Source organism: Argentina anserina, chromosome 2, assembly GCF_933775445.1.
Source record: "Argentina anserina chromosome 2, drPotAnse1.1, whole genome shotgun sequence".
In the NCBI taxonomy this organism is placed as follows: Eukaryota; Viridiplantae; Streptophyta; class Magnoliopsida; order Rosales; family Rosaceae; genus Argentina; species Argentina anserina.
In genome coordinates, this window is record NC_065873.1 from 14,807,732 (window position 1) to 14,950,143 (window position 142,412).

General features: G+C 37.7%; 15 protein-coding genes across 19 annotated transcripts; 9 read left to right on the forward strand and 6 right to left on the reverse strand.

Moving 5' to 3' along the window:
* The first annotated feature begins 2,635 nt into the window (after positions 1-2,635).
* Positions 2,636-3,903, forward strand: LOC126783300 (uncharacterized protein At2g34460, chloroplastic-like). Its single transcript, XM_050508744.1, is given in 4 exon segments — positions 2,636-2,815; positions 3,203-3,428; positions 3,431-3,474; positions 3,578-3,903. Coding segments are annotated over 4 exon segments (498 nt in total). The 5' UTR covers positions 2,636-2,746; the 3' UTR covers positions 3,737-3,903.
* A 787-nt stretch (positions 3,904-4,690) lies between these two features.
* Positions 4,691-6,722, reverse strand: LOC126784009 (monooxygenase 3-like). Its single transcript, XM_050509523.1, has 3 exons — positions 6,552-6,722; positions 5,719-5,874; positions 4,691-4,837 (listed from the first exon to the last, which is right to left on the reverse strand). Exons 1-3 carry the CDS (start codon positions 6,720-6,722, stop codon positions 4,691-4,693), a joined length of 474 nt encoding a protein of 157 aa, XP_050365480.1.
* Positions 6,723-9,298: 2,576 nt separating this feature from the next.
* Positions 9,299-12,310, reverse strand: LOC126784010 (monooxygenase 2-like; the record flags this gene model as incomplete). Its single annotated transcript, XM_050509524.1, is given in 8 exon segments — positions 9,299-9,957; positions 10,229-10,363; positions 10,366-10,456; positions 10,946-11,111; positions 11,388-11,456; positions 11,919-12,043; positions 12,046-12,073; positions 12,234-12,310. Coding segments are annotated over 8 exon segments (1,245 nt in total), but the record flags the coding sequence as incomplete, so codon positions are not given.
* Positions 12,311-12,652: 342 nt separating this feature from the next.
* On the reverse strand, positions 12,653-21,862 carry LOC126782004 (uncharacterized). Its single transcript, XM_050507146.1, has 14 exons — positions 21,707-21,862; positions 20,647-21,309; positions 16,736-16,817; positions 16,585-16,641; positions 16,077-16,132; positions 15,351-15,582; positions 15,101-15,184; positions 14,737-14,811; positions 14,502-14,585; positions 13,810-13,874; positions 13,523-13,742; positions 13,343-13,431; positions 13,143-13,257; positions 12,653-13,061 (listed from the first exon to the last, which is right to left on the reverse strand). Exons 2-14 carry the CDS (start codon positions 21,252-21,254, stop codon positions 13,020-13,022), a joined length of 1,809 nt encoding a protein of 602 aa, XP_050363103.1. The 5' UTR covers positions 21,255-21,309; positions 21,707-21,862; the 3' UTR covers positions 12,653-13,019.
* Positions 21,863-23,073: 1,211 nt separating this feature from the next.
* On the reverse strand, positions 23,074-27,503 carry LOC126784011 (translation initiation factor IF3-1, mitochondrial-like). The gene is given in 9 exon segments (XM_050509525.1): positions 23,074-23,575; positions 23,577-23,794; positions 23,891-23,953; positions 24,964-25,032; positions 25,387-25,446; positions 25,922-26,022; positions 26,278-26,343; positions 26,854-26,950; positions 27,212-27,503. Coding segments are annotated over 9 exon segments (1,365 nt in total). The 5' UTR covers positions 27,401-27,503.
* A 16,034-nt stretch (positions 27,504-43,537) lies between these two features.
* On the forward strand, positions 43,538-47,961 carry LOC126782794 (probable protein phosphatase 2C 46). 2 transcript variants are annotated; one of them, XM_050508109.1, is made up of 5 exons: positions 43,538-43,866; positions 44,347-44,804; positions 45,257-45,624; positions 46,257-46,493; positions 47,352-47,961. In XM_050508109.1, the coding sequence occupies exons 2-5, from the start codon at positions 44,486-44,488 to the stop codon at positions 47,613-47,615; spliced, it is 1,188 nt and encodes a 395-aa protein (XP_050364066.1). In that variant the 5' UTR covers positions 43,538-43,866; positions 44,347-44,485; the 3' UTR covers positions 47,616-47,961. The 2 variants fall into 2 exon arrangements, with proteins under 2 accessions (XP_050364066.1, XP_050364067.1); XM_050508110.1 differs by lacking the exon at positions 43,538-43,866 and adding an exon at positions 44,093-44,246.
* A 12,415-nt stretch (positions 47,962-60,376) lies between these two features.
* LOC126784466 (protein ROLLING AND ERECT LEAF 2-like) lies at positions 60,377-63,790 on the forward strand. Its single transcript, XM_050509927.1, has 4 exons — positions 60,377-61,325; positions 62,060-62,283; positions 62,378-62,601; positions 62,694-63,790. The coding sequence occupies exons 1-4, from the start codon at positions 60,377-60,379 to the stop codon at positions 63,535-63,537; spliced, it is 2,241 nt and encodes a 746-aa protein (XP_050365884.1). The 3' UTR covers positions 63,538-63,790.
* Positions 63,791-64,709: 919 nt separating this feature from the next.
* LOC126783627 (uncharacterized) lies at positions 64,710-66,547 on the reverse strand. The gene is made up of 3 exons (XM_050509131.1): positions 66,202-66,547; positions 65,481-65,829; positions 64,710-65,067 (listed from the first exon to the last, which is right to left on the reverse strand). The coding sequence occupies exons 1-3, from the start codon at positions 66,529-66,531 to the stop codon at positions 64,892-64,894; spliced, it is 855 nt and encodes a 284-aa protein (XP_050365088.1). The 5' UTR covers positions 66,532-66,547; the 3' UTR covers positions 64,710-64,891.
* Positions 66,548-73,913: 7,366 nt separating this feature from the next.
* Positions 73,914-74,595, forward strand: LOC126784012 (uncharacterized). The gene is made up of 2 exons (XM_050509526.1): positions 73,914-74,003; positions 74,122-74,595. Exons 1-2 carry the CDS (start codon positions 73,914-73,916, stop codon positions 74,593-74,595), a joined length of 564 nt encoding a protein of 187 aa, XP_050365483.1.
* Positions 74,596-74,976: 381 nt separating this feature from the next.
* LOC126783112 (uncharacterized) lies at positions 74,977-79,084 on the forward strand. Its single transcript, XM_050508515.1, has 12 exons — positions 74,977-75,335; positions 75,481-75,587; positions 75,704-75,772; positions 75,881-75,935; positions 76,220-76,267; positions 76,374-76,528; positions 77,009-77,247; positions 77,537-77,627; positions 77,942-78,070; positions 78,169-78,322; positions 78,579-78,673; positions 78,763-79,084. Exons 1-12 carry the CDS (start codon positions 75,035-75,037, stop codon positions 78,946-78,948), a joined length of 1,629 nt encoding a protein of 542 aa, XP_050364472.1. The 5' UTR covers positions 74,977-75,034; the 3' UTR covers positions 78,949-79,084.
* A 1,954-nt stretch (positions 79,085-81,038) lies between these two features.
* Positions 81,039-86,079, forward strand: LOC126782447 (V-type proton ATPase subunit B2). The gene is made up of 15 exons (XM_050507697.1): positions 81,039-81,138; positions 81,660-81,726; positions 81,892-81,947; positions 82,052-82,150; positions 82,331-82,390; positions 82,525-82,636; positions 82,723-82,937; positions 83,581-83,709; positions 83,857-83,994; positions 84,249-84,399; positions 84,500-84,582; positions 85,017-85,064; positions 85,167-85,220; positions 85,317-85,400; positions 85,506-86,079. Exons 2-15 carry the CDS (start codon positions 81,669-81,671, stop codon positions 85,689-85,691), a joined length of 1,473 nt encoding a protein of 490 aa, XP_050363654.1. The 5' UTR covers positions 81,039-81,138; positions 81,660-81,668; the 3' UTR covers positions 85,692-86,079.
* A 416-nt stretch (positions 86,080-86,495) lies between these two features.
* LOC126783316 (probable hexosyltransferase MUCI70) lies at positions 86,496-90,068 on the reverse strand. Of its 2 annotated transcripts, none has more exons than XM_050508769.1 (8): positions 90,037-90,068; positions 89,620-89,728; positions 89,314-89,490; positions 88,748-88,825; positions 88,467-88,618; positions 87,802-88,217; positions 87,508-87,692; positions 86,496-87,388 (listed from the first exon to the last, which is right to left on the reverse strand). In XM_050508769.1, the coding sequence occupies exons 2-8, from the start codon at positions 89,699-89,701 to the stop codon at positions 86,970-86,972; spliced, it is 1,509 nt and encodes a 502-aa protein (XP_050364726.1). In that variant the 5' UTR covers positions 89,702-89,728; positions 90,037-90,068; the 3' UTR covers positions 86,496-86,969. The 2 variants fall into 2 exon arrangements, with proteins under 2 accessions (XP_050364726.1, XP_050364725.1); XM_050508768.1 differs by having other exon boundaries at positions 86,498-87,388; positions 88,467-88,666.
* A 284-nt stretch (positions 90,069-90,352) lies between these two features.
* Positions 90,353-93,195, forward strand: LOC126783356 (uncharacterized). Of its 3 annotated transcripts, none has more exons than XR_007670863.1 (5): positions 90,353-90,488; positions 91,080-91,771; positions 91,867-92,049; positions 92,450-92,550; positions 92,941-93,195. XR_007670863.1 is itself a non-coding variant. In XM_050508813.1 (4 exons), the coding sequence occupies exons 2-4, from the start codon at positions 91,106-91,108 to the stop codon at positions 92,468-92,470; spliced, it is 870 nt and encodes a 289-aa protein (XP_050364770.1). In that variant the 5' UTR covers positions 90,353-90,488; positions 91,080-91,105; the 3' UTR covers positions 92,471-92,744. The 3 variants fall into 3 exon arrangements, 1 of the variants encoding a protein (XP_050364770.1); XR_007670864.1 differs by lacking the exon at positions 92,941-93,195 and adding an exon at positions 92,894-92,915; XM_050508813.1 differs by lacking the exon at positions 92,941-93,195 and having other exon boundaries at positions 92,450-92,744.
* Positions 93,196-96,531: 3,336 nt separating this feature from the next.
* Positions 96,532-109,249, forward strand: LOC126782723 (transportin-1). Its single transcript, XM_050508026.1, has 29 exons — positions 96,532-96,821; positions 97,062-97,349; positions 98,270-98,359; positions 98,471-98,548; positions 98,646-98,726; positions 99,538-99,588; positions 99,806-99,891; positions 100,368-100,434; positions 100,535-100,591; positions 100,680-100,709; positions 100,816-100,875; positions 100,959-101,072; positions 101,505-101,618; positions 102,004-102,102; positions 102,872-102,997; positions 103,107-103,181; positions 103,282-103,353; positions 103,510-103,620; positions 104,064-104,147; positions 104,588-104,695; positions 105,339-105,440; positions 105,602-105,664; positions 105,738-105,812; positions 106,416-106,487; positions 106,569-106,693; positions 108,073-108,124; positions 108,206-108,274; positions 108,349-108,408; positions 108,617-109,249. The coding sequence occupies exons 1-29, from the start codon at positions 96,639-96,641 to the stop codon at positions 108,698-108,700; spliced, it is 2,676 nt and encodes an 891-aa protein (XP_050363983.1). The 5' UTR covers positions 96,532-96,638; the 3' UTR covers positions 108,701-109,249.
* A 24,645-nt stretch (positions 109,250-133,894) lies between these two features.
* LOC126784013 (uncharacterized) lies at positions 133,895-136,006 on the forward strand. The gene is made up of 6 exons (XM_050509527.1): positions 133,895-134,117; positions 134,585-134,666; positions 134,769-135,069; positions 135,247-135,345; positions 135,395-135,476; positions 135,555-136,006. The coding sequence occupies exons 1-6, from the start codon at positions 133,895-133,897 to the stop codon at positions 136,004-136,006; spliced, it is 1,239 nt and encodes a 412-aa protein (XP_050365484.1).
* Positions 136,007-142,412: the final 6,406 nt, after the last annotated feature.

The window sequence follows — 142,412 nt, forward strand, 5'->3', positions numbered from 1 at the left end:
TATTGATTTTCGTTAAATTTCGTGGATTTTTGTTTACAAGATAGTAAAAATGTCGTGTAACGTCACAACACTTTACATAATATTATGAAAAGTTATAAACTTATATTTAATTTGAAACATTTAGATATGAAGGGGGAATTATATAGCATTGTATGAGCCACAAGTAATAGATTAAAAGTTTAAGATGGTCATTTAGATAGCAGTATGAGACAAACTATCATATCTTATCTAGAAATACTCCTGAAAGAAAAGTTGGTCTTAATTTGCAAAATACCTCAATTTTTTAGTAATCTTACGAAACACTACATAATGTTATGAGATGTTACGAAACACTACAAATGTTTACGAAATATTACGAAACACTTAGAAATATTACGAATTTCTACAAAATAATATGATGATTCACATTTACAAACTTAATCAAAGTGAGAAAGTGTATAAGATTTATATCATGTTATATATCAATGTCTCACGTTATGAACCAGCTATATGAAGACAACTTCTGAACATCAATCAGACCGTACAATGTTTTGCGTACATATATTTAGACATCCTGTAAAAATTTCGTTCAGTTTGGACCTCGTTTGGCCATCCGATCATCATAAGAACTGAAAATGACCATTTATACGCCCTATGGATAGACCCATCTCTGGAATGCGAAGGCTGAACCTCGTTTACATCTATTAGACCACATAATTATGGAGAATCAATTTGTGTGGTCTAATGTCAGAGCCATATTTAGGACTGCACTGATCAATGCAGTTTTCTAATAGATAAACACATTTATTTAGGTTGATTAAAAGATTGGATGGTCAAAATTGGCCAAATTTGACCAAATTTTTACAGGGTGCCTTAATATATGTACTGATCACATCTAACAGTTTGATTGATAATACCATAAACTTAGGTTGTTCATCACCGAATTTTTCACTAATGTGTTTTAACATTTATATCATGCTATATATCAAGGTGTCACATTATGAGTTCGCTATATGAAGACAATTTCTAAACATCAATCGGACCGTAGGATATTTTGCTTACATATATTTAGACATCCCGTAAAAATTTAGTTCAATTTAGACCTCGTTTGGCCGTCTGATTATCGTAAGAACCAAAAATACCACTTATACGCCCCGTGGGTAGACCCATCTTCGGGACACGAAGAATGAACCTCATTTACGTCTCCCAGACCAAGTAATTATGGAGAATCACCTTGTGCGGTCTGATCTCGAAGCCCTATTTAAGATTGCACCGGTCAATGCAGTTTTCTAATATATAGACACATTTAACATTACGAAACACTACGAAATGTTACGAGAGACTACGAAGTATTATGAAATTCTACAATATAATATTATAGGACACATAAATAACCTTATCTAAGTGAGAATGTGTATAAAAGTCTAAATTTAATCTAACTTTACAAAATACCTCAATTTTTTAGTAATCTTACGAAAACACTATAATATGCTACGAAATATTACGAAACACTACAAAAATATTACGAAATTCTACAAAATGTTATGAAACAGTAAGAAATATTATGAATTTCTACAAAATAATATGATGATACCCATAAAGATTAGTATCTAAGTGAGAAACTGTATAACATTCCAAAATTAGTCTTAGTTTATAAAATGCAACAATTTTTGAATAATCTTATGAAACACTAAAATACTACGAAATGTTACAAAACAGTATGAAATGTTCCTAAATACTACGAAATGTTACGAAACACTGAAATATTACAAATTTCTACAAAATAATATGAAATATTACGAAATTATGCAAAATTACGGAATGTTACAAAACAATACGAAATATTACGAAATTGTACAAAATGCTACGAAATGTTACGAAACACTAAAAAATATTACGAATTTCTACAAAATAATATGATAGCACACATAAAGAACCTAATATAAGTGAGGGAGTGTATAAAATTTCAAAGTTAGTCTTGGTTTATAAAATACAACCATTTTTTTGTTACCCTATGAAACAATACAAAATGCTATGGAACGTTACAAAACACTACGAAAGCTCACGCAACGTTACAAAATGCTACGAAATGATACAAAACACTATGAAATATTACGAATTTCTACAAAATAATATAACAGTACCTATAAAGAACATAATCTAAGTGAGAAAGTGTATAAATTCAAAAGTTAGTCTTGGTTTATAAAATACAACAATTTTTTAATATAATCCTATGAAACACTACAAAATACTACGAAATGTTACAAAACACTACGAAAATATTACGAAATTCTACAAAATGCTACGAAACACTACGAAATATTACAAATTTCTACAAAATAATATGATAGTACCCATAAAGAACCTAATATAAGTGAGGAAGTGTATAAAATTCTAAAGTTAATCTTAGTTTATAAATTACAACAATTTTTGTATAATCTTATGAAACACTACAAAATATTACGAAATGTTACAAAACACTAAGAAATATTACGAAATTCAACAAAATGCTACGAAACACTATGAAATATTACAAATTTTACTAAATAAAATGATAGTACCCATAAAGAATATAACCTAAGTGATAAAGTGTAGAAATGTCTAAACTTAGTCTTAGTTTACAAGAAGTGTGTCACTAGGATAATCAAAACTTTGCCAGAAGAAGCTCCCATGGTATGTATCACTGTCATCTTTTACAAGATTTCCTGAATCCAATAGTTGGGCAACCGGACTCTGTGCAAATCTTGATGTGTTTGAGGACCAAAATATGCTCTTGTTATGGTTGAGGATGACAAGAATTCCAGAATCGGTGACCTGCAGAACACCTGATGAATCAGTAAGGGGTATTTCTTTGTTGACAACCCATACTACAGTGCTTGGTATCTTCTTGTAACATATCCCAACATATCCGCTATTAGAACCAGCAGAAGGACTAAAAATCCAAGCTCAAAGTGTTCATATTCTATTTAGAATGGACTGATGTTGAGAGTTTGTTTACAAGATATATGAAATTTCAGGGCCCTGCCTAGCAATGAAAAGAACCTTGTGGGAAATAAATTGTTACTTTGTCTCAGCTTCAATGCAATTTTAATTCCACAGAAATGTTCAATGATCCTAATCCTAAAATATATGATACTGCTATAACCACAAATCTGTTTTTTCTATGTTGTGCTATTGATAGTTAATGTTTTGCTGTCTAAAAAAATGGCCATCTTTGGTACAGGTTGATAACTTTGGGACAGTTAACCTCGTTGATGCATGCCGCAAAGTTGGTGTGAAGAGGTTTATTCTGGTCAGTTCCATTCTAGTCAATGGAGCATCAATGGGGCAGATTCTCAATCCAGCTTACATCTTTCTTAATATATTTGGTCTCACTTTAATTGCAAAGCTTCAGGCAGAGAATTATATCAGGAAGTCTGATATAAACTACACAATAATAAGGCCTGGTGGTTGAGAAATGAACCTCCAACAGGAAATCTTGTGATGGAGCCAGAGGTAACACTGAAAAATGTATCAGTTTTTCCGATTTTGCCTGGAGTCTTGCTACATAAACTAATCACTTCAATTGACTTTTTCTCTTGGCAGGACACACTATCAGGATTCAGGAGGTACCATCTCCAGAGATCTGGTTGCAGAAGTAGCTATTGAAGCATTAGTCACTCCTGAAGCATCTTACAAGGTAGTGGAGATAGTTTCCAAAGCTGATGGCCCCAAGCGTACATATGATGAACTATTTGGTTCAATTAAGCAACGGTGATCTCTAGTTTGATGACGGAGTATCTTGTTGGCAGATTAATACGTAACTACGTATACAGTGTACTCATTCGTAGTAGCTCTGATGGCATATCTATGTTTTCTAATGTTCCTTGTGCATCAATACTATACCTCTTTCATCACATTGATAATGATTGGTCTGATATCTCATTATCTGTGTCTTTAATTTCCTCTTTGTTATCTCATTTTGATACCTCACTAATGAAAGCATTAGCTTCAATTATGAAATACTAGGCAAAAAGAGGAGACGTGCATGATGCAAAACTGAAATCAAAGCATCTTATTAATCATCAGAACAAGTGAACAAGACTTCCGAATTAAAAGTACGAACATCAAATAAAATGCATTAAAGAGTTAAAAGAACCAAGACAACAAAGAAGCGATGGCCCCTAGAGCAGCTGGAACAGCCAGAGCTGCTGCTTTGCTTTCCATTGGAGCTGGTGCAGGTGCAAAATCTTCAACAGCAGCAGTGGCTTTGAAAGAAGCAAAGCTCACAAGGACAATGATGTAGATGGTGAAAAACATGGCCATTCTGCTACCCTCCATTTCTGCTCGTTAATTCTTGGATATGTGAGCAAAGAGTGGTAGTGAGAAACTGAGAATAAGAATAGTAGTGAGTTCTGGTTTTGGTTGGGGAAAATGAGAAGGTACAAAAGTGGGTTTTATAGGGAAGGTTTAAAGGAGTTGGCTAATCAGAATATGCCAGCTGCCAATTGTATACCTTTAACCACAATCAACTGCGGCCATTTACTAGAAACCCAGTTTCACGCGTAAGACCGGTTTCATTTTTTTTCTCTTCTCAAACGGTTGACTTAACAGATACATGACGTCATCTATACGGAAAATGACGTCATCTTTTTGAGAAAAAAACTGGTGCAGCCTTAAACCTGGTGTGCTGCAGACGTTCCCCACATACACTACCTTTACTAATATTTCCCTAAAGAATTTCCCAAGGGTGCCTATATCTCAATGGAGAGGATGTAAAAGCATCTAACACAGTGTTTTCCATAACAGCTCTTACTTCATCTGGTACCTTTCCGAGCATGGTTAACATATATTGCTTCAACTGAGCTGGGTTCTTTCTCTACAAAAATTGAATACACAACAAATGAGAACCTACACATACGTTAGGCTTTAGGTAATAAGTGCATAATATGGACGTACATACATTCATAAGCTTTATGGAGTTGTCATAGTAAAATACTATCAAACAATATATAATTGTTCATTGTTATATGTAGATAATTATGTACTGAGAGCTGAAAACCATATATTTAAAGCAATGAAGAAAAGGAATGTAAGGTTACTAGTACCGGAAGCTTGTGGAGCAGTGTGAAGGAAGCACATAATGAATCCACAAAACTTGTGTGAAAGGCTTACCTTGACCAGAGGGAGACCAAGTGAAGAACCAATAAACATTCTAATTATCAGAAAGAATGAAACCAGATCTAACTGTTAGACTAATACTGGACTTATCATCACTTGAGCTATAAGAATCAAACTAGGATTCATTAATAGGAGATATCTGTTTTGTACGAAACCATGTATCCAATTTGGTTAAGTATATCAGGCCATTAGTTAAGGAAATCATCAATACATTAATCCGTATTAGTATTGCATAAGGAAATCTAAACCTGAGAAGACTAAGAATACTAAGGAGATTCTTTATGGAAGATTTCTTGGTGTCTTGTGTTCTCTATAAATAAGGTGTGTTGGTCACTTCTTCTACTACGCAATATTCAGACATTCGGACATGCCCCATAGATGGTGTCAAGGCGTAGTAACAAGGAGAAGATCAACGCTACTTCTATCAACGATTTGGAACAACAACTCGAAGCCATGTCTCTCAACCACGACGAATGTATTGACACTAAACCATTAAGCTAGTTCATTAAGATGATTAACATGTAGTCGTGTTTATGTTGTGGATTATGATCTTGGAATTTCTTTTAGGACTACACTAACACCATTCCCAGTGAACTGCATCATTATGGGATCAAACTCATGGCTGCTCTTGAACTCTGCACTACCTCGAATGGCAGATCTTCTTGTAAACACCGGTGGCTTGAAGCCCAGCCATTTTGCTACCACTGAGTTTACTCCATCACATCCAACCAAAACCTATTCTGTCAGTGTTGAAACTATAAGACAATTACTCAAACCTTATTTGATTATTCCCGTCTAGATGGTGTTGTTTTACCCATCAAAAGATAGTCCAGTTAATATAGGTTGTGCCGAACAATGATGATCATCATTTCATCAATAGAAATCCTTATTGCATACTAAATATTATCAAACTATGGTTGGGAACCAAACTAGTTAAGGAAGAATGACCAAAACAGTGGTGCATGTGCTGAGAGTTGACACTCTAGGAAAACAGGTGTCTATGACTTTTTAGCAAAAAGCCAGGGATTCATATAACGATTATGTTTGGCTATGCAACGTTAAAGATTTGCAGGATCAAATGCTGTCAAAAAATCTCATAACTGGAAGTTTTTTTTTGGCATATATGATAAATAACATATATATATATATATCTTATATTATATTTGTTTTCGAAATATCTCATGAGTGGAAAATTTTCTTGCACATATGGTAAAAAAAACATAGATCATTTATGTTTATTTTTTGCTCTGGTACTATAGCAATGCAGAGGTCAATTGTGAGAACCAAAGCAGTTGCCAAATTTGGGAAGGACACAGGGGGGAAAGCTGGATTTTGAGGTCACTGCAATAGTAACACTGTAACACTAATCATGGTATTAAAAACACAAAACGCTAGAGCCTTTTATAATATACCTTGGCTTTAAGGATGGTTACATCAGCAAGATGCACCAGCTTAAAGTAGCCTGATTCCTCAATGGAAACAACTTTTGAGGAGAACCTAATGGTGCCACTAGGAAGTTCACTTGCAAGGGCTTCCAACAGAAACTTCCTTTTCACACGTCTCTCATGGTCTCCACTGCACATTATTTAGTTTATACTCTAAAATCTAAATGATCAGATGATGCTTAAACTGATATCATGCTATTCAGTGATGTTCCTAGGGTGTTACTAGTAGACTTACTGTTTTCCTTTCGCCTAAATGACATCTCAAACAACCGAAGCCCCCAAATTCTTGAGGAAACCACATTCCTGTATGAAACATTACGCAATCAGTTTCATCTGCATCACTGCATATGCTTGTAAAATTTAGTACAAGTAAATCTCACGAATTACCATTCAGTGTCTTGGTTGATTGCAATATAGTAAAAGGACTGTCTAGATTATCAGAACCAAATCGTCAAACTTAAGATGATCGAATACGCATTACTATTGGGTTGATAAAAAACTTTCTAGTTCCAAGATCCTATATGTAGGCCTATGAACCATTTACTTATTTAAACAACAGAACATCGTAGTAATCTTACTTTCTTACTTACATAGTTACATATCAACAATAGGCTATAAATTCTTGATTATCGTAACTTTTTCGTATGACGTTTGTTTCAAACATTCTATGTATCTACGAATTCGTATCATTGAGCTCTACAATTTCAAGGAAGAAAGTTTTAAGAGATGAGCGACGAGTCAAAAGTCAACTCTTGAGCCCTTAAGAACTTAATCGGTTTTCAAGCTTTTGGTTCTCAAATCGATCCAACTTCAAACGAGGACTAAGTTGAATGTGTATATTCAGAATTTTTACAAATCGCCATTCTATTAAGTTTTTGAGAAATTACAAGGAATGAAAATCGAAAATTCGAGTTATCAAATGCACAGTGTGAGCTTCACTATGTCTAGCTCTGAAACAAACAAAGAAAAAATACATGTGAAGTCCCAAGGAGGTTGTGAGGCCAGCAATTCCAGCTCCCACAATCACAACGTCTTCTATGACTTCCATGGTTTTGGGTTATTCTCTGAACAAAGCTTACAGAGTACAGTGGTGTTAAGTAGAAACAGAAGCAATACTAGAGTGAAGTGAAGCAGAATACAAAGATTCACATGACTATATATAATTTAGTAATCCATCGAACTGAACATGATTTAAGAATGACGATGCAATCAAGAAGACATGCACTCACAGGGTAGATCGTACTTAGCTGCATTGTCTTGTATATGTGTATGATTTTTCTGAAGTGTGGAGGTCCGCACCAATAGTTTTGGTGCAGATTTCTATCTTTGCACAACTTTTCGATCGCATTTCTGCATCTCCACCAACTAGTGTCTAGATAATATTGTGTAAATCATCTCTACAAAATTCCAGCCAATTTAGTGATTGTTATGGCCCTCAAAATCGAAAAACAAATGGACGGACTAAATTCTGTCCACACGAACCGTTCATGTTTTAAACAAAAAAACGCAATTTTGAGGGTCTTAACAATTACCAAGTTTGCTGAAATTTTGCAAAGATGATCTACACAATATTAATTAGATATTAGACGGTGGAGATGAGGAAATTCGATCGAAAAGTGGTGCAAAGATGAAAATCCGCATCAAAACCATTGGTGCGGACCTCCGTAGCCAAGAAGCCAAAGCTTCTCAGCTGCGAACGTCCGCACCGTGGGGATTCGGCGATTCTGGCGACCGGCGACACGCAACGACGGCACAGAAGGTGATGGCCGCACTCCTCCCCTCCCAGTGTTGCAGCTCTGACCGACACAGAGGGGGAGGAGCACAGCCAGCGCCGTTGTTGCGCGTCGCCGGTCACCGGAATCGCCAAATCCGCACGGTGCAGACGTCCGCATCTGAGAAAATCTCTATATATATATCCTCAAAATGATAAGTATGCCAGCTTTGGATTTGTATGCAGTAAAATTAAACTTGGATTCCAATCTTCCTATTTTCCATTAATGAAGATTTCACTCAGAACTCTTAAGAATTCATCAAAGGTAAGTTTACAATCCTATTATTCTGTTAATAGCTAGCAATCTCCCCCATTTTAAGAAGAAATAATAGGAGAGAATGACCAAATCAAATCAGTATTGTGATTTATTTGAACTGTCCTCCTGAACAACTTGGTTTAATACAAACTCAAAGAGTTGATGCGCACTGATAATGAGGTCGTCTACAATACCTTGAGGTATACCCTCAATTACAACTAGTTTTATTAGTTGTAATTACTCCACTTATAACATTTTACAAGATTATGAACAAATAGTTATTTGAAAATATAAAAAACACATGTTGTAACTTTGTTCTTAATGTAAATTTATTTCAATAAAATTATAATTTGAGTTCAAAAAGTTGTAATGGAGGGTATGATATACCTCAGGGTATTGTAGACGACCCATCATGGTTTACCTTTGACGAATATCTAATGGCACCACTTGGAAATTCACATGCGAGGGCTTCCAACAACTTCCTATTCACACAAGCAACTTTATGGTCTGGAGTCCCATCTACAAATTTTGTAGTAAAGTATAACTCATCTGAGCTGATATATTAGTTCAATATGCAGATATGTAAAACTCTATCAAAGAAAAACAGATCGACACAATCTGGGCAAACAGACTCCCAAAATACAAGCTTTGATTTTATACAGATGCCATTTTCCTAGTGCACTCCTGCAATTATCCTTCTTATTAAAACGATGATGGGAATTACAAAATCTTACTGATATATAAGAATACTTGACCATTATACGGACGATGTGTATCATTTTCTCATTGCAGTTAAGAGCTTCTCAGCTTACCACAATCAAAATCAGCCTTCTTCAACAGCAAGCCGGCCAGGATTGGAGAGAATAACTTGTCCCTCAAGAAAGCCATTATTTTACCATCAGCCTCCTGTATAGAACCAACCACATAAGCTGAACTAATAAGATCAAAACTTCTCCATTTCCTCTCACTAGCATACTTATTCAACCCTATCTCAATCCTTTTAAATTCCTATTTTTCTTCTTCACTTTTATCTCTAATATGTTGTCTCTGATTTTTCAATGCCTCACTGATACACCTTGCTAATACAACACCGTCTTCTAATGCAGCGCAGCCGCCTTGTCCAAGGTCTGGCGTCATGGGGTGGAGCGCAACTCCAGCTACACATACATTACCTTTGCTAATATTTCCCCAAAGAACTTCCCAAGGATGCCTATATCTTAGTGGAGAGGAAATAAAAGCATCCAATACAGTGTTTTCCATAACAGCTCCTACTTCATCTGGTACCTTTTCGAGCTTGGTTAACATATACTCCTTCAAGTGAGCTGGATTCTTCTCTAGCTCTTTCTCTACAAAACATATATAAACAACAAATTAGTCCTCAAAGGCTGCTTTAGATTGTGACATAATATGGATGGTTTTAATAAGGATTGTGAAGTTCTGATGGTACAATACTATGATACATTTTATCATTGTTGTTTGTTATCTGTTATGATATTGACCTGAACACCATATTAAGAGAAATTAAGAAAATGCGTGTAAGGTCACTATAATGAAACTTTGAGGAGCAGTGGGAATGAAGGCAAATAAGTATCCCCAAAACTTGTCTGACAAGATTACCTTGGCTGGAGGGAGACCATGTGAAATACCAATATACATTTTTATCCTCACAAGGAACTACACAAGATCTAACTCCATTTCCAAAGTATTGTATGAACATGGGATCAAACTATTGGCCGCTCTTGAATTCAGCACACCTCGAATGGCAGATCTTCCTGTAAAGAGCGGTGGCTTGAAGCCCAGCCATTTTGCTACCACTGCGTTTACTCCATCACACCCAACCAAAACCTTTTCAGTCATAGTGTAGACATTACAAGCAACGACTCAAAACCCATAAATAAAATTATGTTTATCTAAAAAGCAGATGATGTCGTTCAAACCCATTACAGGGTGATCCAGTTGAATATAGTGCCAAGTAATGTTGACAGTGTAGGACGAGAGGAGTTGGTGGCCCATGCTTTCTGGCCAATGAGCAAGGGAATCATTGAATGAATATGTTTAGCTCTCGTAGGATTCTTTAACTTCTGGGATATGCAGAACCAAATGCTGATGGTATTTTAGTCAAATGATGTCACAACTGGAAAGTTTTATTTTTTTGGGAAGAATGTTTATGATTGGTCTGGTAATATAGGAATGCTCAACTGTACTGGTTCATGTGACAACCCCAAAGCAATAGCCAAATTTGTTAAGGAAACATGGGAATAAAGTTGGGTTGAGCACATTACATTAACAGTAGATATAGAGATATACACAGGCAACATTAGAAATTTAGAATACCTTGGCTTTGAGGGTGGTTCCGTCGGCAAGATGCACCAGCTTAAAAGAGTCTGATTCCTCAATGGAAACAACCTTTGAAGAGAACCTTATGGTGCCACTAGGAAGTTCACTTGCAAGGGCTTCCAACAGCAACTTCCTTTTCACACAAAAAATTTCATGCTCTCCGCTGCACATTAATTTGGTTTACTTTAAATGATCAGAGGATGCTTACACTGAATGTTAAAATACGGATAGTGTATGAACAAAATCAATTAAACGGAAATAAATTAATACTATCTAGATAACAATTGGTTTAGGCATCAGCAAAGGTAGAAACAGTTACTTATTTTAGCATTTCCAATTTAAAGTGACTTATAATGAGTGATTTGAAGAGGTTGATTAAGAGCAATTCTGGGGTTGAAAAGTAAGCAACTGATATGCAAATAGAGGAATATCAGCTTACTGTTTTCCTTTCACCTTAAATGACATCTCAAATGCCTGAAGCCCCGAAATTCTTGAGGAAACCACATTCCTGTACTCAAATATAAATAAATTATAAATGAATGCAACAAGCCTCACGCGCTCTTTTAAGGGAAAAATCACATATTTTAGTCATTATCCACTCTTGAGTCTTGACTGCAGTTATGTTTAAAAGAACTGGTTTAGACAGACTATCAAAGTCATAGATGAATCCAGAAAAGAAACCTCAATTCTTGAAATTTGTAGGAACAATATATCGACAAGGGTTGAAAACCGACTTTCTAGTTTCTAAGATCCTATATCTAGACCTATGAATAATTTACATTCTCAAACGAAAGAACATCTCATCAATCTTACTTATCAAACAATAGTGTATCCCCATACCTCATTCCCAATGTAATGTTACTGAAAAGGATAGCATTTATGAAACAGACAATCATCCTGTAATCACTTTTGATCAGAATGAAAACTTGACTGAATGAACTTTAAAGTAAGCAACAAGGTCAAAAATTACCTAACAAGATTCTCATGTTGCTGCCAAAGATAATCACCAATATCAATGGCATCTAAAGCCCTCCATGCATTAGTCCAAGTAGTAAATGCAAACCCTGTTGTCCTTAAGCTATCAGACGATTCCAAGTATCCAACACTAAGCTCCTAATGCCCAGCCTGCACCAAAGTTTCAACTTCGCTTTACATGAGCTTGTATTACAGTTTCATATAATGAAACGCAGGCATGCAAAATGTCAGCATCACTCCTTAACTATATATAAAAGAAAGAAAGAAAGAAAGAAAGAAAGAAAGAAAGAAAGAAAGAAAGAAAGAGAACCCGTGAAGTCCCAAGGAGGTTGTGAGGCCAGAAATACCAGCTCCCACAATCACAACGTCCTCTGCTACTTCGATGGTTTTCAATATTCAGTTAAGTTTGAACAAAGCTTGCTAGTTGAGAAAGAAGCAGTGAAGTGAAGCAGAAGCAGAACCAAAGATACAAATATCCAACTACTTTGTATACATTGGGGTACTTATACCAAAGTGAATGACAATTAACATGGCTTAAAATGACAAAGGCAATGACGAGAACACTCTGAAAGGTTGCAGACACTAGTCGTGTTTGACTGCACCTTTTCTCTTATCACTCAAAACTGCAACCACGGCTGCTTTGGATATGTGGAGGCAATTGACTCGGATTTCTATCTCCCGGTTATATAAGCAGCCAACAGATACAGGAAGACAAATATCCAAACAGCATATGAGAATGATGATGCAAGATCAATCCCTCAAGACAATTTGTTCAACATTTGAAATGTAACTGGAGGATCAGAATGAGGTTGTAACATCATATCCAAACAGCTTGAGCAATTATAATCGAGCAACACCCATTCATAATTGAAAAACTCTGGGAAAATTTTACACAAATGGGAGCATAAATTAGTCTACAAACATTAATTGTAATTTCCAATTGCACTGGCCGAAAATTTTCAACTGTACACAGATCTCATCAATTAACTGACATCCTTAATGTTTCTTGTAATACAACCACGTGGACCTATGTTGGAAAAATGAACCTAGCAGGCATACCCGGTATGCCTTTTTCACATTCCCAATGTGCATAATCCTACCGGCTCTCGGGGAATTTATCCTCATAGTTCTGAGGCAACTGCATGAATGAAGCCGTTTTCATCAGAGAGAATACAGTGCAATATGCAATATATAAACAGCTGTGATAAAATGTAACTACCATGAAAGTTGCTGTGATCATCTTCCCAGCAAACCATCGTCCATGGAGAACTTGTCTAGCATTTATTGCAGCTTGTGAGTTCTCAAATCTCAAGTATACAAAACCAGCGGTATTCCTGCTCATGAAACATAAAATGAGGGTCGAGACATGAACTATAAAGGGGAAACAGGACACAGGCATTAATGCAAAACAAAACTTACTTGTCAACAAAAATATGTTTCAGATTCCCATATTTTGAACATTCCTCCTGAACATCTTCTTTGATGTCCATGTCAATATCTGGTTCGGCCTGCTCAAAACGGGAAACATCAATTATATATTAATACAATCACTAATGAAGTCAAAATGTTGAATTTATATTGAGAGCATTTGCGGCAAACCTCAATTTCTTTGGGATCAAACATATTTGTCAACAGTAAGCATTCACTCGGAACACCGATTGTATCTACAGAAAGAACAGTAGCTGTAGGAATTTGAAGACCTGGAACACCAGGTCCAGCAAGACCAGGAACAGAGGCCATGGGAGCAACAAGAGAAGACACTCCTGGTGCAGCTCCAAGGATTGGTGCACCCGGTAGACCAGAATTATTGACAGCAAGACTGTATAGATAGCCCATTGTAAGACCAACCAAAACAAGTGAATGTATAGCAATTAGAAAAGACATACCTTGATCCACTGCCACTACGATCCAGTTTATGCATAAGAATTGCTCGTGATCGGGCATTCAATGACTGCAAAATTATCAACAGATTAAGTCAGTTACATTGCAGTGCAAAAACTTTGATGTCTGCACTTCCTACAAATCAAATCTAAGGGGATCTAAGGGGTCAACCAAAAAAGTTATTCAGGAGGAGCTAATTGGTGGGATCACAGACAGAAAAGCGGTAAAGCCATCTCCATTCTATCCAATACTAGTTAAACCAAAGGGGGAGGTGATGAATAACAAGACTTATAATAATGCATGTCGAGCTGTACACTTTATCTCAACATTCATTACTTGCTTGAAAGCAATCTTTATATCAATGATTAACGAGACACGAATTCTTTTTCACCATTTATAGGATAACAAATTTTCATTTATATAACGGATTATAATATTTTCTTAAGAAATAAGAAGATGGCAAGCAGATAAGATAATTAAGCAGATTGAACCATTGAAATAACCATTGTTTTCTTTCCTTATCAGAAAAATGAAGCAGAGTACTATTGACATAATAAATAATGACATCCTCGAAGTAATTTAGAGAAGCCGTTACACATGCAATGATTACTCCCTAGACATTTATTGAGGAGAGCAGCCAGGTCTAATAAATCATCTCAGCTTGTGAATTAGAACCAAGGAGAAAAATAGGTCTTACCAGACCACCACCATCATCGTCATCAAAATCGGCAGCATTTGCTCCAACATCTTGCATTCCAACTTGGTCAGTCACAGCCGACACCTAAATGAAATTGCACAACTGGCATATATTAGACTTCAAAATATATGTACTAGGCAAACATAAGAAAAAAAAAAGATCCAGAAGTACATGAATAAGAATATACAGATTCAGCAAATTTGGGGGAAGAAAGTGCAACAATAATCGCAAATACCTTAATTACTCGACCCGCAATCTCTAGTTGGCCATTCAAACTTAGTGCATTTCTAGCATCTTCAAGCCGTTGAAACTGCAGGGGCATAATTACCTCAATCAGTTTGTTTGGACTTTACAATTACAAGGAATCTTACCAAGCATGAAAAAAGACAAATATTGAATGGAACTCATAAACACATACATAAATAGGAAAGACATCCTCGTCAAGATTATTAAACTGTTGCCCTCAACGTTTAAATGTTATAAATTTGGTAATCTCTAGTGGACTACTGAGTTCAGTAGGCACATTTCTTATTCGCTCAGGTTTTAGATGTGATATTATATATTATGTAAATGTAATCCGCTTAAGTTGGAGAGCACACCTGAACAAATCCAAAACCTTTGCAGTTGTTAGCTTCATCAAGAGGTAACTGAACCAGTTCTACAGCACCAAAAGCTCCAAAAACCTGCATACATAAATGTCACAGATTAAAGACCGACTAAGAAATTCAAAAGTAGTACATCAATATTCAGAGTCTATTTAAAAAAAATAAACGGAGTGCTTGAAACCGAATTATTTTTTCCCCTCATCTGAGTGTTGGGATGCCAATATCAGAAAACGAAAATTTTCACCTGGCGTAGATCATCTTCTTTTATGTTGGTGTGTAGATTACCAACATACAGCCTTCTAGCTCCACCAGAATATGGACCTATCATCCCACCAGCTCCACTAACCACAGAAGTTGACTGCACCAAATTCTTCTCAGCCTCTGATGGCTTCACCATCACTGGTTGGCCACGAAGAGGCTGACCAGAGAGTGCAATAGCCATGGGTACCGACATCGCATCATAGAACTCGATATACCTACAAACCAGACATCAAAACTGTTGAGTCAAAGAAAATAGTACCATATTAGTATTAATATGCAGTTTAGAATGTAGTTGGTCCAAAGGAACAAATTAAACTAATGAATAATGCGATGATTCTCTAATTTCTCTCATTGTAGCACAAATCTAAGAACAAGGGTGATATAGACCTCAAGATGGGATGAACTGGAAGGCATTTTGAAACCAATTTCCAAAATTAACCAATTGATAGAAAAAATAGCCTTACTTTCATCTAATAATAGATATAATAGATCTCATTGGTTTTTAGTCAATACGTGTAAATTCAAATTTCACAAATGTAAACAACTAATTCCATTTCCATTGAAAGACTAAATAACTTGACCGCTGTCAGACTGTCTTACATAGCCCTACCCATGTATGATTCTAGAAGTGAGAGTTCTAAACAAAGAAACTCGAAGCTATTGTCACCAAGAGTCGTAGACATATAAAAGATAACATAAAAAAAATTACCCAACACCCTTGGACCGTCTTGAGTTGCGATCCATAATGAGACGTACATCGCGGACCTGGAAAACATAAAAACATTGGAAAGGTTAACATCAATTCTGAGGGAAAGTAGAATGAGAGACACAACATAAAGAGAGAGACATATATCATATAACTCCTTTTACTTACTACATGATAATGTTGCATATATAAGTCTTGGTTTTCAGAAAACTTTCAAAGAAACATGAAGCATTTGGCCAATAAAAAGAAATAAATCAAAAGGTTTGAGCTTTCCAGCATTTGCTTTAGTTGAAGAAATAACTGGACCAATAGCCAATAAGACGCCCTTCAGAAGTTAACAGAAGATATAGATTCGGTCATAAAGAGCCACACTGATCCACTACACCATTTTAACTAACTAGAAAAAGGAAGGAACAGAATTTACTGCTATATAGTTCATATGTGCAAGTCATTAAATCAACTGTACATATTGTAACTTAAAATCATGAAAGTTAATGACCAATGTACCAACCTTGCCAGCTCTTGAGAAGAATTCATATACATCTCGTTCATCTGCCTTGAGACAAATCTGTGAAAGTTGTCACCAAAAATTCAGATAAAAAACCAAGAGATAGAGAAGTCAGGAAACAAAATAAAAATGAAACACAAGATACTTGTTTTACCTGATAAGCAAATACAGTCCTCTGATCTCTTTCAGGGTCAGCCTCTGGTTCGGTCGCTTCTTCTTTTTTTTCTTTATATCTTCTGCAACACAGATAAAAATTTGACAAAAAGTTGTATTATTGTGAAAATATGACTTTAACATTTAACAGAAAATGCAAGAATTAAAAGCAAGTATATCATTGGTTCCAAAACGAATAAAATAATATTTCCAAATTGGCAGATAATCTTTCAATAAACCCATGCACCTTAATTCTGCAGGGAACTACACATGGTTAGAGCAACTCCAACAACTTCCCCATAATTAATTCGTCTCTATTTTAGGGGAAAATAAGGCTATTTTGCAACAACAGTTTCCCTGCAACTCTCCCCAAAATAGGGAATGAGAGGAAAGAGAAAACAAACTTCCCTAAATTTACAGCAGTCACTATATTTTTAAAGAAAAAATCTAGAGATTTTGAAGATTAGTGAAGATGTTGGAGTTGAACCATGAGAAATATTGATTTATTGCTTCCCAATAATGCAGAATTATAGAGAAGCTGTTGAAGTTGCTCTTAGCATAATATTACCAAATTCTATAGATAAAGAATTCAAGAGCCCTTGCCATCTTATTAATTTGAAATAGAACGGAGAACGATATCGCATGAGTTCATAATACATTATCTGAACATGTTAGAGCTTTTACCTTCTATCAACAATATAATGTTAAATGAAACAGCACCATCAAGTTGTATGTATGGCAGTATCAAAGGACCTAGTAGCAATTATCTGGAACATGTTAGAGCTTTTATCCCAGTGCAAAAATCACAAAATCACAAAATCACAAACATATAGAACAACTTTATCCTTAAATACTGAAGCACAGCCTTGTTTCTGCTTGAAAATTCAATCAAACCAAGATGATAAAATGATGCAAGTGTTTTAAACTATAAGTCTGAATAGGAAAGCTTGTAAAATAAAACATAATTTATGGACCTAAAGCTTTTAAGACAAGCAATTTGCATAAGTTTCTTGATACAGGTTCACACACACACAGAAACCCACACATAAAAGGATCTAAGTAACTTAGGGTTAATGCCGGTTTGTATGTACACAGACAAAATGGCAGTACCTATGTTTACAAGGGAAAACCTTCTAAGTCCAGTAATCACTAAAAGCAACTTCCAAGTATTGCAGACATCATCTATAACCTAAATGCAAAAGCCAAGCAATCACATATACAAATATCATCTTATATATATATAGGAGAATTTTCAGGTGCGGACGTCCGTACCTTACGTAAGGTACGGATTCGCCGATTCCGGCCACGGAAGGCTGCAACGGCTGGGCGGACCACGACAGCCGCACTCCCCACCTCTTGACGGTCCCGTCTGTGCCAGTCAGAGCTCCATCGGCGACCCACGGCGGCCGGAATCGCGAAATCGCCAAAATCTGCTCAGAAACTTGATTTTTGCAGATTCCAGCCGTCGTGGGTCACTGATCGAGCTCCGGCCGGCACAAACGGGATTGCCGAGAGGTGGGTAGTGCGGCTGTGCTGGTCCGCCGCACCATTGCAGCATGCCGTTGCCAAAATCGGGACGTCCGCACCTGAAACGGCATGTATATATATATGTATATATATATATATATATCCTTTGAAAAAATAATGGCCAATCTTGTAACCCCTGAACATTGTTTTCCCACAAGCATCAGAAGATGAGCTGCTTCTCTAAGCAAAGCCCATCACTCCCTCACCAGCATTTCTGCAACAGATTAAATATAATTAAGCACTGACTTCAGAGGGGGAGTATAACGAAAAGCATAACATGACATAACCCCACGGTCTAAATCTCCAATATGATCCCTCAAACTTGCATTGCAAGCTTCTAAATAAAAGCCTGAAAGCTTAGAGGAAACACTTGAGACCGATGACCAAGCTGTACCTGGCCCAATTGCCAGAAAAACCATCTGAAGATGCTCTAGCATATCTGCGAGTTCGGAGAATCTAGGGTTTAATATTCATAATTTTTAAGGCTATTACATATCAGAAGTAACTTAAGCACGACTACTGATTGGCTAAGAAAAGTTGTACTTCGATGAAGAAATAGACACTAAATGATATAATCATGATAACGAATTTCAAAATATCTTTTAAAATGAATGAATTTCCACATCCAGTAAAAAAAGAAGTACAAAAATTGATCCCCGTCAAGTCAGTTTAGTGTTTAGAAGCGAGTGGCCAAAATACAATTGGTCAAAGATCTGACTATTAAAGTACAAAGTCTCCACCAATTCACACTGTTCCTATGATGTAAGGGATTTTATGTGTTTTCAATTTCAGATAATTTCTTCACAACCACCCTATTACTATCAAAGCTAAAAAATCGAAGTGGTTCACCAGCCTTACAATTCCAGAAATTGATGATGAAATTCAAGCTAGAAAACCCTACACCCTAGCTAGTGAATCTATCTCTAAAATTGTCATATTCAACTATTCAATATAACTGGAGGAGAAAGAAGTTAATAAATCTTTGTCAGCCAGATTCCAAATTTTACTCAACCCAGAATGTCGACTCATAGAAAGAGTTTAGAGTTTAGAGTTAAGAAAAAATATACTCTTATTTACAATAAAAACTTTATAAGTGCTTGGCTCCAAGCATGCAAGAAGCTATCCTTTCTTGCAGCAAATCAATATGATATTTGACCATTAACTTATCTGTCATCCTAATAACCAATCCATCCTAGAAAGTTAACATATGTCAGTGATTGGCTTCTAACGATGAATTTCTCGTGTATAAAACAGCCAATATGACATTTGACCATTAATATATATTTCATCCTAAAAACCAGTTCGTCCTAAAAAAGTTAACATCTGTGAAATAGTGATTGGCTTGTAAAGATGGATTGCTCATGTATAAAAGAGCCATTGTTCCAGTTTACAATACATATATACATGTACATGCACATATATCTCCTATTATAATTACTACGAACTACAATACATCAAAACTAGTGCCTCAAGGAATACATGACTATCGAAATAATAAACTGGAAAAAAAAAACAGAGAAAATGAAAGGCAGTGATGATGGCACAGAAGGATTTGAAGGACTACAAACAGAAACTGGAAGAAAAATCCTGAACAATGACTCTCCGTATAAGGCTCTTCAGGCCTGAGAAATGATTGGAAAGCACCTGCTGAAAGAAGAATAAATTGAACAAATCAAAGTTTATATTTTTCTCTCATTGGTTCAAAGACATTCCAGAAGCACGTGACTCAGGACCGATTATCCTAATGTATTAGCTACAACTCCAAAAGTATTTCTTTCCACAAATTCCACATCCTATCTAACTGCTAAAACTACATTATGCTACAGCTCCTTCGAATCCCTTTTTTGATATCCTCTTTGCAAAGTTAGTGCTAGCACTGAAAATTCCATTAAAAGTCACAAATCAAATGGCAATTAATGCAGTATCGCACCAATTGTATCTTTCAAAATGCAGAACTAAACATATGTCTCCTCCATACCCCTTACCAACATAAAGAGCCAAAATTTATCTCTCCTATCACTTCAACTGTTTAGATTTATAAGGAGGAAAGGAAAGTTTGCTCAATGATTAGCCTTTAAATATAATTATGTGTAGCATATGCTTCTTCCCCCCACATAAAGCATGGCACAATGAGTAAACAATCTCATTAATTCAGAAGTTCCCTAATCTAACCAGCCCATCTTAAGTATAAAAAATAACCAAATGAAACAAAAGCCAGACAACACGAACTATACTGATAAACCAAGTTTGCAGGATTGCATATATTATGAAGTTCATTTATCTACTCTTTTCCACTATTAAGCTCATGCAGACCATCAACAAAAGTAAAAATATAATTTAACAAAAACAAAAGTCAACAAAACAGCTATGACGAGTAAGGAATACCTGCTTTCTTTATCCCGCTCGCATAGATCTTTCTCCTTCTCCCTTTCTTTATGCTCTATGTCACGACTCTTCTCTCTTTCATCCCGCTCACTTATATGCCTTTCTAAATGACTCCTGCTTCGACGTGACATCTCCTTATCCTTATCCTTCACCCTGTCCTTGTCAGTATCGCGCTCACGCTCACTCCTATCCTTGTCTCGATTACGATCCTGTTCCCTGTCCCTGTCCCTGTCCCTGTCCCTGTCCCTGTCCCTGTTCCTGTCTCTCTCCTTGCCATTTCTGTCCTCCTTTTCCCTATCCTCCCTATCTCTATGTTCCCTACTACTCCTGTGACGGTCCCTTTCTCCATCTCTGGACTGTGAACGGTGACGAGAAGACCCCCTCTCCATTTCCTGATCACGGTCATGCGAATCTTCACCAGATTTTGAATGTTTTGAGCGACGCTCCCCATCGTGATACTTATCATCACTTCTATGCCTTGAGCTTCGGCTGCGACCTTTCTCTCCAGATTTCAAAGTCTCCTCGCCACCATTTGCATTTTCCTTCAAGGTCAGCGCTTCAGGATTCTCAACCGTCTTCTCCAAATAGTCATACTCATCGAAATCCATCGCACCTTTCTCTTTTAAAGACCGATATAAACTTCAATCCTGCCGATATCTTCAACTACAATAAAAGAAAATGCATACATTAATAAATAACCGAAACTACGATGTTGATAATAATGCAGCTCCATTTGACTGCTGAGAGTAACACAGATCCAATTCCACCGAAAAAAATTACGAAAGCGATACGAATTTTTAGTTCTTCAGTAGCATTTACTACTCTCGAACAATCACAATCGACAAAATCTTACTTCACCGGAGCTAAAATCCAATTTTAATCTCAAAACATAAACTAGTGAAGCAACTAAACCATTTCTAATCAGAAAATCACAGTCGAATTGATATTGAAAATGCAAGACCGAAGCAAAATCAGCATCAATAATCCATATCTTCGTTTCGTTGCCTCGAAAATTTTACTAAGAAAGTGCTAGGGTTTTACTGCGAGCTCGAATTTTTACCTCCGGCCTTCGAATAGTGAATTGGCGGAGGTAGACGAGAGCAGAGCTCAGTGAATTCGAAGCTGAAGCGGATTTGAATGACGGATTCAAAGAGCGTACTATTTCTTCTTCTTCTTCTCTCTTCCTTGGTCGCACTAGGGCAAAAAGTGCAGGCTATCAAATTGGGCGCCACGTACTATAGCCGAACCCGACCCGAATGGGTTCAGGTTGGTTATAATCGGGTATTATTTCCCCACACCTTTGTTTAGAAATTTTTTTTTCTTTGGTCAACTTTCTTTTCTCTTCTATATTTTTCTCAATATTTGAGAAAATAATATTCGGACCTCTCAAGAATAATACACTTAAAAGAGTCGACAATAAATGTTACTCCCTACGAACACTTAGCATGTAGCTGCACCTAGATGCCAAATAAAAAACTAAGAGACATAATATGTTTTTCGTGTGTGAACTAATAAGTAATTATATTCTGACTTATTATCACGTGCGATTCAATAAGTATTTTTTTTTATCGAGTGTTCTATGTACTGTTTTCAAAACTTTTTAAAAGTATTGCAAGGGATACATATCCCGACTTCAACTAGGAGTGCATGGCATATTTCACGCATAAAAGGATTTATTTTTTCATGATAAGCAAAAGGTGTGATTGTATATGCTTACCAAGCCCACCAGATTGGAGTCTTTCCATAGAAGTTGATGTGTGACGCATCAAACTACTTACGCCAATGCACAATTGAATTCTTGAACTAGAGAAATGAGCTTTAGTAGTGATTTTTAGCAGACTTGTGCGTAGCTCTAAGGCAGAGGAAGATCTTCTACCGGATTGAGCAAACTCTTTTCATCGCAGGTTTATATACTCCTTGGCTTGCGAACATCATCAACTACAATGTCATTCAGAAGGTTCTATAAAACTCTAAAGAATCGATTTATCAATATATGATCAAAAAGTTGATAAACCACATTACCATTGATTGGCAAATCCTCACGGAAGTTTCACTAGAGCCTCACTCTTATTATTCAAACCAGATATCACGACACTCCACGGGTGTTCTGAAGAGAAGTTTCAGTCCAGTACAGTGGTTCTTGATGTTTCCTAAATTGCAAACCAATATAATGCCCGAGTATTATTTCATCATGCAAAACTAGCTTACAAGCTTTATCGTTTACAAATGTGGTTGCAGTCAAAATCATTTTAAACTGCAGACTGAATGGAAGTCATTAATAGTTTAATACTATAATATACGGACAGATCAAAATCTCACCACACCCCCTTGTAACCCAAATGCATGCGATTATGAAAAGTTGCAAATAATTATTGACACATACAGCAAGATACTTTGTAAATAATCATCTAAACATGGTCTGCATCTTTAGTTTGGTGGGTTATCAGTGTCTGTTCCTGGTCTTTGGCTGCTATAAGGTCTTGAACTCGGTGAGTTTGGATTTTCCGGAAACCTATCCCGTACATCTTTCGCAGAACTATTGCCTGTTGAGTTGCTAAATATCCCATAACCAAGTCCAGGTCCTCCTGGAGAACGAGACCGAAGAGGAATACGACTACTTAATGATTCTTGCTTGGGCCCTGCAGGGCTGGGAGGATTAGAACTACGTGGTTCTTGCTTGGGAACACCTTTAGGAAGAGGAGCAGAGTTTCTAAATGCCGATGGAGTAGCTCTGTTGGTATCTCTCGCTGGCGATGAGGAAAGCACGTCTGTTGGTGCTTCTCTTCTTTGATAAGGAATCTGCTGCTCTCTCATTGATGGTGAGAAATGTGGAATTGGGATTTCCCTACTTTGATAGGGAAGTTGGGCCTCGCCCTTATGTGGAATTCCTTTCTTACTATCCATTTCTCTTGTTGGTGAAATCTCAGCTAGCCATACCAGAAGATTCATGCGGAGGGAGTCGAACTGTGTCTGCTGTTGTTGTAACCCCAACACCATCATCACTAGCATTCTCAGGTTTCTTTTTCTCTTCAGCCTTTTTCTTCACGCCAGCCTTTGGTGGACCGAACTTCACATGCCTGACCATTATATACGACTCTTTTCCTCTTCCTACAGTAGGATCACATTCAATACACGCTGTGTCTTCTATCTGCAAGCGGAACATACATCTTACTTGGAGAAAAGGAAGACTCATACTAATGACATTGACATTGAATACAGTGAACAAAAGAACATCTGGCCATACCAGCGCAATGAGACCAGAGAAAACTGCATCCAAGTTCCGACCTTCAGAATCCGAGGCAGTACACTGATTCATATTCATGGAACACAATTAGCCAAATGATAGTCCAATGAAAGCCTCTGTAGGATTCTGTGAATAGATTTAACTAACTGTAAGTGGAAAACAACTCAAATCTCCCATGAATATAAGAGGACGCATGCATATATAAAACAAAGCAGCTATATAGAATATTAAATAAATATGGGAATGCATCAGTATTTTTTTGGGGAAGAGGTACAAATCTATAAGTCACTCTTGTACATTAATGAACAAAATTCAGTACCACGTTCTCGGTTAGCTCATGATATAGTTTTTGCATTTCCACATTGGCAAGGGATCTTTCAAAATTTTAATGTCAACAGAATGAGGACTGGTTAAAATGTGAAACACCCAATGACAATAAGGCCACAAAAAAGGAAATTGCGAACTTGTCTAAATCACTATCAAATATATTCTTGCTTACTAATATTCAGCTACTTCAAAACCTCATATACTCTTGTAGCTCAATGATAGTTACAAGTATTTTGGTACCTGTCTAAAAGTCATCATGTTGTTAGAATTTGATGGAATACATTAAGCCATTAAGGCTTGAGGTTCAGCAACTTTTTTGACCCAACATGGCTATTCAAATACAAAAGTACTCAAAGACCTGAACCTGAACCTAAACTGACACTACTAGACTTCAACTGTCAGGATTCGGGAGTTATTAGGAGTAAACGGGATTAGGATACTGAGAATAACATAATAGGATTATTATTTGATCTTGATTATTTTGAGGCTGCTTGATGGACATAAGTGGTGGCTAGTTGTATAATTTTCAAGAGAAAACATGCATTAAAGTTTAGGAACAAGAAACAAAGGAACAAAAAGGAGCAGTGGTGCAGAGAGAGAGAGAGAGAGAGAGAGAAGAGTCAGCCACGTACTTATGTCTTTCCTGATGAAAACACTCATAGTTTCATAGCAACAAGAACTTATTAACTATATATGCTCATGCTTCCCTTGATTAATAGAACTCCATCACGAGATCCAAAATGTACCTTCACTCGGTAACCCTTGTCCATAAATTTTATCACCCTGTCTCCTTTCATCTTGAGATCCTTTGCCTCCTGAAATCAGTTGCAGCACATATGTTGTAACATCAGACTGCCCAATCTATCTCAACTAAGCCTTAACAAAACACAAGTCCAATTCACAAAATTTTCAAATAAATGATTAAATCAGTAAAAAGAAATTGACATGTGACAATGCTTTAGTTTAAAAATGAACAGGCTAATTACAAGTCAATCACATTTGACATGTGCAGGCTTATGAGGAGGATATCCAGATAAGGAAATATCTTCTGAAGAGAGTAACTCCTTACTTGATATAAGGACCAAGCACATTCCCTTTATTTTGAAATATAAGGCTGCGTATCAATCAATGGTGGCATGAAATCAAGAACAGATCATTGAAGAACTTACAGTCTTTGGTGAAAACTTGACTTCCTTAGTGTCTGAACGCAAAGTCTTAACTTCCTTAGACTGCATGTATTAGAAAATTGATTAGGACAGGGTTTAGCCATGTCAATATACATCTTTCAGGAACACGGGAGCTTAAGCTAAAAGCAAGAGGACTAAAATTAAGTATATATGGCCCTTCAAGCTGTAACCATTTCAAAATTATATGAATTAGTTCACAAACTTTGTTAGACTTCTAATTTAAACCTTATAACCTAAGCGATGCATCCATCTATTGGTCAAACTAGGCCATTTTACCAGTTGCATTATTATTGTGTCTTGGGTGTAGTGAACACGACAAATAGAAATTTACTGCAGTAATTTGGCGAACTCATAAACGAATTTATATCTCGAAAGGGAGGAAGGGAGGTGAATTATTATTGGGGGTCATGTGTTTATTGATCACGATGAATAGAAATTGAGGACGAGAGGGAGGGAGCCATAATGTGAAAATCTAACAGCACCAAACCTAAAGAGACAAAAACAGTATATAACCTACCTTAATTTTAATTCGCTCTTTCTCCCTTAGTACTTGTTTATACCTCTCTTTGTGGTAATCCATGATTTTACAAACAGGAGGATTACTTGAGTGTTGAACCTGTAAAATATACAATAAAATCGAATAAATTCTTCGATCGACAAAGTAATATCAATTTATGAAATTTAAGTAGTTACAATTCAAATATTCATCACAAGTAAAGAATAATGCTATATTTAAGAGTATCATAGTAGATATGAAGAAAATATTGGCTTGACATAAACTCTCACTCGGAGTTTGTATAAAGAATAGAGAAAAAATATCAATCATTGTTCTAAGGAAAAATTGAATGGTCATATGATTTTAAAAAATTATCTCAACTAAATCCATCTCAAGTTTCCTTGCACGTTGCACGGCTTCACTCTTTGACATGACAAAATGTTCTGCATATGTAATAAATTAGAATGACATCTAATAAAGGTTCACCACACTCCTAAAGTTTAACACCCTAAGCTCATCATTCTCTTATATCCACAGGTTCATAAAAACAACATGACGCATTCTGTTTATATTTTTTCTCTTTTCTGCTTTGATCCTACAGCTCCCAAATATTTGCCAACCAGAGCATATATCTGTTTCACAGTAACTTTCACCCTATGAGTACGCAGATTAAAACCACCAAGTCACATTGACTGGCTGTGATTAGTTGTATTGTAAAGTTTGTTATTAATTTTCTCTATCATTGATCAGGAATCCGGTTGACACTCATTTTCCTTCTTGTGCTTGATTATTTTTTTTAATTTGAAACATTATTCATGCACCCTAAACATAACCCTTAATAACATTAGGTCATTAGCATACAGCCTAAAACAATTCATCTTCACATAGAAATAAAGCTTCACAATCTTCCATCCGCATAGCAATACCAACTCTCACAAAGAACATAATAATACCTTCACCCACAACAAGCCTAATAACATCGGCTTCAATATGCTCACTCAGCCTCGGACCACCCAAGCCCTGCTCTGCCTTCTTTGCATTTCCATTTGCCTGAAATCCAAAAATAGACACACATTAAAAACGACACCAATCTGCATAACCAACACCACCACAGCCCAATCAAAACTAGCAAAAACCCAAAATGAAAGTTCACAAAATCTTCAAACTTTCTGCTTAGTAACTCAACTTTAAGTTTTCTGTCTTCCCAACATTCCAAACCAATCAACAAAATCATACAATAACAAAAACCCAACATCAAAATTGTACCCTTTACAGAATTACATAACTATATAATAGCCCAAGTGGGTTTACCTGAACAGGAGCAGCAAAAAACCTAACTTGACGACAACCAGGGAGATACATCAATGGGTTGTCTGAAACGCATGGTATGGAAACAGTTGGGTTCAGCAGAGAAGAAGAAGAAGCATAAGGAATGATCTTAATATGATGGGCTAATTGCCTGAGCTTAGATTGAGTGAGTCTGCCGCACCAAAAAGCCATCTTTGTCTCTGTTTTATTGGTTTCAGATATCAAATCTCAGCATTAAAGTTCCCCACAGAGAGTGTCAAAGGAAACCTCACAGGGAGGAAGTGAGGAGGTTTCAAGAAACCAGGAACAAACGAAATTAAACACGCCCGACTTATTCGGGTGTCGGACTGACTGGGTGTGCTAACGGTATCGATGGGTGCGAGTGTGCGATGCTGTTTTTGTGTTATGATGAGAAGAAGAAGAAGGCTCTTGTTGGTGTAGTGGATTTTGGGCCTGAATTTGGGTGTGGTGAGTACATATAGCAATATAGCATAACTGCACCAAGTAATGAAGTAATGATGTCTATGATATGATAAACAAGCTTTAAGATTGTCCAATAAGCTTGTGCTGGTGGGTTTGGTTAATCTTTCGGTGTCATCATGGTTAGTCTTCAGCCTGCATTGATATTGCATAGTTATTAATATATCAAGGTTGAAGGTGATCTTTTTTCACCCGTTTAGTGGTATTTTTTCACCCGTTTCGGGACGAAATCGGGATGGCACTTGCGTTTTTTTAATTTTAGTCTACCGAAATTAACCCCGGTCGGGATGAGATGGGCCAAATCTCACCGTTCTAAAGAAATTGAATAAAATCTTTATTTTTATTTTTTCATCAATAAATTTACATTCAACAATGAAATTTTAACAAAAAAATGCATATAATATTATAAAGTATTACCAAATACCATATTATGTAGATGGTTTAACTCCGAAAGTTATGAAGAACATGAATTGTTTTTATTTTGGCACAAAATAAAATAATTTTTAAATTTTAATTAAAAGTGAGACGGGATTGGATTAAATGGAACTTGAATTCTTCGTCTCACATCACATCCCACCACAATCAAACGGGGCGAAATTGACGTTCCTAAATTTCAATCTCGTCCTATCCCGGTAAATTTTGGGATGCAATCGGGACGGATTTAGAATCACGGAAATTTATGCCCACCCTTACTTTATCCCTTTGTGGATTCGACTCGCGTGTCCAGATATGGGAGGACTCGGTTTTTTATATCAGTGTCAATCTATTCCAATTGTTTCCCAATTAGTGGTTACTCTACACCAAAACAACTTAATCAACTACTAGTGTATACTTTCATGAGAGTTTGTGTGTTTGCACACTTAAAGTGTATTTGGGCACTTACCAATTAAATTATGGGTGTTCATGCGTGGGTTCATCACCCTTATTGCCACTATTAATGGTTCTTGGTTACGGTTGCGATTCTTGGTTCTTGGTTCTCTTTCATCAAACACATCTCCTTTATGTATTGAGTTTCAATGGTAGTTTGTATAATGTTGTTATGTTAATTTATGGATTTCCATATGAACTGTGCCTTGGGATTAGATTGGCATATGTTATTCGGGTTTTTAATAGTACACTCTGCTATACGGTGATTGTGACGTTAATGATGGTGAGCATTGGTGGTGGGTATGGTGGATTGTTTGTGTTTTATATTGTAGGTTCATTGACCCATAGATCAGTGAGTTGTCAGTTTCTTCTCACTTTTTTTACTTTGATCGAGTTAGTGAGGTTTAGCGTATGTGCCGGTCTTGTAATTTGGCTCATCTTTTAATTAACGAGTTTATTAATTTCCCTCCAAAGAAAAAGTTTAAGGTGATCCAAAGTAGGTGATCCCAACTTCGAGTAGTCATGCATGACACCAAACTTCTAATTGCACAATTTGATTCTATTGAGCTCCACGTACCATAATTGGCGTGAAGCTTTAGAGTTTAGAAAAATTGCATATGATCATAGAAAAATTGCAATGATAAGAGTATGTACTTAATGGACAACGAAATTCCCAAACCGCTCATAAGTAATAACAGATGAAAAAGAAGGGAAAGCACGTTCTATTTTTCAAGCAATATGATGTTAAGTTGTCATGGATGACATCTTAGGATTGGAGACATAATTAATTAGATTTTACCACGATTTCATTGTCAATTCGACACACTTTTTGAGTTTTAACTTGACTGTTTAGCTAAGCTAAGACCACTAACTATTTTACTTGACGTACCCTAGCTCTCACAGTCAGTTCTTACCCATACCTGCATAAACACATTTCAAATTGAGAAGAAAACGATACAAACATCCCTTCCTTTTTTTAATTAGGTAGATCATCTACCACTAACCAAATTCATTTATTCATAAAATGACAACTACGTTCAAGGCATGCCTCTATTAACTTTAATAACAATTACAAACTGATTCATATCTTGTTAGCTACGTGGAACCCTTTATTAATTCTGGCTAGCTCTTTCTCTGATTTGACAAGCTGATGAATCCCACATTACCCAATATAAGACATGCACACTGTTCTGCTTCTAGAATGGGCCTGTATAATATTCCAATGGATGGACCTAGAAAAATATAATTATCAAATAAAGATATAATCTTGTTTAGCCGGCTGATTAAGGAAGATCATGCATGCCAAGGTCTAAAGGTGCTTTTATGAATATGAATACCAAAGTCTAAAGTTCGGGCTGCTTTTCGATCTACTAGAAACTGATGATTATTGATCTGTTCTAGCTAACTCATTCTAATTCTTACATTCCATCTAGACACCAATAAGAGGGTTTTTTTTTTTGAATTAATGACATAAATATTAGAGACTTGCAGATCAAGAAAACAAAAAAAGACCGGTCGTCCAAACTTCCATAATTTTCATGCAATGGTTCTATTTGTATAACGCACGCACCTTGCTGGATAATAATATTTCTGATTGAATCTGCAAAGTAATCAAGAATAGTATGATTTTCATTACAGGATGAAACAATGGTCTTGCGAAAGCAGCTGCTGGCAGCAGTTAAATAGAGCTATGGCTAGGTACGATGCAAATACTCTCTGAAGGCAGCTACCTGTACATGATCAATCATCGATCTCATTTTCCAGATTTACAATGGGTGGCTGACCCAGTTTTATTTGCATTCCTACATAAAGAGTGCATGGCTGCATGCGAAATTGCGAATAGTGAGACTCCTTCAGAGCAAAACTTGGATACATCGATCGAAGTATCGATCAACTCTCGATCCCTCGGCATAAACATATATAGACAACTACCCTTTAAGTAAAAATTGAATTGCATGTAAAATTAGCTGATGAATGTAAACGAATGATATCTAGCTAGGAAGACAAATTAAGTTTAGGCATTTGCAAAATATGAGACACTTAAATCCTACTTCTAAGTAGCTAGGTTTCTCTTATTACTGATATATAGGATCAATTAATATCAGCACACCAACTTAATGGGGTTGATTATGATCAGGTTTTCTGTCCCTTTCGATCTAGTTTCTATATTTTCCCGTGATGTTGGGAGCAAAACTTACTAAACCTACATATCAAACGTTCAAGGCGACAATTTCCAACCAGGTATAAGCAAACTGTACGTCGACTCTAATCGGCCAGAGATATACAACACGATAATATTGCTTTCTGTATCCTTGGATACGAGCTCTCAATTACACTCTCATATTAGATAACATGTATTATTTGCAAAACATACGTTAATAAAATGTATCCCACATTGAAGATCAAACTAAATAAAACTAAAGAAAGTGAGGAAGCTAGTCATTGATCGATGTTGCCGGCCGACCGTCAAACTCTATATATGAATTACAAGGGAATCAGCCCTAATATTTCTCAATGGCATTTGCCTCAGATAATACCTATACGTGCTAGATTATAGTTGAATCCAAAATTGGAGCTTTTCTGTTAGTCTCAGGGGTCAATCTTATGTAATGTTAACCTAAAATTTATATCCAAAAACACAGTACGTCGCATACAACACATGACACATTTGACATTTCTTGAGGATTGATTCCACTACTACTCTCGAATGATATATCAAATCCATTATTCTAATTGCATCTAATTTATCTTTTGAAAATTGACCTTTCCTTCTACTTAGTTGATGATAGATGGAGAGGTCACCTGACTTTTATAGAGGTCAGTGGAATCCTGCGTTAGCAATTTGGTAGACAATAATATCTCTTTTTTAATTAGTAGGATGAATTTATATCATATATTATATTGATGATTGAGTTTTTAATTAATGTATCCAATCGATCTTTTAGTAGAATGAAAGACATTTTGAAGCATTGAACTTAATTATCAAACTTGCGCAAGATAGTACGTCAAGAAAAATATGCTATATATATTGTTCTTATTTGGGGAAAAAGAAAGATACTGTATATAAAGATTTTGAATTCTTAATTTTTCTCTGAATTGTTTTCGGATTGAGACTCTCCGATCCATCCTAGTTCGTGTATTGGTTTGAAGGTCAATTTTCTTGTCATGACCTTTTGAAAGCCAATAAACAACTTTATATGTATAACAAAATGATATAATTTTCCCATACTACCTTCCTTCCCAACAATATACATTACTATGTTATGATACCACGGGTTACAATATTATGTCTTAGTTTATGGTATGATTATAAGTGAATTAGAGTTTTATATAACCGGTTTAAGTGGCTAGAGATACAAAGAGAGAGAGAAAAAATAGAATGAGAAGAAGATGAGAGAATGAGAAAAAAAAAATTATACACAGTGGTAGTCGAGTAAATAAGCGAAAAAACAGGGTATAAACCGAGCTGAACCATTAGAACCGACACTGTTTATAACCGATGAACAGTGTATCACCAAATAATAAGTAGTAAATTATGTAATCATAATACAGATTCCTTGTTGACCTTAAACATCATATGTTTCAGCATGGAAACAAATTGATGAGTTTGATTAATTCAAATCAAAGCCCCACTACATTTGGATTCATGTATCTCTCGTCGGCCTGCATGCATGTCTTTCTCAAATCTCAGATTAAATCTTATGCTTATACTCAAGATCATATAGTAATTTGACCATTCTAAGCATCTTATATGAATATGGTATTCTTCTAATTAAGTAAACAATTCCTAAATTAACTCCAATATGCATCACAACATACATCATCCATATTTCACATGTTATAAGATCAGAACTTAGCTTTCACCGTTTCTAAGCAGTACGTGGGGGGAAGTTTGGGAAAAAGGAGTTCATACACATTCCAAGTCAGTAGTCGAGGTGATGTAGCACCAGGCGTATCACACCCCAATCAAACAGGTCCAAAAAATAAAGACGGGTAGGGTCTTTAGGTCAAAAAATAAAAAATAATGCAAAACTTGCTCATATTATTCATGTAATGTAGAAAAAAATTAAATAAAAGAAACATGTAGAAGCTATTCAGGGTTGGCTTTAACTAGCTAGCCCCCCGCTGCAATGGTCTAAATATCGTTTTCAGCATCGTATCGGTCGAGAGATAAAACGATATATCGGGGGATATATCGGTTTTATCGGATTTGCTTATTTTCAATAAAATTTATAAAATTATACTTAAATATGTATCAAATAAACTAAAAAAACGGTACTAAGTAAACTAAAGAAAATAAATACTTGATTTAATGACAACTAAAGTACACGAACGACATCTAATAATAAAAATAGGTATTTAAAAATAATTATTTAGACTTGAAATTCATCATATATATTTAAAATTTATATAAATTAAAAATATATATGAAACAATGAAGAAAAAAAATAAGTTTTTTTTAAAGAGGAAATAAATATTAAAAATTTAAAAAAATTTGAAAAAAAAAATTAAAGTTTGACCGATATTTGACCGTTGACCATCATTTTTGCGTTGACCGATAAATTTTGACTTATATGCTCTTATCGTATCGGATTCGAAATATCAGCGGGGATATATCGCCGATATATCGGCGATATCGCCGATATTTCGAACAGAAACTAGGACATGCTAGCTCTTTCTTATAAATTTCATAGCTGAAAATTATAATTCATCACTTAGTGTAACTCTTATTCAACGAAATAAGGTGCGGTCATACTACTAATACTGTACCGGATCCATCAAAATTCTCGAGTTAGAAATTATATGAAGTATATATGCACATGGTTATATTAGTATTAATGATGAAGTGATGATCATAATCTTAGTTAAATGCATAAGGAATAATTGGAATTTTCCACATTAACAGATTAATAATCCACAGTATATGGTGTAAAACAGTGTTTTTTCTTTTTTTCTGTATTGACTGAATAATACATAGTCAAGTTCATTAATAGTTGCTCAACCTAGGCTCTGAGGTTCATTGTTTCTATTTGGGACATGACATGCACTGATGACTGTCTACAGATTTGAGTTGAAAGACTTGAAGAACATTATCACTCTTCCTGATATCTGGTTGTTGGGATACTGGATAAGGAATAGTCGACTTCATAAGTGATAGCCTGGTCACTATATCCATGCTGTCAATGAATGTGTTTTTCTTAATTAGTTGATTGAGAAGCCCTATCAACAAATTTGTCTTATAAACTAGTTTTTCTATCGAGTGATCAAATCAAGGATTCATTTAGTAACGGTACATGTTGCTAAACCAGCAAGTAACTAGCTATTGATGTGATGTGGATAGGGATTGTAGACTGGTTCAATATAAATACTTACATGTATAGCTCATCCTTTGATTACCAAAGGACATTGACTCGATCTCCCCTCCTCATTTGCTCATCCATAATAGGATAGCCTCAATCATTTAGGTCTTTCATTGAGGTTCGATCTTATTATCCCACACGTACCGAAAAGAGATTAATTATGAATTGAAACTGAGTTGAGGAAGGCAACTTATTTGAGGTTTTGACCAAAAAAAAAAAACTTATTTGAGGTTAGCGGGTTGGCGAGTAGTTTTAATCCTATTAGCTATAAATTAAAATTGTTTTTCTTTTTACTGAGTTTTGAATATGTTTTTGGTAATACTAATTTTGTGGCAGATGCTATTGATTATATTTCTTGGTCGCTCTAGTGATTCCCTTTTGTATTGTATTAGAAAGATAGGGTTTCTTTTGAGACTTCTAAACAACTGCCTTTAATTTTGACATTGTGAACTTTGGTTGTCCTAGGCTTTAGTTCTAAAAGATTTTTCTTCTACAAAAAAAAAAAACTGTGTTTAGCAAGGGTGACTTCTATTGCTCCTAGTAGAAATATCTCCTAGAACTTGCGGATCCAAATACTTATAGTCACCCACAAATTATTATACATAGTTTCTTTGAAGCATTTCATCGAAGCTTAAGGTAGATCTGAAAGGATGTATAGATCTGTATTCTCTACTTGGGTAAATTTAGTGGTATCAAATGTTCTAGCTAGGGTTTACTCGTCATCAGCTACACTTGTACCTCATACATTCATGACAAAGATGGATGGGGTTTGCATAATTTGATTATTGTACTTTCTTTTTCATATGGGTATAGGCTATCTAAATTAAGTAGGACCATGTTGAAACTGAGTCCCAAATAATTTGGCTAACCAGTTGGTCTTATTGTCAAGTGTGAAGGGTTGCAATACAATTACAAAGAGATGAGCCTAGCCATAGGACAGAAGAGGAGGTTAAGATGTCTCATTCTATTCACATGGCAGTGGCACACACACACGATTTCTTCAAGCTTCCAGATATGTCAATTGTGTCTAAGGTTGTTGTACGGCCTACCTGTAGTACTACCCCATCCCTTCCCTCTATATGAATTTTTACAAGGCCCTGGATCTCTGGGATTCAACCAAACCAAATTCAATTCATTCATTCATGCATTCATTTATTCATTCTAATCATGGAGACTAGTCTTTCTCTTTCTCTGACACACTGAATTTATATGTTAGGTAAAGGGGCATATCTCTCCCTCTGCCTTTTATCTAACTTAATCTGTTGCTGTGCTCATGTGTTTCATGGCATGAGGCCTATCACAATTGTATAATATATGAAAGATTATCCTGACCTAGGTTGCATTTGATTATTTTGTGCAGAGAAGGGCAGGCATTTACTCAGGAGCGAGTATACAAAACATTGGTGTGCAGAGTAGAGATAAAGACCAAAAGACAAATCAGCATAATGCAGTAACTGTCCATTATGCAGGCTTAATTTACATATATTACTGGCTATATGAGAAGGAAATCTGCATCTGAAACCAAAGAAAGGAATATTTTGGATAATTTAATCTATGGTAGTAGTATAATTGCCCATTTTCATACGTTCACATAAGAGCGACGAATTCATAAATTTTTCTTGATAGGTTGAAAAATACACAAACTACTTGCATTAAGTTTTTCAAGCATTTCATCGAACAATTTAGGGATAGGCGACTGATGAGCTAGCAATGTTAGATATGAAAATGACATATCAGTGTATCACACAGTTCAATTCCTGTCTGCAGCAGCCAGAAGAGTCTATAATGAGAGAGGTGATCATCTCTGTGCCTTTACCTCTTGTATTGCCATTTTCTTTAAAAATAACTTGTCACTGACCAACCCATGACAGCAATGTAATGATGAAAGTTTTAAGAAGATGAACTTGGGCATGAGCAATTTGGGTTAAGTTAGCAAAGGGTATGTGTGTTAAGACAAACAAGAGGTGCCCTTAAAAGCCACATTGACAAGCAAGCAAGCTCATATAATAAAGTACATTATGAGATGTGCATGAATGTGGCGCATTTGTAGCATCTAGACATCAAGTGCACCATCTCCTGTAGATATACTTGTTTTTTTCTCCCAACTTCTTCGTATGCCAAACTTGTCAAACAGTTGTTTTGCTAGTTGCCACAATATTGCTGGAATGTTTAGTGTAGTCAATGTTAGATGACTTAGATCTGGTAGGTACAGTAGCATACATAATACATCAGTTAAAGTAACTGTCTAACGTACAAAACACCTAGTTTACTAATGTATCAAGCTGATTCACCTCTATGTTAAAATCTAGGTTATAGGACTCACAGTTCGTGTATCAGAAAACTATACACAGTCACTGAATTTATGAAATTAATTTTAATCATGAGTAATTACAATTTCCTATCACCTTAAGAAACTCGTTGAGGTATTCAATAAGTTTCATGAGCCTGTTAAAGTGCTCAGGTACTATGTTGCAGTACTTGGAGCATTTTATATACATTGAGGGACAAATTCTGGGCATAGGACGTCTTCGGATTACCCTAACTCACCTGAGAAAAAAAAATTGATCACCTGGTTGCGACTGAATATGTGTACACCAATTACTAGTGGCCAATGGTTTTAATCAACCTATATGAGAAAGGCCATTCTCTATGTGTATAAACTACCACTTGCCTAATGTATATCCTCATGCCAAATTAATGGTTGGTCCTCCTCCAAAGGATGTGAATTAAAATGAAAGCATGCATATGGAAAAGCAGGATCTTGTTAATTAATTAGCTCACCATTGATGGATATGATCTAAAATAGATAGCAGTTCGAAAGTGCATAATGTTTTGCCAATTTATTAGCTCATTATTGGTCAAGAAAGATTTTAATTCTGAGGAATTTGGCACACTTGCAGCTAATGATATCATATTTGCATAAAGATGTTCATGGTGTTTAAATGGGTGTCTCCATATGGTTGGTTTGATAGAAAGGAATGTTGTGAGCTTAATTAGTCAGCTAACTGAACTCAAACTGTTACACTTCTTGATCTAATAGTTTTCATTAAGAGATCTGAATATGTGAACTAAAAGGGGCTGAAACATGCATAGAGCAATTTTCAACTAGTTCTCAACTTAATAATCCTTATTAAAATGACTATGATTTCAACCAAATATATATGTTGAATTTAGACTTGTCTTCATGCGTCGCGTTGGGTTTTGACTTTTGAGAGGTTGAGAATCACAATAATAAACCTGAAAATTGTGCAAAATAATGGGGTGACTTTAGGATTCGGGTAATCTAAATCTAACACTCTAATTAGAGCTCAATGTCTACAGCTCATATTACTTGACTTCGATCTACTATTGATCTTACATCACGAAGGTAGTTATAGAACATTACAAGTTAAATACGAGTGCGTTGGCGCTCTTTCACAACAGATATAGCAACAATCAGAAAATTGAAACCAAATCTCGAAAGCTTTGAAATACCATTGGAGAAAGGCCTTCTGATAGGAGCACAAAGTGTGACGTTCCTAATGCGTTTATGCCATATTCTTACTTTTTGTTACCTCTTATTTAGTATGTTTTAGTTTCTTTTATATGAATAAGTGTCTATGTCGAGCTTATATCGATGATGAGTGAATTGCGGATGAAATCATGCTAAGTGTCAAGAATCCTTGTTGAGATATGATTTCTTGTTCGAGGAGGATTCATTTTCTATTTCTTTGTTTCTAACGTACTTATTATTATTAGGAAATACAAATATATGTTGGAGAATGAAAACAATCTTAGTTCCACAAGAAAAGAGAAGAAGATACACTTAAAAACCCAATCCATGCAAGAATCAAAATGCTGTCAAGATTCGTAGTCCAACTTCGACGGGCTCCCCTGAATAGCTCCAATCGAGTTAGAAGACGTACCTTATATGGATAGAAAGATGTGTGAGTCTAGTTTCTGTAGGATTTGGAATCAAATCAATATCTTATTCCTACATGGAGATATGACCGAATCATTACTTGGAGGTCCAGTGAGCTCGGCGGAATTATCTCAGCCATTGATTTGCTTTTGATCCAAGGGCTACGAGGGAAACTTGGGACCTTGTTTCTCTTACATATAGAGCACAATTCTGAATTCTATATCAGAATCACCATAAATTCCTGCACCAAAGAATGTCAAAGAAGGCATGCAGCAAATTAAATGAGAAGAGGTAAGAAAGTCAAAGAAGGCATGCAGCAAATTCATTAGAAGAGGTAAGAAAAATCAAACATGGCTGCAACAATTAAGACTCTTGCTGCCTCAATAATTCAAAAGAATAAATTTGTGCAAAAGAAATCAACATTAAAGGAGGAAGAAGATATGCAATTAATGGAAAAGATATGCAATCCTTATAGAAATCAGAATTCTGGCAGTGCATGTCATCTAACTTTGACGAGCTCTCCTGGACAACTCACAATGATTCCGAAAATCCATGATATATGGATGAAAAGCTATGGAAGTCTATTTTCAAATGCCGTTGGAATCAACTCAATAGAGCTGTCAATTTCAACACGACCCGATAACACAACTCGAAACCCGCACGAAATAAAGCGGGTTGAACCCGCACGATTAAAAAGCGGGTCAGTGGCGGGTCAACCCGCCATGACTCATTTAATAAACGGGTCAACGACGGGTTAACCCGCTAACACGAAATGAACCCGCATGACACGTTTAATAAAAGAGTCGAATTAAATTCTATATAAAATACGCGTATACAAGTTATTTAAAATTGTAATATTATATGTATATAAAGATTTAGTAAGTTTTTTCTCATTTTAAACTAGAATTTTGGGTAATACAATGAATTTTTTTATTTGATTATTGTTTTAGTCAGTTATCTTATCTAAAACGATAAATATATTTATTAAATTGGTTAAACGGGTTGGAAAACGGGTAACCCGTTTAATAAATAGGTTGGGTTTGAGTTTAAATTTTTGACACGATTATTAAATGGGTTGGGTTTGGGTTTACATTTTATAACACGCGAGACACCTTGACCCGACACGAACCCAACCCGACACGACCCATTGACAGCCCTACAACTCAATATCTATTTTCTAGAGAAAGTTATGGCCAGACCAAGGCACAAAGGTCAGATGCCGAATTGAGAAAATCTAGGAAACCTCAACCAATTTGGTTTCAACTTTGTGGACTTTGTGGCCAGCCTCCCTTAGGTTTCTTCCTCTATATATAGCACCTCATTTTCACAGAAAAACATCATCAACCTTGCTCACAAGACTAGCCAAAGGTCTGCCTTAAACACTACTCATCATCCTCAAAGCCATTCAAGCCGAAAACACCATCTTCCTTTCATTCCATTCGATCCAAAGCGCTACGTCTAGGATTGCCATTCAAGTTGAAGCCGTGCTGCCTTGTTTTGATACCGCTAAGGAGATTTGCAAAGTGTAACTCGTTACTTCTTCAATTATGTTTTCGGTTTGGATTCTTTGTGTGATGTTGTGTTTATGTTTTTGGCTAGTTCCGAATTTGCAGAATACTCTTATGTAGTTTACGATTTTGCAAGATGTTATAAAAAGTTCTGATTTTATTTTCTATGATTTCTATGTAGATGTCGTGAGTTTATAATTCAATGATTTAATGATTCTCTTTCTTGTGCGTTAACTATATGTAATTCAAGGCGCTAAGTTAGTTTTGCATATATGATTCTTAAGTGTTTTTATTAACTTGTTAAAGTAAGTGACATGTTTGACTTGTTAGTAATCACTAGGAATTAACCATGATCCGTTTATTATGTAAGATGCGCTAAGTAATTAGATAAGAGATGAATCAATGAAGTGGTAAGATTGAGAATGACATGTTACCTTGTAATTTCTACGCGCTAAGATAGGATTACTAGCCATGTTTCGAGTTAGAGATGCGCTAAGTAACCTAGTTCGGCATTAAGTTGTTGTTTGTTCACTCAATACTTGTCCGCTAAGGCTAGGTGTTTGCAGAGGATGAGATTATGATTTTGAAGCTACTTGTGACGTTTTGTTTGGTAATATTTATGTGTTGGTTGGTTGATCACATGTATATATATTAGTTTAGGATTTATTTTTATATTCTTGATCCGATCCTATATCAAATCTTTATATCTCTTATGAATTCGTTGTTAAATGTTTGTGATTATTTACCTTGGTTGGATCCCCAATTTGTGAATGACACCCTCTTATTTTATACTACTAACGATGCTTACAGAATTAATATTAATCTCGAGTAATCGAACCGATCACATTCTTAATTAGCTTAGATACGTACATCATCTAACCACATGAACAACAATGTTTCCTAACCTTCACTGTCCATCAGAACCAAACAGACAAAATAAGAGGTATATAAATGAGGTCATAGCAGAATGCGACAACTCATGTGGATGCATACAACACAAGCTCCAAAAAATAAAAATGCATATACATTTTCTGGATACTGTAACTTTCTTTAATCTCTTTCGTGCTTTATGCCTATGCGATGGGAGGAAGGAAGGAGGGAGGGTCAAGATGACCTCTTGATCAATCTGTAAAAAAATGGCCAATAATGGACCCGGCCAGTAGTTTTTGTAACCGAACATTATTTCAGTTGGTGCAGTGATCATCATGACATGATATCCAGATTAACTGAAAATGACAAATCTCTATTTTATCACATAGTGCTGTATCTATGCATAAGTGATCGATCAAGCACTAATTCTTTCCCTTTTTTTCTCAGGAAACTTTAGTTCATCGTAGTGACACCATACCCATGTTTCATAGTCAATACAAGTATACAACGCAAGATAATATATGTTGATCATGAGAATATTTATATATTTTACGTTGTATTGATGAAATTACTCATATTTCCCAGCTACCAAGTACTTTTAATGGAACTAGAAGTATGAATTCCTGGCTATTTATACTCTACATCTTTGAACAAAACCAGTCCTACATAGGAAGCAGGGAAGGATGAACTAGGCACACGTACGTGTGTGTGGAGGGGGATGGTGCTTAATGCTTATGCTGGAAATGAAGCCAATTTGCAGAAAGAAGGAGCGGGAAGATGGAAGAGGAATAGAGATGGGGCCTAAGAAAAGATGGGGAGCAGCAGAGAATCCATTGTGCGTAGGACAGTGTCCCAGTTCGTGTAGGACACTGACCCAAGAATTAAGCTTTGCAATAACTACAACCACCCAAATGTTGAATAAAGCCAACCTTGATTTTGTACGCAGGACACTGTGATACGTTGTTCTTTGCATAACTTACACATGCAGATGGGCTACTCGATTACCACTGGGGAATCCAATATGTGTAGGACACTTCCCCAATAACTGAGCCTCTTGCATCAAATGCCGTCCGCACAAATTTATCACATCGATTGGTTCTTTTTTTTAAAAAAAATTTCTTCTTTAAAGTCAAACTGATAACTTTTTATCTCACTTAAACATATGTCATAAGACCTTCAAATCTTATAAATTGAAAAAAGAAAAGCATATTGGAGTGCTCGGATCGATAAAAACTTACAATTGTTGAGTACAAAGCTACCACAATCAAAAGTTAAGCACCTGAAACTACCTCACGAGGTTTAGAACCCAGTCAAATGGGGAGGCTCAGTCCCATGTCTTGATTACACGTCAAAGGGGACATGATACCAAATGAGTTTTTCTAAGGATGGTCATTTTATTATTGAGAACCAAATATTTAATTATTAATTAAACATATTTTTTATTTATAATTTTTCATTTCAACCGGTTAGATTTTAAATTTATATAAATAGATTATTCGTACAAATTTTCAGCCAATTTAGTAATGGTTAAATTATCAAAATAGATCTAATTAGTGAACGGATCAAAATTATCAAACATGAACGTTCAAGTTCATAATTAGTAAATCACATTTATAAATGTCTTAACGATTTTCAATTTGAACAAAAATTTACAAGAATGATCTACTCATATATTTACAAACTAAACGGTCGAGATTTGAATATAAGACCGAAAAATATGTGAATATCTTTAGTCCTCAATTAGTCCCATAATACCAATACTCTACGTGCTGATAATATTACATAAATATATGTAGAGCACATATTGAAGTCATGAACAATCGTGGAATTAGTTTGCCAAGATTGAAGCCAATTAGGTGTCATTTCTCAACCAAACGACTGATGTAAAATCCGTATGGAATTGCAGTGCAAAACACCAATGATTTCTGTAAATCATTACAAAAATGATCATACAATGGCCGGACAGAAAAATGATGCAATTCTTCCTTTTCTTGCTCTATGCATTATTGCCTAACCAGTGAGAAACAGTTTGTCGAAGCTTCATGATCTATGGCGCAAAAATGAAAATCATAATTGACCTAAACAACACTTTCCAGAATATATGCATAGGGAGATACCTGACAATTTAGTCAAATTTTGGCACCTTATCGGTTTAATTTCCTCAACCCCTCAAGTCTGGGCCGTAGAGGATCAAACCTTCATATACCTTGGACTTCAAACTCTCCGGGCGTGAGAACCCAGAAATACCGGACTTTGTCACTCCTCCCCAATAGTGACCTTATGGCACACTCACCTGTTGTCGCACGGTTATTGCATGCTACAAGGTTAATATTAGTGAAGCCACTGAAGCTCTCGCACGCCACCTTGATTTGTTGCTTATTCGGCTACTTGTCCTTTTACCTTTTATAATAATTTCGTCGGACAATTCATTTACAGTTCACAACAACGCATATAATGAATTATGTGTCACATGTCAATAGATAATTACTCACTTTGACTCATTGTTTACTCGTTTCATATGAAGAGATTCATATTTCAGACCTGATCAAATTTTTACTCCGTCTTTTTCGACATTTGCTGCCGAATACGTTTCTAACTCGCATTTATAATGAGTCTGGCTTCCACGGTGAATAATTTTTACAGTTTTGGTAAAACGCGATTACGGTCGCAAACAAATCCACATGTTCCGCGTGTTGACACATGAGGTGCATTTCATAGAAAGTCCATAGTATTTGTTGAAAAAAAATCCAATCATCCCGGAGAACCATGTGGTAAAATCTAGTAATTCTTCTCACATGTTATATTTTGACACGTGCTTTTATTATATCAAAATATTAATTTTACATATTTTTATTATTTGTGAAATGACATTCCTGGATATTGATGATTTTGAACTATAATTTCGAGTTTAGGATTTAGGATTTTAGAGTGTATGGTTTATGATATATGGTTTTAGAGTTTATGATATTAAAATGTAGAGTGAGGATTTAAAAAAGAAACTCAAAATATTTTTTAATAAAATAACTTAAATATAAAATTTTAACTAAAATTTAAGTATTAAATAATGATTAAACTGAAACTCAAAATATTTTTTAATAAAATAACACCAGACATTTCCGCATTGTTCTGTGATAAAACTAAAAATTTCCTCCCCATTTGTCTATACACATTATCACTGTCCAAAAAATAAAGATTTAAACATTCATTGACTCCCTTCTTCCTCTCTCTTTCTCCTTCTCTCTCTCTATAGCAGCATATAGTGGTGTGGAGCCCATAGCTGGACCTCTGCTTTGCTGGCTTCAAGCTCTCCATTGTTGGTCTTTTATGGGGCTTGTCTGCTAAAGAGAGAAGAGAAGAAATAGAAGGAAGAAAAAATATATATAAGGAAAGAAAGAGAGAGGTTTTTTCTTTCAGTTGGCCCAATCTTCCTCTCAAAGACTATTTCTTTTTGAATACTCCCATTCACTTTGTGTGTTCTGTCTGCCTGTTCAACAATCTCATCATCTCTCTCTCTCACTAGCAAATAAAAAAACCAAAGCTCCCATCGTTGTTTCAGTTCATGGATCCCCAGATCTAATGCTCCAACACACACTTGAGCTTTTCCTCTGATTCCTTCAAGATCTTAATCTTTAACTGCAACCCTTTGTTAGTTTCAACTTGGAAGACTGTTGGGTAAGCTTCTTTTCCTTCCCTCTGGTTTGATGATGGAACAAAGATAAATGCTTTTTTTAGTTCTTCTGTAGTTTTTTTTATTGTTGATTTTTTGGAATTTGTTGTTACCCAAGTCAATCTTTGTACAATGCTAAAGAGGTAGACCTTCTGGATTTCTGAATGGCTGACCAAACTCTGAGGTGAACGTACAAAAAAAACAGTGACTTTGACCCCTCTTTTTTTCAAACCTCCCATTTAAGATTGCGTTGATTTTGTTTCCTCATTGTAAGCCATCGTGGGTATTATTCTGCTTTAGACGGTCTTATGATGAGTTTTGAGTTTTGGGACTTCTGGGGTTTCTGTCTTTTAATTCCTTATGTTTTGGTGTAATCAACTGTAAAGTAAGGGCTTGTTTATGGTGTTTTGTTTGATCTACTCGGATGAAAGTTAAGAGTATCAGTATATTAATCTCCTTATGTTTTGTGTTGATGTTTGTTGTAGTGTGTAGAAGTTGAGCTGAGAAGTAGAAGAGAGTTGTGTTTGTTTAGTATTTGCAATTGAGAATTGGGGGGAGACTGTTTTTTGTAAAGGTGGCTGTTACATGTGGAGATTTTGGAGGGTTGTGTGGATGAGATGAGGGATGTTATCAGAGTTGATGAACTTCTTGAGGTCCTGTTTTCGGCCGAGGTCGAATGGTTATGCTCACACCAGTTCAGATGCAGTGGGGAGACAAGATGGGCTCCTGTGGTACAAAGACACAGGCCAGCACATCAATGGTGATTTCTCAATGGCCGTAGTTCAGGCCAACAATTTGCTTGAGGATCAGAGTCAGGTCGAGTCCGGAAGTTTGAGCACGAGTGAGTCTGGGCCGTTTGGAACTTTTATTGGTGTTTATGATGGGCATGGTGGACCGGAGACATCACGCTTTATCAATGATCACCTCTTTCAGCATCTCAAGAGTAAGTGTCTTCAGACTTTTTCTTACGATTGTGAACATTTTAGATTCCATAATCAAAGATTTTGATGGCTTTGTGGCTTTTGATTTGAACTTCTGCTAGAATCAAGGGAAAGTATTTACAACAAAGGACATGATTTAGGTATTTGGTGCTTTAGTTTGGAGTTTGAAAGTTGCTGAGTGAAAAAGAAGAGAGCCTTGTGAATGCATGCTTGATTGTGTATTTTTTTTGGAAGACAAAATAGTTAAGCTGAGTACTTTTCCTTTAGGAAGGTTGAGTATTGATAATTGTATTAATAAGGAATTCAGTTTTTATCGTTGGTTCAGGTATCACCTTATATCAGCAGCTATTGATATATCATATGGAATGTGAACTCTACAATTCGTTAGTGATTTTAGACTTAAAACTTGTGACAAAATCCATGTTCTGATATCAATTATACTTGTAATATGCAGGATTTAGTTCGGAACAGCAGTCCATGTCTGTGGATGTAATACGTAAAGCCTTTCAAGCAACCGAAGAGGGTTTTCTTTCTGTTGTTACCAGGCAGTGGCCTCTTAAACCGCAGATTGCGGCAGTGGGATCCTGCTGCCTCGTTGGTGTTATTTGTAATGGAACTCTGTATATTGCAAACCTTGGTGATTCCCGTGCAGTTTTGGGGAGGGTTGTGAAGGCAACTGGGGAGGTACTCTCAATTCAGTTGTCACAAGAGCATAATGCATGTATAGAATCTGTGAGACAGGAGCTGCATTCTTTGCACCCCGACGATCCACAGATTGTACTTTTGAAGCATAATGTATGGCGTGTAAAGGGAGTAATACAGGTAACTTTTCAAATATGCTTTTAACTCATGTAAATTATTTGCACCTAGTTTCTCATACTAGTGCCTCAGTTACATAACTTACATTGGCTTCCCCTACCCCTATAAAAGGGTTTACTGGTCTCATTGGTCATATCAATTATTATCTTTGTTTTCAGGCAACACAGTTTTCCTTTACTTTTTTTTCCAATCAGTCTTAAATTAAAGTAAGCCAGTTAACAAAGTGGACTTTAATTTTGGCTAGATTTCTTTCCAAGCATTTTTTAAAAATTAATCTCCTTGGTTTCGTGTTTCTAAACGTTTGCTTTTGGTTTCTTCTTCCTTTTCTTTCTTTCTTTCACATAATGTAAGTTTTCAGCTTATTTGATCTTCCTCGCCATGTCTAGAGAAAAAAAAATTATATAATTTCAGAGTATGCATGAATAGGTGGAATGTTAACTTTTTTACTCTAATGATGCTAGCATACACTAAAGACAAAGCAATATGTGATATAAGATAGGAGTGTTGCATCCAGTGGTACAATTTAAAGATGTGTTGCTAAGCAATTTTCTATTTTATTTTTTATTACCAGTACCACAAAGTAAATGGTTTCATGATACATTGCAGACTGATATTTGAACACTTATCTCTTGCAGATTTCTAGATCTATCGGTGATTTCTATTTAAAGAAGGCTGAATTCAACAGGGAGCCTTTGTATGCTAAGTTTCGTCTTCGGGACCCTATCAAAAGACCAATATTGAGCTCTGACCCCGCAATTTCAGTGCTCCAATTGCAACCACACGATCAGTTTATTATATTTGCTTCTGATGGACTCTGGGAGCACCTCAGTAATCAGGAAGCAGTTGATATAGTTCAAAATCATCCACGAAATGTAAGATTCTTTAATTATTTTTATCAGCTATAATCACTGGTACATTAACTATAAAGCATTTATCTTTTAGATAAGAACAGTAAAGGAGATTTAGATTAACTATTGATATGTCAGAACTCGGAAGATGATAGTTTAACACTTACCGCTTATCTGACATTCCTATATCCTTATTTTTTTTTGGTAATTCCAATTGAAAGCGCAAAATTGGGTAGTGAACACATTGATCGTAGGAGCCCTACCTACTGGTACATCTCTCTAAGTTGGTATCCCATTCCAGATCTTAATTTTGCAGAAAGCATAGTTAGTTTACAGAGATTCCTAGTCACTGTAGTCAGCATGATTTCAGATTTCAGGAATACCTTCAGGAGTTCTTTTCTACATTAAAACTACAATCAGAATTGTTCTATGGTTGCTTAACCTTGGATATAATAGATATGGTTGTATATGAATGTAATAACTGTTTTGATATACTTAACCTTTGATAATAAATCCAAAGGTTAGTGATAACAAATCTGTTGGTCACCAGGTGACCTGAGAAAACTACTTATTATACAATTACAGGTATAATAAGTAGGCATTTTTATTACGTGCTTGTAGGCATTTTTCATCTAAAGCTGCCAAAAAAAGAGAGCCCTCCTGAACAGGTAAAACCATAAAATTTGGAATCAATGTATCAGAGTTGAGTCAACTCTGGAAATAAAAGCCACCAAAGCTAAGAACTGGAAGAAATGATGCCAAATTTTCGTGGTTTTGGATGATCTTACAGTGAAGTCATTGATTAGATGCCTTTGTTTTGTAGCCTGTCCCCCTCAGTTATGTGTAGTCCCATTAAACTGTTGTTTGCTAAACCTGATGCAGGGAAGTGCAAAGAGGTTAGTGAAAACTGCCCTGCAAGAAGCAGCAAAAAAGAGAGAAATGCGGTATTCTGACTTGAAAAAGATAGACCGTGGTGTTCGTCGCCATTTCCACGATGACATAACCGTGATTGTTGTGTTTCTTGACTCAAATCTTGTGAGCAAGGCTACTTCTGTCAAGTGCTCAGTGAGAGGGGGCGGTATCAGCATGCCTCCTAATACTCTGGCTCCTTACACGACTACACCAACGGAAGCTGTCACTACCTGATCATTAAACAGACTGTATCTCAATGTGTTTGTTCATACCATTCTCTTGTGTGAATACAACTAGGTAGAGCTTCCGAGCCAGACTGCAGGGAGTGGGCCGTCAATTCTTTAATGTACAACACTGTAACTTTTAACTGGAATCTAATACTTGCATTTAGCTTCTTTCTGTGCCCAGAAACAAAACAGAACTGGAGAAGACAACTTCAGGCGACTCCTCGGAAATCAGTCATATCATAGCTACATTTCCTTGACACTGTTCTTATCCTTTTCTCATTTAGCTTTTCATTTCTCTTGAAATTTCAGATCTGTAAATTGTATGACATGTCAAATTAAGCTTTTGCATCCTATTTCTTTCTTGCTTCTTTATATCTGTTTGGTCTATCATAAATGGAAAGGCAGCACATTTATGAGAAGCGTTCAAGAATAGAATGCTCGGGAAATATCTGTAGTAACCATGTACGATGCGCATTATCAACTTTTTTTTTTGGTATACTATACCATAGAGCAATCCAAGGACTAAAATATCGTGATTGTAAAAAAAAAAAGGACTTGTTTCAGGATGAAATAATTGTGTATTATTGAATGATATGGGGGCCTAATATATAGGCATTACAAAACCACAATCTCGTAGGATTCGGAGTTTTAATCTATTACGGAGATGCTAATCTATCTCCTAACAGGAAACTTATTAGGCTAAAACACACACAAGGGTAGAATAGTAATTCTCCTGGAACACTCCCCCTTGTGTCGCATGCCTAGGTTGCATGGTGCACACATCGTTGCCTCGGTAAAAACCTTGTCAAGCAAAATAAAAACCTCTTTGGTAAAAACAAAAGCTTGATCGAAGGGAAAAAGAGCACAACGCACCGTCTACATTTGATAGCATCATGTGAGCTAGACTCCCCCTGAAGTCTACGAAACAACTCCACCTGATTAGTGCCATAATCATGGAGTACAAAGAACAACGTACACAACGTTCATTACATGCTTCTCAAACGTAGTCTTGGGCTAATGATTAACCATTAATCTAGCCACACATCCTTAGATCATCCATACTATACTTAGCCAAACTTAGATCTTAGGAAACAAGATTGCATAACAACTCAAAACAAGAGTTTGCAATGAAAATCAGATTCTCGGGTAGAATGACATTCACTCACTTAAACGGCCATAACTTCTTCGTCAAAATAGGTATCAGCGAACCGTAAAATGTTCTGAAAAGTAGACACCCGTGGCTTTCCAGTGACATAAGGTTCACAACCTCATCCGATCGGAGCAGTTCACAATGCTCTGTCGAAGTTGACTGACTTGCAAATTTCCGGGCAGGACTGTCCTACTTTGCTAAAACGGCCATAACTCACTCAATATAATAGCTATGAACGAATGGTTGGTGTTCTTGGAAAATAGACACATAGGCCTTTCCAACGGTACCAATTTCATCATATTTCATCGAGCGAGCTGTCCTGTAGGTCTCGTTGAAGTTGACCTACGAAACTGGACAGATTCTGATTTGTCACATTTAATGTGTCTTTCGCGAAAAGAATGGGGGAATGGACCAATGAAGGACTGGTTTTGGTCCAAGATGGAACCGTACGCATCCTCTACGCTACCAGTGTCGACTGCTACACCAAGGCGTACGTTGATGTTGCTGGAGCTGCTGGCGGCGTTGGTGTGGATATGATTTGTGTTGGTTCACTAAGTGTAGAACTAAACCCATGTCAAAGAAGCAATGCAAGTCCAATGACAATGCATAGGCGCATAGTTAATCACGTCATAATGAAAGCAATAGTGTCCCAACAACACTAGCATGTATGAATGTATAGCTCATTGAATCTCTTCATCATCTATACTTAGACGGAATAGAGAATCAAGAATTAGCTTCATATGAACACATATGGGTATGAGTTCTTGCAACCGATTGTACTACGTTCTCACGAACGTCGCAATCTGATTACATAAGCTCTACGTGGTCTGGAGGCATTTAAAGTCCCTCGGGCATTCTCATATATGCGTTAAGATCCCTTTACAGATATTCTATGACCACTATCATATGTTGCAAATCAGTTTTCATGGACACTACTACTGATCAAGTAGCGGAAAGCAATTATGTCCATAACGAGAGAATATAACTCATCGTACTCAATACTAGGATAATGAGACAATCTTTGCTCCATAAGTCCTGCGTATATCGCATGAGTTCATCTTTCTCATTACACTTACGAACAACGACCAACATAACAAGTCTAGTTCAGCCTGTATTGATTCTTTCCACTTCGGTCAAGTTGCTCATCGTTGATGCTTTACAACGGAATAAGAGCATAAGCGAATACATCATCAATCATGGGAGATCAATACATTAAACACACACGCGCGCTGTATACGATCAATTCGTGAGAGTTCTATTCTTCTCTAACATCAACAAAATGAGTCTGTAGCATCCCACAGAAACTTAGTTGATACACATGTTTAGAGGATATCTCTTGATGATGGGCGAAATACTTGTGCCTAGGCACTTCGCTTCTTTCTAGATTTGATTCTAGAGAATAATGGTCTCCCCCTCATCTAGGCAGGAGCCAAGACCGAAGCTATGACCCTTATTAGTCCATCTTTGCGTTTGCCGTCCTTGTTTTGTGGTACAATACCACGGGCGCAGACAACACCACAGCGTACGATGGTTCCATTGCCGGCTTCCTTCCCACTGTCAGGGATGGTGCCAACGGTGCTAGGACCAGGTCATATGAAATTCTCCCATATTCTGAGAGTTCCAACCTTACCGGCACATCACAGCATTTATGTGCGATCTCGTCACTTTCGCAATATCGGTAAAGTCATTGAGCATCGAATCTTTGACTTTCTGGAGGTCGATAATGCGTTGCACATTTGCTCACTTTGAGTAGTGCGGGATCTTAATGAGACATAGTGCCACACCACGTCAATTCCTGGCGTTAAAACCAGAATTGGAGCATTCAATATCTACCCCTAACGACGGGAAGTATGTCTCATCAAAGTGACCGTCTGCTAATATCGCAGGATAGAGATCAACGGTTGTAGATTGGAAATAGCGGACAAGTGTTGGTGATTCATAAATCATAACCAACCAGAATACTTAATCGTTTCAAGTAGACCCATTGAGATAACTACAATAGAGGCACATAAACAACTTTAACCAAATAGGCGTTTAAGAAAAAGAACGTTGGGATCGTATCTAGTAACCATCTGGTACGCACTAAACGCTTGGCAAGTTGTGGGTCTAAAACGAATAAGTGTCGCTGCATGCAACATCATTACATATCTCCATGCAAAAATCGGCAGGTTAGTACCCATAACCATGTCCGAGCTCTGCTAGATCGTGCAGTGAATGAACATGAGGAATACTATGTTCAACGACGATCCCAGTAGATATGCAAAACGAAATCATCAAAGTCGTGGAGGTGAACTCTCCAACGGTATCCAATCAAATAGATTTGAGAGGATGGGAAGGGTGGTGAGCCCTTAGTATGATGATCATAGCTAAAAACTTTAGCGAATGCAGCATTTCTTGTGTGACCAACGCGTCGATGCTCTTAACCTATACCATAAAAATACCAAAAAATGTCTGTATTCGGTTGGATAGAGTCCACTAATGTCACCTTAAATACTTTGTAAGAATAGAATGTTCTCGGTTGGAGCCTTAGCAAATAAGGACTTCCTTGAAATCTAGCAAAAGAACAAGCTTTGCAAAATGAGCGATTGGCATCAGAGATTGTCATGGAGGCATTAGAAGACACATGAGGCATCACAAGCTCCTGTGAAGGAGGGGATGCCGCCACCGACGGCCTTAATGCCATGGAGCCGCCAAAATAGGCAGGCTCGGCCTCACCGTGCATGGCACGGATAGGCTCGGCCTCACCGTGTGGAGCATGGGTGAGGTGGTCCTCCAATCGCTTCGTGAACATGAAAAATAGATGATAATGTGAATTTCAAAGAACTCGAATCATCATATCTTGTTCAAAATGACCAAAAAACGATCATGTCAAAACCGAGAAGACAGTAAAACCGAACACATGATTCAAAGAATCTTGAGTTACATAAAGCTACTGCTGCAGGCAAGCAAAACGATGTCTACAGGCTAACAAAGCTACTGTCGAAGCTTGAAAAAGATACTGTCAATGAAATCTGACAGATTTATTCCTCTCCCTTCTTAACACAAATATCAAGATAAAAATCCATCATTGGCATGAATGGCCTTTAAAACTTAGCAAGGCACGAAGATATACAACACAATCTCCACACGAGATCCGTAAAACAACTACCTGCGCCGTACGACAGTGTGGGTGGTTAGGCAATTAGCAAGACACTCGATTTTACGGCGGGACATTCTCAAAATGAAGATTAAGAGAGTCAACAACGCGGTGAACTTCTCTACACAATACGCCGTAGGATATTGTAAGAGATGAGATTGAAACAAATGGCAATCCCATCGAATGTATCACATGGCAATAGAACTACATTCTTCAACTTAAGAGTTGGAAAAACATGCTATTAGAGCAGTTGAATACCAAACAATTACGGTGGAAAACCTTCCATTTGGTGCGGGTGGTCACCAATAATAATAAAATCATTTGAGCTATGAAACGACTTGGAGAAAACCGAAAAATTAATCGGAAAACCATGTCAATACAACTCAAAATCGGGTGAAATTTGGACTGGGAAAACGTGGCAGCAAGAACTGCTGAAACATGACGAGAAACGACGGAAAAAAAACGTCTGAAAAACTCGTCGGAAGCCGGCGGCACCGATTGCCGGAAATCCGTCCGGCAGTGGCCGGACCTGGCCGGTATGGAGGCCATAACTTCAGGTCCGACAGGCAACGCCGTCCGGAACTGCATGGCGGTGCCGGAAATGCCGGAATATGGCCGGAAGGCGGCGAATACGCCGGTAAAACGTCAAAAAACGTTCCGGAAACGCCGGAACAGTAACCGGGAAAAACAACGTCAATTTTGTCGTTCCGAGGTCCGTTTTCCAAATTTCAAAGTCCAAAATCACAATGTAGTGCTATTGGGGTCCCATGTAACCCAAAAACGGCCAATTGAAAAACCACGTAAGTTGCAAACGTTGACCATGCATGCTAAGCCAAGACAAATAAAATTCTCACGAATCCAAGAAAGACGAGAAATTTTATAGAATATGCCAATATTTAATACAACACAACCAAACTTTCAATTCCAATAGACGACTTAAGCTAAAGTCGAACAAGAAACATGGCAATGCCAACGTCATACTTGAAAAATAGTAAGCAGAAGACATAGTCAAAATAGATTGACTAATCAAAAGTCTGTAGCAACAAAATCTTGCATATCTGATTGGGCGGAGCCTTAGCCTCAGGCTCAAAAATGTGCTTACTTGAGAATGGAAGAATGTTACGTTTCCATCTCCAAAATTCCCTCGAGAAATAGATACAGGTGCCAATAAATGACATGTGTTTCTCGGATGTGGAGCATGTTTCAAGGTCAACTCTGGTAATACGTCGTCATAGACGTTCATTAAATCACTTTTAAGTGTGTCCCATAGAATTCGTTATTTTTGGGATCTTTTTGTCAGCAAATAGTGCCGCATCAGAGTAATGAATCAACTCAATTAAATGAGTACGTAGACCTTGAGATTATCGTTTATAGACATGAGTTTAAGAAAACTCAAACATTCAAATAACAGTCGCGATGACGACGCATCCATAAGAAACGAGGGTTGTATAGGTTTCAAATAATCGAAACTATTTAAGTATGTAACTGGAATTACAAGGTTGTGATGTATATGGTCACAAAATAATCGATGCATATCGGCGATTCTCATGATCGCACCCAAAACAGCGGTGCACTCAGGCGACCACACGAAATCGATATCTTCCTTTTAAATAATAACGTGATTCCCCCAGGACCGTCACATGAAAAACGTCGACCGAGAGGGGAATCATATCCCTCTTTGGTCTCATCGGCGTTATAAGAAAGGCCGGAAAAGAAGACATGAAAAAGGCTAATAGCGCCCGATAATTTATATATATATATATATCTTCAAAAGCAGCAACATTAATAAAAACATACTTGTTGGTCTGCCAAATAGACCGCATATAAGTAAATTGCTCTGCAAATCGATCGTCATGCATGAAGTTGCTTGTTGAATTCCTTTTCGATATTCGTCCGATGACATAAAATCTTGGGAGGGTACGATCAAAATCGTATGTAGATGACAAAAGTATCATCCATCTTGGCATGAATGTCATCACCATAGTACGACGAGTGATCACTTTTCCTATGCAAGCACGTGAAACATAGTTAGAAAACGAAAACGTGCAAATAAACGATTTAATAAGCAATAGGAAAATAAAAAGGAAAAAAGAGAAATAGTTTAAAGGCCCAAAAGGGTAGGGAAGACGGGAGTAGCTTCTCTTGAGCGAAGAGTTTGCTTGTGCAGTTCGCGTTCATTGCGTATATATGCGGGAGGAGCAATTTTAAATCCTCTGATGCGGGGTCTTTCGGGGCAAAAAGATGTTTTTGCGGAGCGAATGCGGAGGATACCCTGCGGGGCTGCGTGCAGGGGCAGCAGGGGGGCTGCAGGGCAGCAGGGGCCGCAGGGCAGAATCTGCGTGCGGGGCTGGCTGCGTGCGGGGCTGCATGCGGCTGCGATGTGGGGGCAGCATGGGTGCGTGCGGGGCAGCGTGCGTGCGTGCAGGGCTGCGTTGCGGGGGCTGCAGGGCAGGGCAGCGTGCGGGGCTGCGGGGGTAGCATGCAGGGGCTGTGCGCGGGGCTGCAGGGGCTGCGCCGACGAGGAGCGCCGACGAGGAGATGCCGGAGGCCGGAGACGACGGCGGCCGGCGGTGGAGAGAAAAAAAAATTCTAGGGCTCTAAAAGTTCAGGGTTTTAGGGCAACGTGCTGATAACGTGTTTCAGGATGAAATAATTGTGTATTATTGAATGATATGGGGGCCTATATATAGGTATTACAAAACCACAATCCCGTATGATTCGAAGTCCTAATCTATTACGGAGATGCTAATCTATCTCCTAATAGGAAACCTATTAGGCTAAGACACACACAATGGTAGAATAGTAATTCTCCCAGAACAGGACTAAAATATAGTGAAAATTGAAAATTTCGACTTTTTGGAAAATAGATATTTTTAAAAATATCAATTTTTGTAAAAATTTCAATCAAGATAATTAAAATATTTTAAAATTATTAACAAGCACTTGTATATAAATTAAATATAGTACTCCTATATGAGTAATTAAAATAATATGCATGATATAAACATAAACGACACATCAGAATGGTGGAGAGACGTTATTTCTAAACCAAAACCAAAATCGCTCCACCGGGAAAATGAAATTTTTGGCGAAATACAGCCGAAAATATTGATTTTTCAGCAATTACACAACCCAATATATCAAAATTTGAAAGTTGTATTATTCTTGGGAGTAAAATATGAAATAGAGAGAAGAAACCTTCGAGGTCAGAGTAAAGTCTTTTACTCATTTGTCAGACCCAATCAGTCATATTCCACCAACCCACATATAAAACACCTCAGCTTTGTATGACCTTATTGCCAATTAGTGGCTTATTGATGAACCCTAGACAGGGACGCAGTCCTCAATCTAGTAATTTATAGCCTTCAAGATTGTGCTAGATAACAACTGCACAACACCATCCATTTTTCAAATAGTGCAAGCTCCATCATCACAATCCCTGATTTCATCTTTAGATTATTTTTCAAGTGAGAAATGAAGGAGCAATTTCACTTGTTCTTGTTACATGCATGATCTGACCAGGGTTTAGGCATCACTTGTGTAATACTGAGAAAAAAATTCGATTGGCAGCCATGTTACATGACATGTCGAACACTTACACTCGCATTTATCATATTTCATAACGTAAAAAATTAATAATTATACAAACTTATTTTATGCATAAAAGTTCTTACTAGTGACTACTCTAACATTTACACAGTAATATGTTTTTAGTAAAATCTAGGAAAATATTTTAGCGTCATAATATGACGACAGATCTGGCGCTACAATCTTATATGACATGTCACATCACCTTGTTATGTTAGCAATTACAATAATCACAAAATGTTATTTTTAAATGAAAAGAGAATCTTATCATTGTTAATCCAACGACTAAATTATTATTAAAAAAATTATAGTTCTTTTTATATCATTTATTTTTTTTCAAAATGCTTTCAAAATGTAATAAAAAAAATATGATATATACAAAATATGCTTGATATATATATATATATATATATATATATATATATGTGTGTGTGTGTGTGTGTATGTGTGCGCATGGGGGAGATATATATATATATATATATATATATATATACAGTCTTTATCCAGAGTGAAGCTTCACTCTGAAATTACAGAGTGAAGTTCTAATTTTGGCACACTTTTCGGTCAAATTTTGTCACCATAAGCGATTCAATATTTAGGTATACTATTCAAGATCATCTCTACAAAAATTTATCTAATTCGGACATCGTTAAGGTATTGAAATTAGATCAAATTAATGAGTGAATTAAAACTGTTCAACGTGAACCGTTCGTGTAAATCTCAATTTTGAAAGCTCAAAGCATTGTCAAATTGGATGTAACTTTGTAGAGATGATCTTGAATAGTATACTTAAATATTGAATTGCTTATGGTGAAAAAATTTGACCGAAAAGTGTGCCAAAATTGGAACTTCACTCTGTAATTTCAGAGTGAAGCTTCACTCTGGATAGAGACTATATATATGTGTGTGTGTGTGTGTGTGTGTGTCTGTGGGGTGTATATATGGTAATTGTATTAATTAATTATAGTCATTAATTAATCGTAGATGCAAATTAATTAAATAAGAAAGTTATGAATCTTGACATATTTGTCACTCGAAAAGATTACTATCAACATAATTGTATTAAATATGATATTAATTAAGATATGTATATTTTATGAAAAATAACATTTGTTACCTTACATATCCCTTTAAATCGATTATACTCTAATAAAAGAATATTCCATTTTAGAAAAAAAATAAAAGAATCTTATCAAAAGTTTTCATCTAAATATAAATATTGTAGTTACCACACATATTTCAAGCATATTTTCATAAATTTTTATTTTTAAATTGTATTTTAGAAGCATTATTGTGATGAAAAAGAAAAAATGATAAAAAGAACTAACAAAATTTTTTATAACAATTTAGACTTTTGATTAATAAGAATATGATTGTTTTTCATTTAAAATGACATTTTTATATAATTTTAATTGTTGATGTGTCAATATGATATGTCATGTCACGTAGAATTACGGCACCGAATTTGACGTCATATTATGGCTCCTTAGCTTAGTTTATAGGAGAGGAGACTCTAGGTCCATAACTCCACGATTTTCTTTTCTCGTATAGAACAACCGCATGTCTTTGACTATTTGGTAGTAAATACAGTTGAGCTCTTTAAGCAGAGACTTTGAGGTATTCCCTAGATCCTCGGGTGTTATTCTCAATCAAATGTTTCATAAAATACTGGTTGTGGGAATAGAAGCATATGTTGGGAACTCACTGGAAACAAATTTGGAAATGGTTTAAAACAAAAATCACATTCTGATCCAAGTGTTTAACATATATGCAGAGAATATGAGATACATAGTTGACTATTGTACTGAAACATATTTACCCTTCTAGATATACACTTCCATAGAACAGTTCTAATCAACTAACGTTGTAGTAAGATGAAAAAGCACACATTTTCAGATTTCTAATCTTTATTCAGATACATTCAAGGGAAGCATATGATGCTGGGAGTGACTAGATGGCCTGCCAAGTTCATGTGGAACTCAGATCAGAGCTGGCATGGCACACTCATTGCATATTGGTAGTGTGGCACCAACCTGGTCCAAACAGGGTAATTCTTTTTCTTTATGTTACACACTCGCACACCCGGTAGCCCGATACTATAAATCCTTGAGAATATATTCACTTCTTTCACTTCCTAGTTATACTATTATCACATTTTGGCCTTGAAAATCCAGACATATCAAGTTGCACAAGAGTAATCGTTCTGAAGCTCAGCAGAGACTTCAATTTCAGATTCTATAAGATTCCAATGCATATATCAATTGTCATTCTCAGAGTAATAGACAATTCTGCTTGCAACCAAGTGAACCAACTACTTCCCAACTTTCATACATTAGCACAGAAGTCTTTCAACACAGTGACGGATCTAGGATTAGAATTCTGTCTAGGTTAGTTAGAATTTTTTTTTTAAGGTTTGGAACCCAATTTAATACTCATCTGAGGAGATTTTTTTTCCTATTGACACTTGTGAAAGTGTAGAAATATAAGAGGAAATAATTTCAAGTCTTTTCTGAAAATGCTAAAATGTTCATTGTTTAATAAAATATTTAAAGAAGGAAGGTGAAGAAAAATGGGAAGGAAAAAAAACATGCAAGGTAATTGAAAATTATGTAATTTAACTAAAGAAAGATATAAATGATAAAAGAAAGAATAATATAGAAAAAATGTATAAAAACCAAAAAAATGTTTGTACAATCGAAACTTTGACCATGGAGAGAGAGTAACAAAAAAGTTAGACAGATTGCCAACTAACCAAGATCCTTTTCATTAGAACCATACATCTACTTGTATCTATACAAAATTTTCATATGGGCTACAACCTATATACCCTACAACATGCATCCGCCGTTGAAGCAACCTAATCAGCCTTTCATAAAATTTGTGTTGGTTGAAGTTAACTCCCATGCTGGATTCCAACAGAATTGATAAAGGTAATTATCTTCCAATTATGTTTAGAATTTTAATTACTTTGATAGTGTTACACAAAAAATGATAAACAAGACTCATTCATAGTCATCGAGGACAGAGTTGAACACTTGAATTGTTGAAATAAAAAATAAAAAATAAAAAATAAAAAAATCCCTAATTCAAGTATTATAAAAGCATATATTACTCTTAAAAGAAGAAGAAGGACAACAAAGACATGACAAAAGCAACTCTCTGATTTGTGCAGTGGTGAGACCACCCTTTTCTGTTTATTTGCCGAGTTTGACGAGACTCCTCTTTTTACTCACCACTCTCTGTCACTGTGGAACTTTTTTGTTTTAATCAAATAAGAACTTCGTTAATAATGAAATTACACTGAATTTAAAGCCAATAAGTAGCTACTATTGAACTTCAAATTGAAAGTCCATCCTGAGTCCTGACACACTGAGGGGTAACAACCCGACTCAAATTGAGATAAAACTAACTAACAAGGCATTTATACCGAATCGAAATATGATTGTGAATCACCTTTAGATAATGTAAGATACCGACGACAAACTCAAAGAAACTAGCTAGAACTAAAATGGACACTACTATAGCAGAAAAAAAAAACTGTAGGCAACATCGACAACCGATGTGTAGCGTCAAAACCACCTTGGTGCACCACGGCTTTATAAACTCAACCTTACTTGTGTCTACAATAACTCCCCACCCAAAGTCCTCAAGACCAGCATTTGATCGACCCAGTCGACACTAGTTGTAAATGGAGCTTGACCAACTTAAGCTGCTGACCTCTCAAACCTGAGACTACATAACCACAATCATTGGACGATAATACTATTATCCAACAACCAATTACTCATAACTTTGTCACTATGGAACTTAAAACATGTGCTTGTTTAATGGTTACCACGACTTTATAAACTCAACCTTACTTGTGTCTACAATAACTCCCCACCCAGAGTCCTCAAGACCAGCATTTGATCGACCCAATCGACACTAGTTGTGAATGGAGCTTGACCAACATAAGCTGCTGACCTCTCAAACCTGAGACTACATAACCATAATCATTGGACGATAATACTATTATCCAACAACCAATTACTCATAACTTTGTCACTATGGAACTTAAAACATGTGTTTGTTTAATGGTTCAAGACCTCTCATTTTCTCATTTTTAGTTATTTGTTTGTGACTCACCTCACTCTGGTTTGCCCATCTATTTAGATTAATGACACTTATTTTAGATTAATTGAGATATAACCACAGTTATATATATATATTAACAACAATAATTTTTTTTTCTAATTTTACATTTAACAAAATTTTAAAGTTTAATTTTTCTTACAATTTTTCAGATTTAGAGTTTTTTAATTATCACAAACTCTAAAAATTCTATAACCATAAACCATAAAGTCTAAACCCAAAATTCTAAATTTTTTATATATAATATATTAATTATTCAATTGAAGGTAAAAATAAATTAATAATACATTTCAGAATTTTAAAATTAATTATAGTCTACCATGATAAATGAAAATAACACGTATCATTAATTTAAATAAGTGAGCAAATTTCCGACAAATTTACTAAACTGTCTCTCTCTTTCTCGAGCCCCAATCTTCTCTCTCTCTCTCTCTCTCTCTAAACCTGTCTCCAAAAACATCAACTGTTGTAGGAGATGAACTGGGATTTAGCTCTCACTGAGCTACATACATTTCTAGAGGGTTGAGAAGGTCTAAAATTTTATTCAAGAACTAAACTTTCTAGTTTGTTTCTGTCAAACCCAGTTCAGATAACACCACATTCTCCAGTTTAGGCTGAACCCCACTTCCTTTTACCCCAAAAGAAATCCCAGATTCCTTCAAAATTTCACCTTTCTCACTTTACTAAACTAGTTCTCTATTCTTTTGGTTTCTTTTATCCCCCAAAACCACAAAAGCCTCCAGCTTTAGAAGAAGAAGAGCTAATGGGGTGTGTAGCTTCAAAGCTAGAGGAAGGAGTAGTAGTAACAATCTGCAAAGAGAGGAAGCGCCAGCTGAAGCTAGCAGTGGAGAAGAGAAATGCACTTGCAGAAGCACATTGCAAGTATTGTCAAGCTTTGTGTGCAGTAGCTGCAGCTGTTAACCTCTTTGTTTCTCGCTACTCTTCACCACCTTCACCTTTCCTCATCACATTTTCGCCACCTTCTCCTCCTCGCCAGTCTCATTCTCACCCTCAGCTCACTCATGACAATGTGATCACCAACCCAATGTTCCTCCAGCAAAGGCCTTCTGAGTCGACTCATGAAGCCATTGCCTGCGATTCTTGTGCTTCTTCTTCTTCGACGTCCTCGGAATGTTCCGAGGAGGAGAGCAGAGTAGTGGAAGAACATAACCAAAATGAGCCAAGAACAGGGGAGAGAGTTGAGAGAGTAGAGAGAGTAGAGAGGGAGGAGCATGATTTTGGGTACTTCTATATGCAAATGCCGCAAGTAATGCCATCACCCCAAGGAGAATTCGGATGGGATTTCTTCAACCCTTTTGAGGGGGTAAGGCCGGAGGTTATAACCGGGTACAGGAGGAGGTCCGAAGAGGATTTAAGGGCGGTGAGGGAGGAGGAAGGGATACCTGAGCTTGAGGAGGAAGGTGAGAGAGAAGTGGAGCATGAGAAGAAGGTTGTGGTGGTGGAAGAAAAGAGGGGTGTGGAGAATGGAAATGAGGGTGAAGTGGTGAAAGTAATGGATGAAGGTAATGTGACTCAGGGGGAGACTAGAGGGCTATCTGTGATTGATACACCAGCTGAAGGAAGGGAGCTTTTGGAAGCATTGAAGGACATTGTGGACCTTTTCTTGAGGGCTTGTGAGTCCGCAAAGGATGTCTCTAAGATGCTTGATGCTAATAAGGTTCAGTTGCAGTCTGGTTTGGAGGAAATTAAAGGTTGGTGCTTATATCTGTGCTTATCTGCAAGGTTTAATTTCTTGTTCTGGATCTGTAAAGGTTTTGGTGATTTTTATATCACTTGTCTTCATGTTTTACTTCAGCATATGCAGCTAATCAAAGATTACATTCACATTCTGGGTAAGCATAATTCATGGTTTGATTTTAATGACTTATTTGTCTTTCCAAGTGCTTATGTTTTCCTTTGAGTTATGATTGTCTTTTAGTCCTTAAATTTTGTTCACAATTTAGTAGGAGCAACAATGGTAGGGTATTAGTTCCAAGAGTTGGCATTTTTCTCTTAATTTTTGTTATGTGATTTCATGCTGATATGTATTTTACTGCCCAAGGTTACAACCTAAACTATCTGTTCTTTGAACTTTATTGAACTTCAAAGATAGTTCGCAGATTCGCCAAAGAAAATAATATAGATTTGCCAAAAGAATTTCTCCCTTTCAGTTATTCCCCACTATGGTTCTTTTTCTCTCATCTTCTGAAAAGATATTGGGTTCAGTAGCTTTATGTCTCTTTTCCAGAGATTGTATTTACCAAATTCCAAATCCAAGCTACAAATCTTGTAGTTTAGAAAAAAGTAGGAACAATTTTTTAAATGATCGTCGTCCTTTCATTTCTGTATCCAAGTTTCATTCTCGAGTAACGGTAATCAGCCTTTATACTCTGTTTCCCTATCCATCTATAGGTAATAATAACTCACTAATTCTATGTTAATACAGAGAACTCAACAAAGCTTAATCAAGCTATATCATGGCATTCCACTTCATTATCTAAGGCGTCATCGGGTAAGAGTCTTGTGACAGCCAGCTCCAAAAGTTCTACAATATGGACGGAGTTTAGCAATGATTTTTTCGATGATTATGGAGGAATGGATTCTGGAAGTCACTCACTTACCCTAGGAAGGCTATATGCATGGGAAAAGAAGCTCTATGAAGAAGTTAAGGTAAGCTGGTCACTCCTCCAAAGTTTAGCTGCTAGTCAAGCAAATTCGTGTTCCTTTTGTTGCACTAATGTGTCCGAGTGTTTGACATTTGTAGGCGGGAGACATGACACGGAAGCTTTATGAGAAAAAATGCTCACGTCTTAAACACCAGGATGTCAGAGGAGATGATGAACTGACCACAGACAAAACTCGAGCTGCAGTAAAAGATTTATACGCTAGGATCATGGTTGCAATTCGGAGTGCTGAATCAATCAGCAAGAGAATCCAGATTCTGAGGGATGAAGAACTGCAGCCCCAGATTGTTGAACTGTTGAAAGGGTATGCAAGTTAACAGATACAACTTAAGCAGTCTCCCAAATTAGTTTCACTTAGGGTTTCATCAGTATTCATTTTCCTTATATCTTGTGCAGCTTAATGCGCACCTGGAAAATTATGTTGGACTGTCATGAAACCCAAAACAAGATTCTTGTCCAGGTAAAATCGTTTGCCGGTTCCACATTCGGAAAATTCTGCAACAACTCCCACCGGCTTGCAACACTGCAGCTCGAGGCTGAGCTTTTGAACTGGCATGGATGCTTTGCCCAGTATGTTGCAGCACAGAAAGCATATGTTGAAGCTCTCCACGGTTGGTTGACCAAGTTTGTGGCCCCTGAAGAGAAATTTTACTCAAAGGGGAGGAGTTCAGCTGTGCCATATGGGGTCAATGGCCCCCCATTGTTTGTGATCTGCCATGACTGGTTAGCTTCCATGGAGAAATTACCCAATAGGGCGGTGACATTTGCTTTGAAAAGCCTAGCAAAGGATGTGAGGGCTCTGTGGACTCAGCAAGGTAAAGAACAGCAACAGAAAAGGAAAGTTGACAGCCTAGCAAAAGAGCTCGACCGCAGAATTCTGGCATTCCAGAAGTCAGAGAGCAAGCTACTTGAGCCAAAGCTTACAGAGCATAAATCTGAGTCGGACATGGATCATTGGAGTGAGCTCTGTCAAGGGAAGAAGGATCAGCTGGACATGTTTAGAAGAAAGCTTGATATAGAGAGGGAAAAACACCAGAACTACATGCAAGAAACTCAGCGGATCACTCTAAATGGATTTCAAACTGGGTTTTGTTCAGTTTTCAAGTCCCTAACCGAGTTCTCCCAGGCTTCTCAGAAAATGTACAGTGATCTCGTGACCTACAAGGAAAGTGTTGATAATGTTGGAAACCCATCCTATATAGAGGGTGCCAAGGTTGAAGAAGAGAATGGCAGCAGATGACATGCCAAATTTTCAGAAATTCGGATAGTTGATTGTGTATCTTGATTTGTATATATTGTGCTGAAGCAGCTCGCTAAGACACAATTATTTATGTTTTAAGGGTGACTGGGTAATTGTTTCAAAATTGTCTCCAACAAACAATTTTAGTAAGATTCTTAAATTCCTTTGATGAGTTTGATCTTCCTGGACAATAATATCAAAAGCCTGTAGTGGTTGCACTAGTGCACTCAGGTTCTGGAAATAGGAGAATCTTAGTTGTTAGTGCCCATATCTTTTGGAAGGTGGCTCAGGAAACCCTAAAAGTTTGGCTCAATGACTTGGTAAAGGATCTTGAGAATCTCCTCAGAGACTAGATCCCAAAACTTAAACCGGATATGAGTGAAGAAGCCGTTAGCTCTGGCTTCAGAAATGAGGTAACCATTACTTCCACTCTAAAGTTGCTTAAGTTTGCAGAGAAGTTCAACAACTAGGGATATCTTTCACTTGCAGAAGCATGATAATTTGACCAAGACTAGTTTTAGTGTTTTACACTCGAATATCTTCCCAGTATCGTTCATGGTTAAGTTGGCCCAACTTGAAAATCATTATGCAGCCTACCAATGATTCTATCTGCTAAAAGCCAATAAATCAAACTTGTCCCACTTTTCTACTCCACCACTGACTACAATGTGTGGTTATAGTCCAGCCACAAATTCTCAAAGGGAGTACCAAGCAATTAAAACACTGATTATATTAACTTAACTTGGGATCCAACAGAGTTTTGAGGACAGTAGATCTCAGGAAACGTAGTTCATCAAGGCATCCATGGATGACAATAGCTTACACATTAAACTTATATAGATTAGTACTGGACCAAGTCCAGAAGGTTAACAGAACTTGATTGGCTTAATATGAAGCATGACCGGATCTCGGGGAGTCAGAATTCTTCTTCTTAAACCTCCTACCCCTATTCTTGTTTTGATAAACTAAATCCCATGCCCCTATTGATTTTCAAGAGTAGAGCATAACAAATTAAAAGCTAAAACTGAAAAAATTTATGTAAGAATTCTTAAACCTCAGAAAAGGGTGGAACTTGGAAGTTAAAACGATTTAAAGTGAAAAGGGGTTAATTTTAAAGAGTGGAGAGAGAGAGAGAGAGGTGCAAGTGAACTGAGTGCTGCTGATCACTTAAAAATGTAAAAGCTTTATATAGACCTCAGAATGATTAAGTTCCATAACTATCTGTTGTTAATTTTGTACAGCATGCAGTGATACACATCCTACCAAAAAAAGCCTTGGGTCTGATCATGACAATGAATACTTACAGATTTCACCATTTATGTCACAGTTACAAATTTTTCTTAGTTCTACACTTCTACCTCAAATATAGGGAGACCAATAATTGCGAGAAAAGAATAAATTCGCTTACTACAGCAGCAGGGGAGTGTATGCCAAGAAATGGAACAATGTCTACTTGCAGCCAATTCTCTACTACCGAACCAACTACTGCACCAGCTGCAAGTCCCCCTACAGTTATGATAGTAGCCTTCCCTGCAGAGATAACAACAGATCACTCCAAAGTACCTCAGACTAGAAAACACACACTGACAGAGGGTTGGGTATACATATTTCACAATCCTTTCAAATAGCACTACGCAATCATGTTCTTAATATATAACTGTAAAATGTGATTATTGTCCTCAATATAATACATGTCAAGTTAATAGTGAGAAAACATTAGATACTTCACATCAGATAACTACTGACACCAAGCACATAATTGGATCCATCATTATTATATTTGAGGTAGAAAACCAACCTAACCAAACAACCCCATGACTTTCATGATCTAGAAACCATACATAACACTAAGAAATGGTTGGAAGTAAGGAGTTCATCACATAGAAACTAATGCCTTGAATAAACATACAATAAACGAGATTTCATAAGGAAAAAATCCATACCTAACTTAATATTCTTCTTGGTCATGAAGTACAAGGAAGCTCCAAAGCTACCAGCCAGAATCAGTCCAGGGACATCAGCCCCTCCATATGGCACAGAAGAAGTCGAAGTTCCATTAACATAAGTCAAGGCCATCAAAGCCCCATACACACCAGCTTGTACACCCAAATCACTTGTCGACGGTGTTTCAACTGCAAAAGGTGGATTCTTAACACTAGCCTGCAGCCACTGAGGCATTGGAGGAGCATTCACCGGCTTTACATCAGCATATCGAACACTACTATTTACAACTTTGCCGGCTCGCCGCTGAGTCAAGCTTCTCATAAGTAACATATCGTACGCAGCCTCAACCTAAATACATCATCACACTGCTAAGCAAATCATATATAAAGCCAACAAACACTAGCCATAACTCGCAACCGGTCAGTGATTACTAAAATCCATTATCCCTAGCCAGTTGCGAACATAAAATCGACGCTTCTTGCAAATCTAATGGTCCTAACTCAGCTCAGTGGCACAATCAATATAATCTAACACTCTGTAAATATGATCTAATAAAGTAAAATCCACTCCACATTTACTATTGTAACTTCAAATCTAGACTTACAGTAACTCAAATTTCACATTAATCACTAAACTTCGTATCAAAATTAATTTAATTTCTTAAATTTCAAAACTCCTGGTTCAAATTTGAGCTCAAAAACGAAGGTGAGGTTTCTAAACCTGAGCAATCGCCTCCTGGTCATCCTTACAGGAAGCGACGATGTTTTTCTTGGCGCGAAGAATCTCATCGAACGACGCGCCGTCGGCGACGCCGAGGAGCTTGAGCGCGTTCTCCACCGACATCTCGAACGGGACGGAGTCGTCGGCTCTGGAGCTGGCATGGACCGCCGGAGCTAAGGGGCGGCGGGAGAGGACGATTGAGCCTCTCCAGAGCTCGAATTGCTCGTCGAGTTTACGGATGCGCGCCGGGCCGGGACGGCGGAGCGGAGGGCGGGGGAAGGAAGAGCCGGCGGAGAAGCGGTTGGGCCGGACGGAGAGAGTGGCTGCCATTTTTTAATTTGGGGGGGGGGGAGAGAAATGTGAGGCTGGATTCAGTGTTAAGCGATATAAAGGAGGGGATTGGTCAGTTGTTGGACTCGTGAAACGGCTTCGTCCATTTTTGTTGGCCATTTTTTATATTTTAAAATTGTTTTTTATAGACGAAATTAGGAAAGTCATCCATAATTGTGGACCGTATAATGACATGTCATCGTAATAATTGGGGTCATTTTGTAATAATTTTGTATTATTATTGAAAAAAAAATTATACTAATACCAAATTACAAAAGATTACCAATAATTCGAAAGAAATGAGTTGCGTTTTTGGCCATTAGAGGGGTTTTAAGGTGCCTAATACCTTTCAAAGCATCTCTTATCGTTTCTAAAATTAGATCAGTACGTACAAGTACAATGTGCTCAATATTATGTGCGTATGAATGACGAATCAAACAGATACTTCATTAGATACTTCATAGATTTTTCATACACTTATATCTCACGATAAGTTTTTGGCTAAATTAGAAAAAAAAGTATCATTTCTTATCATAAATTATAAAAAGATCACAACTTATTTTTCAATTATAAAAATGTCATTTCAACTGACTAGAAATTAGAAAATAATCAACAAACTTAAAACCAACTTAGAAAATAGTAACTTTTTAAATATTTTCCGAACAAGTTTACAATTTCTTCTTCATCTTCATCATCTTTTTCATTCTTCTTCTAATTCGGCCATAACTTTGTCATCTAATGATGAATTTGAGGGTGGTTGGTACTGTTGAAAAGATATATCTCACATCTTTCATTTGATACCCTACTCACTCTAACCGACCACCGTACAAGGCGCAGCAACCTTCGTAAGGGGTTACCGCGATCAATGACGGTGCTCTAAGCAATTCCGGTGAAATCTGAGCTCAAGGTTCCATAAATCCAGTTATTATCTTCATTCTGAGCATACTCATACCAATTTTTTTTGAATTTGAATATAATTTTGCATATTTAGACATTTTCTCTCGGCATGTCACACATTCTGTCACACTACCTATCACATTCGTTGTCACACTTGTTGTTACACCCACTGACCACTATCACATTTTCTGTCACACTCGTTGTCACACTGCCTATCACATTAACTACCGTTGTCACACAACCTATCACACCCACTGTCACATATGATGTCACACTACCTATTACACCCGTTGTCACACATGCTATCACACCCGTTGTCACACCTACTATCACAAATTTGTCATACTTGCTTTCACACTACCTATCACACATGCTGACACATTGGTTGTCACATTCGTTGTCACACCCGCTGTCACACCCGCTATCACACTGTTTTAAAAAGGCTAAATGAAATATGTTCTTTTTCTACATATGTTTAGAAAGAACTTTCCTAAGTTTCAATTTTTGAAAAATATGAGGATAGGCAAAAATACCAACCAATTGAAAGGATAAGTTCAATTGAAAGTTTTTGTACTATATTGTGATAAGAAGAAGAAGAAATAAGAAGAAGAATGACTAGTAAATAACGAACATTTGTCTATTATGTTCACATTGGAAGTTGCCGCATTTATTATATAAATAGGATTGCTTCATTAAGGTATGTCTCATCTCTTTTTGAGTGTATCCTGAAATAAGTGGATCATCGTCTTCTTGCAGCACAAAAAACTTGGTTGTCTTTATGCATGCATATAATGTCTAACATTTCAGGCAAATTTCTAACCGTATTATGTCACTAGCTTTTCATGACTTGAGAGTTAGGAGATTTTCTAATTGCATGTCAAAAGAACCATAAAACTACATTTGCATGTTGCTGCAGTACTGATGTAAAACTAATAGTAGCTTATTTAAAATAGAAAAACCAAATTGTGGTTTTTTGGTGTTCCTTAAGAATGTATGTATACTTTAGCTTCATCAAAGATTTCATTTGATATGTTTCTCATTCTAATGGATTCTTAAATGTATCTGAATTTCATCTTCAACTTTGTGGATTGTCTCAAGGTTTTTTTGTCTTCTTTTGAATGAAATGGACAAATCACTAAATTAGTAGTTAGTACCATATGCACATCACTCTAAGATAGTTGTTTTTGCATGTGCTATGTCTGTTTCTGTAATGACCCGATTTTTCGGGATCATATTATATGAATTTTTAGAAATTAATAAACTTCGTAAAATTAATAACACGCATTTGTTTCGCTTCACGACGTTATCGAAATCGAAAACGGAACCGTATTCGGAAAACTAAATTAGAAAAAACGTTACGTTTCCGCGACGCGCGAATCGACTTTTTCTCCGTCGCTCGTTTCCGAAAACTTTCTTCACGAAAGTTGTAGAGCTCATCGATACGAATTCGTGGATACATCACGTGTTCTAATCGGACATCGTATGTGAAAGTTATTAGCGACAGAAGTTAGTTTCCGATTTTGGAAGAAGTATAAAATGAAATTTTAGGGAATTAGGGTTTCCAAAAACAAAAATCCTTTCCCCATTCTCTCTCGCCTCTCCCCGCAGCCTCTCCTCTCTCTCTCCCTGACCCTCCCTCTCTCTCAATAATCGTCGCCGGCGATCTCCAAAACCAGGCCGCCGTGGCTCTCACCGCCTGCCCCAGAAGCTCCATGTGGTCCACCGTAGCAACCCTCGAGCTAGACACGCCTCCTCTCACCGCCGTGAAGCCGCGACATCTCGAGCCCTCCTGTGACTTCCTCCGCCATCCAAGCTCGTCGCCGGTGAGACCAGGGCACGAGGGATAGCTTGGCACTCTGATTCGCACCCCTGGTGCCACCAGCGAGATGATTAGAGCTCAAATCGCATCGCCGATGCTCAATTTCGACTCTGCCGGTATGTCGAGCTTCTCCGGCAACTCCCGTCCATCCTAGGGCTTCACATAGGTATGGAAAATGCATTTAGATGATTGTTATGAGTGATTGTGTGTCGTTTGGGAGGATTTGTGGAGGAATTGGGAGAGAATCGGAGGAGGAGGAGGAGGAAAGTGAGCACCGCCGCCTTAGGCGGTGCGTGAGGGAGTGTGAAGAGGGTAGGAGGCGGCCCTAGGCCGTGAGAAGGTAGAGGGGAAGAGAAGAAAGAGACTCGAGCGGCGGTAGGCAAGCCACGCGCGCCAGTTTGAGTGGCGCGTGAGCTCCACGCGCTACCATTGTGGGGAGGCGCGTGAGTGTCACGCCCGGCTGCCGGAGGTGGCTTGTGAATAGTAAATTTCAAATAGTAACTTTTTGTGAAAAGTGATTTTTGTACGGTAAATGTAAAAAGTAAATTACATACAGTAAATGTAAAAGTATTTTACGTACAGTAATTGTAAGTAATTTTTAAAAGGTAAATCGGTGATTAGTATTTTCTGACAGTATTTACTATGATAGTAAATTGGTGTACATACATACGTAAACAGTACGTATATGAAAAGTAATACATAAGCAGTACGTATATGAAAAGTAATACATATACAATACGTATATGAAAAGTAAATACGTATCAAGTACGTATATGAATAGTAATACATGAATTGTAAATTCGTAAAAACCGAAAATTGCTGAACAGTAAAACAATAGTATTGTTTCGGCATTTGAGGTTTTACGTAACGCTTCTAAATCACTTCCTATCTATTCTAGGTGATCGACACAACAAGTAAAGTATTCGCTTGCATAATTGTGGAAATTACGCTAAGGAACATAAGGTGTGTAAAATCTCACAGTGACGAATCTACCCTTAGCGGAGATTCATAATTACACTTATTTTAGAAAATCGAACTATGATATGTATATGATATAGTGGGTTGTGTCTGTGTATAATTGGTAAAATCGATGCATATATATGAGTTGCTATATTATATACTGTCATATTCCCGTTTTCAAATAGGTTCATTTATGGCATTGATATTTATTTATTTGAGCATGTCACTTGGTTTTGTACGATAACATGTGAGGATTGTTTTATACGTGGTTTTAACTTGAGTTATATTAAAATGTTTTTGTTGTCTTCGGACGTGTTGGCATGTCGGAACCTAGCCTTGGCCATGTGACATTTACGATACAGTTAGAGCTCTAGTCTGTTTCCCGATGAACTGACATGAGAGGTAACAAATGGGTTACCGACTTATGAGTTCCCATGTTGTTGGATATTGGGTAACAAGTGGTTGCTAAATGTATGGCGGCATACTAACACGAGGGGTAACATATGAGTACCTGAGTCTCATGAGTACCCGTATTATAAATGTATTCGGGTAAACAAATGGGTTGCCCGATTCTCATGAGCACTTATATTTTCAAATATTATTGGACAAGCAGATGGGTCGTCCTGTGACTCATGAATACATTTATAATTAAATATTTTCAGCATTTTTCTTTTGTATTTATATGCGAGTTATATTGTTGTTTTACTCATACGAGCTGCAAAGCTTACCGGGTTTGTGTTTACAATCCGGTGCACCTATTTGATGGTGTATGTGATAGTTATGCAGGTGTGGATTAGCAGAATTGACGGACTACTCTGAAGACGTCGAAGTTTATTTATTTATTTTGTGGTGAGGATTGCGAGGATTTTACATTCCCCTTTGAATTAATGTTTAAATTTTAAATTAGTTTTGTTATAATTCATTCGACTGAGTTGTACTATGAACTCAGTAATGATACGCTGTGACGATAAGATAATTTCGATTTATTGAGATTGTTTTTGAGTTTTCATTGCTTCGATTTTCGAATTTCATACTTGGAATTTTCGAGGTTGTGACAGTTTCAATACATATTATTGGTTATATGACTTTGAGTATAGCTCATGATCGTACTTGATGGTACAGTAGTACAGTTAAGTAGTTAACACTACACTAAACCATATGTTGTCAACTTCACTATTCTTCATATTTATACATTAATCATCATAAGCAAGCCAAATTATAAACGATGCTGCAGATTAAAATAATGTCCCTCTCATGCTCTATTTGTGCTACCACAGTAGCACCCTATACTGTTTATTCTGCTTCCTTTGCCAAACACAACTTAGTTTTCATTTACTGGCAGTTGAAGCAAAGTAAATTAATGGTTTTACCATCATTTCTGCTACCTTTAGCATTCTATTCAGAATCCCTCTGTCTTCCACTAATGGTGATTCCTAAAATAAGACCTTTTACAAAAACTGGTTGACGGGAGAGTAACATGTGAAATTTGAACATTTACTGAGCTGCTGGATATTACTTTTCCATGGCTCATACTGCACAAGTACAATTGAACATCAGTGTTATTGAAATGCATGTAAGAGTTGAAATCCAAAAACAACAGCCAAAATTGACTAACTATTAATTAGAAACTATTACCTCAATAAGACAGAGATTTTAAGAGTTGAAACTCTGAAGCATTTGCTTCTGTTCTTTTAGCATAGAAAGGTACCCGAGTTTCCCAGAAACATATGATAAACCATGTGTATCAATACGGTAAGCGACAGTCTGCATTTTTGACCAGCCGTGAAAACTATTCTTTTTTAGGTATGAAGTTTTGGAAACGAAGAAAAAAAAACTCCTAAACTGTGTTGAACTAAAAATACAACTAGGATTAGTTTTAAAATACAGCTAGCTCATGTTAGTAGAGATATAAGGCTTTACTAGGAGGCTCAATATAGTTACTTTCGTTTCCAGACTTTTATGCTTCGTTTTTGAATTTGTCATTCAGTTTACATAAAGTCATCAACTGAACTTAATAGATATGCTGAAGTTTCAATTTGTATCAATTGTACTAATATATATATTAAAGTTTAAAGAACTTTTGCCTAATCTAATATTCTTTTGGTGTATAATATTTAAATGTAGTTTCTACATTTCGTCTTATCTTCACGTCGAGGATAATCAGCGGTGTTCTTTGTTTGTGGCTTCCTCGGTAGGTACTTCAATCTTTATTCTTTTTTTCTTTCTCAGTTCTGAGTAGAGTGATTTTAGAATTTCATTGGGAATCAACAAGCTAATATAGATCCTGCTTGCTGAAGTAGTTATATGTACTTGCTAATCGGTGTGCCTCCGACAGTTGAACAAGCTTTGTGATTAAATTTTGGTGTTGGGTTTTCATCCAATAAGATAGAATTGCTGCTCATTTTATTATGTTTCGTTCTATTCTATTTGTTTTACTTTTTTATTCTTTTGTGGGAATTGGGAAGACATGACTGTAAATGGCTTCAAGTTATGAATTCATCCAGTAGAGCTTCCTATTTTTACAAAGAAGCTTATGTAATATACTTAATATAACTATTGATATATAGTTTTTGTGCTTGGTTCTTCTCTGTAACTTTTGCTACTCTTCCTATATTCGATGTTGGCCTTCATTTTGTTTTTTCTTCTTATTCAATCAGGTGTTGGTGATCTCTGATGTTGTATGATCATGATCATGATCCATTTCTATATTTTATAAAGATGGATATATTAGCATAATGATGTAGGAGAAAAATAGAAGTTAATATTCCTTTTATCCTTTGTTCAAGTGAATCATGAGAAACTTCAAATAAATGAACTTGATGCACTTTTAATAATGTAAAAAAAAATGGTCTCGATCTTATTTGTACAAAAGGAATTTTTTTTATTGCACTTTTGGTCAATGCTAATACTCAATTTTTAGTCCATGCCAATATTGAATTTTTATTTTCAGTTTTAGTTATTTCTTCCTAATTTTACTTTCATATTACGCAAACTTCATTGTAAAACGCGGGCTATTTTCTAGTATATATATATATATATAATATTAAAACATATTTTTTATGTTTTTACAGGCGATATATAAGAGAATCGGATTTAGATTTTCAAGTTGAGAACAAAATCAATTGCACCCCAAACTGAATGACTCCAGATTACAAGGCTGGGCCTCCTCCTCATTGGTAAGTCTTGGGTTCGTCTTAAATTATTGTTACGAAAATCCAGAATTAGTAGATTTCTGAGTTTTCGGATTATCGAGTATGGGTTTAAAGTAGAGAACTAAGGTGATATTGATATGGATTTGTATCCCACAACTGAACTGATCTGTCAGATACTGTACTACTTTCATTGGCAGCATCACTCAATTCATTAAATTTGAAACTAATAGAATTGCAATAATGTGTTATCGAGTATGTTCAATCAATAGGTTAAGTAAGTACAAGATTTTTCCTGAGAGTAGTTTGGGGACTCAATTTCTTTCTGCAGTTTCACGAGATAAGAAAGAATTAGATGAATCAAAAAATTTGAGCTTTGGTAATTGTTGTCATTTGGTACTTTTCAAGTTTTCTGTATACATGGATTAGTAATAGCTTTAGCTTTTCATTTACAGTTGCGAATTGCTGCACAAGAGAACCATATCGTAGACTTCTGGCAGCTGTTTCTTTAGGCTTTCCTTACCTGCCTCCCCATTCCTGCATTACAAAACCAGATTATGGATCTGGCTCCGATGAAGCGCGACATTGACGACCTCATATCCCAATTTTCTGCTGCCGATTCGACTCGCTTTGCCCATATGAAGCAAGTATGGCTCTGCAAAAAATTCTCCTACATCTACAACGCCCGTCCCACCTGGACCAACTCCCTCGCCCTCTTCATGCAGTCCCTCTACTCCCACTCAATCCGACATCTAATCTCTTCAGCTTCCTTGTCACCAAGACTTGGCAGTTGGCGGCCTCTATTGCCTCTACTGCCTCTACGAGACTCAGCCTTTCAAAATCTACCTCTCCCTCGAGGAGCTCAAGAAGCTCCGGCAGCTCGTGGCCGACGCGAAAGTCGAGGGCGTGGTGGTGAAGCGGGTGCTGGAGAAGAAGGTGTTTCTGTTCGGGTGCGTGGAGACGAACGAGGGGCTGAAGGGGAAGGTGGATCAGCTGACGAAGCTGGAGAACGCGAGGATTCGGACGGCGTGTGAGAAGCTGTTTGGGGATGGGAGGATTGAGGAGTTTAGTCGCATGGATTTGGGGGTGGAGGTTGATTTGGGGAAGGTGAGGCAGATGTGTGGGGAGTATGCGGAGTTGAAGAGGGTTGCGACAGAGGAGGGTGGGGATGAGGAGATGAAGGGGGCTGAGGGAGGAGGGAAGGAGATGGTCGGGGAAGATTGTCAAGGAGTGGGATGAGCAGAGGGGAGTGTTTTATCGAGAGATGGGAGTGAGTCAGAAAATGTATGAAGAGGAGGAGAAGCAGCGGCAGCAGCAAGAAAAGAAGAGGAGGGAGAGGATGGTAGTTTCGACAAGGAGCTCGAGCAGATGCTCTCTGAAATCTGAAGCACAGGCAGGGAGCTAGTCAACACAACTAAGTAATAATGAGACACAATTCCGAACATAAATCGTCACGTGGTAAACTTTGCCGTAAAATTTGAAAGAAAAAGAAATGCAAACTGTTACTGTTTTTATTGCTGCTGGGTGGGTCCAACTGCAACTCAGCGGGCGTTGGCGCCACAAATCGTTACTGGATATGTGTTAAACTCCATCAAGCCCCCAAACCATAAACGTCACCAGTCCGCAAAGAATTATAAAGCAGAGGCATGTTACTCTAGGTGATCTAAATCAGCTCGATATGTCGTTGGCATCTTGTTTGAAATTCCCTCTAACACTACTCCCGATTCCAACGACACCGCGTTTCAGTCACAGATACCCAACTGGGTCATCATCTTCTCGTCGCAGAAGAGCCTCTGCTCAACAACTAGAGCTTACAGTCCCTGATGATGGACCAAACGACGGCAAGAAAGTAAAGAAGGTTGTCGTCGTTGGGTCTGGCTGGGCTGGCCTTGGCGCCGCCCACCACCTCTGCAACCAGGGGTTTGATGTTACTGTTCTTGAAACTACTGATACTTGTCTTGATGATGTGGGTATCCATGGTAATTAATCATCAACTTCTGTGTTTAGTTATTTTGTTACTCTTTAGCGTTTAGCGTTTACTTGACTGGTTTTACCAACCCGTCGTATATCATTTGCCCATTTAGTTGATTCTGATGATTTATGATACTGCTTTGGAATATTTAGGTTATTGGTATCCCTACCGGAATATATTCAACCTTGTTGATGAGCTGGAGATCAAACCGTTCACTAACTGGATGAAATTTGCACAATATTCAGCAGAGGGATTAGAGGTAATCAACATATGCATGTGTTGAATAAGAGGATCATAAGCTTATTATTAGATGTGTTAAAGGAGTTAGGAATGTTTTTTTTTTGGTCTGAAAAAAGAGTTAGGAATGTTGTGCAGGTTGAATTTCCGGTATTTCAAGGCCTTCCTCTGTTGCCAACTCCTTTGGGAACCTTGTACCATTCAAAGGTGTATGTTATTTGCTTTGTACTCTGAATGCCATATTTCTAATTCCAGTGGAAATGTTTAGCAGCCTTGTGGTGATGAATGAGTCAATACAATGTGCATTTCCTGCAGTTTGTTCAGTTGCCGTTGGTTGATAGATTAACTTCACTTCCTTTAATGGCAGCAGGTATAGTTTCCCTGATTGGTTTTGAACTTATTTGAGGCTTGATGAGCAAACCAATTATTTGCTAAAGGATCTTGTAGAAAATCTTAGTGAGCTCTCTTTCTCACTAATTTATTTTCAATCGAAATGCTACTTATTTATTTTAATTGTTTTATATGAGAATACAAATACTGATTGTCGTGTAGAGTTGCTTGTAGCATGTGTTGGGTAAATGTTTGAAGGCATTTCATCTAATTCAATCATGTGAGTCATGCTCTTGTCAACTCATATGTACATTTTCATTGCAGTAATCGACTTTGACAATACTGATACAGCCTGGAGAAAGTATGACTCAAGTAAGGATCTCTATCACTAATTCACTATTAGTAAGTTTCAGCATTTGAGTAGATAATTATCATATATGTCAAATAGACTGAAGTTATTTAGAGATTTAACTGATAGTTACTGCAAGGGAGCTCTGTAAGCAGTTTGGCTGTTCTGAAAAGCTTTATCAGAAAGTCCTAGCACCATTGCTTCAAGTGGGTCTGTTTGCACCGGCAGAACAATGTAGTGCTGCTGCTACTCTGGGCCTTCTATCCTACATCCTTGCTCACCAGGTCTGGCAGGTTTTCATTAGTATTCAGAATCATTTAGAAAGTTCTTAAACTGTACATTAGTTTTATCTTAGTGGATCCTACCAATAGTCATAGGAGTCCCACAATGAGATTCTGACATTAAAATCCTACCATCTTAGGAAAACAGAAGACCACAGCGAACCATCACCTGAGTGAAAAAAAAATCATGGATCTCGTAAAGCATCCTCTCTGATGTCCTGTGTCTGTGTGTATATATCTATACTTGCATATGTTATTTTCCGTATTCCAAATACCACATAAGTCTCTACTTTACTTGTACAGGATTTCCTTATAATTAATAAGATTTATATATAGTACAGTTTGCATGAAATTATCGCTTCTGTTTCATTATTGTAATAAGTTCGCTAAATATGTCCATTCAATTGTCACTCTGTCAGTTGTTTCTGTAAGTTATCCTTCCTGATCAATGTAATCTTATATTTTTTCCGTCTTTTATTTCAGAAAGATTTTGATCTAGTATTGTGTCGTGGAACAACTAGGGAAAAGATTTTTAAGCCATGGAGGGAGTTCATGACAAGGAAAGGTTGCAAGTTTGAGAAAGCTGCAAATGTTACGGACCTTTTGCTTAATGAGGACACTGGTTGTATTTCTGAAGTAGTTTGTGGCAAAGAAATGTATAGTGCTGATGCAGTTGTCCTAGCTGTTGGCATCTCCGCGCTTCAGAAACTTATTGAAAATAGGTAGTTTGTTAATGAATTTCAGAGTATTTTATGCAAATATCTACAATCCAATGTTTATTTCAATTACTTGTAATCAGGCTTTTCAAAACAATTAGTTTTACATGACATGACAGTGTTACATTCATAGTGAAAATAGGTCTGTCCTGACTATCATTCACATAGGGTAGAGCCCATGATAATTACTTTAGAGCCAAAAAATGTATAAGACTGTGAAGTGCATGTTAGTTCTTCAATTAACCCCCATTCCTGCTATTTCTACCTTAATTGGCAGTACTTGAGTTCTGTTTAGTGCAGTGTTGTGTACAAGGGAGGAATTTGTCAAGGTCTCAAACCTAGCTACCATTGATGTACTCTCAGTTAAAATCTGGCTCGATAGGAAGGTGAGTAAATAAATTTTAATTTAACATCAGATTCTTTTACGTCTAGATCAGTTTCTTCTCTACATATTAACTTTTTCACCTGTATGAAATGGGGTTACTTTATGAGATTTCGACGAGCCAAACGAGACTGAGCATGTCATTTGACTCCGACATATTATTTCCACTATGTTTTAGTTTTGACATATGTTCCAATATCTACTTTGATAATAGGAATTTTGATACAGAAAGTAGTTTTTATAAAACAAGTCAGTTGAGGGTACTTTTTCAGTCATAATTTGACCGAGCTGATTCTTTGTTGTGTACCACATAATCAGGTCACCATTCCAAATGCAAGTAATGCTTGCTCAGGATTTGATGATTCATTCGGGTGGTCATTCTTTGATTTGAACGCAATTCATGATGACCACAAAGATGGTACAGAAACAGTGCTACAAGCTGATTTTGTGAGTATCAATGCTCCTGCTTTTCTTCTGATTTTTGGATGATAAATGCAATATAATTCGGAGTTTAACCGGACTTTCTTCTGTCCATATTCTTTCAGTATCGTGCCAATGAGTTGTTATTACTGACAGATAAGCAAATAGTTGCCAAGGTGACATCTTACCTATCAAAGTGCATCAAGGACTTCGATAATGCTACAGTGATAAATAAGGAGATTGGAAGATTTCCAAAATCGTCGACTCATTTCTTTCCAGGTATCCAACTGTATTCATTGCAAGATCCATGGCATTGTTTTATTGGACTTCGATTGTTCAGGCTACCTTTTTGATATGATGCCTATGGAACCCCAAGGAAGTAATGATTTCATATACTGGTATAGTCTAGTACAGACAGTAAAATTATTTGAATTGGAGTGAACTGTAGCTACATGTTTTGTTCATAACACCACTTTCACACTTTGTGCTGATTATTGAGATGCAACTTCTTTTTGTGTTGTTCCTCTCTATATAGGTTCATACAAGCACATGATTCGTGGGTCTACATCTTTCCCAAATTTGTTCATGGCTGGAGACTGGATTATAACCCGACATGGTTCATGGTCACAGGTTCGATTCAAATACATTCGTTTCTTGTTAACCACATGAGATCTTTGTTCATAAAATTTCATTAATCTTGGAAAAACTTATGTCAACAGGAAAAATCTTACGTCACCGGTCTTGAAGCTGCCAACCGTACAGTGGACTACCTTGAAGAAGGAAGCTTTGCTAAAATTATACCTGCTGAGGAGGATGAACCACACATTCAGACACTGCGTAGCCTAAACAGAAGTTTTAATGACATCAAAGCTCAATTTCCGTTATCTAGTTATTTCCTCCAGTGAACTTGTAGTTTGGTTATTAAAAGAAGAAGAGGAAATTTAAGATCGGACTCGAAGAGATTCAAAGCAATACTAGAAGGAAGACGAAGAAAGTAATTTGAATGTGAATTTCCTTATAAAGCAAAGATTTTCGTGTTCAGGATGACAAAGAAATGTGTTGTATCAACTCAGCTTCGTCTGTCTCGATCTCATTAATTATAAGCCAAACTGTGTCATCTGTATAGAATTATCAATTTATCATATATTCATATTGATCTACTCATGCAAAATCACTTGATAAAGCACCAATTCAAAAACGATGTGCTTTAGTGGCGTAGTCAGAAACATAATTTAGGAGGGTCAAAGTTTAAAAGTAGACATAATGTAATAATTGGAAAATTTTTACCAACTCTAAATTAAATAGAGCTCTATGGGGAGAATAATTCATTCGCATAAAAACAAAAGAAACTTTCATATTAATTAATTGTTGAAAAAAATACATATATCAATAAACATATATGTGTACACAAAGTATATATGAAATATTATAGATTAATTGACTAATGATGATAAAAATCTTAAGAACTGTGTGGATATTGGAAAATTAGGGTAAAATTACTTAATCATATGAATTTAACTTTATGTCAAAAGGGTCAAAATTCATACTAAAATCAGTAAAATATATATATTAAAGTGCTAATATCTAATATTTCAACAAATTATACTAAAGTTTAAAATTGAGAAGGGTCATTGGACCCTCTGACCCTAGTGTGGCTACGCCAATGATGCCCCTCCCATTCACCCAAGAATGACGAGATTAACCTCGCGCGCAACCGATGATATACTGTTATTATATCTCCTAACTTGTCTATGTTGATCACAAAATAAAGTGAAAACTTTTGTACGCAGGAATGGTTCTGCCATCTATTATTCTACAATGACTTCTATGAAATTCAGTCCCATAAACAATGAAAATAGAAATGTTGGAGGAGACCGAAAATATATTTTAGACATAGACGAGTGTCATAGAGTTGAAAATGCAAAAATAAATGCACAAAGCACCACAAATAAAGACTACCCGAAAACAATGTCAACACACGTACACTTACTAACATTTAAATTCTAGTAGGCTACCCCTGATACAGTCGGGTCAACATTATATTTAGTTTATGTGATTTTGCTTCTGTTTATATTCTAATTTACCCAACAGTCTCTATAAATCAGTATGCTTAGGCATCTTAGTAACTTGATATTTTATAACTAATAGGCAGTACAACAATTGATATATGCTGAAATTTGGAACAAACTAGAATTGAAAGTTTGAATTTTCTTTATTATTGTCTTTATATGTTTTTTTCTCTCGCATTCAGCAGATCTCATATTTGAATAAAAATTGCTCCTAGATGGAAGCAAGGGAATTTTTCATCTTCTCTCCGTGGTCTGTCCGTAGAGAGTTTCACAAAAGTAAACACTCGAAACACATGACGAACGTTCGAAAAGCACACGTGAGTTGTACTAGATCACTTGGCATTTCCATGAGTTCAAACTCGAGAAAATTGGCTCAAACAATAATTTGAGATTCACATCTAAAATTATTCAACAATGTATTAAGTGACCAAATTCTCATAGACTTGTAGGAAAATCCTCTTTTATGAATATTCGTAGGAATCTCAACCGAGACGATGAAGTGCATGAAATTAATGGGGCAACCACGCCAGAAAAGCTAATGAGAAACATGACTTGCAGGTGAACCACACCCACAACCCAATCCGTGTACTTGTTTCCACGTCCACCAATCACCCAAAACTAAGCTGCGGTAACCTAGACCCAAACCCCACAGTACAATAACATAACTCGCCAATCGATTTCCTCCACGTTATCAACCATGATTAAATCAGGAGAACGATCCTAGCTATACCCAATGGAATACTTACAGAGCAGACAGTGTCCAGTACACACTTTGTTTTTTTCCACATGAATACTTATTAATTACCACTTAACTCCAAAAATATATATATATATATATATCCGCATTTAATAATTACGTGTATTATTTTGCTGTCTTTCCATGGATTTAATATTTATTGGAAAAAATAAATATAAAATGTATTTAATTAATTTTGTAGTTAGATCTCAGTCCCCTATTTCTTCATCCTCTTTGCTCGGTGTTGCTCTCTTCCTCTTTGCTCTGCTTCAGATCGTAACGAACTCAAGGTACGCCACCTAATTCTCAGCCGCTTGATTGTTGTTTACTTCTTCAATTTTGATCTCTGATCGGTTCATTTTGTGATCACCGATCCGAAATTTGGTTCGTTCTTTCGTCTTTGTTGATTAGCTAAGTATTGGAATCGATTAGCGATGTGATTCGCCTCGGTTTTGTTTCGCTTGATTGGTTCCTAAGAAATGGGAGAAGAACAGGTGAAATCGATTGTAATGGATGTGAATATTTGCTCAGTTGAATTGGATAAACTGAAATTTACAGTTAGTGTAGACTGCTTCAGTGTTTAGAGCAGTTGAATTTAGTAAATTTTCGACCGAGTAGTTTTAGAGATGAGAAAATGTCTTGGTTGGAGTTAGGAATGTGAAAAAGTTTGAAGGATAAAAGTGCTATTCTGTGATCTTGATCTTCGGCCATTTTGATTGGACTCATTAAAGTTGGAAATTGTGTAGCATTCTTATGATTTCGGTGCCGTGTGTTTGTGTATGCTGATATTGTTGATTTTTGTTCTTTGAAGCTTGCAAATATGGCTGTTTCACAAAACAATCACTATATGGAGGAGGGGACGCTAGAGGTCGGCATGGGTGAGTGGTGAATGGTTTTACTTACTAGATAATACATATACACACACGAGAGGTTGATCGTACTGTTAATTCGGCTAAAAGTGCTAGTATATGTATTGCATTGTTATAGATCAGTCTATGAGTAGTGTCAAATTTGACTTTTGTTTAACTGCCTTGACATTGCAGAGTACAGAACTGTATCTGGTGTGGCCGGACCTTTGGTTATCCTTGAAAAAGTTAAGGTAACTGTATCGTCTCTCTCTCTCTCTCTGGATTGTTTTAAGCTCATTTTCTACAGTCATTAATTTAGAACCCAAGCTCATGCGCTTCTCTTTAAATGTGTCAGGGACCCAAGTTTCAAGAGATTGTTAATATTAGGTTGGGAGATGGAACAATGCGACGTGGCCAAGTCCTGGAGGTTGATGGAGAGAAAGCTATTGTTCAGGTAATTGCAGTTTATCATGTCTTATTAGTTTCTGGTTATTTTCCCTTTATATACACTCTTAAATGTTCAGTGTTCAAAACTCTTTAGATTGTAGTCTTCTTGTGTAATGAATATCTTAATCTATAGCTGATTGCGGAGTCAATGGTTTTTTTTTCTTACATTTTACTAATTTCTGTGTAGGTTTTTGAGGGAACATCTGGAATTGACAACAAGTATACCACAGTGCAATTTACGGGAGAGGTAAGCAATATTTTTTTTCCAAAAAAATCATATTCTACCTTGGTTGTATCTTCCAAAGCACGAAAACCAAATATTTCTCATGAGATTGCAGAGAATGAAGTATGCATCTTGACTCTCCCCATTGCCATATGCAGGTTTTGAAAACTCCAGTCTCTCAAGACATGCTTGGGCGGATTTTTAATGGCTCTGGGAAACCCATTGATAATGGTCCCCCGATATTGCCTGAGGCTTACTTAGACATATCTGGTGAGCTGTTGGATTACGCATGTGAAGTTTAGTTCTAATTTTCTGTATATTAATACAGCTGTCTATTTATTCTGTGATTTCTCTAGGTAGTTCTATCAATCCCAGTGAGAGAACATATCCTGAAGAGATGATTCAGACTGGAATTTCTACAATTGATGTAATGAATTCCATTGCCAGAGGACAAAAGATCCCACTTTTTTCAGCTGCCGGTCTTCCCCATAATGAGATTGCTGCTCAGATATGTCGGCAGGCTGGTCTGGTCAAGAGGCTGGAGAAATCTGACAATCTTCTTGACGCTGGGGTATACTTCTATACTAATATTTGTTGGCCAATAGAAATTACACATTGAAAATATAACATACAATTGTAAGCAACAGAACTGTGTGTTATTCCTATTTTTCTTTTGTGCTAAAGACTACTGCTTTTGCCATATTATTATGCAAATGAAGCTAATTTTAAGGTCTCTGTCTTAAGTGGATGTGCATTATGCCATTTGATAAGTCGGTAAATCTCTTTGGGAGACCGTTGTCACTGTTCAATTGAAAAAAGTATGTTGGACGATGCAGAAGTTTTCTTTTTTAAATAGATAATAAATATATTCTGACTGTCTAACTTTTTTATTCCAAAGTTCATGTTAACTGAAGGTGCGTCATTAGGCAACTGCATACATGGCTCTATTAAGCAGCTGGGCGTGCTTTTGATAAAAATACTGATTTAATAATTTAAGAACTTTAAAGAACCATTGAAATCTGCGAAGAAACTGAAATGACTCATCAATAGAATTAAGCTACATCCTTTGAAGTGTTGTCATTGTTTATTATTAGTCCATACATTCCATTTTCCTTGGAAACTAATGAATTATACGTACATTTGAAAGTATGCACACACTTGATGTATTTTCAGCACTTGTGTGTGATTCTCTGAACTAGATTGTAAAATTGTAGGATGTGGAAGACGACAACTTTGCCATTGTGTTTGCTGCTATGGGAGTAAATATGGAGACTGCACAGTTCTTCAAACGTGACTTTGAGGAAAATGGTTCAATGGAGAGGGTCACCCTTTTTCTTAACTTGGTATGACTGAACATGAATGATATATATATATATATATATATATACTTATTTATATATAATTATAACTCTGTTAGTTTGGTTTAATGTACCGTTGTATCTGATACTAGATTGAATGCTTGTGTCTAAATTACCCATATTTTTCTGCAGGCAAATGATCCCACAATTGAACGTATTATTACTCCTCGTATTGCTCTTACTACGGCAGAGTATTTGGCATATGTATGTGGGAAGCACGTCCTTGTTATACTGACAGATATGAGTTCTTATGCTGATGCTCTTCGTGAGGTAATGAACAAGATTCAACATTGTACCTTAGTTCATTTCTGAAGACGATAAGTTGTTTGAATTTATGCATTACATGCCTCATTTATATGCTCTTTATTCTGATTGCTCAAAGCCATCATGGTTCAATGCAGAAACTTTGAGGATTTTTTGAAATGTTATATGACATCAGAAACATTGTTGTGTTATCACATGATTGTATCAACTATGTATACTCATGAAAACTTATGTGAGCAAACTACTGAATGCTTCTGCAGGTATCTGCTGCCCGAGAGGAAGTACCCGGAAGGCGTGGATATCCTGGGTACATGTATACTGATTTGGCACAAATTTATGAACGTGCTGGACGAATTGAAGGGCGAAAAGGCTCCATCACACAAATTCCAATTTTGACTATGCCCAATGATGGTACTAAACTTATTTTGACTCATTATAGATCAGACTTGCATATCATACATTTTTACTGTAGTGACCATACATTTCCTGATCCTTGATACTGTTTTGCCAGATATTACACATCCCACCCCGGATCTTACGGGATATATCACTGAGGGACAGGTGTACATTGATAGGCAGCTCTACAACAGACAGGTAATTATTTATTATCACATACTTTACGTTTTATTACATCAATTACTGTTCTAGTCTTAGATCTTACAATGACTACACCATGTAATTTATTTAAAATGTAGTATACCTTATCAATTTTCCAAGTGGGTACTTTCTGGAGTGGTTTGGGTTTAGACTTGAGTTTCAAAGTAATCTCCATTTGATGAACTTGATCACTATATCAGTCGATAATACATCAAAATCAGCACTCATTAAAGTTGATACAGAATAATAAATTAATAGTTAGTTTGATACCAAAAAGCATTTAGGCAGCTTGTATTTATTTATTTATTTTCTTTAAGAACTCATGAATAGCTTATAGAAGGTAAAATTCAGCTATTTGCAGATTACTGACCCAAAAGAGAGCTTTTTGTTGTTCATGATTTGAAATTTCTGTTTTTACATTGATCGTGCAGGTGTACCCACCAATTAATGTCCTCCCATCACTTTCTCGTTTGATGAAGGTAAGGATGCTTTTTTATTTTCATTTAACTCTAATATGGGAGGTCATACCTTTCTACAAAATGTGGGGTTTGCATTAAATAAAGTTGCCCGGTTGATTGCAGAGTGCTATTGGTGAAGGGATGACTCGCAAAGATCATTCTGATGTTTCTAACCAGGTTTGTTTGGGATCTATTGTATTATGTTCTTGAATTTGGCTTGACTTTATTTCTTTGCCATTCTATTTTCCCTCTCATGAGATTTTGCACTTTCAGTTATATGCCAATTATGCAATTGGGAAGGATGTCCAAGCAATGAAAGCTGTGGTCGGAGAAGAAGCTCTATCTTCTGAAGACTTGGTATCTAACCTTTCCCATTTTTTCTATCATTTTTTTTTATAAAGGGTAATGATTATTTGGATAAAAATAATTATATTATTAATGAATTAATCAAAATTAATGCAGCTATACTTGGAGTTTTTGGACAAGTTCGAGAAGAAGTTTGTGAGCCAAGGAGCCTATGATACTCGCAGCATCTTCCAATCGCTTGATTTGGCATGGACACTGCTCCGCATTTTCCCTCGTGAGCTTCTCCACCGTATTCCTGGAAAGACCCTGGATCTGTTCTACAGCAGAGATGCAACAAACTGATGGGGTCCATATATCCTAGTGGTTCTTCAGACAGTAGCTATCTATCAATGAGCACTGCTTCAGTTGATCGATTTTTCTGCCTAGATTACATCTATTCTATCTCCTCCGGCATATATAATAAAGGTTACGCTCCTTTCAGGGCCAGTTCAAAAATTCTTTCAACAAGGACGTTAGATCTTGTAGTTCTGTATTTTCGTCTCTCATTTCTTAGTTTGTTTGTTGCCCCCGTTGTGCTTGGTTGTGCTTTCACTCTCCAATGGGTTTCCAGGGCCATTTAGGATCTAAAGCCCCTGCAGTATATATTTGCTTGTTTCAAGACCTTATTTATTATGTAATCTGGCATTTTGGCATCTTTTTAATCTTATGTTCAGACAATTATCAATCTGTACGACTCGTCTTTGATTGGTCAATTTATATCCGGAATAAAACGAGTGTTTTGATAGCTTTGCCTGTTACTGTGGCCGATTATACGTTGTTAACTGTGTTTTCCACCATAACAGATTTGGCACCATTGAAATTTGCTCTTGGTTTTTAGTGTAGAAGTTCGAGGGAACTTGCTCTTGAGAGGTCTCCTTGCTTTGGCAAATCAGCAAAATCTTGATCCACAAATTTTTCATGTTTTCGAGAAATGACCACAACGTGCATGAGTAACAAGAACCCAAGATTAGCATTGCAGACAAACTACCTCAAAGGATCAAAGCCAAAAATGGAAGGTGCTTGGAAACTTCGTCAATGTGGTCACCAAATCAATCATTTGGGGTATATCATCAATCACATCTTTTCTGAGACAAATCTTTCAAGGTGGTAGCTTTTTAACAGCGTGGTTAACCACACACACACACATTTTTTTGGGTTCTTGCATACTAAAATCAGTACAAAACAGCAAGCAAGCTCATGATTCTCAATTCTCATGTTACATAGAACAGTAATACAGTGGAGTCTGATTTTCATTCTCTTTCTGCCATACAGGTTGAACAGAGACTAAACATTTACCATGATATAGAATTGACTACTCGATCTCTACTTTCCATACTGAAACAGATGTCAAACAAATGTTATCCAGATCATTCTGCTTTCACTTCTGGATCTTGGTGACAAGGAAAAGGACACAGACTCCTCTCCTTGTTAGTTATCTCGTCCCAGAAATTCGAAAGGCCAAAAGTACGTGTCTTCTACTTCTTCCATTTATACACTGTATGAGGCACCTCTGAGATGAATGAGATAAAGAAAAGAGGATTCGAAAATTCATTACAACGACCAAATGAATTCAATTGTAGCTCAGCCTGCTTTTGATGTTCTTTCTACCTTCGGCAGGACAACTGAATCAAGATTTGCAGGATAAGGGGTCCACAACCCTAACCCTCCCCTACTCTCTACCAAACCATTTTTCGCATTAGCTTGGTCCCAATCTTTACCCCTATCCTTAATGGTTCCCTTACCCTTAAGCTGACTCCAACTAGTTACCCACTCTATGCGAGAGGAATGCTCCCTTATGTGTGGATGCAAAATAAACAGTGAATTGTACTCGCAGTTTGGAAACATAAAGAACTTAAACGAATCCCCTAACCTGTACAGAACATAACCAAAACTCAGTTGGTCCCTTGGTGTGAAGAGGTCGACCTCATTGAACCACAAGCAGCTAAACAAGTTACTCATTGCAGTATGCTCCCGTATGATAATAGCTCCCTCTGGCACATCTGCATTTAATTACTTTTCATTAACAATATGCAAAAGAAAGAGTCGTATACATCAGCATAACTTTCTTTCCGTGCATCTTTCAATTTTATCAAGTCGATATTATCTGCTGCCATCTTACCACTAATAGTTTTCTTCTGCGGACTCCATGGCTCCAAGCCCTCATATCTGTAAATCTTCATGTGAAGATCAATAAGAGGTCGGGCATATCGTTTCCTCCGCTTATTTGAATCTGCCTCCTCATATATGTTGCGATGATGCTTGTGCTGAGAGATGGCAAATGTATTCTTGTCCCGCCATAAATATCTGCAAACCAAATTTAGTACCCTCGATTAGAACTTTAGATGTCTGTGCATGCAGAGACAGACGTTCATACATGCATACACACAAGTATAAAATGAAGTCAAACTGATACCTTTCTAGAATAAGCAATGGATCAACCATGAGCTCCATTTTCCCATCAATCCAAATGCTGTACTGTGCCTTAGGGAATAAGCGGTGGGTTAAGATCTTCGGGACTTTTCCATTCCTTCTTGGTTCATCATAAGGTGGATGCTTCAATAAAATCAGACGCCAGATGCCAACCCATTTTCCACCACTATTATCCTCTCTTACTGTAACATTTCCATTTATAAATTCAAAGGATGTCTCATCCACCACCATGAGAAAACAGAAGAGCTTCTTCGAACGGGGGCTCAAATTTGAAGGTTGATGGGGTATATCATAACCATCAAAAATGCCTGATGCCACCACAAACCTACATTTCTCAGCATATTCAATGTCTTCAGGGAGCATGTCACCACCACCATTTCGAATGAAACCACAGTGCACCTGAAGTATATATACAGTAACCATCGGAAAGGGAAAAAATCATTAAGTCTACAGTTCTCACCGCACCACATCACTATATTTTAAAGTATTGTTTAGAAAGTATGACTATAATACACAATTTAAATATGAGTACATCTTTTGATCTCTTACTTTTAAGGTGAGAATGGTAATTTTTTTACTGCTAATATCACATCAAACAATTCAGACACAAGCTCAAAGCCAAAGCAAATGTAAAATCTTTCAATTTACCTTCATTGTTGGTTTTAGTTTAAAACTGTCTTCTCTCTGTGACCAGCTTTCATTTCCTCCAAATAGTGGGGATGAAGAAGTTTTGCCATCTATCACCTCATTCTCCATGACATAGGTTAGCTTTTTGACGATCTTATCAGGTGTTCTTCCCTCTGGAATTACTATCTTATTAGGGTCATTGACAACGGGAATTGGACAGCCTATTTCATAAAAGTATAGCATATTATGTCAGAAAGAACTAATCTATAATTCAAATAGAAGATGTACTTCAGTGAACTTACGGTGTTGGAGTTGTGGTTTTGCTACAAAACCCATATTGCGTAACATGTCCAATACTGTGCTATCTTTGTTACACATAGCTGCAAGTCAACCAAGAAACTGAGCCATTATCTTAAACAACTGAGACAAAAGTATCTACAGGTCTTATAACAAAACATGTTTACCAAGCACTGTAACACTAACAACATAATAGAAGTGCAATTCATAGCAAGTCTTAGCAAAAAAGGTTACCTATAGCAAGTTATACATCAAATTACTGACACAATTTCATTCCTAACAATTGGGCCATTGGGGGAGTCATCGAGAATTGCCTTTCCCAATATAAAAATAAGAGAGAAAAAATGTGTGATCATCATGGACTTCACTTAATTCCTTATACTAAACTTTTTCACGCATTGTTCTTAATAGGTTGTAAATGAAAAAGAGTCATAATAAATACCCCCCGAAATATCCATTATAAATGTATGAAGACGAAAAGGTATAACTCTTCAATTTTGGGAGCAAAGCTCTTACAATCAACCAAGTCTTATAAAAGTATAGGGGCTTGGGAGGTGAGCCAACTACATACCTGATAACAATGAGATAGAAGAGTGGCATGACCAGATATGGAACAAAGTTGCGAGGAGAATCAATACCACCCACAAGATGACACCAACAAGTATCAACCGAATAACACCCTTCTTGCAAACAATCTTGATTGCAGAATCTGGGTGTGCCTTTCCCAGAAAAGTTCCACCTTCAACATCTGTGCCATCACCGCCACATTACTTACACAAATATTCGAGTGCCAAGCTAAAACGTGCAACTGTATTTAGCTAACTAATACCACACCTGTTTCTCCCACAAACTAATAATCTCTCCATCGATTACTTACCTTTACTAAGCACGCTTAGACTACTCCTTTCGCCTCGTCGGTGCGTGCGAAACGATACAAACCTCGGACTATCTTTCTCCATAATCAAACCACTACCACCTTCTCATTACTGCACCACATTGCATGCATTCACAAATTACAAAAATCCAAAATCACAATATATATATATATATATATATATATATATATTTCTACTAACAATGCATCATAATCCACCTCTACACCTTATCATTACCACATCACAGTGCATTACAAAGTCTACAGTAATAACCAAAACCTCAAATCATTTATCCCTAAACTTCAATTCATACACGCATTGATTCTAATCCAATTCCAGATCTAGGTTTATCATCAAAACTAAGCACATTACTTTCTCTAATTAAATTCGGAAATTGACGGTTTTCAAAAGTGGCTTACAGATTGGAGATCAGGAAGAAGCTCACGGCGGACCGGTGAGCGAGATGTTTCGGACTGTTAGTACAGTTGGCTTAAGCTTCAAAAACGACACCGTTCTGATCCTTCCCGTTTTCGCAAGCAGAGAAACTCTGAATCCTCATCCAAGGAAGAAGAAAACCCGGGCGACTGATCTGCTGCGACAATGTTATATACGGTGCAGGTGGGGATTGGGATTAATAGCCGTTAGATTCAAGCAACGGTGGATATCGAATTTTAATAGGACCGGCCCGGTTTCGACCCTCTTGACCCGCTTTTGCGGAAATTAACCCGCTAATTCGATGAAGTAAAACGAAGAAGAAGCAGAGGAAAAGCAGAGACAAGAGAGACAGCTTCGACTTCCCCAATTTGATTCGAGCTTCGATCTGGTGTAGTTGTGCCGAGTCTTCAAGCTTCTTCTTCTTCTTCTTCTTCAGGTTAGATTAACCAATCCAATACTCCGTGATTTTTGACTTGGGAGTTTGTAAGGTTTTTTGAGTTCGTGTCATCTAGGGTTTTGATTTTGAGTATTGGATTGCTCTTGGTACTGTTTTAGAATTGGTGGTAACTTTTCAATGATTTTGTGGTGAAATTTTGGACGGTTGATGAGGGTGTGAGTTCATAGTTGTGCAGTCTTTGCTTTTGATCTGTTAAATTTTCTGGTTTGAGGTGAAATTTCATTATATGCAAATTTACTTTGATTTGAATTGATATTAAGTAAAATCATGTTTTAAAGTTTTCTTTTGATTAAGTTACAAAGTTTCCATATCGACAAGCTGCTGGTTATGTGTGCTCTGATTGATAATTGGAATAGATCATCAGCATAGTAGGTTACATTGACTAAGATGTACATTATGACCAAGTATTCGAGCGTTAAGTTTTGTACTGGTCTTGTTTATGTAGATTTTGGAAATTTTGATTTCGTAACTCTGGATTGATAGTTTCCTTTTTGCATACGTTTTCACTTGCTGTGATTTTCTTCGAATGTTGGTCAACATTACGGACTCTAATTCTTGTCACTTTGACAGCACCTGTAAATTTGTAAGCATAACAAATGGATACAAGTGAAGATCATTATGAGGTCCTTGGTTTGCCATCTGGAGAGGAAGGCGCTAAGTTTACAGAGAAAGATATTACTAATGCATACAGAAAAAAGGCTTTGAAGTTGCACCCTGACAAGAATCCTGATCCTGATGCCCCAGCCAAATTTCTGAAGCTCAAATCGTCATATGAGATACTCAAAGATGAAAAGGCTAGGAAATTGTTTGACGAGTTGCTTAAAGTTAAGAGACAGCAGCAACGCCGCCATTTAGAACGCGATGCTAAGCGACAGAGGATGGTCTCTGATCTTGAAGCAAGAGAACGAGCTGCCTTTGCTCCAGATCAATCTGCCAAAGATAGAGAAGAAGAGGAGAGAATTTCTAGGAAACTTGCAGAAGAGGTTGCGAGAATACGTGCGATGAAAGCGAATAAAGGGGCGCATACTGCTTCAGTTCCAAAACCTGAAAATGGGAGAGTTGGGAAGGAGGGTGCCGGTAGTACTGAGCAAGGGCTGGATAAGGAAAGGGTGCTTAAAGTTACATGGGAAAAGGTTGGTGAAGATTATACCGCAGAGAGGTTGAAAAACTTGTTCTCCAGGTTTGGTGAGGTGGAAGATGTTCTCATCAAGTCTAAGAAGAAAGGCTCAGCACTGGTAGTAATGGCAACTAAAGATGCAGCTGTAAGTATAGCATAAACTGTAAGTTTTCATGGTTCTCAGTTTGAATCTATTTTTCGAACACTGTACTAACATTTTGTTTGTGTTACTATTTGTAGGTTGCCTCAACAAGAACTATGACTGGTAACATGTCTAATCCATTGTTGGTTAAACCTCTTCAACCAGTTGCTGCGCCAGTGGCTCCACCTACCCAGAAATCTGGTGTACCTGATCGCCTTAATAATTTGGTTGGCTCTGGGTATCAATCATTTGAGGATGCTGTTTTGAAGAAACTTGCACAGGTTTGACTTTAATCCATTATTTATCCCAGTACATCTATAGATTGCAATTAGCATGATTAGACTTCATACATGTTATTCAATTACTTGTTAGTCTTATATGAGATTAATTATTTGTTTTAGAACCCAAGCTAGATGTTTCTGTTACACATTTTACTTGTCTTCTTAAAGCAGATAGATATTACCAATCAGATTTACAAGATATTATACAGCATAAACTTGCATGCAGTAGTTGTGTCCCACCATTTTCCCCCAATTTTGATTTATAAGCAGTATATATCAATTTTTCTTGGAAAAAAGAAAGTTATATGAAACTTTATACCGGCCACAATGATATCTCTTACTGCCCAGTTTCTATTCGATGAGTTCTAATATTTTGTTTATTTATTTTTGTGTCCTTTAGGCTGCCCAGAAGCAAAAGTGATATTCAGAACTTCAGGAGCATGAAAGGATGGTTGATATCTCAAATGCAATGTCCATGATCTCAGTGGTTTCGGTGTATAGGTAAGCAAGAGCCATACCTCTTGCATCTCAATTTTGGCTTTTAAATCCATGCCAGTTTACACCTTTGTCCTGTACTTTCTGAACAATAAGGATTGCTTTCTAAATGCCTTTTGAAAGTGTATGCAAGCACATTCCAGTTATGTATCAATATACTTTTGCCTAAGGTGTGATCAACAGGTCACATGGCTAGAGAATTCTGTAGAATCCCATGTGGTTGGAGCCAGAGCTGTTTCCTTTGGTGTTTGTTATTTGGGTTTTGTGAAAGCAAACCTTTCCTTGATAGGGTTTTTGGACTCAGATTTTCTTAATTGAATCTGTTGTTTATTTGAACTTGCATCAGCAGAGAATCTTATGTCCCCGGCTGATATCGGGTTGTTCTTGGATATACAGTAAACTGATGTGAAGTTGTGAAGTTTCTCTCTCAACTACCTGAAGATAGCGTGAAGAGAGAACTCTTGGTGTTAACAGTGTTGAATAGCCCACTACACTTCAGTAATCACTTCCTATGTATTGGTGATTGTGCTTTACATTTTCATATATACGAAAGAAACTTTATTGACCATTACCAATTGTACCGGGGAAGGTGACCTCCTCTTAAATCCCTCGATTTGCATCTCATCAATTTAGGGTTCTAATTGTATTCATTATTCAACAACAGTTTTATGAGATTTCCTTTTCTTGTTCCACCTTTAATCCTCTGTTTCTTGGTCCCATTGCCAGCTAAACCGGCATGTAAAGATTTGTTGGGAGCTCAAATTATTGGTACTTGGTACGTATGGAGTCAACTCTTCTCAGTTTCACGACCTCACGGAATGAAGCGTGTGATCTGCTCCGGCAGGTTTTACCTGTACTTCGATGGAGTGTTACTTTCTCATTTCTCAACCCCCCCCCCCAAGTGAAATGAACTGTTAGAATACGAAATCATATGGAACTATTAGAATTAGGGCTTTCAATGGGTCGGGTTCTTGTCGGGTTGAAGTGTTTCGTGTGTCATAAAATATAAATTTAAATTTAACTCATTTAATAATCATGTTAAAAATTTAAACTCAAGTCTAACATATTTATTAAAGGGTAAATTATAAAATAATATTGTTTTCCAAAATAAATTAAAAAAAGTCATAATTTATTTTCCAATTATAAAAATGTCATCTCAAGTGATTAAAAATTTAAAAAAAAATCAATAAGTTTAGAACAAAATTAGAAAATAGTCACTTTTAAAACATTTTTTCGGACAATTTGACCATTTTTCTAACTATTCTTCTTCATCTTCTTCTTTTTCATTTTTCTTCGAATTCTGACCATAATTTTGCCGTTTGACGATGAATTTGAGCGTGGCTGGTACAATTGGAAAGATCTCTCTCTCATTTTTTATTTGATATCATACCCATTCCGAATTGACCACCGTACAAGGCGCAGCCACCCTCGCAAGGAGCTGTCGTCGTCCATGGTGGTGCTCCAAGCTATTTTAACGAAATCGGAGCTCAAGGCTCCCCAATTCTAGTTTTTCTCTTCATTCTGAGCATACTCATATCAATCTCCTTTGAATTTTAACTTCATTTTCGCATATTTAGACATTTTCTCTCGGCATGACACATCCGATGTCACATTACATGTCACACTAACTGTCACACATCTTGTCACACTACCTGTTAGAACCGCTGTCAGAACCACTGCCACATTAATTGTCACACCCGATGTCACACTACATGTCACACCCGATGTCACACTTCATGTCACACTACCTATCACAACCACTGTCACATTAATTGTCACACTCGTAGTCACACCTCCTGTCACACCCGCAGTTACACAACCTGTTACACCTCCTGTCACACCCACTGTTACATTGTTTTATGTGACTATGTTGTGAAGAAGAAGAAGAAACTACTATGCCAATTGCACAATTTAGCCTATCATAAACCCAGAAAACTACTCTGGACACCCAGGAAACTACCTAGAACACCAATGTCGTCTTCAATCTTTCACTGGACCCTCCCAGCGCCGCCTCCGACGAATACGCACTGTCGCCAAAAAGCCATAGGCGAAGGACCAACGCGGCAGCGCCACCTTTACCTTGCTCAACCCAAACCCACGACGATCGAATCCAATATGGAGAATCTCCTCTACTACCGGCGCGTGGCTTTGGAGATCTGATGACTACCATGGTGACCAAGTCTGAGTCAGCGCTGCAGACCTACTGTTGTGATCTCGTCGAGCGCGCATATGGGCTGAAGGAGTCGAAGGTGATCTGGGTTGTGGCCTCACTAGTTCGTTCGTGGTCAACCCATAGTAGGGTGGAGAGAGAGAGAGAGAGAGAGAGAGAGAGAGAGAGAGAGAGAGAGAGAGAGAGAGAGAGAGAGATCAGTTGGCGGGGTGGAGGCAGCGAGGTAGCGAGCAAGTGGAGCCGGAGTCGAATCGGGTGGCCGGAGTGATGATTTGGTCGTGAGGGGGGAGATCAGGGTTGACTATTTAATTTCTAATTATAACAGTGACATATTGTAATTTTTGTAAAATCTATGGGCAATGGTTTAAGTATTTAAAAAAATGATTTTTTTTAATTTTCAAATCTTACTTGATTTTTTTTATAAATACATGTATTAAATGTGACTTTTTTTCATAGGAAACCCTTTTATTTAACGGGTTACCCGTTTAACCCATTTAATAAATATATATCTTGTCGTTTTTAGATAAGATAACAAACTAAAGCAAGAATCAACAAAAAAATTCAATGTATTACCTAAAATTCTAGTTCAAAATGAGAAAAGACTTACTAAATCTTTATATACTTTGACCCTTTTATTAAACTTGTCATGCGTGTTCATTTTGTGTTAGCATGTTAATTCGTCGTTGACCAGTTTATTAAATGAGTCATAACAGGTTGATCCGCCACTGACCCACTTTTTTATTGTGCGGGTTCAGCCCGCTTTATTTCATACATATTTCGAGTTGTGTTATCGGATCGGTTTGGAATTGACAATAGAATACGAAATCATATGGCTAGTACGAGAGGTTTTAATCGCACCTCCAAATACGACCACAAAAGACAATGACACTATAATCATTGGCCGGATCTATTTAAGGGGCCACTTGGGCTGTAGCCTAGACAAAAACTATTATATGAAGTTAGATTTTATATGTGTAAAGAATCTTCAAGGCTAGGTCACTTGAGTTGGCTAAAGAATCAACTCCCAACTCATTTCTCCTTGGTCCGAGTCTCATGTTCTCTAATTTTTATTTTATTTTTTTCAATTTGTTTTCTTCCATTTTTTATTTTATTTTTTCAATTTGTTTTCTTCCATTTTGTTGTGTGTTCTTTTATCTATCTTATTTGATCAATATATGTCTATTTTATACTAAAAAATAATTGAAAACGGTTCAATGACAATTCTAGTCATTAATCATATGTTGAACTAGCATATTTTTATCTCCTTCTCATGCACTATATATATATATATATAATTAATTTTACAAAAAAAATTGTGCTTGGCTCAGAATAACACACATAAATATAACCTATCCTATTTTCGGATCTTGGATCCGCCTCTGACCATAATAGGAATAATATTGACGCAACAAAGATTTTATTCTAACATCTGATCACGTTAATTACATATTCGTAATCACGTTAATGGAAAGCTTCGTTTGATAACAAGTAACCAGGACAAGGACCTACCCTCAAACACTTTTATCATGTCTTTCTTATCGAGATTAAAAGTGTGTTTGAATTTAACTGGGCCGACCACGGGTCGAAGCGGAACAAATTAAGGATCATTGTGGTCTTTGTTCTCCACTCTCGAGTTTAAAAAGTGCCAAAATCAAACCCAACCAATCACAAGTCGAACAAAGAGAACACGAGTGTGGTAAAATAATTAACCACGCCGGTTAATCATATGCTTAGCGATAACCAGCACAGTGATTTGAGATCGAAATGTAAATTTAAAAACAGAAATAAATCGTCCCTCTTCGCTTCTTCTCCAGCCCCCAAAACCCTTTTAGCAGAACAAAAGCTGTCCTAAATCATCCTCGCTCTCTCTCTCTAAACCCGAACCTCGCGCTGCCGCAGCACCACCAACTCTGTCACTATCTCTATGGCGGCGAATGCCACGTGGCAGCCACAGGAGGAGGGGCTGAAGGCGATCTGCGGGCTGCTGGAGCAGCAGATATCGCCGTCGTCCTCGGCGGACAAGTCTCAGATTTGGCACCAGCTCCAAGCCTACTCTCAGAACCCCGAGTTCCACAACTACCTCGTCTTCATTCTCACTCGCGCTCAGGTACTCCTTCTCTCCTAGGGTTTCCTCTCTCCAATTCATCATTTTACAGCTCCAATTCGCTTCACTAGGGTTTCACTCACCGATTCATTACTGTTGACGACTCGATTATTACCTGAGAATTTCGGTTCTACTTGTTGATGATGATGAAGTAGGATTGACTAGGATCGAGTGTTTTAGCTAAAGTGTAGTGTTGGATTGAGCATCAATTTGGTGTGTGGACTGTTTTTTTTGTGTGGACAGGGGACATCGGTGGAGATTCGACAAGCGGCGGGGCTGCTGTTGAAGAATAATCTTAGAAATGCTTATAGCAACATGGATGCTGCTTATCAGCGGTACATAAAGTCGGAATTGCTGCCGTGCTTGGGAGCGGGGGATAGGCACATCAGGTCCACTGTAGGCACTATTATAAGTGTTGTAGTGCAGCTTGGGGGAGTTTTGGGGTGGCCCGAGTTACTGGAAGCTCTTGTGGCTTGTTTGGACAGTAATGATGTGAATCACATGGAAGGTGCTATGGATGCATTATCCAAGGTACACACTGACTTTTGGAGTTAACTGGTTACCTTTATCTTTTCAGTGTATGCTTGCATTTGCTGTGATTTAGGCGAGCTTCTGAATTGATTAGTGTCAAGAGTTGTGGTTGAAATTTATCATACATTTAGTCGGGAGCTTATTAGTAAGATGTGTGTTATGATGCATCATTTTTAAAAATAATTTTGCCGTCAAAACGGTCTTATACTTGAAACAACAGGACACTGCTTTTAACTGAAACGAGGTTACAACACATTCTACAGTTCTATTAATTTTATATTTCTTATGAATTTGTGGTATTTCCTTAGAGAACCTCATTTCCAGAATATGCGTCATAAATAATCCTTTCAGTAATTATACTGAGAGTAGCTTGTTTGTGGTACACTAAAAGGTGCATATTTTCAACCATTATTTTACTCTATTCTTTATCCAAATCAAGTTGCCTAAAAAGGTGTTAATGTAGGCCTTTAAGGCTTTAATATTATTTTGGTATCACTGTATTGAATTCTACCGAAGGAAAGTTAGGTGGTCTTCTCGGACTAATTTGATAATGTGGAGAGGTTTTGATCTTATTCAGAACTAAGCATGCACAATGGACCTTGGCGACCTCAAAACTCAAGGGGTTGTCCATGAGAAACTTGCTGTTACAAATGGCTAGCTAGATATGGAAATATCACATATTGCACAAGCTACATATCATAGATTTAACATTATGGTACTTCATCCATAAGAAAAAATGATAGTAAAGTCCGAAGTTACTTAGTGAGATCCAACATATTTTTTCTCCTGGTAAAAGAAAGCTAATTATTAACAGATGGCAGATATTGTGGCAAGTACAAGTTTTAACTGTACCTCTTAGTACTAGTGGCACTTATCAAAACCGTAGAATTCTTCTGATACTAACTTGTGACTCAACCCAGGTTTGTGAGGATGTACCTCAGGTGCTTGATTCAGATGTACCTGGGTTGCCTGAACGTCCCATCAACATATTCCTTCCAAGATTGCTTAAGGTAAAAATAAGATAACTAAGTTTGAACACATTGGTTTTATATGTTGATTGATTACAGAACACTGAACTCTTCTGGTTTTCTTTTCTCTTTGCCATGGTTCCGTTTACACAGCTTTTCCAGTCACCACATGCATCCCTCAGAAAGCTTTCTCTGGGTTCTGTAAATCAATACATTATGTTGATGCCGGCGGTAGGCAGTCTGATTAACCTATTGATGGAGTAAGGTTGGACCTTATGCTGATGATTGGGTCTAGTAACAGTTATTTTGGTGTGCTCTTTGATTGTAGGCTTTATATGCATCTATGGATCAATATCTCCAGGGGTTGTTTGTCCTTGCTAATGACACATCTTCAGAAGTTAGGAAATTGGTGAGTATCTTATCATTTTTTTCTCTAATCTAGACTAAGGGTAACAAGATTTGCATCTTACTGCTTCATTTTCTTGAGATCTCGCATATTGCCTTTTGTTTTTCGCTGCATTGGCTGCTATACTATAGTTTCTTTGTTTGTGGCTCTGTTCTAGAATATTTTCGGTAGTTTCCTTTTTTGTTTTCAGGTGGGTTTTCTGAGTTATGTTGCTGTCTGGTGCCTTGTGCTCCTTAATTTATCTTTCTCCTCATTTTTTTTTTGTAAGAAAATTTGAATATTTAGATTTTGACTATAAGATTCTTCCTCCAACTCTGTTCCCATGTAGATTTCTGTTGCATGCTATTTTCATCAATGGAATTTCATTGCTTCAGAAGCCTAAAAAATTGAGTTTGATTGTTGTAGCAGATTATTTTGTGAACGCCTCATCATCTTGAGTATTGAAAAGTGTATATTATAGTATAAACAATCATGACCATGACCTATGTGGTTGTCCATAACCAGTGGATAATTTTTTTGCTTATTTTGAGCTTTTTCTTTCTATTGGTTAGATAGATAATGTTACTTTTAAAATTGAATGAGTTTGATCTTTTATTATTCTTGTAACTTTTACATTGTAGAGGCAGTGAGTAGATCTGCAGATGCTTTTATTTTATTTTCAAAGAAAGAGTTTAAAAGGAAGGTTATAGACAAGTTGGACAAGTTATCCATCGTAGTCAGTGTTGCGATCATGAAGAAAACTCATATATGCCGGACCTTTGTATGTTAGATTCATATTCCAGGATTTGGTACTAATAATCTCTTTGTTGAACAGGTCAGTGCAGCATTTGTTCAGCTGATTGAAGTTCGTCCAGCTTTCTTAGAGGTCATATTTTGCACCTTAACACTAGTCTTTCTCAATGTGTTTTCAATATAAGTCTCAGTGCATGCTACCCATTTGAGGTATCGACATGTTTTCGGAGTACTTTGTATTCCCGTCTGCGATCTTGTCCACATGTTTGTTTGACAAATTGATGACATTACCATGTACTCAATTATTCCTTCTTGTCTTGTCATCATATTGACTTTACCATGTGCTGCAGCCACATTTGAGGAACTTAATTGAATACATGTTGCAAGTCAACAACGACGATGATGAAGAAGTCACCCTTGAAGCCTGTGAATTCTGGTATTTGTAGTGAACTGCTCGTCTGAATTGAATGTCTCACATTAGCTTATGCATCATTAGGGTTAGACTTCGAATTGTGAGTGTTAAATGAGTGATTATCTGATGCCGGGTTAAATACAAGCCCTTGCCACCAAGCAATGTTAGTTGTGGTTCATACTGTAATTGTTTCAGATGTTGTAATTCAAAAGTCAAAGTCCTGCATTTTCCCCAGTCATGGTGTTAAATTTAGCATTGCTTTTGAGAGTCACATACCCATATGTCCTTCAAATCTGCAAATTATAATCCCAGTGTGCATAACAGGATCATCAAATGGCTAACTTTCAAATAAAATCCGTTGCTCACCTAAGAAAGTCATCGATGCTAGTGCTTTTCTTAATTCTCACTTCTCATACATGGAGATACATTTTCTTGTTTCCATTTCTACTGAAATGTGTTTTGTATGTTATTCTCATCTAATATTCTGTATTTGGACAAAGGTCTGCATATTGTGAGGCTCAGTTACCGCCTGAGATCTTGAGAGAGTTTTTGCCCCGTCTAATTCCGGTAGGGTTATTGTTTACTGTATATTTTCTTTTCCTTTCTGTTGAGACAATTACTTTACATTCATGAATTGTATTTTCAACATCTTTTACCACTTCTGTAGATTTTGTTGTCCAACATGGCTTACGCTGACGATGATGAGTCCCTTGTTGATGCCGAGGTAATCTTTACTCTATGAATTTGGGGATTGTGAGTGGACAGTAGTTATAGTTGATTACTTAATCGGCATTTTTCTTTTCTTTTTTCAGGAGGATGGTTCTGTCCCAGACCGTGATCAGGTTCAACCAGATTGTTTTTGCAGTTGATTTTTGAATTTTTTGTGTTTGTTTTTTTTTTCTGCCCGTTCTTGAATATAACCTAGAAGGTTGATATTTCGCATTGCAGGACATTAAACCTCGTTTTCATTCATCACGGTTTCATGGATCGGATGGTGCGGAAGAAGATGTAATTTCACGTGTCATAACGTTTCTGGTTTTTAATAAAAAAGTTACCATCTTTTAAAATGACATGATTTGTGATAATGACAGGACGATGATATTGTCAATGTCTGGAATTTACGGAAATGCAGTGCAGCGGCAGTCGATATCCTGTCAAATGTATTTGGGGATGAGATTCTCCCAACACTGATGGCCTTTGTTCAGGTTAGTAGCCATTGAATCAAGTTCCCTCGTTCACTATTTCAAATTGTAAAGATTTGGTTGACGTATAAAGTTTTAGAGTAGTAAGGTAGACTTGGTTCACCTGAGAAAGTTGCTTATTTGGTCTGCATAGTATTTTTGGGTTTATTTTTTGATTATCTATTATGCATGGTCAGTAATTATCTTTTTTGGGTAGCTTGAAATTATGAACCAAGATGTATGTGAAATGCATAGTCCGTAAATTTGTGGGTCTAGTCTAATTGTGTACTGGAGGTAAAACGGTTAGTTAGTTATTACTTATTAGAACTGTATGATCCTGATTTAAGTCGTGACTAATAGTAAGATCTATTTCCTAATTATTGAGCAAGAGGTGGCTTAAAGCATATAATATTGATTACTCTGCAAATCAGTCTGTTAAAGTTTACAATTTTGCAGGCCAAGTTGTCCAACAGTAAAGATGAAACATGGAAAGAAAGGGAAGCTGCTGTATTGGCTCTTGGTGCAGTAGCTGAAGGTTGCATTGTTGGTCTTTATCCTCATTTGAATGAGGTAATCCTGCAACACCTTGTTCAATCAATCTCGGAAAGATACTACAACTTGTATAATGATGCTAAATATACTCGAGTGGTTCTCATGTATTTTGGTTATTAATGCGTTTTTGATTTCCTTGTGCCATTTGTTTTTCAAGGAGACAAGCCCATCTACAGTTTTCGCTTTATGTTCTTCTTTTCTTGTCTTTGTTGGCTATTGATATATACCTAGTCCTATTTTTGCTCCCCAAGTAATCTTAATTTTGACACGTTAGTAAGTTTATGTTGAGATCATGGAATACGTTGTTGTTGTTGTTGTTGTTGTTGTTGTTGTTGCATGTGTATATGTCTATGTACTTTTAGATATGCGTTATAACTGTACAACATGATGATTTGCACTGCAGATCATTGCGTATCTTATTCCACTTTTAGACGATAAGTTTCCACTTATAAGGAGTATATCTTGCTGGACACTGTCACGTTTCAGCAAGTTCATTGTTGAGGTATAGTTAAATTCTTTAATCTTTACTTTATTCTAATAATTTATATGTTTGCGGTTTCATCTGTTTTGTCTTTCTTAGAAAAATTAAATGATCTATGTTTCTGTCTTTCTATCTTCTTTCTTTTAGATTACATATGAGGGTATTTAGTCTGCATTATCTGGTGACACAGCACAGCAGCTGCTTGGAACCAGGATCAACAAACTCTTAATCTTAGAGCTAAAAGCCTAAAACACACACAGAACACTTGGATAATAGGAATCTCTTCCAGGTTTCTTACCCTTAGTTTAGGCTTCACACCCTAGTTTAGGCTTCACACCTAGTTTAGGCTTCGCACCAATCCCTTCACAAGAAAACTCAGAAAATCTGATTATTCTTATTCAACATAACATGCCTCAGCCAAACAGCACTTCATTATTTATACCAAAGTTTATAACTGACACCAGCTATCTTTAAATACTCATTAGGGCTCGTAAATTTCAGAAACTTAAACACAAAAGACCTAATAACGTAAAAATTAAACTCCTAAACTGAAAAGAAACTAAAAGTTTTGGGCTGGTTTTTTATACCAGGTTTGTTCATAATGAGATTTTATTTGCAAATTACTGAAATATCTTACTTCGTCAATGTAAATTGTAATGAATCAAATAGTTTTGGGCTTGTCTTTTATTTGCTTTTTAAAACCGAATCACACATATTTGTGCTACTCATGCCAACAATTCATTGGCTTTGTAATGGATTTAGGATTGACACTTGCCTTTTTTTATCCAAGAGTGTTCAACATCAACAAGGTTATGAGCGGTTTGAAAAGGTTCTCGAGGGTATCTTAAGAAGAATAATAGATAATAACAAGCGCGTACAAGAGGCTGCTTGCTCAGCTTTTGCGACTCTTGAAGAGGTTCGTATTCAGTCCAGTTCTTTCGTTGAATATAGTTCAAGTAATACATATATACACAGACACATGTATGTATATATGATTCCAAGTAATTCTCCTTTTTAAACTGCAGGAGGCAGGTGATGCATTGGTGCCACACCTGGAAACTATTTTACAGCATGTTATGTGTGCTTTTGGGAAATACCAGGTTTGTTCCAGGGATTCATCTTATTCTGTGTTATTCCTAATTTTTTGTCAGATGAAAACTTAAGAACAATTTTACTTAATATTTCTGTATTGCAATTCAGAGGCGGAATCTAAGAATTGTATACGACGCCATTGGAACTCTAGCAGATGCTGTTGGTGTGGAGTTGAATCACGTATGTCTTTTTATCTCGAGCTCTTTTCACTTATGCTTACATTAAGCTTTATATTGTATAATTTGTTTTTAAAATTTGGTTCGTACTTTGTGTCAAAGTCAGCACTAGAAGAGCAATATGTGCCAATTGCTAATGTACTATTTTGTTGCTATGCAGCCTGATTGTCTTAAAATTCTGATGCCACCATTACTTGAAAAGTGGCAACAACTTGCAAATTCAGATAAAGATCTGTTTCCGTTGCTTGAGTGCTTCACTTCTATTTCGCAGGTAAATCTCTGTTTTCCATCGTCGGTGCACTAAAATGTATCCCTGATGTAGCGATTAAATAATCTTATATCTAGATGCTGGCACTAAGCATAATAGAGGCAACCAAATTGAAATGCCAATTTTAGCAGTCAATAGTTAATTAAGAGCGCTTGTACATGATTGATTGCTCATTAAAATTTCATAGAAAAGAAGAAAAATGCTCTAGTTGCTACGGAAATTGTGTTCATACAGGGTAACTGAAGTGCAGTTAATTGTTGCTTTTCCTAATCTCCTTTGTGCTTGTAATGAATCATATGCCAATAATATACTAAGATGACTGTGTTGCGTGAGATCTTTGTGGTGTTCTTTTACTGTGATAAGCTCTACTTTAATAGGTGAAGCCTTAAATCACGTTTACTTACTAAGAATATGCAGTAGTAACTTATGTACTCATTTATATTCAGGCACTGGGTACTGGATTCTCTCCATATGCGGAGCCGGTGTTTCAGAGGTGCATAAGCATCATACAGTCCCAACAAGTTGCAAAGGTAGGTCAGTTAGTGGGAGAGATATTGATTAAGTCATTTCCTCTATATTTCTTGCATGTCCAGAGAGTTGGTTAGTCATGTCTTATTTTATATCAATTGGAAGTAGAAATATGTGTAATTGATTCTCAGTTATTGTATCATGCATGTTATGTCACTTATGTGACCATCAAAGATCAGTAAATATTATGTTAGTAGTCAGTGCTACTTTGATCAGGTTATTGATAATATATTGCAACAGCTTATTTCATTTAGTAAGCTTAGCAATATGATTGCAATGCCTCATTGTGTTCTCAAGTCCACTATACCCCACTTCTAGAAGATGGACCGGAAATCTCTCGGAGCAAAACTACTGCCGCTGATATTTTCGTACATGAAGTTATTAATTTTTAAAATATGTTTAAACTATCAAATTCATTTAAAATGTTGCTCTACTTTTGCAGGTTGATCCAGTCTCCTCAGGAGTCCAGTATGATAAAGAATTTATTGTATGCTCTCTTGATCTGCTTTCCGGACTTGCAGAGGGTCTTGGTAGTGGGATAGAAAGTTTGGTAATCTTCTTTCTCCAAATTTCTCCTGAAATACTTATTAAATAGACTAGTTCATATTGATAGTTCTGCACCTTGGTTGTTTCTTTTCCAAAGATATATTCCTGGAATGCAATTTTCTGAAACTTCTAGCTTATGCAAACTCTATGTTTTTTGTTTTCTTCTGTGTTTTAAGTCCCACACACGATACAATTGGAGAATCCATAATAAATTTGCATGCATGATGGTGTAATATATTTTGTTTCATTTTTCCGGCGATATATCTGGCATTTATTTTGAGTGACCCGACCATATTTGCTATCTCTGTACGTCTTGTTTATATGCATCTTAATAACAGTCATGCTGGGTCTTAAATTATTTGTATATTTTCTGTAGATTTTAGATTTGTGCCTGTTGTACTTGGGACTGTTAGAAAAAGTATAGACAGCTAACCCAAAATAACGTATAAACCTCTAAATGAAAGAGCAACAGAGGAAGTTACCGAACCCGCAACCAGCCGAGTGGGCCATCAGATATTAGATACTGACTTTCTTATTGCTTGAGTCGATTATCTATTGTTAACTTGCTTTAATGGTTGCAAATTGTTTCCAGTTTTTTTTTTCCTTTTCCTTCTTTCAATAGTTTCTCATTTGCACATGTCCTCTAGGTTTCACAAAGCATTTTGAAGGACCTACTTTTGAATTGTTGCATGGATGATGCTTCAGATGTTCGACAAAGTGGTTTTGCCTTACTTGGGGATCTTGCAAGAGTAAGTTTCTTGCCAAATGATATCTTAAATTTAGACTTATTTGAGAATTTATACCAGAAGGAGAAGCAGATGGTACAAGGCTACACCGTTAGAGTACTGGTAGCTACTGAGCGCTGTCATCATTTTTGATGCATATTTTTTTATCTTGTGATTTTGATTAGGTATGCCCCGTCCATTTGCATCCTCGTTTGCCGGAATTTCTTGATGCTGCAGCAAAACAACTGGTACGTGAAACCTATTGACAATTCTAACTATTTCTTTCTACCGTAATGTCTTATGTGACACTGTGTTGCACAGAATACACCTAAGCTGAAGGAGACTATTTCAGTGGCAAATAATGCATGTTGGGCCATTGGTGAATTGGCAGTGAAGGTAAGGTTTGGTCTTTCGTCTGTGTAGTGGCTTCTAGTTCATGTATGTCGGGGCCGTCGAGGTTTTTCTTGTCTTCTCAAATTGGAGGTGGTGGCCTCTGCTAATTGACATCATAGTCCCATCCTTTAGCAGGCAGACAGATAACTTATTGGCCTCATGTCTTGTATCTTATGTAGTGGGGCAGTTATGGTCTAGGCAATATCCATTGTTTGTGACTTTAATATTTAATAAGCCTGCTAGTTTTGTATTTCGGTTATGGATTAATGAAGCTGATTCGCAGGCTGTTGTAGTTAGGACTCTAGTTAAGCGGACTCTCTGATTCGCAGGCTGTTTGTACTATGTTTATGTTTAGTCAATAAAAGGCTGTTTCTATTCTTAGAAGTAAAAAAAAAAAAATTTACAAATTAAGAAGATGACCTACTATGCTTTAAAGTTGTGGAGTGTATTCTTTCATCGACACACACTGACATGCATAAATTGATTATTTTTGTGCCAATATAGGTCTGTACATCATGCTGGTTTGCCATGTGTGTCAACCCTATTATGGCATCAACTTACTTTGATTGCTTGTGATATCATCATTGAAGTAAATTTGAATTTCAGGTTCATCAAGAAATTTCTCCAATTGTTTTAACAGTCATGTCTTGCTTAGTCCCAATACTGCAGCATGCAGAGGTAATATATTTTCTCGTATAATTGTTATGTGTACAATGGAGGAGGGTTTATCTTTTAATTGCATCTGTTAATGCTTAGCAGGAACTCAACAAGTCACTAATTGAGAACAGTGCCATCACACTTGGGAGGCTTGCATGGGTTTGTCCAGAGCTTGTGGCTCCGCATATGGAGCATTTCATGCAACCATGGTGCATTGCTTTGTCAATGTAAGGTTTATACGTTTATTTGAATTAATGGATAACTACTGAACTATTCGTCTGATTTAATCTAGTACCAGAGTTTTAGGTAGGTAATACTAGTAAGTAGTTCAAAGCAGAAGTAGTAGTAAAACTAGGGCTGGATTGGTTGGTATACCAGTCTTAATTTTCCAATACCATATACCAACTAATATATATTTGGTATGAAAAATCCACAATTTATACCAACCAATAACGTTGGTATACCAATTAAGTGGTACGGTTGGTACTCGGTTGGTACGGTTGGTAATGGGCTTGTACCAATATATTTAAGGCCCAAAAATTTTAAGGCCCAACCCAAATAAATAATAATAAATAAGTGAAATAACAATAGAATTCCAAAGTCTTATATAATTTCAACCAAATTACCAAATACAAAGTCATAAATAGAAAGTCAAAGTCCAAATAGTCAAACTGTTAAAGTACTTATGAATTCTCAAAACAATTGAAAAAATAAATGATAGGTTTAAATGCGATATATGTTGACATGTTGTAAGCAGTGATGGTGCTATTGATAGGTCTAAGCATTTGTACTTGGGAATTCGATTGAATCGATTCATTCATAATTAAATAAAGAAATTGAAGACGAGAAAAATAATGTACTTGAGAAAGAAACTCAGAGAGATTAGATTAAGGTTAGTAGATATATATGGTTTGGATTTATTTTTCAATAAATCTACAATTGAAATTTAAAGATATATATATATATATATATTTAATTAAATAATTTAATATAATATAAGTTGGTAGGTACGATATACCATGGTATATGGAAAATCTATACCACCTACCTACTGTATTTTTAATATTGGTACGGTATACTGTACCATATACCATGTACTAAGTATTTGGTATACCAACATATTTGGTACGGTTGGTATACAAATTGGTTGGAATGGTTTTCTATACCATTGCCACCCCTAAGTAAAACTAGTAATATAGCTGGATACTAAAAGCACACCCATTCACTCAATTTTCATGTCCCAAGTATAAACAGTAGGACTTCAAAAAGATTTCAAGGTAAAGATTTACTGGAAGGATTTACACCATCTCTTGGGACCTCCTTTCCTAATCTGTAGGAGCATGGCAGTTGAAACAACAAAATTCTTGCAGTGGGCATGTTCTTGTACATTGAATATTTCTTTGTCCATAGGTAGATGCTATCAGAACCATACTATCTCACTGACTGAAAAATGGTCCGCCCATGATCTATGATCTCATGTCCCATTGTTGACTGTTTACTCTCAACGTTGGCAGGACTTAAATTACCTGCTTTTCATTAAGAGTTTAGACTGAAAACTATCATGCTTTTATCAGAACTGTTTTGACATGCCAAATTATGTCTGCAGGATACGCGATGATATAGAAAAGGAGGATGCATTCCAAGGTCTATGCGTGTTGGTATGCCTCTCTCTCTCTGTCTCTCCTCTGTGTTAATTCTTTGTGCGTATATTCACTTTTGGATATTCTCCACTTTTTCAGGTTAGAACAAATCCGTCTGGTGCATTGAGTTCACTTGTATATATGTGCAATGCTATTGCCAGTTGGCATGTAAGACTCATGCCACGTTCATATTTTTTTAACCTTATATGATAAACTCAGTATCTGATATGATATGTTAACAGGAAATAAGGAGTGAAGAACTTCATAATGCAGTTTGCCAGGTGTTGCATGGTTATAAGCAAGTAAGAATAGGTTTTATATTGTAATATCTGTCCAATTTTCTTCTAATTCTCAATCCTATAATAAACGATCACTTTTTTAGAAACTTATTAGTTATTACAAACACTTTGTAGTCTTTACCATTTATTAGGTTGGGTTAAACCTTACAGATATGATGCAGAATACAATATTGTAATTTGATGTACTTTTTTACAATTTGTAATCCGGCAGATGCTTGTGAATGGAGCATGGGAACAGTGCATGTCTGCTTTGGAGCCAAAAGTCAAGGAAAAGTTGTCAAAATACCAAGTATAAAGTTGTACTCGTAGCTGATGTATTGTACCTGATGGTTCACACTGCTATATGCGCTTGTCAGAGATCTGTATCTGCATCAAAAATGTTGTTTTCCTCGCCATCCATACATTTTGGTCGTGATTCTTACAAGACCATTATTTTGGTCCCCAATTTTCCAGTAAAAGTTTAGGTTAAAGCATAAGACTTGGCATAATGAAGCAGCTCAGGTTTGGGGCAAGAATGTGGTGTACAGGGAGGGTGCAGCGTTCCAAACTTTGATGGTTTGTTTGTTCTTGTTGTCTTGTATTTAGAGAAAGGCAAGAAGTACCTCGTCCAAGTCTTGGATTAATGATTCTTCATTTTAGGGTTTAGAGATTCCAATCATTCAACAATTCCAGTGGGTGTAGGTTTGTCAATGAGTTCCACAGTTTTTGTACATGGGGGTTTTGTCATTCTATTATAACTGTTTTCCATTGAATTTTTTCATTGCTTCACATGTTGATCAACTGTAACCTGTATTACAGGGTGGAGAGAAATTTGGATGTTCAAAAGAAAGTCTTTGCTTTGTCTCTTGAGTGGATTGAAATCGATTGTAATCATGTTAGTTTCAACACAAATTTCTGTTTCGATTTTGGTCTGTTAGGTGCCCCTGACAGTGAGCACAGCACGGGGTGCACGTACCTGAAATTAAGCCAGTGACTGGAATTGTGCATTTTCCCCATTCACCCTGGAATATGCGACTGTCAGCTTAAGTTGACATCGATTCTAGTCCCTCGTCAATTTTCATATTCGGTGAAATCTACAATTCACTGATTCTAAGTTGAAATTTGTTCACACTTAAAATTTCCTTAATTCATTTATGCCGTATAATATATATGTTTCCAAATTCTAAGCTCCAAGTCTCAAATATGGGGTCAATTGATTGGGAATCAAGACCAAATTTTGGGGGTAGTAACACCTATTAGATGGAAGTTGACTGATAGAGCGGACTCTGATACACCGTTAGAAGCACTTCAGCAGACAAGCGCTGCCAAGATGCGGACGCATCTTGTTTTGTTTCTGAATTTCCAGATCTTGAAGCATGCCCGCATAGATGAGGCGTACATATATTTCATAGCGCAACAGCAACAAGACAACACATAGCAAGGCTATGAGGGCAAAATTCCAGCCGTACCACTACCTCTCTCTGCAAGGAAGCTCGGCTTTGATTTCGATGGTCCGCGAGACTATGAAATGGATGGTCTGCGAACCATGGTCTATCCTGAAGACATGACTCGAGTTGTGGCCGAACCTATATAGCATGGATACGGCAAAAAAATGGTATGCCCGTATCGTACCCATGTCAGATACATTTACGGCCCAGATATGCTGTATATACATATCTTTGACAGAAAAACGTATCTTGATCATGTAGTGCAAAGTTGACCCACTGGATACGCATTGAGTACGGTTTTGAATATGTTTTTGGGTAAAATAGTCATTTAAACGTTAAAATTATCATGTTTAAAAAGTAGTAACTTGTATTTTGCTTGAACTTATTAAGATTTTAATTCATAGACTTGGTTAATTATAATAATGATGAGATTTTATGTGTTCTAATTGCTATTTTTAATTAAATTCTAGAATTTATCATATATATATATATATATTATACTGGTCTGAATACACGCGCGATACGTCTGTTGAAGGGCTGTGTTCGCGCGTGCGTTTATTGAGTTTTTAGACAAAATATTAATATATGGATTGGTTTCCCTCTTTCATCACGTGTTGTCTTTCAAACGACAGAAGTGCATTATAAGTTGGGCTTAATTAATACATGAAAAACACAGATATCAATTGGCCTCGTAGTTGATAATATTTGACTATCGGAAGTAGAAGCTTAATCTTGCACTAAATTGTTTTTGACTGACACCTAAATAGATGAAATTGTTACGCATGATTCATAATTTCATGCACTATTAAAATCATGTTTCATTCTTCAAGTTACTCCTATCCTTCATCAGCTCCATATAATGTTGCATCCTTGATAATTAAAGCTTGCATTCTTGTAATTTCACGAAGTCACTTAAAATCTTCAACCAACCCAATGAGATATAACATCAATGGTCAACCAACTACGAATCAAAAGAGAATATAGCAGATTAGAAGTACCATATAAAGTAAATTAGTTTTACTTGGTGAATGAATTAAGATTTGTAATCCTTTTTCTGTTTCTTTTTTCCAACTACAAAATAAAAGAATAATAAAGAGGAACATCATTTTAATGGGATGGCAGATACGGGGAAGCAAATTTTCTCATGGAGCCGCAATCGTAAAAGATTACCCAAATCAAATAGATTGCAATCGTAAAATTACCTCATGGGGACGACAAAGTGGACATAGTTCTACGCTCCTTGGTTTTGACATGCTCCTAATTAGGAGGATATTTCTCCTCAACCTATGGTTGAAGTTGAACTCCAATTGAGAGAGGGATGAGTGCTAAACCCCCCACGTTTGTGTCTAGCAGTTTTTTCTCTCCACACCAGAATTCCTACAATGTTTCCCTGTTTTCTTTTTATATTCACTGTAGCGATTTCACCCTTTTTACCCTTCTTTTATGCAGGTTAATATTGTTCAGTAGGGGCAGAAAATGGAAAGATGGACATGGCAGTTCCATGAGGCCTCTTGGCTTAATTAATACTGATTATTATACAAAACACATCCAAACGTATCCGTGTAGTGTTTTTTTTTTAAGAAAACATGTATCCCCGTGTTATGCCGTACCCGTATCCGTGTCTCTTTATCCGTACTAGTGCATCATAGGGCATCATAGGGCCGGACAACTCTCGATTTTGTCTGCCCAGAAGAAGTCCCAGCTATTGTTGTTATTTGGAATGTTTCTGTGGTGCCTAACCTGCCTACTCATATGCCTATTACTGTGTTGAAGCCGGACATCACCGTCTCCCTTTTGGGTTGAGCTGACTATCATCAAGTCATTGCTTGGCTTGCAAGGTAAACCTGCGTATATTTGGGCCATCGTATTAGAGCAGCTGAGGACAAAAGTATGGTTATGGAGGAATCCATTGCATCATATAACATTATAAGGCAAATCTCACTTCTGCAACTAGATCATTCGATTCATTCAAGGTTTAAAGAAATTAAGACTTGAAAATTTGGGAGCTGTTATAAAAGAGAAGTCCATTTCCCATCTGTCTTGGCGATCTCTGTCTTGGTAAAGGAGCTATAACAGAATCTGACTCCGAATCCCACCTCTACTTCCTCATACAAACACATTCAGAAACAAGTGAAAGAACCAAGAACAAATGCTATATGTGCAGAATATGCAAAAATATATTTGACTAAACTAGCTATTGTTTGAACTTTGAACAACAGACAACTAACAGTTCAAGGGGGGCAATTTTCTTTTGTTGCACCCAACTAACAAAGGCACAAAATAGTTACGTCTCCGTAATGAGCTTGCTTTTTCTCCTATTAGTATTTTGATTAAGGTTTTCTCCTGAGAATGAAACCCAACATATAGCTGAGGGCAGAGTCAGTTGATGAAAGAGCTACAATGAACAACGCCACAAGAACAAGAGTGAGAGTCGCGGTCTTCAGCTACATAATTCAATAGCAGGGCCTCAGATTTAACCATGTCAATAAATTGTAGTTACTCCTGAGTTAGTCAGATGTTGCTAAATAAGTATCCATGGGTTGATTAAAAATTTATCATATTCACACAAGAAATTTGTCGGAGTTAGTGGAAATGCTTAGTGGAAATGCCCATGATTTCTCCCATCATGGAATAGTTAGTGGAAATTAGTAGGTAGAATAGTGCTAGAATTAGCCTATATAATGGAGTGTTTATGTAAATGAATAATCAAGCAAGTGTAAATTGATATTCAACTTGGTATCAGAGCTCTTGTTGAATCTCTGTTTTTTTCTGGGTTTGTTTCTTTTGGCCGCCGAGTGTTGCTTCTCTGCCATGCCACTTCCGCTCCGTCATCTGCTACGACCGGCTCCGGTGCCCGCCCTCCCGGCTTTCCTCTATGCTCCGCCCTCCCGGCTGCCCTCGCTGCTCCGGTGTCTACCCCGCAGTAACGACGACACACGCACCCGCAGCGACGACGACACACGCACACGCGCTCCACCGCCGAACCGCTCCTCCTCTTCGGTCGTGCTCCACCACCGAGACGCTCCTCCTCTCCGGTCGCGCTCCACAGCCGAGACGCTCCTCTTTTTCGGTCGCGCTCCACCGCCGAAGACGCTCCTCCTCTCCGGTCGCGCTCCACCGCTTAGAGCTCTTCTGCCCCTCGGATCTCCTTCGTCAAAATCTTCCATCATCTTCTTCAACTGAGCAGCTGCTGTCCTCCGATCCGATCCGGTGAATTTCAGGGAATTTCTGCCCACTCTCGACCCGAGCGGCCCTCTCTCCACCCGGCCCACTATCAACCCGACCCGGCCCGCTAGACAGGACCTTGCCCGCTAGGCAGGACCCGACCCGGAACGTGACCCGACCCGGTCCAACCTGCTACAATATTTTTTTTTCTTATCAGTGCATACGCACCGTCAGTGCACCGAAGACAGATTCTTCTACTTTTTTGTCCTTTTTTGCTGCCGTTGTCAAATTGGTATGACTTTCAATATTTCTCACTCTGTTAGTTTGGATACATGGATTATTGATTCTGGTGCATCTGATCATATGACTTATGATAAATCTTATTTTACCGTATTGTCACCTCCACCCGTACCCTATGTTACTAATGCTAATGGTGAAGCATTCCCGGTGTTAGGGACAGGGTCTGTTCGTATTACTCCCACCATAGAGCTTCACAATGTACTTTATGTACTTGCTTTTGTTTATCTTCCCCAACATCAACGTTCTAAGTTGGATGCCCGGGCAGTTAAATGTGTGTTTGTTGGGTACGGAGGACATCAGAAAGAGTACCGGTGCTATCATCCCCCTACCCGAAAGTACTATGTCACTATGGATGTTACCTTTTTTGAGGACATGAGTTATTTTTCCTTTTCTGATACTGCTATTCAGGGGGAGAATTCATATTTTGAAGAGCTGTATCATAGAGAGGGGGAGACCAGTGAGCCAGTCGATATGGTAACAGGTTCTGGTGAGATTACCAATGTGTCAGCTACACAGGCCCCACCAGAGGTCGTCACTCGAGAGATTCAGGCACCAAAAACTGACAACACAACTGCCCCTCATGTTTTCCCTACAGCTGTTTATACCCCTGACCAATGCTCTCCTGGTACAGAAGATCACTCATCTGAGGTTAGTCATTCTATTAGGGATAATAATAGACAATATGTTTTGCCAAATAGGTCTACTCGGGGTCAACCAACAAAAAAATATGAACCTACCCTTCAGACTAAAGCCAAGTATCCTGTGGCAAATTTTATATCTACCAAAAGATTATCTAAGTCATATGAGTCATTTGTAAATCAAATATCTACTGTATCAATACCTAACAAAGTGCAGGATGTATTGGGAAATCCAAAATGGAGGAAAGCAATGGACGAAGAGATGGAAGCTTTACAAAACAACAATACTTGGGGACTTATACCTCCACCATATGGCAAGAAGACTGTAGGATGTCGTTGGGTGTTTACAGTAAAGCATAATCCAGATGGGTCAGTAAGCCGGTATAAAGCACGCCTAGTAGCGAAGGGGTTCACCCAGACATATGGCATAGACTATGATGAGACATTTGCACCTGTTGCGAAGATAAACACTATTCGAGTATTGCTCTCTATCGCTGCTAACTTAAACTGGCCACTTAGGCAGTTTGATGTTAAAAATGCATTCCTTCATGGAGAACTAACAGAGGAAGTATACATGGATCTTCCGCTGGATATGTGGCCGCTTCTCCAACTACCTCTGTATGCAGATTGAGAAAGTCTCTGTATGGTCTTAAACAATCACCTCGTGCTTGGTTCGGAAGATTCTCACAATTCATGAAAAAAATTGGCTACAGACAGAGTAATTCAGACCACACGTTATTTCTCAAACATCAACAAGAGAAGGTAACAGCCTTGATTATATATGTTGATGATATGGTAGTTACTGGGAATGATATTGTTGAGGTGGATAGATTACAGAAACAGCTTGCCAAAGAGTTTGAGATGAAGGATCTAGGTACACTCAAGTATTTTTTAGGCATTGAAGTAGCCCAGGGGAATGAAGGTATCTATCTCTGTCAGAGGAAATACATTCTTGATCTTCTAACAGAGACATGTATGTTGGACTGTACTCCCATTGATACTCCTATTGAGCAGAACCATCGGTTAGCAGAGTACCTAGATCAAGTCTCTACTGACAAAACTCGTTATCAGAGGCTAGTTGGACACCTAATTTATCTATCACATACCAGACCAGATGTTGCGTGTGCAGTGAGTGTAGTGAGTCAATTCATGCATAATCCCAGTCAGGACCACATGGATGCTGTTGTAAGGATTTTGAGGTATTTAAAATTAGCTCCGGGGAGAGGAGTAATGTTCTCTAATCACAATAATATCCTCGAAATTTGTGGATGCACAGATGCAGACTGGGCTGGAAATATTACAGATCGAAGATCCACATCAGGGTACTTTACCTTTGTTGGAGGTAATCTTGTTACATGGAAGAGTAAGAAGCAAAATGTGGTAGCACGATCTAGTGCTGAAGTAGAATACAGAGGTATGGCTCAGGGAGTGTGCGAATTGTTATGGCTTAGAAGTTTGCTACAAGATTTGGGTATTAAGCTTGAATGTGTTATGCAGCTGTACTGTGACAACAAGGCAGCCATTGATATCTCCCATAATCCTGTGCAACATGATCGTACAAAACATGTGGAGGTTGATCGTCACTTTATAAAGGAGAAGCTGGACGCGAAGATCATCAGTTTTCCTTTTGTTTCAACAGAAGAGCAACTTGCCGATATGCTCATAAAAGGAGTGTCTAAAAAAGCCTTTTATAATTCACTTAGCAAGTTGGGCATAGTTGATATGTATGCACCAACTTGAGGGGGAGTGTCGGAGTTAGTGGAAATGCTTAGTGTTAATGCCCATGATTTCTCCCATCATGGAATAGTTAGTGGAAATTAGTGGAAATTAGTAGGTAGAATAGTGCTAGAATTAGCCTATATAATAGAGTGTTTATGTAAATGAATAATCAAGCAAGTGTAAATTGATATTCAACTAAATTTACAAGCGTTTAAACATACCGTGCTACGGAAAAATGGCCACTCGATCAATGTACTTCAGCTGACTTGGCTGCTCAAGCAGAAATATTAATATGACCTCAAAGACCTAGAAAAAGTAGAAAACACCAATCAATCAAGTAATGACGTACAATTGCAACTTCTGTATGAAAGAACGAGCTGTTGTTTTCTTATGCAAGTCCACCGACTGGAGTGTTTTTCTTTGTTCAATTAATTCTAATAGTGTTTGTGCAGTTGCTCAAGAGGACGCGATTATGTTTGGATCAAAGCTTGCGATGAAGGTTGACTATTGAAGAAACGAATTCATAATCCTTGTTCAACTATACCTCGATCTAATTCGATATTCTGTGTTTTTTGTTTGTTCTTGGTGCATATTTGTTTGTGATTTGTGTCAATATTGATGTTGTTTTACTTCAGTTTCAGTTTCGAATATCAATCCATCAATCTTTATATCAATCAAGTAGTAGTCTTTTGTCAATATTGTTTCAACCAATTTCACAGATAACTGTTAATAAGCGGGAATGTTTTGGAGCTCAGGGGATCGGCAACTTAGGAAGGAAGGCGTGCGTACGTCTATGTTCTTTGTTTATATAACTAGATGCATGCATGTGACCAAGATATCACCAAAAAATAGAGAGCGAAAATTAATTATAGTCTTTGATAGTTTGACTCTTTACTCTTCTTATGAAAACATAGTCTTCCATTTCCGTTTAACATGATCAAAAACTTGTTGCAGCATGAGCGATTACCGCTACGTCAGTAACACCAAAGAGGCAAAGACATATATGATATGAGAAATACTAGCAAACTGAACTAAGATTTTTAACAAAGCCTCAGGAACAAGTGGTTTAGTTTCTTGATAGCTTAATTGGAGTGGTAAATATGAATCAAACCCTATCTGAGAAAGTCAAGATCGATGCCAATATATATGCCATACATTGGGAATTAGTTTGTCGAAGAAGATCGAAGACATCCCAAAAACCAGAATACGGCCAATTCAATAGTCAATAGAGCAACACTACTTTAACGAAACGAAAGCTAATGATCAAGGATATTTTAATAAACTGATTTCAAATATCTAACCAAATTAAAGTCTTCTAATTTCTTGTATGCTAGTGCTAACGAAAGCTAGCTACCATCTTATCGATCATCTCCCTCCATGGCTCGATCCATCTGGTGCTTGCTCTCATCCTAGGTCACACCGACCTTTTCTTTTTCGCTTTTCACAAACTCACACAGTCACACTAACTAACAGAAAATGGAGGGCCAGGTTCTGCATGCCATGCATGCATATCTGCATCAGTAGGACCTAGTTTGCATATATCAGTATCAGTAGTTTAATTTATTGCCAAATATTTATTCTAAACAGACGTCTCTAACTCTCTATCGTTTATAATTAAGTTTGACTATTTGGCTTTTCCATTTAGGTTAAAAGGACAAATCTCTGTATTCTTACAAGGAGCCTCGTTTCCTATTTAGGAAACAAAGATGAAAAAATTAAAATTAAATCAAATATGCACAGTTTCCAGGCTCTGTTAGGGAGACATGCATATCATGCGTGAGATACCGTCCTTAAGATAAGCGAAGAAAACCCCTGAAGTAAAAACACACAAAAAGCAACTGATAATAAACCAGAAATCATGTAGGTCATACTAGTTAAATCTGCGAGCGTGCAGAGGTTTGGTAGCTTAATTACCACTCTCTCTATATATAAACCCACTCTGCATGTAATGTCAGACCCCAAAACCCTCAAAACATTCTTTCACTCGATCATTTAGCTTAGTGTTTCTAATCTTTTTGGTAATCATCGATCTCAATGGAGTTCAGCGGTCATCCCCGTAGCAAAAGGTTGACAGAAGCTGATATAGAGGGAGGTAGATTACAGCATGGGTCGCCACATTTATGCTTCCTGCACAACGAGATGGCAGCAATCTAATCAAAACCTTGGACGACAAGGATGAGGTTTATGAGTTCTATTTGTCTGTCCGAAGAAATGGAGCTCTAAAACCTGTTTTTCAGGCCAAATAATGGAAACGCTTCATCCAAGTCCGCAATGCCCGAGTTGGCGACGAAATTTACTTATGTGTTCGAGCTGGGAAAAATATCTCCTCAAAGAACAATCAGCAAGCTCCGGTTTTGAACCCTAGATGGTTCTAACCTTCGTTCTCTGTTGTTGCTTGGCGTGCCAAAACCTTTAAGTTAGGTACAACTCTTGTTTGTTGATGATGATTGTGCGCACGTACTGTCTTCTTCTCGAACGATTGTTCCGCAGTTGCTGATAAACCGCTGAAGTTCGAATGACCTATACACAACCGGAGTTGCTAGGTACCTTTCACTCCACCTCAAGTAAATGGCCGATCTTACTTTAGACCGCTTGGGGAAAAGCAGAGCTTATAATGTGTCGTTGATAGCGGGACTTTCTGGCTGTAGAGAATTGCTGACTAGTGCAGACTTTTGTGTTTGCTAGAAGTTAGGCTAGCGACTCGATGGACTTGACTCTAGTTGCCGAAGTTAATCGGACTTGTTGCTACATGCAGCGCGAGACGTACATCTGGGTAGCTCCGCTCCGATGGGAGACTTGGTTGCCGAAGCTAATTGGACTTTTGCTCCGTAGGGAGACTTGACTATGCAGTTGCGCGATAGTTTGTTTTTACGTTGTGTGTGTATTATTTTGCACATTCGACCCCTTTATAAAGAGAACACGGATTGTTCTTTCTTGCGGATCAAGACTTGAGAACCTCTTAGTTGATTTGGATTCAGCTTCCTTATTCAACTCAGATTCTAGACAGCATCAGTCCCCGAAATCTATTCCAATAAGAAATGTAATCTTGCTCTTTGATAGATTTTCCCCAAATAACCGGTCCACGAGCCTAAAGAATCTAAATAATACCGGAGTATTATTTTAGGCCCAAACATTGCCCCCCATGCCTTGAAATTGAAGACCCAGCGAAATTGAAAAGGGCTAGAAGAAAACCAAAAAGGTTATCTTTTAAAATAGTTCGAAACGCTTTACGTTCCCCTGTTGCCAATCGACGCGCGACTTCACCTCGAATCACTACAACCTTTCGTCCTAAAGCACGCGAAAAACACCTAATGTTTCAGAAACTCAGACCAGTTTCAATCAAGCAGACGCATCTCTTCCCAGAACCCAATCGGTCCCAATCGCAGAAACCCTTTCAGTTTCTATATAGATCGCGATCTTGAATTCTACCAATTCATCCGATCCCTTTGCTTCCATTATCAAAAAACCCAGAAAAAGCTCTCCTTCGCAATCTTTAATTTTCATCAACAATGGCACTGCGACCCAATCATAATGACGCTCAAGAAGGTGCAAGGCCTCTCCTTAGCTACCCAAACAACGAACCCACCAATCATATCACCATTGGAGTGATTGACGACATCACCGTGTTCTTGGGTCCCTCTCTTGACGTAATCCTAGAACACATCAGCGACGACTACCACCACCGCTCACGAGTTCCTCCGCTTGCATTTAGGAATTCCCCGGCCACTTTCAACGGATGGCAGCTGCAAAGTCATCACGGGTCCCCCGTTGGAGCATGACCCATTGTCTCCACAACTATGCGGACATGGTATGAAGGTCGCCGCTTGATCGATCGACCCATCTGGGAAGCAGCCGGAATCTTGGAATGTATTGATCTTTCCTTTAAGCTTACTCAAGATGGAGGTAACAGATGTGCCATCATGACCGCTGCTTGCTTCTGGAATTCAGCAAGTAATACCTTTGATTTTCAATTTGGTCAAATGGGTATATCTCTGCTAGATATATATCCTATTTTAGGTTTACTAATTGGCACCAAGCCCTACCGAGACCAGGATTATCTTGCTGTTGAATGCCCTGTCACAACCACCCGTGCGATTGACATTTACCAATCGTATGGTTCCTGGCTCTCTAATTTTAATCGCAATCATACCGCCAATGCTGGAATTCTAGCTATCGAAGTTTCTTTTCTGCTCCAACTCAAAGAAGATGACAGGGCGCCATGTGCAACTCGCGACCCTCCTCTACAATGACCACACTGTAGGCTTAGCACAAGTAGTTTTGGCCGAACTCTATCTAATGATGCATTCACTCATCATGGAACCTCTCGATTATCACAAGCTCTCGGGGCCCATGTGGATGCTAGACCTCTGGATTCAGGTTTACTTTGTGCAATTGCGGAATGAAAGTGCAAGGGACTTCCGACTGAATCAAGTATTGGGGGAATCATTTGTTGGTCTGAAGCCCAATTTCTCCCTTCGCTACGCAGGGTGCTTCGAGTACTTCTACAACCTGGATGCCTATGTTCTTGACTCAGCACGGCTGCTCCTAGACCGCACTCACCCTGGTGCCCTTCGCGGAGGCTTTTTAGTCCTCAGACGCTATGATGGGGAAAGCCGACATCTGTTTGAACAAGCTGTTTCAATGGCGGACCTATCCAACACTCAAACTGCTGCAATCGCGAGGGAAAATGTCTATGTAAGTGGTCAAACACACTGTTGCCCCCCAAGCAACACTTTGGTATTTTGCTTGGATGTAATTCCTCTGTCTTATATTGTTCATCTGTGAGTCAGCGACGTACTAATTTGTCTTTAACACAGGCTCATGCTGAAACTCAGTCACCGTCCAGGGAAGTCACGACTGCTATTCAACAGGCTGTGATAACATATGGGGAACCAATTCAAGCCACTCCCCTCAACAGGTGGTGGGAACTCGGCCTTCTGAGCCACATGACTTAATCAACCCAACAGCTGTACTTTCTCACCCCTCTTCAACTCAGATTCTGGAGTGTGAGGTAGAAGATGAAGAAGATGTGACCAGCTCTCACCAAGAAGGTGAAAATGTGGAACGGTCCCTCGCGAACGTGGACTCAGCGAGCAATAATGCTGCACCAAACCCCCTTCCAGAAAACAGCACTCCCTCCACTCAAACTGATGAGGTAAAACACATAACCACCTCTTGGTTTATATGTTTCTTTTCCCTTTGTAAACACTTAGCTGTCTTATTAAATGTTCTTTACCATCTGCAGGTTGCAGCAGTCGCGAACGCTTCCAATTCTCAAATCATGCTGACTGTTGGAGCCTCTGGATCGACACCAGTTGTTGATCCTTTTGAGAATCGTTCTATTCCATCTCTGGAAGATCTTCTAGATGATATGCTGGGACATGTCGTCACCCCAACACCTCTAGAGTCTGCAGAATTCATCCAGGCCCGGGCACAACTTGCGGACTTATCCACTGAGGATTTAGCTGATCCAGCGCGCCTGGCTAAAGTCCAAGATGTCATTCGCTACCTCAAACTACACTCACCTGACCCCAGCCTAGTAACGAAGGCAGAGCAAGCACTGAGAACCATTCTATGCCTTTTGGCAGAATGTCAAGCGTTGAAGGACCAATCTCAGAGTCTGTCGCAACACAATGCTGCTGCTAGAAACTTCATTGCTCAAGGACCTGCCCAACTTAAGACCAAGCTTCAGCATGCTAAGACCAGCCGTTCGCAGCAACTTAGTGTATTGCGGCAACAACAGGCTGCCATAGAAGCCAAGATAGCAGAGATTGAAGCAGAACAAGCTAGAAAGCTTAAGGCTGTGAAGGAAGAGATAAAAAGTGCTGCCCCCCAAGTACAAGAACGTAAAAGGCAACTGGCAGCTTCTGAGGCTGAGGAAAGGAGGATCAACAACCTGATCTGCGACAAAGCTCGTGACACTGGCAAACTACTTCTAGATATCCGCATTGTCGGACATATAGTGTAACTTGACCAACGCAGTAATGTAGCAATGGTAATTATAATTTATCACTATCTGGTCACCCTATTTGAGTCTTTTTGACCCAACAAAAATTCAAGCAAAGGCCCAAGGCCAAAACCCGGCCTAACTCGCCACCGTCCAAGTTTGCACGCAAACTCTCGAAAACAGGGGCAATCAATCTCGGGAAACAAATCGTTTCAGTTTGACCACTATTGTTTCAATAAATCTCAGGCGCGATCTCCAAATCTGTATCTCTAATCTCAGCCCTTGAATCCAAGTTTCTTATGCTATAAAACGAAACCCTAAGGCAAGAACACAAAACATTTCCTTTGTAGCCTCTAAAAATGTCTGTTCCATTCCTTCCTTCGAAACCCCTCAGGTTTCTTAAGTTTCATCTCCCAGATTTTCAAACCCTGTAACCACCTTTAAGAGTCTTATTCTACCCTCAAATGTGAGGTGAGAGTCTTATTCCACCCTCATATCCTCCCTTCTTTGTAGTTCAGAACTAGGAAACTACCCTGCATTATGAGCTGTTCCTGGTGAAGGATTACAAGTGAGAGAGGAAATGGCAGCCCTTTTTGAGCCCCGCTCAACCCTCTTTAATCGACGGGCATCAAGAAGCAGACAGTCAAATTTTGGACCAGAGCCAATTAGTGCTTCATGCTTGTTTCGTACCTCTTTTGATACGCGACGCGAGCTGCTGCATCTTCTATGTCCAATATCCTCCAATCTCCCTTGCCCAAAAGAGTGCGGAGAGAAGTGTACAAATCAATGCTCTGGATCCCTCATGCTACCACCAGTCTTCCAATTAGAACCTATGTTTGGCACCAAGCTGGTTCTAGTTGGCCTTCAAGTGGTGCAACTTAATCTCGAGTTTCTCGTGATGGTGGGATGAACAGGAGAAACCGCGAAGCCCTTTACACCTAGCATAGATGGTACCAGAGCTTGTTAAGGCTCATATGTAATAGTATAGGTCTTGTGTAAAGTTTCTGGCCACAAAGCTATATGAATAAAACACAACTTGTTTCACAAAACACTTGTATTGCTTCATTGTTGCGTAACAAAAGTTACAACAAATTCTTGACCACATGTATTTGTCCAATGTGTTTACAAAAAATGTCGGAGCATGATTAAGAAACTTAGAAAGTTTCAGAAACTCGAAAGTTTCAAAATAATAATTTTTGGCTCGCGACTAGCAATAACGCTCGTGACCAGCAAGTACTGACTGTTCATGGTGTTGCCCCCCTATTTACTTGGTTGAAAGGATGAAAACCAAGGAAACACTAAGTCAGAACACAAGTTATTTTGCCTGTACTGCTGCCGGAGGATCTTCATATTCCCAAACACCTTGCCCATCACTCGATCAATCACAAAAAGACCTTCCCCTTTAGCAGACCATTTACCACGACCATCAACTCATTCACCGTAAGGCAAACAAGCTTTCCAAACTAAGTCCCCAACGCCAAAGTTGTGTCCTCTCGTTCGTTTGTCATATAGCCGTGCTATCTTCTTCTTTTCTGCAATAAGGCTGTTTAAAGCTTCCATCCGTCGAGAATCCAAGTCCTCATGTTCTTGATACATAGCCTGGACATAGTCTTCGCCAATCAACTGGTGTTGCTCGCGAACCCTCAGTGACTGAACATTAATCTCAATAGGAAGCACTGCATCATGTCCATACATCAAGGCATAAGGTGTAGTACCAGTTGGAGTTCGTTTGGACGTTTTATAAGCCCATAACGTGTGATCCAACTCTGTATGCCAAGATGGCGGATTTGCATCCAACATTCGTTTGAGTATGGACATAATGGCCCGATTGCTAGCTTCTGTTTGGCCAGTCGATTGAGCATAATAAGGACTAGAATGCAGATTCTTGATTCCATAATCGGCTAAGAACTTCTGAGTCCTTTCAGCCATGAAACCTGTCCCCCTGTCTGCGACCATACACTCTGAGATGCCATATCTGGTGATAATATATTTGAAGATAAAGTCAGTGATCACCTCTGAAGATGTTGTCTTGACTGGTCTAGCCTCTACCCACTTGGTGAAGAAATATGTACCAAGTAGAATGTGCTTGTGCTGTAAGGAAGAATTTAGATGAATCTCCCCAATGAAGTCTAAAGCTCAGCCGCGACCTGGCCAAGGTTTAATTATTGGTTGCAAAGGAACGTCTGACATATGCTGGACATGTCCATGCATTTGACATTCAATACAACCCTGTGCAAAGCTGATGCAGTCTTTGAGCATGGTAGGCCAATAGAAACCATATCGTCGAATGAGCCATCTCATTTTAGGACCAGCTTGGTGTGAACCACAATTGCCACAATGAACCTCTCATAATCACCTTTTAGCCTCAGCTCCATAGATGCATCGTAAGTACAAACCGTCTTCTGCCCTGCGCAATAGTTCACCACCTCGAAGGACGTAGTTAGTAGCAAATTATCTAACCCTCTTGTCCACCGGTGCAGAAGGATCAGTAAGGTACTGGATAATCGGTTGTCGCCAATCTACATTAATATAGTCAATAACAGCAACCAACCATTCATCTTTAACTTCTTTCCTTGCCATAAAGGAAGGTAATGTGCGTCTCTGAACCTTCAAAACCCTCTCGCAAACGCCATCTGCCAAGCAGATACCAGTAGCCAACTGTGCTAATTCATTGGCAGCAAAGTTTCGTTCCCTAGGAATATAATCAAGCACCACGTCTGCAAATTGGTCTAACAACTCTGATGCGCGCTCCCAAAAAGGGAGTAATGAAAAATTGTTGCACTTGTAGACACCCTTGAGCTGGTTAATGACTAAGAGTGAATCACCTAATACTTCCACCTCGGTTACTTCCAGATCAAGTAAAAGCTCCAGTCCAATGATGATTGCTTCGTATTCTACTTGATTGTTAGTGCACTTCCATTCTAGTTGAAAGGAATAACAATGTCTTGCTCCAAAGGGGTTAACCAATGCAACACCTGCTCCTGATAAATGATCAGTGCTGCTGCCATCAAAATACAGAACCCAAGGCTGAGTGCGGACAAAGGAAACAACCAAGTTTCGGTCTTCGATATCCTCAATAATAGGATGATGCAACAAAAAATCGGACACTGCTTGTCCTGTAAGCGCCTTTAAAGGTGTATATTGTAAAGAAAACTCTGATAACGCCAAGATCCACGTACCAATCCGACCCCTAAGCATAGGTCTAGTAAGCATATACTTCACTAAATCAGTTTGTGCCACCACCACCGTGGTAAATGACAGCATGTAATGGCAGAGCTTAGTACCGGCAAAGTACAAAGCTAAACACAACCTCTCAATTGGCGAGTATCTAGTTTCACCTCTAATAAGGTCTGGCTCAGGTAGTAAACTTCATGTTCAATCTTCTTGCCCCCCTATCCATCACCATCTTGTGCTAAGAGTCCTGCTATTGAGTAAGGGGAAGCTGAGATGTATAGCTTTAAAGGTATTCCAGGCTGTGGAGGTCTCAGAACAGGTAGATGAGTAAGGCATTCCTTGATTTTATCAAAAGCTGCCTGTTGCTCAGGTCCCCACTGAAATTCTTGATCTGCTTTGAGCTTTAGCAAAGGAGAAAAAACTGCGGTTTTGCCAGCTGAGTTAGAAATAAAGCGTCGAAGGAAGTTTATTTTCCCAAGCAAACTCTGAAGTTCCTTCTTGTTCCTAGGTGCCGGAGCATCTAGAACCGCTTTTGTCTTGTCCTCCGCAACCTCAATACCTCTTTCATGCACTATGAAACCCAAGAAGTCTCATTCTCGAACCCCAAAAATGCATTTAGCTGGGTTCATCCTGAGCTTGTGCTTTCTCATTCTGGTGAACACTGTCCTTAAATTCTCGATGTGATCTTCTTTCTTCTTAGACTTGACCACCACATCATCGATATACACTTCGAGAATGCCCCTCAGTATATCATGGAAAATTAGGCTCATTGCTCGCTGGTACGTAGCCCATGCATTGGTCAGACCAAAGGGCATATTGTTATACTCAAACACTCCGGTGAACCCTGGACATCTAAACGCTGTTTTGTGCCTGTTCGGTTCATAAACAGGAATCTGGTGATAACTAGCTGTGCCATCCATAAAAGATAGTAGCTCGTGTCTTGCGACTGCATCTACCAACATATCTGCCACATGCATGGGATAGACATCTTTCGGTGTTGCAGCATAAAGATTCCTGTAGTCGACACAAACGCGAATTTTGCCATTCTTCTTCTGCACTGGTACTATGTAAGACAATCACTGAGAATATTTAGCTGGTCGGATAATACCGGCTTAAAACATGTTTTGAACCTCTTTCTTGACTGCTGCTGCTGTGTCTGCACTCATTCGCCGTGGACTTTGTTGTACAGGCTTGTAACCTTCCATTATGGGCAAGCGATGGCAAACTAAATCTGGAGACAAGGCCGACATGTCCTCAAACTTCTAAGCAAAACAATCACAGAACTCTTGCAACAACTCTATCAAACGTTGTCTCAGTTCCTCATCCAAGTGTTTACTTATTCCAACGTCCATGGGCTCTTATGTAGTCCCAAGATTAATCTTTTCCACTAGATCTTTCACTTTGGGTGGAGTGTCATCCAAAGCTGCAGGTGCTGGTTGAATAAACTCCTCCTCCCCTTGAATCTTAGTTAAATCATCCTCAATGCACTCTACTAGCGTGACTGCCCCCAAGCCTCATGTTCCTCTCTGTAAATAGATAAACGTTGGAGAAAGGACACAAAGGCTTGTTCTTGCTCTTTGGCAAGTGATGTACTCATGGATGATTATTTTTTATTTTCACGATGAAGCCAGGTCTGTTTATATCTGGTTTGACCTGCACTAAACCCCATCGTGTCAATTCTGTATAAGTCACCCCAACTGGACGACCCTTAGTATCGATTCCAGCAACTCCTAATGGCCTCATGTCCCCATAATAGTACTAAGCATCCAAAATGCAGGAAGCGACTGAGTATGGTCTATCCTCTGCTTTCAGTTGCGGTATTCCACATCAGCATCTCTTGGTGTAAAGTAGAAGGGACACAGTAAGCTCTATGTATCCAATCCCTGCCAAGTATGATGCTGTATGGAGCGGTGCAGTCTATAACGAAGAACGTCTGGAACAGCTCGGAAGGTCCTATCTTCACTTTAAGGATCAAAACTCCCAAGGTCTTAGTTAAGTTGCCAGCAAAACTCCTGACCTTGAGATTGCTACTGAGAAGCTTTTCCTTTGCAATGCCAAGTGCTTCGACTGTTTTCACTATAATAATGCTAACTGCTGCACTGCCGTCAACGAGGATTTTGTTCACTCTCTTACCCTCCATCTCAGCTGATATGTATAAGGGTTTAATGTGCTGAGTCATGGTCGATGTAGGCTTTGTGAACATCATAAAGGATCTTTGTTCACTCTCTTTGGAGCTATTTCTTCATCATAACCTTCCTCAAGCTCTTCCTCTTGATGAGAAAGTTCTAACCCTTGCTCATTACAGCCTGGTTTTTCCATATTGTCATCCGTAATGACCCAGTTGGCGCTCGCGAGGGGAACTTGCTCCTGAGATACTCCGTTAGCGATTGCTCTTGATGGGCCTTTGGAGGAGTAGCCACTACCGCAGCCTGGCCTATCTCTGAAACCACAAGTGTTGGTTCTTTTACTCTTGGAACCACTGGTGTTTGTTCTTTGATCTTCAGCTTCCATTCAAACTGTGGCTTGATTTTCTCTGGAACCGGTTCCTGGTGGCCTGGCTTTCTTACATACCTCTATGGAACCCATTCAGATTGCACAGATTGTGCAACATTACTTTTCTGTTGTTTCTGCCGGATAGAAACACTCTGTTCGTGCTGTCTGTTTGTTGCCCTGCCATCAGTAGATGCGTAATATAACCTATCATGGATTGAAACTCTTTGCTTAGGAGCAGTTTCCATTGGTCGTTCAATTCGATCATGAACGCTTTTCCTGGGGTATGGCTCCTTCATGTAGTTATCCTTCCGACGAATGTGAACGTATGGCCTTATACTAAGCTTTTCAACTGTCTCGCGCAGCAGCCAAGGTGGTTGTTCCAGCTGGTCGCGAGAGAGTTCTCCTCTGTTATACGCCTCTAACATTCTTTTGGCCCTTCCCCATCTCTTATGTACGTTCCTCTTCTGAGTCTTTGTAGCTTCCATAACTCTTCCATGCTCTTGAACGTACCCAACATCTGGTTTTAACGACCTCGGTGCAGGCGGTATGTATGGCCGCTGCAGCGCCTCGCGACTAGCTTGAGTTTCCGGCGCATTTGCCCCAACTTGTTGTTCTTCAGGGACATTCGCGACCCCACCAAGACGTGAGCTTGGCCTTTTTAGCGCTTGCGCATAAGTGTTCATCTGAACTCTAGCTTTCTTGGGGTTCCCCCTCTCATATGGATTTGTCGGCGAGTGAGGCCTTCGATGTCTCCTTGCTTCCTCGTGTCTCTCAGAATTGTCACAATTTATGGAACACTCTTTCTTGCATCGATTACAAAAGACATAAGTTCTTGCCTTTGCTACATTATGTTCCTTGTTCTGGACTACACCCTTCTGTTTACCCTGCTCAGATTGCTCGGCTCCTGCAACCTCCTTCGCCATGGGCACTTCCTTCGTTGTTGTCTTCATACCCGGCTCGGGTTCTGAGGCAAAAGACAACACTCCCTCATCTAACCACTGTTGTACCTGGTCCTTGAGCTGTATACAAATACGAGTATCGTGAATCCAAACGTTATGAAACTTACAATACCGTTTACCTTTAACTTCTTCCACAGTCGGGAACTCAGTCCATTGTACAATAGTTTTACCCTCAGCAATAAGCTTGTCCAAGATCTCATGAGCCAAGGAAGCATCATAAGTGTATTAAGCAAACTTGGAAGGGTGGCGAGCCTTCAAAGGTGTTGTCAATGGTGTAACTTCCACCACTGACACTGTAGGGAAGGGATCAATATCGACCCATGCTTCAGCTCTTTTAGTATCTACCCCAAGCATGCATTTGTTAATCCAGGTTTGCAGCTGATCCTTGAGCTTAATACAGTCGGCTGTTTGGTGATTGAACAAGTTGTGAAACTTGCAGTACTTTTTCCTTTCTATCTGTGCTGCAGTAGGCATTGCAGTATCATGCTTCACTCTTCCACTCGCGAACAATTCATCCAGAATCTCTGGAGCCTTGTGAGCATTGTAGGTATACGACTCGTACTCAGGCTTGGTGAATGCTGCTGTAGAATCTTGACAGGGTCTCTGGACATCTTCAAAGTCTTGGACTTCAATGCCTGTCTTCCGGCTATCTCTACTGCCGCTACCTCATCATCTACCTCCTCGACCCACTGCTCTTCATATGGATATGGTGTGTAGAAAGGATCAACATGCGAGTAGATAGTGGAAACACTCTTAGTTCCAGATGGAACTGCATAGCGTGGTTTCAAAGTACCAGGGTGGTAGGACATAGGTGGCCCTTTTGAAACTGTGGCACTGTCCTCCATCTCCCTGAGGAACACTTGGTAGCTTCCTACCTTGTTCATTAAATCTGCCATGCTAGAGAAATAGGCATCATGATGTTTGGCCCGCTAACGGGTTTCCAAACCCTTTATAGCAATCCGAATGGCATCTTGTTCCGCGAGTGGTGTTCTCACTTTGCTTGCTGAACTTTGAAACTCTTCAGGAACTCCACTGCCGACTTCATTGGTTGTTGATACATGGAAGTCAAAGATGACAAATCCACCTCAGGCTCAACACTTCCAAAGGTCGTTTTAAACATTGTCTCGAGCATGGACCAATCTGAAATGGATCTTGGTGCTAACTTAGAGAACCAAGATAGCGCCGGTCCCGACAGCGATGAACCGAAAGCCCTCATCTTGAAGACTGGATCAGATGCATATGGCCCGCAATCACTGTGAAAACGCGAGATGTGTTCAGTTGCATTCTCAGAACCCTCTCCTGAGAAAGTCTGGAACTTGATTGGTCGATAACCCGAAGGCCAAGGACATGCTATCACCCATTCTGGGAATGGACTTGTATAGGATATGTTCGCGGCAGCATGACCATGAATGGTCCTCACACTCTCTTGGATCATCTTCTGAACCTGCTCTTTGGTAAAGGTCTGACCCTCTTCTACTTCTTTCTCAGGCTCTTCTCGATGCTCCTCTTGACGCTCGCGACGGAACTGGTGTTGACTCTCTTGTCTCCCGCTTGGTTGAAGAAGTGCCACTGCCCTCTAAAGTGCCTCAAACTCGGGTGTGTTCGAACGTCTTGAACTTCCCAACGTGAACTTTCCCTTTTTAGCCTTTGTCTTCTTCCTCCTTGCGGGTTTGGGAAGCATGACATCGGATTTGTCAGCCTCATCATCCTTGGCCTCAACCTCTTCACCGTCTCATCGTCACCAGTGATAGCCTTCTTGTTGGACCTATCATTTTTGGTGGCCTTAGGCTTGTCATGGTTATGTCTCTCGTAAAGCCCAGTGACAGTCTGTTGTATTCCCAAAGCTTCTTCGATTTGCTTAAACCACTCGTCCTGGCTTTCAAACCCTAAACGAGCATTGTTCGCGTGCTCGTTAGCACCCAGAACCAACTTGTTCAATCTGTCGTTGGTTTCAGCCAGACGCTGACCCTGTGTCGACTGCAGTTGCGACACATTATCCAACGTTCTCTCGACCGCAGTCATTCGCTCGCCGAATGACTCCTCCAATGACTTGACTACCTTTGTCAACTCCTTGAAAGCTAGTTGCATGTCTTCCGGTGTCGCCATCACTCTAAATTTTAGTAATGCCTCAACCGCCGTTAAACCTCTACAAGTTGGTGTGTTGTGAGGAACACAATGCGAGTGCTCTGGTTTCGAGCAAGGAGGATATCCTCTTCAGTAAGGATTTCAGCTTGCTATCTTGACACTGTCCCACTGGGCGTGCCAAATGTTCGAGCTGGGAAACATTCTCCTCAGGGAACAATCAGCAAGCCCCGGTTTTGAACCCTAGATGGTTCTAACCTTCGTTCTCTGTTGTTGCTTGGCGTGCCAGTACCTTTAAGTTAGGTACAACTCTTGTTTGTTGATGATGATTGCGCTCACGTACTGTCTTCTTCTCGAACGATTGTTCTGCAGTTGCTGATAAAACGTTGAAGTTCGAATGACCTATACACAACCGGAGTTACTAGGTACCTTTCACTCCACCTCAAGTAGATGGCCGATCTTACTTTAGACCGCTTGGGGAAAAGCAGAGCTTATAATGTGTCGTTGATAGCGGGACTCTCTGGCTGTAGGGAATTGCTGACTAGTGCAGACTTTTGTGTTTGCTAGAAGCTAGGCTAGCGACTCGATGAACTTGACTCTAGTTGCCGAAGTTAATCGGACTTGATGTTACATGCAACGCGAGGCGTACATCTGGGTAGCTCCGCTCCGATGGGAGACTTGGTTGCCGAAGCTAATCGGACTTTTGCTCCGTAGGGAGACTTGACTATGCGGTTGCGCGATAGTTTGTTTTGACGTTGTGTGTGTATTATTTTGCACATTCGACCCCTTTTTATAGAGAACACAGATTGTTCTTTCTTGCGGATCAAGACTTGAGAACCTCTTAGGCCAAGTTTGGGATTGATTCCTGAGCTGCTTTTGGAGTTAAAAGCGATTCTGGGATTTTACATGGTGTTTGGTGAGACACCAAATTTCTGATTTTAGGACCTTCCGCTTCTCCCAACAGCGGTATTTGAGAAGCAGCTAATGGGTTGCTTTCCAAAGCTGATTTTGGGAAAAACACGGAGGTGCTACAGTAGCTCTTTAATGAAAATTTCCAAATTCCAGCTTTGTCCTCCTTCAACCCGTGTAAACTCTTCTCATTCTCTCATTCCCTCTCTGCCAAGCACATCACTAATCTTATCACCCTGTCTCGAAGAATCAGTCAAGGCTTAACCCATCGATCAAGTTCACTTCAGATTGTAGAGGTAATATCTATCTCATGAGATTCTTTTCCATTTAGGGATAGAACTAGGGCTAGGCACGGGCCCGACCAGGGCAATTTTTTTCAGGGCCCGGGCCCGGCCCGGTTGTAGTGTGATTGGCCGGGTTTTTTTCTAAAAAAACCAAGGCCCGGGTAAAACCCGGACCGGTAATATCCGGGCCGAGCCCGCCCGGTTTTCCGGGCCTAACTCTGTTTTTGGCTAGTTGGCGGCGAATCGGCAGTGCGAGGCGATGACAATGGGAATTATGGGATTGGAATTAGTTAAGTTTAAGGTTATTTGGTTATGTTCCAGTGTCATTGTATCTATTCTATAAATTTAGGATCACTTACGAAAACCAATTACATAATAACACCTAATGTCCCGGGTTTCCTGGTTATTTTTGTTTAAAGATTTGAAGGCCCGGGACCGGCCCGGACATAAAAAAGCCCGGTCCGTTTATCAAATGACAACATATGAACCCGGCAAAAAACCCGGCCCGCCCGGACGGGCTCGGCGGTCCGGTCCGGGTTTTTTTTCTTTTTCGGGCTTTTTGCCCAGCCCTAGATAGAACTTGCAATTCAGTTCATAGAATTAATGATTACGCAGATTTGTGTTGCTTTCCAAATTTCTTTTCTATTCTTGTTTTTGGGTGTGAATTTGTAGTTTGAAATATTATTGAATTGAAGCATGGGTCATTTGGAATTCTAGACTTCATGAGATTCAGTTTCGTTTTGGGGGAGAAGAGAAATAAGGTTGTTTTTAGATCAATATTCAGCAGCTTATTGGGGCAAAATTTGAGTTGAGTTTGTGGTTTGATGAATCATTAAACTATACACTAGTTCTCCATATCAATTTGATTCCCTATCATGGTCGGCCATTGGGCAAGACAATCCAAGATTGAGTGGCTAGCAAAGTTGTATAGATCTTCAAGGTGCATCCCAAAGCTGGGTTGCCATTTGATTTTAGAAAGCTGGGTTGTATTTATTTATATTATATTTTGTTGAATCCTTTTGTTTTGTTGTTTGCTTCGTGTACAACTTTAAGCTAGTAGTGATTCTCTAATACAAGTTCTACTTCTTGTGGAAAATATATAAGTTACCTAGCATGCTTTTATATTTCACTGCAGCTGAATTACTAAGATATTTGAGTCTTGGTTAATGTCGTCTGGGCAGGCGTGGAAGGCTTATGAAAATTTTGCAAATTTGCAACAGACGTTGTATATGTTTCTCTCCATAATAGTTTGCATATACATTTTTCCCCTTAGTATGGCTTATTGATTCAGCATGATCAAGGTCATGAATATTTGTTATGCAGACCCAAGTTTGCAACAGATGTTGTATATGGCCATTTGATTTTAGAAGGCTAAGATAGAGGAGTACACATTTGATGCAATGGGATAAGATAAACAAATAGGTACTATTTTCCCGGGGGTAAGAAGTGTTATTGAATGATGGATGAATTTGTTTCTTTTTTTTTCCTTTTTAATAAGTATGGATCTGGTTGTATAATACCATATATGCATATTGATGTTATTCTTCTTCTTTGGGATTCATTTATTTGAAATTACTTCTAAGAACTCCAACATATATAGATCGATTATTACTTCTTTCATTTAAGATAGATGTATGGAGTTTGTTTTAAGATAGTTGTGGCATTCATGCATTGAAGATTGCTATTTTTAATTCTCTTTCCCATATGATATATGGGAAAGAAGAAAACCACAAACACTGAAACTGAGGGAAAGGCAAAAAAAAAAGGCCTCATGGCCTGATGATTTAGTACAACAATTTTGTGAGATAACTGTTAAGGAAGTGGCCAAGGGAAATAGACCTGGTACACATTTTGATAAAGTGGGATGGGCAAATGTTATCAAAGCGTTTAAGGAGTTAACCGGGAGGGATTATGACAAAACACAATTGAAAAACAAGTGGGATAGCCTTAAAGGTGAGTGGAGATTGTGGACATCTTTAATGCGACATGAAACTGGTATTGGATGAGATCCCATTAAGAAGACTATTGATGCAATGGCTGAGTGGTGGGAAAGTAAATTTACGGTGTGTTTTCTTAACTTATATTTCTGAAATTATTTTTATATAGTATCAATTATGTTGTTTTATAATTAATTGGTGTTCATTACTGTTTTTAGGAGAGTGAAGAATACCGCAAATTTTGTGATGTGGGAATTAGTCCTAAAATGATGGAAATGTATGATAAGTTGTTCAAGGGCAGCACAGCTCTTGGTGATTCAGTCATGATTCCCTCGGCTTTTCTCGATGTTGAAGAGATTGTTGAGGATTCTGAACATGTCATTTCTATCAATGATGAAGAGGAGGATCCCGAGCTTGTCCAAAACAAGTAGGATATGGGAAAAAAGAGAGCAACTATGGACAAGCAAACTGGTACCCGTAAAGACAAGGCAATATTAGGAGAGGGAAAGAGGAAGAAAGAAAAGGTGGGAGGGGCAACAAAATTAGCTAAGAAAATTGATCGTCTTGTTGATGTAGTTGAGAGTAGGAGTACGGCTACATCAGTCCCTACAAGTGCACAAGGAACTAGCATTCAAGAGGTGATGCGAGTTGTTGCAACCTTACCAGGAGATGAAACTGGTACCAAGTTGTGGTGGTTTGCAACCGAGTTATTTTCCTCTCAAGAGAAATGAGAGATGTTTTCTATCATGACAAATCCTGATCTCAAGCTCTAATTTTTGATTCTTAATAAAAAAAGGCAGATCCTTCTTTTGTAATGTGAACTTGGCATGTTAGGGTCTCCGTGAGGAATTTATTCCAGCTTTGTTAAGAGTTGGTACTTTGTTAAGGGTTTGATGGCCTAGTACTTTTTTTTTCATTTTTTGATGCTACTGGTTTTTTTTAATGTTTGCTTGTTAATATATTCCAGATTTATGATATTGGACTTAGCATTATTTCACAAACATTGATAATGATATTGATGTCACTGCTAGTTATTTATACTTATGAGTTATATTACTTGATGGTATTAATATATGCAACAATATATAATGGCAATGCTCTTCCTTAATAGTTGTTTTTGTTTGATTTTCTTAATGTTTTTGCAGATATGAATAATTCTGGAGATGATGAGGAGATGGACCAAATTATATGTGTAACTGGTAGGCTTATACAAATGTACCTTGAAAAGTATGTAATGAAAACTCCATGCATGACGAGCTCTCACACAGGTCACATTTGGTTGATGGAAGTGTTAAATGACAATGAAACAAGGTGTTATAATGCATTTAGGATGGAAAAGGACTGCTTTTATATGTTACTGAATGATATAGAGAGGAAACTAAAGCCTTCAAGGAACATATGCTCTGCTGAAATTTTAGCTATGTTTCTATATATTTTGGGAGGAGGTGAGACCAATAGGAATACACAAGAACGTTTTCAACGTTCGGGTGAGACGATTAGCAGGTACTTTGATAGAATGCTAGATATTTTATATGATATGGCAAAAGTCCTCATAAAGCCATCCGATTCTGAATTTAGAAGCACCCCGAAAGAAATCGAAAGAGACTCAAGGTACATGCCTCATTTTAAGGTAAGAATAATGTTTTCAATAATGTTTTTCTGTTATATATTAACATTAATCAAATCCTTTTACTTATTGAAAGTGACAACAAACATAGAATAGTAGGATTTTAGAATTGGTGCATAACTTTTAAAGATTGTATATCATATAATTATGCTTATATAAATATTCAATTCTATGTTGAAGGATTGCATTGGTGCAATTGATGGTGTTCATGTTCAAGCTTCAACTTCTCCATGTGATCAAGTGCCGTACATTGGCAGGAAAGGCATCCCCACTCAAAATGTGATGGCGGTATGCGACTTCAACATGCAATTCACATTTGTGTGTACAGGGTGGGAAGACACTGCCCATGATAGTAGAGTCTTCTTATGCTCTACACAACCCTCAAGCGAACTTTCCAAAGCCTCCAAATGGTATTGTTTTAGTATGAATGAAAAATAGTAATCTAATTATATTATAGTTAATGATTCATTATATTCAATTTATTGTAGGAAAATATTATGTAGTTGATGCTGGATATCCCCAAATGAGAGGTTTTTTAGGACCGTATAAAGGTGAACGGTATCACCTTCCACATTTTCGTAGAGGTGATGAACCAACTGGTCACAAGGAAATATTTAATCATGCACATTCTTCACTTAGAAGTGTTATTGAGCGCACTTTTGGGATATGGAAGAAAAAGTGGAGTATTCTACGTGACATGCCAAGCTTTTCTTATGAAAAACAAGTGAAGATAGTTATTGCTACAATGGCTCTTCATAACTACATAAGAATATATGCTCGCCAAGATCCTGATTTTGATGATAGTGAAGATTACTCAAGTGAAGATATTGGTGAAGAGGATAATGACAACAATGAAGATGGAGGAGATGGTTCGGGTAGACGGAAAATGGATATGTTAAGAAACGCAATTACACAAAGCCTAATGGATGCATCTAATTAGCATTTAGTTTTTTTTATTAGCTGTAATATATTTTGTGTAATAACTTGTTCTAGTTATGTTGGAAAGTCTTTTTGTTGATACCCTATATCAATTCTATATATATTTCTCGTTGAGTTTTAAGTTCTAACTTTTCCGTTAAAGAACTTAATAGCCAAGTAATTATAAAAAAGTAATAGTTTTATAACTTATAACATATATGCCCATTATGGTAATTATATCCACTCAAAGTACATTATAGTTATAATTTACCAAACACTCAAAAACTGATTTTTGTTCTCGTAGCACTTTAAAAAACAGTTACCAAACACCTCATCTGCTTCCTGTAACAGCAGATTCAAAAACAATTATGTTCACAGCATATTCAAAAGCAATTCTGCTCACAGCACAGCAATCCCAAACTGGGCCTTAGTTGATTTGGATTCAGCTTCCTTATTCAACTCAGATTCTATACAGCATCAGTCCCCGAAATCTATTCCAATAAGGAATGTAATCTTGCTCTTTGATAGATTTTCCCCAAATAACCGCTCCACGAGCTTAAAGAATCTAAATAATACCGGAGTATTATTTTAGGCCCAAACATTCTGCTATGAGATAAATGAACATAAGCAAACACAGTATCGCATTCAGTTACTCACAGACTATTTTCGTTAACCAGCACCCAGGTCCTTCATCGATCTTTCTTAAAGTTGATCATCTGCTGCAGCTAGAAGAAACCCTAGCTTTATCTATCATTATCTATTAATGTTCGTGTCATTGTATCTATGCTCGGGAGTAAATTAATTGTACCTGCCAAGTTCTGCTTAGTTATATTCCTTTGGAATAGTCGGCCTAGGTGGTGATCGTTTTCTCAAGAAGATTTTTCTTATCACTCTACTAGTGTGGGTTCAAAAATGGAGCTTATATTTGTCGGGGCAATTTCTTGCTTTTGCGTACTGTTGTGTCTCTGTCCTTTGTTTGGCGATCGCGAGATCGAGTGTGGAGTGTACCCCCCCCCCCCCCCCCGAGAAATAAAATCCCAGAATAATTTTTACATTTGTTTTGAACTGTTATCAGAATAATTTCTATATGCATCTGCATGATTAATTATGCAGCTTTAAAATTCTTTCTGTGGTACTCTGTACATGTGCTTTTCTTCAATAATGAACCGACGAGTAAGTGCTGATCGGCAATCACGAAACGGTGAAATATTGTCAAGAAGCGAAACAATGAAGCAAAACGTCAAAAACATGATATCAATCGCATGAATGGTTAATTTGTACCTGTAAATAATTATTTCTTAGTATTGTCATCTAACTAGATCGGTGAGATGATAAGAATTAGATAAACATAGCACTACTGCATGGTTAAACTAACGCTACCCTGATGCCCGGTTTCTAGACTGACCATTCCGCTTTTGTATGCAACGGTGTACCATCATGGAGCATTGGAGAGTTGTCCTCCGCTGCCTTCGGGCCCCATATAAGAAATGTCTTCGAACTGGAAATCAAAAAAAAAACTCTCTACTTCACCTTAATCTTATATATATATAATATTATTTTTAACTAAAAAATATACACGTTTTATTTTATTTTTCAGGGGCCTACCTAGATTGGGGGCTCTAGGTAGCCGCCTGCTAGGCCTAGCCCCAGAGCCAGCCTTTCTTCATAGGGCTCCAACTTGCCAAGTTCAAGTCTCTTTCTCACATCATTGTTGAAAGTGACTGCCATGACCTTATTCTTGCTCTGAAAAGCCTTGATCACATTTCCCACTAGAATATCAGACATGCTCTTGAGTGCATCGCCAATCTTATTAATTCATTTCTTTCTAGTTGAAGTGGCGGATCCACGATTGGAATGTCACATGGGCTAATTTAAACAAATAAAAATTTTCTCAACGGTATTAAATGTTGTGATTTATTGAAAATAATAAACATACATATGGGGGACTTGCAAACCTTACCCTCAAACACATTAATAAAAACTAACTAAACTTAACTCTACGAGTAGCCAAAGCTTCAAACTCCTTAATCACATAATCATTGTCAACCGCTTCAGCAAATTCTTTTTGAATGTGAAGCACCATGCAATCATCAAGAAAATCATCTTCTATCTTGTTTCTAAGTTTGTTTTTAATAATGTTCATGGATGAAAAAGCTCTCTCAGTTGTTGCAGTAGAAACAAGAAGAGTTAACACCAAACAAATCAACATATAAATCATAAGATAAAATTCTAATTTTCTTCTTTCTACAAGTAGCCGACATAGATCAGACAAAGAATCTAAGGTGTTAAATGCTACATCGTGAGTCATATCCTTCTTATAATATGCACACTCCAATTCCAAAGTAAGAAGGTCATCATGCATAAAATTTTGAGGATAAAACTTCTTAGCAAGAAGGAGTACCTTTTGAGTTTCGAAGAGGCTGAACTGATCATGAGGATCCAAAGTTGAAGTGAGCATAAGAAGTTCACAAGATCTGTCATTAAACCTCTTATTTAGCTCACTTAATTGAAAGTCAAGTACCGCATTAAATACCTCTACACGGAAGTGATGCTCATTGGTGATGAAATTCTTCTGTTGACATGGACATCCCGTACCATCAAACCAATGAGCACTCATATCAGGCATAACAATATCATATTTCTCACAAAAAGATGCAATAACCATAACAATATCATATTTCTCATATATTGTAGAATTTCTTTTGTACATTGAACAAACTTCATTGCTTCTCCAATGTCAATGTTTTTTCGTTGTACTGCTTGGCAAAGTACTTATGTGACTTTCATGACTTTATCCATCATAATCAAATAAAACACAAACTCAAAGGTTCTCATAGCTCTAAGAATACCACTAGCTTCTCCCTGAATAGGTAAGGATGCAGTGTCCATGATATGATAAAGGGTTGTTACTGTTGAACCAAATAATTCAATCAAACTTTTAATAGAGCGAAAATGAGAGCTCCAACGAGTACTAGCCGGTCGTTGCAAAGTACAATTTTAATTAGATCCCGTATCTATTTGAAGAATGAGAATAAATATTAAATAGTGGTAAGAATTTAAAGTAAATCAAGAATATAAAAAAATCTAATACAAGTTTGATTAGGGCCATACAAGTTTGAAGAGTGTTAAGAGCTATCAAATCTTGGATTTCATCCTCTCTAGCAGCTTTTAGTACACCCTTGCGCTTAGCAGATGAATCGACAAAGTTCACAACTAACAACAGAGTAGAAAAGAAGCGGCATAAATCATGAACACCCTTAGCCGCACCATTCAATGCTAGCTGCAACCGGTGAGCAAAACAATGAACGTAATATGCAGATGGACACTCTACTAGAAACATTGCCTGTAAGTCATTCCAAATACCACTCATGTTCCTTGCTCCATCATATCCTTGACCACGCATATTTCTTACTTGAAAATTGAACATACTGAGAACTTTAACTATCTCTAATTTAAGAGTTAATGAGGTTGTGTCAGGGACACTCACTATATTAAAGAACCGTTCTCGAGTAAAGCCTTGACGATCAACAAACCTCAAAACAATAGACATTTGCTCCTTGATAGCTGCATCAACTGCTTCATCAACAAGAATGCAAAATTTTGCATCACCAAGTTCTTCACAAATCATTTGCCTCACTTTATTACCAAGAATGTTCAAAAGCTGCTTTTGAACAAATGGATTTGTGTACTTGGCATTTCCAGGACCATTTTGCAATATCATCATATCCTCTTCACTAGCCATTCTTTCATAAGACTTCTTAACTTTCCTAAAATTTCCACCATTAAGAGAGCTTTCAGATTCATCATGGCCTCTAAATGCTTGTCCTTGGTTTGCTAGAAGTCTCACAGCCACTATTGCAGTCTTTAACCTTAATCGATTATGCTCCACCTCTTTTGTTGAATTTTTTTACAAAAATTCTCTCAATTTCAGTAGCCACATTTCTCAGTAAGTACCACTTCTCCATGGCTCATTGTGTGGACTGTCTTCAACCCCCATATGTACCTTGAGCACATGTTTATCCTTCCAATTTCTCAACCCATCTATAGTAAACACAGGGTGAGGAGTGTTTTCTTTATCAAATAGAAAACATGGAAAACAATATATCTTGTCTTGATCCACTGAGTACTCAAGCCAAGGACGACCTTTAAACCAATTAAAGTTAAACTTACTATTTTGTGCCCCATGAACTGAAAAAGGATAACGTTTCAGCTTAGGTTGACATGGACCCAATGCAATATAAGCTTTTCGAATGGCTTCACGTCGATTCACCAGATATTTCCATATAGGACACTGTTTGCCCGGATCACGTTCAATAACATTGTCATTACCAAGTGGACTCGTCCCTCAAAGAGCTAGGTAAAGTAGACTCAGAAGATGATTCTTCATTTACTTCAATAGCAATTGAAGTGCTTACATAAGCTTGTGAACATGCTGATGGTTGATCATTCTTTCTACTAAATCATGTATCAATTTCTTTATATCTGGGCCTTTTGACACGATTAATGTGATCATCATTAGACATCCTAAAAAATACAACAATAAACTTCACTACTTTAGTTGTAGATTCTAGTATGTCATACGTTGATCGATTCACATTTAGTTCCAGTATATCTTCTACGTCCATACATTTAAAAGTGATAAATACACTTCACAGACCACCTTTACTTACTCAAATGGACTTTGTTTGATGGCCAGTAATTCAACATCCAACTGCAAATTATAGAAAAATACAAAATGGTAAAGAGGAATATAGGAAGACTCATGATAAAATGTAGTAAAAAGATTTAAAGAATATATAATGACATGTCGAAGGAGAAGTATGATAGAGAGATAGATTAGTCCAAGTTTTCATGAGGGTAGTACATTAGTACTAAAAAGCACATGTAACTTTTTTTATATCAAACTATAGATTATCCGTTTGGTTATAATAAAGAATATTACTTTGTAACAACATCATGAGACTAAGGATGAATATGTGAGTTAAGAAATTAAAGCATTTTAGTTAAGTTTCAATACAGTAAAGATAAACTATTGTTGCATTTGGAGGAATTTCCTAGACTCCTTTGCTTCCATATGCGAGCTCAAGAGGAACTATAAGCAATCGCTGAGGGGAAAAGAATCGAACTCAAACACTTGATAAACTATTATGATCCAAAAGCATAGTTATAATGATGAATATGAAAATACAAAATGAAGAAAAGAAGGCGCTGTTATTTCAGTTGTTCAAGATATTTCATTTTAATAAGAAGAAACCAGACACTTTTAGCTAATAAATATATAAAGAACATCTCAAACAAGTATTACAGCATGATTATTCTTATGCTGAGAGAGAAATTAATACACATTTGTTCTGAAGTTCAGACTATTATTTTGCTTATACATTAATCACTTGTGCTCCATAAATGGGTTGATACTAAATACCAAATTGATTATGTAAGAACTTGTGAACTGTTCGTGTATTCTGAAAATTATAAACTCAATTCACCCAGCAACATCACTTCCGAAAATAGTAACGAAATTTATAAGCCAAAACACATCTCACCTGGCCTCCCAAACAAACACACAAACAACTAACACATATACCCAGTATTTATACTCTCCAATTCTCTAACCTACTCACCAAATTTCAGTATCTAATCATTCTATAATCCAAAATTTGATTCAATTTTAAAAGAGTTTAGAGGAGAAGAACTAAACCTGTGGTCTGAGCTTCAGCGGTGCGGGGGAGTGGCGTCTGGCGACGAGCTGATGCCGAGTGATGACGGGCTTGAAGCCTTGAAGTCTTGAAGCCTTGAAGAATAAGATGATTAGAATTTAGAAGAAGAGTAGAAGACTCGAGTCTCGGGAAGTCAGGAACAGCTGAAGAGCTAAAGAAGTTTGAGAGAGACTTACTCCGTGCAGCCCGTGCTCTTAAACAATTCCTTTTTTTATGTAAAGGGTTGGGTTTTTTTTTTTGGGTTTTAATTTCACCTGGGCTCCAGCCCAGTCAAGCCTAGGCTGGATCCGCCCCTGCCTAGCTGATGTTGCGGCCAAACTTGCTAAGAAGAGGTTGTGCTCTACGAAATGGGCTTCAAGGCCCCCTACCTCTCTCATCTCGATCTTGACTTCAGAAATGTTAATGCTGAATGCCAGCTGTGGAAGCCCGTTAAGGCTTCTGCTGCAAATAAATTGTTCAACTGGAGGTATGGCTTCAGAAACAATTGAATGAGTTGATCTTTCTGACAGTAATTTATTTTGACTTTATTATCTCTTGCTGATGTTATATTATTGTTGTCACTGGTCAGGGTTAGTTTCTTTGTTTATGGAAAGAAATTGTGTTTATCACTCCAATAATCGAGCAGATGATAAAATAAATCTCACCTTGACCTCGAATCCCACCTCTACTTCCTCATCCAAACATATTGAGAAAGAAGTGCGGAAAAAAACA

Coding starts and splice junctions, on each gene's coding strand:
- LOC126782447 (XM_050507697.1), top strand. CDS start 81,669: ATGGCTGTTTCACAAAACAATCACTATATGGAGGAGGGGACGCTAGAG. Junction 82,938..83,580: donor ACAATCTTCTTGACGCTGGG/GTATACTTCTAT, acceptor GTAAAATTGTAG/GATGTGGAAGACGACAACTT. Junction 84,400..84,499: donor TTTGACTATGCCCAATGATG/GTACTAAACTTA, acceptor CTGTTTTGCCAG/ATATTACACATCCCACCCCG.
- LOC126784466 (XM_050509927.1), top strand. CDS start 60,377: ATGGGGTGTGTAGCTTCAAAGCTAGAGGAAGGAGTAGTAGTAACAATC. Junction 61,326..62,059: donor TGGTTTGGAGGAAATTAAAG/GTTGGTGCTTAT, acceptor ATGTTAATACAG/AGAACTCAACAAAGCTTAAT. Junction 62,602..62,693: donor ATTGTTGAACTGTTGAAAGG/GTATGCAAGTTA, acceptor TATCTTGTGCAG/CTTAATGCGCACCTGGAAAA.
- LOC126784013 (XM_050509527.1), top strand. CDS start 133,895: ATGGACAAGCAAACTGGTACCCGTAAAGACAAGGCAATATTAGGAGAG. Junction 134,118..134,584: donor CTTACCAGGAGATGAAACTG/GTACCAAGTTGT, acceptor ATGTTTTTGCAG/ATATGAATAATTCTGGAGAT. Junction 135,346..135,394: donor AAGGCATCCCCACTCAAAAT/GTGATGGCGGTA, acceptor TTGTGTGTACAG/GGTGGGAAGACACTGCCCAT.
- LOC126783316 (XM_050508768.1), bottom strand. CDS start 89,701: ATGGAGAAAGATAGTCCGAGGTTTGTATCGTTTCGCACGCACCGACGA. Junction 88,218..88,466: donor AACTAAAACCAACAATGAAG/GTAAATTGAAAG, acceptor TATATACTTCAG/GTGCACTGTGGTTTCATTCG. Junction 87,693..87,801: donor CCATTGCTTATTCTAGAAAG/GTATCAGTTTGA, acceptor TTTGGTTTGCAG/ATATTTATGGCGGGACAAGA.
- LOC126783356 (XM_050508813.1), top strand. CDS start 91,106: ATGGATACAAGTGAAGATCATTATGAGGTCCTTGGTTTGCCATCTGGA. Junction 91,772..91,866: donor TGGCAACTAAAGATGCAGCT/GTAAGTATAGCA, acceptor TACTATTTGTAG/GTTGCCTCAACAAGAACTAT. Junction 92,050..92,449: donor TTTTGAAGAAACTTGCACAG/GTTTGACTTTAA, acceptor TGTGTCCTTTAG/GCTGCCCAGAAGCAAAAGTG.
- LOC126782004 (XM_050507146.1), bottom strand. CDS start 21,254: ATGGATTTCGATGAGTATGACTATTTGGAGAAGACGGTTGAGAATCCT. Junction 16,133..16,584: donor TCTTCTCAAGAGCTGGCAAG/GTTGGTACATTG, acceptor TATGTTTTCCAG/GTCCGCGATGTACGTCTCAT. Junction 13,062..13,142: donor TGATCACAGCAACTTTCATG/GTAGTTACATTT, acceptor TCATTCATGCAG/TTGCCTCAGAACTATGAGGA.
- LOC126782723 (XM_050508026.1), top strand. CDS start 96,639: ATGGCGGCGAATGCCACGTGGCAGCCACAGGAGGAGGGGCTGAAGGCG. Junction 100,435..100,534: donor TTTTGCCCCGTCTAATTCCG/GTAGGGTTATTG, acceptor CCACTTCTGTAG/ATTTTGTTGTCCAACATGGC. Junction 101,619..102,003: donor TTTATCCTCATTTGAATGAG/GTAATCCTGCAA, acceptor TTTGCACTGCAG/ATCATTGCGTATCTTATTCC.
- LOC126783112 (XM_050508515.1), top strand. CDS start 75,035: ATGTCGTTGGCATCTTGTTTGAAATTCCCTCTAACACTACTCCCGATT. Junction 75,588..75,703: donor ATTCAGCAGAGGGATTAGAG/GTAATCAACATA, acceptor AATGTTGTGCAG/GTTGAATTTCCGGTATTTCA. Junction 77,628..77,941: donor AAATCTGGCTCGATAGGAAG/GTGAGTAAATAA, acceptor CCACATAATCAG/GTCACCATTCCAAATGCAAG.
- LOC126784012 (XM_050509526.1), top strand. CDS start 73,914: ATGGATCTGGCTCCGATGAAGCGCGACATTGACGACCTCATATCCCAA. Junction 74,004..74,121: donor GCTTTGCCCATATGAAGCAA/GTATGGCTCTGC, acceptor TAATCTCTTCAG/CTTCCTTGTCACCAAGACTT.
- LOC126782794 (XM_050508109.1), top strand. CDS start 44,486: ATGTTATCAGAGTTGATGAACTTCTTGAGGTCCTGTTTTCGGCCGAGG. Junction 44,805..45,256: donor CCTCTTTCAGCATCTCAAGA/GTAAGTGTCTTC, acceptor TGTAATATGCAG/GATTTAGTTCGGAACAGCAG. Junction 46,494..47,351: donor TTCAAAATCATCCACGAAAT/GTAAGATTCTTT, acceptor AACCTGATGCAG/GGAAGTGCAAAGAGGTTAGT.
- LOC126783627 (XM_050509131.1), bottom strand. CDS start 66,531: ATGGCAGCCACTCTCTCCGTCCGGCCCAACCGCTTCTCCGCCGGCTCT. Junction 65,830..66,201: donor ACCAGGAGGCGATTGCTCAG/GTTTAGAAACCT, acceptor TGATGTATTTAG/GTTGAGGCTGCGTACGATAT. Junction 65,068..65,480: donor CAAGAAGAATATTAAGTTAG/GTATGGATTTTT, acceptor TTATCTCTGCAG/GGAAGGCTACTATCATAACT.
- LOC126784009 (XM_050509523.1), bottom strand. CDS start 6,722: ATGTGCAGTGGAGACCATGAGAGACGTGTGAAAAGGAAGTTTCTGTTG. Junction 5,875..6,551: donor TAACCATCCTTAAAGCCAAG/GTATATTATAAA, acceptor CTGACAGAATAG/GTTTTGGTTGGATGTGATGG. Junction 4,838..5,718: donor TGCAGTTCACTGGGAATGGT/GTTAGTGTAGTC, acceptor CAATTTTTGTAG/AGAAAGAACCCAGCTCAGTT.